This window comes from Chiloscyllium punctatum, chromosome 7 (genome assembly GCF_047496795.1).
Source record: "Chiloscyllium punctatum isolate Juve2018m chromosome 7, sChiPun1.3, whole genome shotgun sequence".
In the NCBI taxonomy this organism is placed as follows: domain Eukaryota; kingdom Metazoa; phylum Chordata; class Chondrichthyes; order Orectolobiformes; family Hemiscylliidae; genus Chiloscyllium; species Chiloscyllium punctatum.
In genome coordinates, this window is record NC_092745.1 from 81,031,180 (window position 1) to 81,141,753 (window position 110,574).

The following is a 110,574-nucleotide window of genomic DNA, read 5'->3' on the forward strand; positions in this document are numbered from 1 at the left end:
TACTTTGACTATAAAACCAGGAGTGCCTTCACTGAACTTAGGCTAACACCTATAACCTGCATTAGCAGTTATTAGATAGGGAAGTACAACTTACCAAACAATTCATTAACATGGATTCAACACAGAATTTGTCTTTAAAAAATCTACAATCATCAGCTGTCAGTACATCTTAAAAAAATTATGTTTTGTGCTGTATTTGATTGTGAAACCTCTTTAAATAAATAATCAACAGCTTCACATAGAGTCATAGAGCTATAGAAATGTATAGCACCAAAACAGACCCTTTGGTCTAACTTGTCCCTGCCTACCAGATATCCTAAATTAATCTAGTCCCATTTGCCAGCACTTGGCCCATATCCCTCTAAACCCTTCCTGTTCATGTATCCATTCAGATGTCTTTTAAATATTGTAATTGTACCAACCTCCACTAATTCTTCTGCCTGTTTATTTCATACACAAACCACCCTTTGAAAAGGTTGCCCCTTAGGTCCCTTTCAACTCTATTCCCTCTCTTCCCTAACCTATATCCTAAATCTAAGCTCCCGATATTTATAGCAGGAGCCGGAGATCGTAATAGGAAATACAGACATTTCATTTAGACTTAAGACTGGGTGTTTAATTTGGTTGTTATTTTCCTTTCATCCCATGAACGGTCTGACTAGGTTTCCTAATCAGTCCTGTTTTGTAAATGCACACTCTCCGACGCACCTAAGTTACACCACTTGTCCCCTGAACCCGTAAGAAGGGGCGGGGCTTTACACGATGATGACATTCGGACTGGAGGCGGATCACATGGGGCTGCCTGACGCTACTGGGGCGGGGCTTTGCGCGATGACGATAATAGGGGGGAAGGGGGAGAATCGTCGTTGGGAAAGGTCACGTGGGGCTGTCTGACGCTAAGGGCGGGGCTTTGCGCGATGACGATTTCTGGGTTGGAGGCGGGTCACGTGGGGCCGCCTGACGCAGGAGGGGTGGCGTGACCATGTCGAGCGATTTCTACCTCCGTTATTATGTGGGGCACAAGGGCAAGTTCGGGCATGAGTTCCTGGAGTTTGAGTTCAGGCCGGACGGTAAGAGTTGACCGGGGGGTGGTTGGCGGCATGAATATGAAGATGGAGCCTGGGGGAGGTTTGCTGTTGGCGGGAGAAAGGCCGGTTGGGCCTGGTTGGGACTGTGAGCCTCCCATTGCTGCATGGCTCTCAGTCAGTGTGCAGCAGCAGCAGCAGCAACAATACACCACTAAACGACTCCGTGCACCGAGCCTCCCCTTGACCTGGCATTTCCTCACTGTTGCTTTCAGGGCCTGTGAAAGCTTCAGCATCCCTGCAGGATCTAAATATCCCCCTGCGCTCTGAATACTGACCAGGGATTCACTTTCAATGATGCTTCCTCGTTCTTCTAATCAAAGTGTTGTTTTTATTTACCTGACGGGCATCTGTAAATTTGGGTGAATGGTGAGATGTGCTGGGCAAAAGTTATTTTCGGGATCTGACCCTAATAATCTGATTCAGTTGTAAATTAGCGCAGAAAGCTTGGGTTACTTGTGAACACAGCTTTGTTGCTGGGCCTTCTTTTCTCTGATTATATTACCAGAGCTAGAACTCAATCTTACTACCATCCAGTAATTTTAAGGTATTATCTGTTTCATAGTGACATTATTCTTCCATGACTTGGACTGTAATGAGCCCACCAGCATGGGGTCTAGTTATGTTTCTGGTTATGCATTGAAGGATCTTGGAAAATTTTGCTTAGAAATGGAACTTTTCCAGTATCCTATATCTGCTGAAGACACACTTATTTTGTATCAAATACATGTGAAATTTACTGTCCAAACATGAAGATACTAAATTAGCAGTGCAATGAAATTACATTAATTTGCTAGCACTGATTCAATGAATTGTCAAATGTTGAAAATCTGAGTTTGTTAGACTTGTTATATAGTTGTTTGTTATATATTTGATCAGATTAAAATTATCTTTGCTTTTGGGAGATTTGAGGGGTGTTAATTTCTTGCTCCCTTGCATTTATTTTGTATCTATTTTAGTAATGTATGTAAATGAGCTATAAGCCATAATTACAATTACCAACATTTGTGGTATAGCAGAACAAAATAAGGGATTTTCTTACATTATCTGGTAGTCTGTTAGATTGATAATTCAAATCATCAGGACAATTGACTTGGAATAAAATTGATCCAGTTTTTGAAGGCTTTTCAAGGCTTTTTTTAATGTGGAAATAAAGTAGGTAAGCACTAGATGTTAGAATTTGTTACAGTGGAAGGTTAGTGGCTTTTTCGCTTTATGTTGAGGTGTACCATGTTATTGCTACTCAAATTTATAAGGCAGTTCCGTCATGCTTTGCAGATGAGGAATTCCTAAACTCTAAATTTTCTGCCCAGAGCTTTTAAGCTAAAGCCATAACACCATCAACAAGGTCCACTCTTTCCCCATTATCTACTTTTTAAAAATTATGTTGATATCTGAAAGGATTTATGGCAAGATTGCACGACCATCTGATTTCTTGTTTTTGGGTGAGTTGCCAGCCAGATAGCAAATTATACATGTCTTCAATATCCTTGAGTTAGGGAGGATAAAGTCAATACATTCCTATTATATCACTGCACTTACTTAGCATTCCACTAACTCTGCAGATATGTACCTTTTTCTATACATGTTTGATACAGATAGAATTAGACTTTGCAATAATGACACCATGATAAAATAGTTTACCAACCGTTGTGCAGATTTGCTTGTGAAGGATGGATGAGTAGCAACAATGAACATTATACTAAGCAGGATTGTGTGTACGTGGAGCAAGGACAGAAGAAATATAGGAAGGAGGAGATGCGGAGAGGATGGATTGGAAACTTGCTGCTTTTCTAAAATTTACACTTTTTAAAAAAAAACTTGTTTATCACTTGTGATTTTATATATCTTGTGAATTGAAGTTGTCGATTGTATAAATATTTTGGATGTGACATGGAAGAACCAATGAAAATCATAGAAGATAGTGAAATCACCAAGAAAGATGTCTTGCGGTCCCACCTGAATGCATGGGATGTGTGGATCAGCATTTTACTGTTTGTTTTCATAAACTCAGAAGAAGCAATACATAGAATATAGTTACAAAAACAACAGTGCACCACCTTGCAACAGTTCTTCTGCTCATCAATAGATATGAAGTTAGAAGTACTCTTTCATTGTTTGAAGAGCACCATGGGATTTCTTACATGTTGATATATCCACATCAGGCAACTGTTTCACTTTTCTGCTGAAGAAACTATACTTAAATTTTTACTTTTCAAAGCTAACCCATTACCAGGGCAGCACTACCTAGCAGCAGAAACTGTTTTTATCATTAGCCTAGAGGTATGCTGCTGCATTAATTACAAGAGCTGAGGGTAATCAGAAGCAGAAAGAAATTGATGACATTAATGAATTAACTGGAATTTGATATATTTTAACACCTTTAGCCAATGAGATGAATCATACTTGTTTCTCATTTAATTGACAGGTAAACTAAGATATGCAAACAACAGCAATTACAAAAATGATGTAATGATTAGGAAGGAGGTAAGTATGTTTGAACTATTGTGAATTAGAGAATATAATTTTAAATGTTGAGTTCAAAATGGCTGTCACTTTTTATTAATAAAATGCCATCTGTTATGACATTAATTTAAACCATACAAATTTTTTTTGTTTTGTAATCTATGCAGTTTTATATTATCTTGTGAAATGCAGTTGGTGATTGCATAATTTGTTCCAGGCTTATGTACATAAAAGTGTCATGGAAGAACTGAAGCGAATCATCGAAGACAGTGAAATCACAAAGGAAGATGATGCTTTGTGGCCCCCACCTGACCGTGTAGGACGACAGGTCAGTTTTTTTAACCTTTTTTTTTATTTTTCATTAACTCAGAAGAAATAGAACATGGTTGACATAAGACATGCAGTGCTTGGCAACAGTTCTTGACCTCGTCGGTAGCTTCACTTCTATTTGAATAGAAAGTCTTGATGCAGATATAAAGGTCCTCAGTTTAATGTCTGCAATGTCAGTCTAAAGGTCTCTGGTGATCTTGTTTTTAAGATCTTTGACTCGAAACCAGGAGTGCCACCACTGAAATTTTTGATAATATCTATATCCTGCGTTAGCAGTCATCAAGTAGGGTAATATACATTATTGAATGATCAAATTGTGATGGATTCAACACATTTCCAAACAAAATCTGCAATTACTCATCCTGAGATGTCAGTACAGTGTTTTAAGACATGCATATTTTGTGCTGAGTATTTGATCGTGAAACCTCCTTATATGCAAATAACCACCTTCATATTATGTTTATAACAGGAGCTGGAAATTGTAATAGGAGATGAACACATTTCATTTACAACATCTAAGATTGGGTCTCTAATTGATGTAAATCAATCCAAGTAAGTATAACTTTGGTACGTGTGGAAAATCTACAATGAAAACTAAGCTGTGGAAGTGCAGAGATGTGTGTAATGAGCGGAAGTGGGTCAGTTCATCCCTCGGGCCCTCTCTGCCATTAAATAAGATCATGGCTAATCTCATGGTGGCCTGGTGGCTAAGTGATGGCACTGCTGTCTCACAGCATGAGGGAACTGGGTTTAGTTCCAGCCTTGGGTGACTGAGCAAACTCCACACAGATCTTCTCCCTGTGCCTGTAAGCATGACTACCAGGTGCGGTTGTTTCCTTCCACAGTCCAAAGATGTGCAGATTAGGTGGATTGATCATGTTGAATTACTGAGTTCCATGGATTTGTAGGCTAGGTAGATTAGCCATGGTAAATGCAAGGTTACAGGGATAAGATGGGGACTTGATTTGGATGCTCTTTGGCTTCATGCAGACCCTCTTTCCATATTATAGGGATTCTGTGATTCCTTGATTGGTTATCTCACATGAATGCCTGCACATGAAATCCTTTCAGCCCGTTGCTTATCAAGGATCTATCTGGCCTACCTCAATTTTCAAATTCTGTTTCCACTCCCTTTTTGAGGAAGTGTTCCAAGGACTTTGACCATCTCTAAGCAAAAAGATTCTCCTCATCTCTAAGATGGGCAATCCCTTATTTTAAAACAGTGACTCCTATCCCTAAACTCCAGTAAAAGGAATTGTTTTCTCTGTCTGTCCTGTCAAGACTCCTCGAGATCTTCTGTTTGTCAAGTCACTAGATAATTATTCTAAATTCCAATTAATATAAGCCTAGCCACTCCTGTGATCTGCCCATTCCAGGTACTTGTTATGTAAGCCTTCCTTGAATTGCTTCCAATGAATTTGTTTCCTTAAATACAGAGACTGGTACTATACTGAGTACTCCAGATGGTCTCACCAACATTCACTATAACTGAAGCATAACTGTTCTACTTTTGTACTCACTTTTCCTCACACCGCAAATGATCCCTTTTGTGTCACCTATTTCCTGTTTGCTATTCAATCTTTTGTCACCTTCTCCACCACAAGCTTTTATTTTCCACAGTAACCTCCAGCACACCTTATCAAAACCTTTCTGGAATCTCAGTGCAGTAAATGTTTTTTCCTCAAACGACAATACACTAGTTAAATGCATGAGTGATTTCCCCTTTTACAAAACAAAATGTCATCCAGAACTTCATGCAATATTCAGTTGAGGTTTATGATCCCAGCTAATGTTACTATTGCTCAAGTCAATCCCAGAATGAAATCAGGCTGTATAAAACATATTTTTTCTTTCTTTTAATGTAGCAGTTTTTCACTGAAACCTAAACATGAGGCTGTAGCTTTAGTTTTATATGTAAAACTCAAGCTTTTTTAAAAGCTGTCTTGCTATAACAGATCCTATATATAACTTGCAAAGTATGGGCCCATCTACTCAACACCATCACTTTACAGTTAGGCAGAAGAACAGTTTCCTTCCCAGCGCAAACTGCTTTTACTTAGTTCCTATCTGATGCACACCAAGAAAGACTTTCCAGTTCATGTCTAAGATCCCTAGGCTGAAGTAACTTGCTCTCTTAACTACTCTAAACAAACTCATTCTAGGAGGAACTATTTTTTTTTTTGCATCATAACTGTTAGATTAAGGATTGTGATGGACAAGGATGGACCCACAATCCAAGTTTTAAACTGAGGGAAGGCTAATTTAAATAAGATATGATCTGGCCAGAGTGACCTGGGAAGCCAATACTTTTAGATAAGTTTGTGTCAGAGCAGTGGGAAAAATTCAAGAAGAAAGGAAATGGGATTAGAATAGTTATGTGGTTATTTTTGACTTGTACATATTCAAAGGGCCTTTTTCTTTGCTGTAGATCTGACTTCAGTCAGGTCTCAAGTTGAATTCAGGAGTTTTTAAACTAATTATTTCAAATACTTGCTCATTCTAGTTTCTGTTATGCTGTTGGTTTAAAGAATTTTCTTCTGTCATTAAAGTCCTGCAATATAAATAAGCTTCCATTAGTTCTTCAAGAAGCCTTTCGATATCTGCTGTCTGACAGTGGTTTATAAATCATTGGTTCTAAAATAGTGGTCTATGTAATTATTAAACTCTTCATGAAAAAATCCTAAAAGTGGCTTGAATCTAAACTCTTAAAATAAAGTGAATACACATATATCACTCCTATAATCACTGGTCAAAGAAGTGCTTTATACAAGTTTTGTACTTTGTCGCTAATTAATAAAATCAAGGATATTGTCATCATTAAGAACACAATTGTCCTGCTATCTTTAGTTATATACATAGATACACAAATCCCTCAACTCCTGCACATACTTTAGAATTAATCTCTTATTCTGCTGTACCAAAATGAAACATTTTACAGTGTATTAAATTTCATCTACCATTTGTTCATCTATTCCTGTCTGTTCTTTAAGTTCTATACTCTTCCTCCACAGTTCATAGTACTTCCAAAGGAATATAGGTGTTGATTCCACTATCTCATGCAAAGCAAACATCCCTTCACTTTGAGCTTATTCCTCATTTAGCTAATGTTTTAAATTACAATAATTTGAATTGTGCTTCTCATAATGGTAAAATATTGTTTACACATAGGGATCCAGAGGGTCTGCGAGTTTTCTACTATCTTGTCCAGGATTTGAAATGTCTAGTTTTCAGTCTTATTGGGCTACACTTCAAGATCAAGCCTATCTAAAAGTTTGGTTTCTACACAAGGATGCTGATGGACTTTTGGATGGACTGGAGTAATAGACACCTAGTGGATTAACCATGTGCTACAGCAGCTAACTTTATCATACGTGGATTTGGTGATTTTTTTTTAATGTGAATATATTAACAACTTGTTTACAAAGTAGTTGACTTTTTATATTAAAATAAATGATGTTGGAAGGTGTGGTTTATTTCTATAAATATTTGACAAATATATGTGGGTGGTGTTACTATTTGATCTTTTTGAAATAGCTTCATTATCAATTAAATGAAAAATTATAGGTCTAAACTGAGACATGGAAGCAATTAACACATTTACTGTGATGAGCTACAAATATCTTGTTATAGCTAGAAAGCAAATTTTGAGGTTCATAAGAGTCTTAGTGTACAACACAAAGCCGATCCTTCAGTCCAACTCACCCAGGCTGACCAGATATCCTAACCTAATCTTATCCCATTTGCCAGTATTTAGCCCATATCCCTCTTAAACCGTTCCTATTCATATATCCATCCAGATGCCTTTTTAATGTTGTAGCTGTAACTGCCTCCATGACTTCCTCTGGCAACTTGTTTCATATGCACACCACCTGCTGCATGGAGAATGTTGCTCCTTTGATCCCTTTTAAATCTTACCCCTGTCACTTTAAACCTAGTTCTGCTCTAGTTTTGGACGCCCCCCCCACCCTGGGGAAAAGACCTTGTCTATTTACCCTCATGAGGTCACCCCTCCGCCCCCAGTGCTCGAGGGGAAAATAACCCGAGCCAATTCAGTGTCTCTCTATAAGCTCCGACCCTGGCACCATCCTTGTAATTTTCTGAACCCTTTCAAGTTTTCACATCATCCTTCCTATAGCAAGGAGATCAGAATTATACACAGTATTCCAATAGTGGCCTAACTAATGTCCTTTACAGCCATAACGTGACCTCCCAACTCCTGCACTCAATGCGCTGACCAATAAAGGCAAGTATGCCAAATGCCTTACTCATTATCCTATCTAACTGGGACTCCACTTTCAAGGAGCTATGAACCTGTACTCCATGGTCATTTTGTTTAGTAACATTCCTAGGACTTTGCCATTAAGTGTATAAGTCCAACCCTGATTTGACTTTCCAAAATGCTGCACCTAACATTTACCAAAATTAAACACACATCTGTTGCAGTTTTTGACCTTTTAAAGTTCCTAGATATGTATCTTTGGTTTTATAGTTAGAAGCCAGTAAGAAATTAAAACTTTGTTGCAATTTCAACATGAGACAAAAATTGGAAGGTTTATTACTTTATAAGAAGCTGGTTCCAAGTGTCAAAAATGAATAACATTCACCTTTGCAGCTGCAATACCGAAGCTGCTTTCCTGCAGTAACAAAGCAATGTCACTTCTAGTCGTAATGTGATGGCAGTGAACGCGTTCTTTGCCGCAGTAGTGACCAATGGGTTTTCTATCAATGTCTTGAATATGGTGAGAAGAATTAAAATTTATATTTTGTTCTGCACTGTTATAATATTTGGCATTCACTTTTTTTTTTCTGTCCTTTTTGACTGTAGAATGAGTGTCATGTAAGGTTGCTTTACGTAAATGAAGATAGATGAGGTGATTTTATTGGGTTCGTGGATTGGATACAATTCATGTTTTGCTACCATGGCCATAAAATGCACATCATTGGGTGAATGATAGTAGACAATGTTTAATGTAAGCAGTCATGAAGATTTCTTACATGATGATGAATTCTTAATCTGGGATACAGTTTACAGAGGTGGTGAATCACAGCCTGCTACTTCATATTATCAAATGGCTGAAAGTAATTCTTGCAGATGCTTGGATGTTGAATAGCTGTAGGAGGTCTAGGCCTGAGGAAATATGAAATTATTGATGTGCCCGTCATAAATGGAAAATATGCGCACAATGTTAAATCTGTGAAGACAAATACGACTCTTCAGGATTCAAGAAATTGTTGTTTTCTATTTAGTGAGGCAATGATTTTCACCAGCAATTTGTTTGGAACATGACAAATTTCACACAAGTTATTTTATGCCCACGTTTTACTAAACTTAGTAAAAATTATTGCTCAATTTATTTTCTGGAGATTTGATTTCATGGGAATAAAGGAAGTGCTGCAATTATGTTAAAGGATATGCAAAAAGCAGGGCTTTTAAAAACCACTCAAGGCTGGCAGCTTTCTGAATTCAGTAGTGCTAATTGAGAGAGAACAACTTGCTTCTGAACTCGTTGACATTGATTCTGTTAGCACTTAAGATGTGTTTAATTTGAAAAATTACAGTTGGATATGATGAGAGGCAGCAGTCTGAAAGTAACAAGCAACATGACCCCAAAAAATGAAACAAACTTTACTGGGAGAAATATTTAACTGGAACTTTTGAATATTCATAGTTTAAATTCAGGAAAGCTTCATTTGTGACTTTTTCCAAAATAAACCATCGTTGTCTTCCTGTACTCCTTTTAATGGGAATTTGAGTGGTTACTTACTAAAGGCATTGAAGTGTTGGTGGTACTAGAATGCCGGTAAATATGTTTTCAATACGATTATTAAATACAGTTCCTTGCAATAGCCATACTTTAAGCAGTTTGAAGGTGTGTGGCTGGCTGTAGTTAACTTTTTGTTGTCTCCTTTTAAGATCTGGCTCGTGTGTTTTGTACATTTCTCATCCTTTTCCAGTGCTTTCCCGTAGTTTCCTCCTGGAGAAAGTGAGGACTGCAGATGCTGGAGATCAGAGCTGAAAATGTGTTGCTGGAAAAGCGCAGCAGGTCAGGCAGTATCCAAGGAGCAGGAGAATCAACGTTTCGGGCATGAGCCCTTCTTCAGGAATGAGGAAAGTGTGCCAAGCAGGCTAAGATAAAAGGAAGGGAGGAGGGACTTGGGGGAGGGGCATTGGAAATGCGATAGGTGGAAGGAGGTCAAGGTGAGGGTGATAGGCTGGAGTGGGGGCGGAGAGGTCAGGAAGAAGATTGCAGGTTAGGAAGGCAGTGCTGAGTTCGAGGGATTTGACTGAGACAAGGTGGGGGGAGGGGAAATGAGGAAACTGGAGAAATCGGAGTTCACCCCTTGTGGTTGGAGGGTTCCTAGGCGGAAGATGAGGCGCTCTTCCTCCAGCCGTCGTGTTGCTATGGTCTGGCGATGGAGGAGTCCAAGGACCTGCATGTCCTTGGGGGAGTGGGAGGGGGAGTTGAAGTGTTGAGCCACGGGGTGGTTGGGTTGGTTGGTCCGGGTGTCCCAGAGGTGTTCTCTGAAACGTTCCGCAAGTAGGCGGCCTGTCTCCCCAATATAGAGGAGGCCACATCAGCTGCAGCGGATGCAGTAAATGATGTGTGTGGAGGTGCAGGTGAATTTGTGGCGGATATGGAAGGATCCCTTGGAGCCTTGGAGGGAAGTAAGGGGGGAGGTGTGGGCGCAAGTTTTGCATTTCTTGCGGTTGCAGGGGAAGGTGCCAGGAGTGGAGGTTCCTCATTCCTGAAGAAGGGCTCATGCCCGAAACGTCGATTCTCCTGCTCCTTGGATGCTGCCTGACCTGCTGTACTTTTAAAGCAACACATTTTCAGCGTAGATTCCTCCTCACTAGAATATTGCTCTGTCACTCTTGACCCAGAGCTTCAGCTGTATTAATAACGTCCACAGCATCCTTTCTCCTTTTCCTTACATTTTTTTTCAATGAGTGGTGTACACAAAGACTATATCACAACAAGGACAGGAGTAAATTGGGAGCATCAGAGGGAAATGTTGGACCAGAGGTAACTGTAGCAGAAGCAAAACTAAAATAAAAGCAAGAGTGTTTGGAATTTGAGATCCAACCATAATGCTTGAAGAAACTTGAATTATATTAACTTTGGTACCCTGTTTGAGAATGTTTTTTAAATTAATTTACGGGATGTGGGTGCCACCAGGTAGGCCAGCATTTATTGCCCATTACTGATTGTCCAGAGGGCAGTTAAGATTCAGCACATGGCTGTTGGGTCTCAAGTCACATGTAGACCAAACCAGGTAAGGATTAGATTACTTACAGTGTGGAAACAGGGCCTTCGGCCCAATAAGTCCACACCGACCCGCCGAAGCGCAACCCACCCATACCCTGACATTTACCCCTTACCTAACACTACGGGCAATTTAGCATAGCCAATTCACCTGACCAGCACATCTTTGGACTGTGGGAGGAAACCAGAGCATCCGAAGGAAACCCACGCACTGCGCTGTTTATGATACAGAAGAGGGGTTCCAAAAATGTTGTAAATAAAGTAAAAGCAAGGAACCAGAAGAATTGATTAAAAATTAATGTCAAGGCAACCAAGACATTGATGATAAGCAGAGAAATAACTCCAAAAGTAAACTTCTAAGTAAATGGATTGGTTCTAGAACAAATGAAAAGATTACATACCTTAGGCAGGTTTCTACAGCCAGGTAATATGAGATCTGAAGGAGAATTAAGATGGCCGAGACTAGCATTTTTAGAATGCTGGACATATTTACACCCAGAAACTGAAGATGAACTTTGGGAAAAGAAGTCTAGGTGTTACGCTTTGTTATCTACGTTATGTAGCTTAGAGACATGGATGACAAACAAACACTTTTGATAAGCTGAGCCCATTTGTGATCTAGACATTTTGTAAAATGTTGTTCATTTCCTATATAGAAAGATTAATGAAGTGCTGGAAATCCTGGAATGAAGAGGAAATTAGTGCTTAAAATCAAAGAGGTAAAATATACAATAGTTGCATCATTAGAACAAAGAGTAAACAGAAACAGTTATTGGAGGGAAGAATCTATAGCAAACATAGTAGAAGGAAACAAAGGAGAATACCGATGATAGACATAATGGTATAAAAAAAAATTTGAGGAAACTCAGCATCTGTGAAGAGAAATGTTAACTCTGTTTTAAGTCCTGTTGCCCTTCTTCAGAACTGCTAGTATCTAAGAAAATGTAGTATTTATGCTGATGATGGGATAGGGTGAGGAATGGGGCAGGGAATAGAGTGGAGTGAATAGGTGGAGACAGAGCTCAGAGATAGAGAAAGGAAAAAAGCTAGTCATAGAGCATAGAAACAGGCTCTTTGGCCCACTATGTCTGTGGTGACCAACAAACCGAAAGACACATCCCATTTTTTGGCACTTGATCCATAGCCTACTAGCTTACCATGCCCCAACATTTTAAATACTCATCCGAATGCTTCTTAAATGTTGTGAGAGTACCTGCTTCCATCTCCCCCCTGCCACCACACAGTCTCAGGCAGCATATTCCATATATCTACCACCCTCTTAGACACATCTGCCATGATCACATTTTGTACACCTCAAAAGATTGATACCTTAGGCAGTTTTCTACAGACGGGTAATATATGAGATCTACCCTCTCTCCGCTCCTCAGCTTTCTCTGCTCCAAGCAAACTAAATACAATCTATCCAGTCACTCCTCATAACTGAGACTTTTCATCTCAGGCAACATACCAATGAATCTCCTCTACAGTATAATTATGTCCTTTGATAGTGATCAGATGGGCCAATGGGCTGAGAGGTGGCAGATGGAGTTTAATTCAGATAAATGCGAGGGGCTGCATTTTGGGAAAGAAAATCCTTGAAAGTGGACTCGCAGGTAGACAGTATAGTAAAGAAGGCATTTGGTATCCTTTCCTTTATTGGTCAGAGTATTGAGTACAGGAGTTGGGAGGTCATGTTGCGGCTGTACAGGACATTGGTTAGGCCACTGTTGGAATATTGCGTGCAATTCTGGTCTTCCTATCGGAAAGAAGTTGTGAAACTTGAAAGGATTCAGAAAAAATTTATAAGGATGCTGCCAGGATTGGAGGATTTGAGCTATAAGGAGAAGCTGAATAGGCTGGGGCTGTTTTCCCTAGAACGTCGGAGGCTGAGGGATGACCTAAGAGGTTTACAAAATTATGAGGGGCATGGATAGGATAAAGTCTTTTACCTGGGGTGGGGGAGTACAGAACTAGAGGGCATAGATTTAGGGCGAGAGGGGAAAGTTATAAAAGAGACCTAAGGGGCGACTTTTTCAAACAGAGGGTGGTACGTGTGTGGAATGAGCTGCCAGAGGAAGTGGTGGAGGCTGGTACAGTTGCAACATTTAAAAGGCATTTGGATGGGTATATGAATAGGAAGGGTTTGGAGGGATATGGGCCAGATGCTGGAATTGGGTTGGGATATCTGGTCGGCATGGACAAGTTGAACCGAAGGGTCTGTTTCCATGCTGTACATCTCTATGATTCTATAACTAGAACTGCACACAATATTCTATCTGTGGCATTACTAATGTTTTATGAAGTTGTGACAATATTTCTTTGCTTTTATATTCAATGCCCTGCCTAATGAAGGCAAGCATCTTGTATGCCTTCTTCACCACCCTGCCTACTTGTGCTGACATCTTCAGGGATCTGAGGACTTGTACACCAAGGTCCCTGCTATTACTCAATACTTACTAGGGACTTACCATTCATTGTGTACATCCTTCCCTTTTTCGTCCTCCCAAAATGTATCGCCTTGCACTTATCTGGATTATACAGACAGAGGGATTGTCAATTGTAATCTGGGAAAGAAAAGCAAGATAAGCGATAATGAGGACCATGATTGATGAATATTGGTTAGAAACATATATAATAGTTTGGATGCAGTTGCACTATCTGGAATATGTACAGGAACGCATGGAGATGCATGGCTGCCAACCTTCTGGCAGGAGGCTAACAGCAAGATGAAAATTAATTTAAATTTTTCAGTGCGCCATTGAACTGGAATCGAATTTAGCTAACCTTGAGAATACACAGAAAGAGGCCATTTGGTCCTCTTTGTGCCATGGTCTACATTATCTTTTCTGGGAACAGTCCCAGTCCTCCATCCAAAGTAAATTGATTGATACTTTTGACATTATTTATGTTTTCCAGTGTCTATACTTTGAAATGCAGGTACAATTGGTACTTTATGTTAATTAGACAAAAAGTTGCTACTGCAACACTGCCAATACAAAGAAATATTTAAAAGCTAAGATTGTGCAATGTAATTTCATTTTTCCCACCAAATTGTTGATAATTCTTCTGTAATCCAAACGTGTTAAGTATATTGCAAACAGGAGTTAACCTGCAGGTATTGCTTTAATAAGCTTGGGCTCCTCGCCCTGTAATATTGCTGCCCGCTGCAGGGGGCGCTATGGCTGCAGAGGGGCGAAGGTCGTGATTACCTTCGTTACGACAAGCCGTAAATTGATTTGTGTGTCGAGGCCAAGATGGTGGTGAGTGACATGTCCGAGTTTTATTTTGAAAGTAGTTTTAGATCCATTGTCCGATGGGTTCCTGATCCTCATGTTTCACTCACCTGTTTACAGAAATTCGGGCTCCAGTTCAAAGCGACTTTGGAGAATATTAGCAACGTGCGGCCGGAGGGAGAGGATTTCCGCTGGTACCTGAAGGTGGAGTTCATCTTCATCAATGTGTCAGTGTGTCTGCAACAGGGAGGCTCAACACTGACTGACACAGCCCCTCACACTGCTGTACTCCCCCTCCCCCAGCCCCTCTCACTGCCGTACTCCCCCCTCCCCCAGCCCCTCTCACTGCTGTACTCCCCCTCCCCCAGCCCCTCTCACTGCTGTACTCCCCCTCCCCCAGCCCCTCACACTGCCGTACTCCCCCTCCCCCAGCCCCTCTCACTGCTGTACTCCCCCTCCCCCAGCCCCTCTCACTGCCGTACTCCCCCTCCCCCAGCCCCTCTCACTGCCGTACTCCCCCTCCCCCAGCCCCTCTCACTGCCGTACTCCCCCTCCCCCAGCCCCTCTCACTGCCGTACTCCCCCTCCCCCAGCCCCTCACACTGCCGTACTCCCCCTCCCCCAGCCCCTCTCACTGCCGTACTCCCCCTCCCCCAGCCCCTCTCACTGCTGTACGCACCCTCCCCAGCCCCTCTCACTGCTGTACGCACCCTCCCCCAGACCCTCACACTGCCGTACTCCCCCTCCCCCAGCCCCTCTCACTGCCGTACTCCCCCTCCCCCAGCCCCTCTCACTGCTGTACGCACCCTCCCCCAGCCCCTCTCACTGCTGTCCGCCCCCTCCCCCAGCCCCTCACACTGCTGTCCGCCCCCTCCCCCAGCCCCTCTCACTGCTGTCCGCACCCTCCCCCAGCCCCTCACACTGCTGTACACACCCTCCCCCAGCCCCTCACACTGCTGTACTCCCCTCCCCAGCCCCTCTCACTGCCGTACTCCCCCTCCCCCAGCCCCTCTCACTGCCGTACTCCCCCTCCCCCAGCCCTTCACACTGCCGTACTGCCCCTCACACTGCTGTACTCCCCCTCCCCCAGCCCCTCACACTGCCGTACTCCCCCTCCCCCAGCCCCTCACACTGCCGTACTCCCCCTCCCCCAGCCCCTCACACTGCTGTACTCCCCCTCCCCCAGCCCCTCACACTGCTGTCCGCACCCTCCCCCAGCCCCTCTCACTGCTGTACTCCCCCTCCCCCAGCCCCTCTCACTGCTGTACTCCCCCTCCCCCAGCCCCTCTCACTGCTGTACTCCCCCTCCCCCAGCCCCTCTCACTGCTGTACTCCCCCTCCCCCAGCCCCTCACACTGCTGTACTCCCCCTCCCCCAGCCCCTCACACTGCTGTACTCCCCCTCCCCCAGCCCCTCTCACTGCTGTCCGCACCCTCCCCCAGCCCCTCTCACTGCTGTACTCCCCCTCCCCCAGCCCCTCTCACTGCTGTACTCCCCCTCCCCAGCCCCTCTCACTGCTGTACTCCCCCTCCCCCAGCCCCTCTCACTGCTGTACACACCCTCCCCCAGCCCCCTCACTGCTGTACACACCCTCCCCCAGCCCCTCTCACTGCCGTACACACCCTCCCCCAGCCCCTCTCACTGCCGTACACACCCTCCCCCAGCCCCTCTCACTGCCGTACTCCCCCTCCCCCAGCCCCCCTCACTGCTGTCCGCACCCTCCCCCAGCCCCTCTCACTGCTGTACTCCCCCAGCCCCTCTCACTGCCGTACTCCCCCCTCCCCCAGCCCCTCACACTGCTGTACTCCCCCTCCCCCAGCCCCTCACACTGCTGTACTCCCACTCCCCCAGCCCCTTACTGCTGTCCGCACCCTCCCCCAGCCCCTCTCACTGCTGTACTCCCCCTCCCCAGCCCCTCTCACTGCTGTACTCCCCCTCCCCCAGCCCCTCTCACTGCTGTCCGCACCCTCCCCCAGCCCCTCACACTGCTGTCCGCACCCTCCCAGCCCCTCACTGCTGTACTCCTCCCAGCCCTCTCACTGCTGTACTCCCCCTCCCCAGCCCCTCTCACTGCTGTACTCCCCTCCCCAGCCCCTCTCACTGCTGTACTCCCCCTCCCCCAGCCCCTCTCACTGCTGTACTCCCCCTCCCCCAGCCCCTCTCACTGCTGTCCGCACCCTCCCCCAGCCCCTCACACTGCTGTCCGCACCCTCCCCCAGCCCCTCTCACTGCTGTACTCCCCTCCCCCAGCCCCTCTCACTGCTGTACTCCCCCTCCCCCAGCCCCTCTCACTGCTGTACTCCCCCTCCCCCAGCCCCTCTCACTGCTGTACTCCCCCTCCCCCAGCCCCTCTCACTGCTGTACTCCCCCTCCCCCAGCCCCTCTCACTGCTGTACTCCCCCTCCCCCAGCCCCTCTCACTGCTGTACTCCCCCTCCCCCAGCCCCTCTCACTGCTGTACTCCCCCTCCCCCAGCCCCTCTCACTGCTGTACTCCCCCTCCCCCAGCCCCTCACACTGCTGTACACCCCCTCCCCCAGCCCCTCACACTGCTGTACACACCCTCCCCAGCCCCCCTCACTGCTGTCCGCACCCTCCCCCAGCCCCTCTCACTGCCGTACACACCCTCCCCCAGCCCCTCTCACTGCCGTACACACCCTCCCCCAGCCCCTCTCACTGCTGTCCGCACCCTCCCCCAGCCCCTCTCACTGCTGTACACACCCTCCCCCAGCCCCTCTCACTGCTGTACTCCCCCTCCCCCAGCCCCTCACACTGCTGTACACACCCTCCCCCAGCCCCTCTCACTGCTGTACACACCCTCCCCAGCCCCTCTCACTGCTGTACACACCCTCCCCCAGCCCCTCACACTGCTGTACTCCCCCCTCCCCCAGCCCCTCACTGCTGTACACACCCTCCCCCAGCCCCTCTCACTGCTGTACACACCCTCCCCCAGCCCCTCTCACTGCTGTACTCCCCCTCCCCCAGCCCCTCACACTGCTGTACTCCCCCTCCCCCAGACCCTCTCACTGCCGTCCGCACCCTCCCCCAGCCCCTCTCACTGCCGTCCGCACCCTCCCCCAGCCCCTCTCACTGCCGTCCGCACCCTCCCCCAGCCCCTCTCACTGCCGTCCGCACCCTCCCCCAGCCCCTCTCACTGCTGTCCGCACCCTCCCCCAGCCCCTCTCACTGCTGTCCGCACCCTCCCCCAGCCCCTCTCACTGCTGTCCGCACCCTCCCCAGCCCCTCTCACTGCCGTCCGCACCCTCCCCCAGCCCCTCTCACTGCCGTCCGCACCCTCCCCCAGCCCTTCTCACTGCCGTACTCCCCCTCCCCCAGCCCCTCACACTGCCGTACTCCCCCTCCCCCAGCCCCTCACACTGCCGTACTCCCCCTCCCCCAGCCCCTCACACTGCCGTACTCCCCCTCCCCCAGCCCCTCTCACTGCCGTACTCCCCCTCCCCCAGCCCCTCACACTGCCGTACTCCCCCTCCCCCAGCCCCTCTCACTGCCGTCCGCACCCTCCCCCAGCCCCTCTCACTGCCGTACTCCCCCTCCCCCAGCCCCTCTCACTGCCGTACTCCCCCTCCCCCAGCCCCTCTCGCCGCCGTACTCCCCTCCCCCAGCCCCTCTCGCCGCCGTACGCCCCCTCCCCCAGCCCCTCTCGCCGCCGTACGCCCCCTCCCCCAGCCCCTCGCGCCGCCGTACGCCCCCTCCCCCAGCCCCTCGCGCCGCCGTACGCCCCCTCCCCCAGCCCCTCGCGCCGCCGTACGCCCCCTCCCCCAGCCCCTCGCGCCGCCGTACGCCCCCTCCCCCAGCCCCTCGCGCTTCCCTACGCCCCTCCCCAGCCCCTCGCGCTTCCCTACGCCCCCTCGCGCTGCCGTACGCGCACCCTCCCACACCTCATACTGCTCCATGCACCCCTCCACAGCCCCTCTCGCTGCTCCCCGCAGTCTCCCACAGCCCCTCTCATTGCCCATCGCACTGCTCTCAGCAACCTCCCACAGCCCTAAATAACCTCCCACTGTCCTATACAAACCCATACTGCTGTACTCTTGCTCCCACAGCTCATTACACTGCTATACACATCAGTCCATTCAACAGCTTAACATGCTGCTCTGCTGAAACGTTCACAATCCATCATATTGCTCTTCTCAATATCCCACAGCTCAAGCTGCTGTACTCATGTTCCACAGCCCATTATACTGCTCTGACAAAACCCGCACAGATTAGTTGCTCTACTCGAGCCTCACAACTCAACAAATCACTCTTCACAAACCCAATATTCTACAGACTAACTTGTCTACTCAAATCCTTGTAGATTATCACATATCTACTGAATCCCTCAGATACTGGATTAGTGGTGTTTGTTGGATGCTGCCTGAACTGCTGTGCTCTTCCAGCACCACTAATCCAGTATTTGGTTTTCAGCATCTACAGTCATTGTTTTTACCTTGAATCCCCCAGAGCCCACCGCACTGCTCAACTTAAAGCTCAGTTGTACATCGTACTGTTCTACTTGTAGTTTATCATACTCTACTGAATTCCTCTCATCTCATCATTGTGATTTAGTCTACCGCAAAGCATATCAAACTTGATGTATTAGATCTGAAATATTATAACTTTATTCTTTCAATATTTACCACCAGACCTACTGGGTATTTGCAATGTTTTCTGTTTATATTTTTGTGTTTTTTGAACCTGTTCAGTGTTGTATGAAATGTAAATCTGAACAATCACTTAAAATAATTTCTCAACACTGTTTGTCTCATTACCACTGCAATTCTTGTAGCAAAGTTGTTCCTACAATGGTTTTATTTAAGGGCACAAACTTTCTAAGCATGTCTTAATCCTAAACTACTGAGTGGTTCTAGTTGTGGCTATAGCATAAACAGTGTCTGACTCACAAACATTTAATTAATTTCTGTATGCTTTTATGTTAGTTGAAGTGTCAGAATTGTGGAGAGGTGTCTGATAAATGGCAGTATATCACATTAATGGTGAGTCCTATTTTGTTGTTTTTTCTTTTAACTCAATAAAACAATAAATCATGTAGCGCTCTATGTATTTGGTCATTGGACCATGTTTGGTCAGCATGCTGTTTGAAAAGTTAAATCCTGACATGAGTCCCCCAACCTGCTACATTTAATATTTTTAAAGGTGCCACATAAATGCAAGTTGTTGTTTTGTGCAGAACAGTGCCCCACTCAAAGGTGGGAGAGGAAGTGCCAGTATGATACAGAAGTGCAAGCTGTGTTCAAGAGAGAATTCCATTGGTAGGTGATTTACAGAGGAATCTTAATCTGTTTCAATGATTAATGTTTTATTACATTGCATTTTTGTAATTTCTTTTCACATTGTTTAAATCATCCTTTTTGGGAAGAGATTAATTTTAGCAATAGCAACAACTGTACAAGCAGTTAGAAAGTTATGAAGTCATAGAGATGTACAGCACGGAAATAGACCTTTCAGTCCAACTTGTCAATTCCGACCAGATTTCCCAACCCAATCTAGTCCCACCTGCCAACGCCTGGCCCATCCCTCCAAACCCTTCCTATTCATAAATCTGTCCAGATGCCTTTTAAGTATTGCAATTGTACCGCCGCAACGTGACCTCCCAACTCCTGTACTCAAAACTCTGCCCACTCAAGGAAAAGATACAAACGCCGCCTTCACTATACTGCCTACCTGCAACTCCACTTTCAAGGAGCTATGAACAAGGTCTCTTTGTTCAGCAACACTCTCTAGGACCTTACCATTAAGTGTATAAGCACTGCTGAAATTTGCTTTCCCAAAATGCAGCACGTCGCATTTATCTGGATTAGATTAGATTACTTAGTGTGGAAACAGGCCCTTCGGCCAAACAAGTCCACACTGACCCTCTGAAGAGCAACCCACCCAGATCCATTCCCCTACATTTACCCCTTCATCTAACACTACAGGCAATTTAGCATGGCCAATTCACCTAACCTGCACATCTTCTGCCACTTCTCAGCCCATTGGCCCATCTGATCAAGATCCCGTTGTAATCTGAGATAACCTTTGCTGTCCACTACACTTCCAATTTTGATGTCATCTGCAAACTTACTAAATCATTAGTAAGCCAGGTGGGTTTTTTCTAAACAATGGTTTCATGGTCATCAGTAGATTCTTACTTCCAGATTTTAGATTATTCAATTCAAATTCCACAATCTGCCCTAGTTGGATTTGAAACTGGGTTCCCAGATCTTTAGCTGAGTTTTTGGATTAATAGTCGAGCAGTAATACCACCAGACCATCAGCTCCCCGATCAGAAGCAGTTCTACATGTGATGACAGTAATAATGTTTTGAAATCATTTGTTTTGTAATGTGAAGTCAGAGTACATGGACAAGCACTGAAACAATTAGCAGCGTATAAGATTGTGAAGCTAGATTATTTAAAGTTGCAACCATAATATTTAAATATTTGGTAGCAGCTTGCAGCTAGGGCAGGATTTGATGCATTAAACCATTTGATGCATAACAGTGGGTTTAGCCTACCTGTGTTCTGAGTAGTGATCAATAATGTCCCATACTTAACCTCTGAGGGTGGTATGAAGTTCTATCTCTCAAAACCAATGAATTATTTGTATTGCTACAAGAAATGAAGTGTCTTATCAATGGTTTAAAAATGATTTGAGAACAAAATACTAATTTTGATATGATCTTCATAGAAATGTAATAACTATCAGTTACATATAATCTTTTGCAATGTCTGCTGCTAGGGAACAAATAACCAACTATTTTTAGAGTATACTCAGTGTTGCTCTACTTAGAGTCATAGAGCTGTGCAGCATGGAAACAGACCTTTCGGTCCAACTTGTCCATGCTGACAACATATCCTAAATTAATCGAGTCCCATTAGCCAGTATTTGGCCCATAACCTTCAAAACCCTTCCTACTTCTACACCTATCCAGATGCCTTTTAAATGTTGTTATTCTACCAGCCTCCACCACTTCTTCCGGCAGCTCATTCCATACATGCACCACCCTCTGCATGTAAACATTGCTCCTTAGGTTCCTTTTAAATCTTTCCCCTCTCACCTTAAACCTATGCCTCTAGTTTTGGACTCTACCACCCCAGGGAAAAGACCTTGTCTATTTACCATATCCATACCCCTCATTATTTTATAAACCTTTATAAAGTCACCCCTCAGCCTCTGATGCTCAAGGGAAAATAGCCCCAGCCAATTCAGCCTCCCTCTATAGCTGAAACCTTCCAACCCTGGCAGCATCCTTGTAAATCTTTATTGAACCCTTTCAAGTTTCACAACATCCTTCTTATAACAAGGAGACCAGAACTGCATGCAGTATTCCAAAAATGACCTAATCAACCACAACATGACTTCCTAACTCCTAAACTGAATGCACTGACCAATAAAGGCAAGCATATCAATGTCCACGTGGGACTCCACTTTCAGGGAATTATGAACCTGCACTCCAAGGTCTTTGTTCAGCAACACACCCCAGATCTTACCATTAAGTGTATAAGTTCTGCCCTGATTTGTCTTTCCAAACTGTAGCACCTCACATTTATCTAAACCTCTTGAGGAAACAGCAAATGTTGTATCAGGATGTCACTGACATCAGTTTTGGAAGCATGATGATCTGTCCTCAGCATCTATTTCAATCGTTGATACTACTTGCTGTTAAAAGAGATTTCCTTCATATACACAGTCAGTACTAGCTAAGTGTTTAACATAACTCTAGTCCTTTTCAATATGCTAAAATATCCTGAGACAGAATCAGATTGTTCATAACCACTGTACTATTTCACCCTGATCCAATATATCATGTCCATCATAAAGACTGTTATTTCTACCCTGCATTATCTTCTTTGTCTCAGTGCACTTTGTGTTCAACCTGTCATCTATGCTTTTCCACTGGCATTTCTCTGTGACATCTAAATTGTATTTATTTGCGAGTTCTCATGAGCGTCCTGGCAGTGATGAGCAATAGTGCAGAGCAGAATGATGTTGTGGCCTCACAACTACTATTACTCTGGCAGTCACAATAGCTGCAATCTGACCATCAAGTATGCAGTTTGGTAATTGTTTATTTAAAGTCTACTGCTGCAGACTCTAGTATTCATCCTTTAGTTGAAGTAAAATATTAATTATCCTGAACAAAAAGCAAAAGCTCCACTAATTATGGATATTGCCCATTATTTTGTTCAAATATTTGAAGCTACCGAATTATCTAGCAGTTCAGTGCAGACTGATATTTAAAACCAATGTTATAGCTGTTACGGCATGTAGTTGACTTTTTAGCAGTGGTTGATTTGACAGTTTCAATGGTAGTGATTAAAATATTAATTTTATTTGAATGTTAAATCCTTGATATGTGGTTCTGCATTTTTTTAGATATTCTGAAGGACACAATGAAGCCTTACAATGTAAGTTGCCTTATGAAGTGTTACCTCCTCTGTGCTGTTGTAAGCTTGTTTCATTCAGCAGGTACTTGGTCCATTCATTCATCTGCAGTGTTCCTGAAAAGAAATCTTATATACCAGTAGAAACAAGCAAATGTATTTATTTACAAAATGATGCTGCAAATGTTGTGTTAATCAGGCTCTATTTCTTTTGTACTAAGGCTGATGACAGTGAAAAGTTTAAAACTATAGTACACTTTGAGTGTCGAGGATTAGAACCAGTGGACTTTCAACCACAAGTAAGTAAGTTACTGACTTGCTAGTCTAGATTATGACATTGTCCTGACATATTCAATTGGGGACATTCCCATATTACAAATTAATTTAGCTTCTCTTCCCTGCAGTGATTCCACTGCTGCTGTGTTTGCACCAAACTTCTTATCTTGTATAAACCCTCCTTCCATATTCATGGACCCTCACCCACAATCCTTTCATTTCCCATAGCAGGCCCCACTTTCATGAGCTCAGTTACTAACAAGCTCATCTGTAATAACTTCCATGCTTTGCTTACCACCCACATTCTTCCATGACCTCATAATCTGCAGTTTTTAAATTCTAACTTTGCTGTCACATTTGCCACAATATTTCTGCAGCCATTGGGTTTTTTTTTTCATCCACTCCTCACTTCTATCTTTGATACATTTTCCCAGCAAAACTTTACCCTCACTTATTGTGGTCTTTCCCCCTGCAGTGACCCACTCCAAAATGTGAAGATATTTAAAGAGATGAGATTGTAAATTACAGAAGCACTGGTAATGATCTTTACATTTCCCCTGGACTCGGGGGGGTCTTGCTCGACTATAGGAGAATTGCAAATCTAATACAGATATTCAAAACGTGTTGTAAAGAAAAGGCCAGTAATTACAGACTAGTCAGTTTGACTTCAGTGGTGTGGACACTATTGAAACAAATTATTCAGAATAGTTTAATTAGACACATGGAAAATATGGGTAAGTTAGGAAGAATCAGGCAGATTTCTTCAGGGAAAATAATATTTAGCTAACTTGAGTATTTTTTAAAGAACTAGCAAAGACGGTTGAGGAGAGTAATGCCGTTGATTTGGTGTACAGGAACTTGGAAAAAGCATTGATACTGTGTTGTGTTAGGTAATCAACTTGTGAGAAATCGTATTACTTAGGAATAAATGCAACAATTGCAATATGGATGCAAATTAGCTGAGGAACAGGAAACAAAGAGCAATGGTTAAAGATGTTTCTCGGGCTGAAGTAATGCAGTTCCCCAGGGATCTAGTTTGAACCCCTGCTTTACGTGATTATATATACATGTATTAGATCTTTACATATAGGGGCAATTTCCACACTTCAATCATCCAAAACTTGGAAGCATGATAAATTGTGAAGAGAACAGTGTAGAACTATAAAAGGACATTGACAAATTGGTAGAGTGGGCAGGTCGATGGCAAATGATGTTCAGTACAGAGAAGTAGGAGGTAAGACATTCTGATAGAAGGAACGGGAGGTAAGATTAAAAGTAAAGGGCATTACCTTAGTGTGCAAGAGTAGACAAATCTGGTTATATACGTGCACAAAGCACTGAAGGTTGAAGAATAGATAGAGCAAGCAGTTAATAAATACACGCTAGCAAAGTCAGCAGGTCCAGCAGCATCTGGAGAAAGGGAAACAGAGTTAATGTTTCAGGTTCAGTATGACTCCTCTTTGAAACTAAGGAGTTAGACTGAACTCCTCCTCTCTCCACAGATTCTGCCAGACCTGCTGGGAGTATATTTGTATTTCAGATTTCCAACACCTGAAGTATTTTGAGTTCAGTACATGCAGTGTCCTAGGCTTTATTTACAGTGGTATAAAATGCAGGAGCAAGGAGACTGTGCTGAACTCAAATAACATTAGTACAGACCTCAGTTCAAGTATTGTGTACAGTTCTAAGTACTACACTTCAGGAAGTTGTGAATACAATTGGAAGTGTGCAGAATAGGTATACAAGAATGATCCAAGGGGTGAAGATAGATTGAAGTTCTGACTGTTCTCCTTAGAGATGAGAAGTTTGAGAAGATTTAGAGTCAAAGAGATGTACAGCACGGAAACAGACCTTTCAGTCCAACTCATCTATGCTGACAGATATCCTAACCTAATCTAGTCCCATTTGCCAGCGCTTGGCCCATATCCCTCTAAACCCTTCCTATTCACATACCCATGCAGATGCCTTTTAAGTGCTGTATTTGTACCAGCCTCCTCCACTTCCTCTGGCAACTCATTCCATATGCGCAACACCCTCTGTGTGAAAAAGTTAAGTCCCTTTTATATTTTCCCCCTCTCCCTAACCTATGCCCTCGAGTTCTGGACTCCCCCACCCCAGGGATAAGACCTTGTCTATTTATCCTATCCATGCCCTTCATGATCTTTTTCTATTGAAGTTTTGAAAGTCATGAAGGGGCTGCGCAGAGTATGTATGGAGAAACTTTTTTTTTAATGAGAGGATGCTGATTTGCAAAAGGTGCAAATGTGATGTGAGAAAAAGCTTTTTCACAGTGAGTATTTAGCATCTGGAACCCATTGCCAGGAAGTATGGTGAAAGCAGGTTCAATTGAGGCATTCAGGAGTATATTATATGATAATTTAACTAGAAACAATATTGAGGATTATGAAGGAATAAATCAGGAAAATAGCTCTAAGCCATAATGCTAATTCAGAGATCTGGTGCAGACACAGTGGGTCAGGCAGCCTCATTCTGCACCGTAATAATTCTGTGATCTTCACTTCTTTAAGTCTAAGGACCAAAGACTTTGAACACACCTGTCATGTTTAACCATCTGTTACTGGATCAATTTGGGCCTTTTTAATTTCAATGCTAAATCTGTATTGAACTTGATTAGATCACACTACATACGGATCTGGTTGCAATATTATGAAAAAGTTTGAGGCACTGGAGAGGATGCAGATTAGATTCACATTCCTGATAATAAAAATACCTGAGTAGACGTAAAAATTGAGAGACTGGGTCTCTCTTCTCTCAAAATACCTGAGGGGTGAACTTGAAAACTTTTTAAAATATGTAATATTTTGTTGCAAGGCATATTGAGAGAATATTTCCAATCAAGGAAGAACATAATCTAAGACAGTCAGGCTGAGAAAGTCATCAAGAAATCCAATAGACAATTCAAAAATAGCTCTGTATCCAGGGTGTTGTGAGAATGTGGAACTCTCCATCACAGGAATGGTATAAACAAGCAGAATAATTTAAGGGGAGTTAAATTAGCAAATTAGTGTGAAGAGAACAAAGGGTTACATTGATATTGGATGAGGAGGGAAGAGGCTTGAGTGGAGTGTAAATAGGTGAATGATCTGTTACATTATATCCTATGTAAGATTTTGATTAGAAATTTTAAAACAACACTTTTGTTTTAGTGACATGTTTTAAAAATCCAATCATTCTCATCCCTTTTCTTTTTGCCTTGTGTCCGATTTGCCATTATATTAATATTGTAACTTGCAATGCCTGGTTCAAATTCTATGCTCCTGATTCATGATTCTTTAAATCTGGTTGGTTAATTCTCTCTCTCTCTCTTGCCCTATTCTCTCTCACCCTGGATAGAATGCTGCACCAAAATATCTCTCTAGTCATGGAAATTTCCAATGCAAAATTTGTAAGAAAGTTCAGTCAAGTGCAAATGTAATAATTGGCTGGTGCAATGAAAATGAAAGCTGCATCATTGACATTGATCATTTGCCCCAGTAAAATAAAAGCTGAAAGTTCAGTTAGTGCAATGAAGTGTTGTTCAGCTGCTTACTAAGGTTCATCCTATGCTTTTAGGCTGGATTTGCTGCAGAAGGGGCAGAGTCTGGAACAAAATTTTGTGAGATTAATCTGCTGGAAAAGGTGAGCTAGCTACACACTCTTCTTTTGAAACTGGATCTGATAAAAAGTAGAAAAGGTATAAATTGGACTTGCTGAACAATTATCTGAAATAACTTGTTTTATCTTGGTTAGGATTGGAATGATTATGATGAGAAAATTCAGGAATCTGTGGGAATCTATGAAGTCACTCATCAGTTTGTTAAAATCTGAACTGGACTCTGACAGACATTTAACAGCTAAGGATTCTCTCACACTCAAATGAACTGAAGCAGAGAAGTAAAAACACCACAATTTCATCTGGCATATACTTACCAGTGAACCAGTTCATCCTCATCTATCAAGTCAAAGTTTAATTATGTTTAATAAAAATTAACACTGGCCAGCTGAATTAGCATTGATGTAGGTTTCATCAGTCCTGTTCATCTATGGAAGATAACTTTTGGTTCACATGTCTGAACATGCTTCTAGCTCCTTAGCAGTGAGCTTACCAGCAGCATGCCTGCATATCAAGTTACAAAGCATTTTTCAAGGACCTAACACTTGATGCTGAAAGATTTATTTGTTAAGATAAATTAGATAATGTACTTTATTTCTTTTTTTGTTCATCCATGAGCCAATCATGTAGACAGACAAGATCTGGCAAGTATCATTCATGCCACACAAATGCTGAACAATGACCATCTCCAATTAGAGCAATCTAACCACTGCTCCTTGACATTCACTGATGTTACCATCATTGAAACCTACACTGTCAACCTCCTTGGGGTGACCATTGACCATAATCTGCCACATAAACACAGCGGCTACAAGAGGCTGGGAATACTGTGAGAGTAGAATACTCCTGACTCCCCAAAGCCGGTCTACAAGAGACAAGTCAGAAGTGTGATGAAATACTTTCCACTTGCCTGAATGGGTACAGCTCCAACAATATTCAAGAAGCTTGACACCATTCAGGACAAAGCAACCTGTTTGACTGGCATCACATTCACTCCCTCCACCACTGACTCTCAGTAGTAGATGTAAATCTGCAAGATGCACTGCAGGGATTCACCGAAGATCCTTAAACAGCACCTTCCAAACTCACCACTTCCATTTAGAAGGACAAGGGTAGAGGATTGCTGGGAATATAGTCTGCAAGATCCCCTCAAAGCTACCCACCATCCTGAATTAGAAATATATCCATGTTCCTTCAGTGCTATTGTGTCAAAATTCTGCATTTTCCTCCCTAAAACCATTGTGGATCAACCTACAACACATGAATTACAGCAGTTTAAGAAAGCAGCTAGCCCCCTACCCTCTCAAAGGCAACAAATACTAGCCTCCCAGTGACACCTACATTCCAGAAATGTAGGAAAAGATGCACATTAGCCAATCAAGCTGAGGACAGTAAGGGAACAGTTGATGTCTCCCACTGGACCATAGACACGTTCTCAGAGATGACTGCTGATGATTTAACCCGAGGGTCACCAGGCCTCCAGTGAGGGAAGTGGTTAAGATGGAAAGTCCTTCTGGAAGCCTCAGTTGGTGCTGGAACTGAAAACCCACACTGTTGGCATTACTCTACATTGCAAACCAACTGTCCAGTCAACTGAGCTAACCCAAAATTATATGAAGTTAAGATAGGTTGGCCAATCACAGATGGCGTGGTCTGTTAATTTTTATCATTTCTTCACAGGATATGTACATCATTGTTCAGAGCTGGTTTAATGGCACCTGTGTTAGTGCTGTCGATTGTTGTAAAACCCCATCTGATTCACTAATGCCCTTTAAGAAAGGAAATCTGCCATCCTTACCTGTAGTCTCCATATGACTCCAGATGCAAAACATATGGTTGATTCTTAACTGCCCAGTGGGTAATAAACACTAGCAGAGCAAATGAATACATTACTATGAATGAATAAAGTATAGATGGTCACCTCCAAGAATTTCTTGAGACTGAGCTGTGCATTCTCATTAACATGGCTATTTCCCCCACATTCTACAGATGAGATTCTTGATCTTAATTTCACAAAGGTGGCACACTAACAAGTGCATTGCAGAGATCCCATTTTACAGGCAGATAGCCCTCAATGTTGAACTTTTTGTGGGAGATTGGGGTTCGGTGGGAGAAGGTGGTGGTAATGATCATGACAGAGTGGGCACTTTAAGGCCATTCAGCCACACAGTTGGTTACAATTCTGCTGCTACTGGTCCATTAACACAAAACTGCATGTCTGCAATGTTTCTATTTCCAAATCTATCCCAGTTGGCACAGTGGCAGTGTCACTTAATATGGAGGATATCCACAATACGATGGAACTTGTTCCCACAAGGTCTATGTGGTAGTCACTTCTACCAATACTATTATGGGGAGATGCACCTGCAACAGGTAGCTTGATGAGGATGAAGTCATCATGTAATTAACATAGATCAAGAAAGTGATTTTAACACCAATCCCTAGGGATTGCCCCAAGTGCTTTTCGTTCAGACCAAAAATAACAAGCATTCACCAATAAATACTACCTTCCTTTCACGAAGCCAACTTTGTATCCTCACTGCCAGTGTTCCTGCTTTTTTAATTTTGATTGGGGTTGACCAGTTTATGACATTTTATCAAATGTCTTTTGGAAGCCTACATCAGCTCCATTAACCTCATCAACCCAGTCTGTTATTTCTTTAAAAATTCAATTAAGTTACTTAAACATGCTAACTTGGATTTACTTGAATGAACAGGATTTCCAGTAAAACCTTATGTACCAAGTCTTGAATTAGCCCTGAAATTCCTGGTAAATATTTTTCCAATAGTTTATGACACGAGTCTTATCAAAACAAAATGCAGAAAATAACTTCAGATTGAGAGAGGCCAACAATTCCAATATAAATGTTAACCAACTAAAGTTTATTTTTGGTTTCATTTGAAAATGCATTATCCTTTTTAGGTCCATTACATTAATGCAATATAATTAGTCCAGATGGCCAAAGTTAGTCAAATGTTATTCAACATAACTTTGAAACATGGCAGTTATTTAGCACCGAGTATTACAAAGTTCAGTTATGTTACTACTGCTGATCCAAATATAAAATGAACACAGTGCAAAGTACTCAAATTGCATTGAGAGAGCATAATTAAACACATCACATCTGAATGATTGGTAACTGTTTGATTGTCCCCAAATTTAATGCATTGAAATATTAAAAACAAATGATGTTTCATGGGAAGTATTACATCCCAACATTAGAACCATAGAACGCTTAAAATGTAATTTAAGCTCCAAAAAGAAATGTTTAGAAAAGACTTGGCCAAAATTCCTGAACACATCTACTGTAAGATTTTGTTGACAAAAAAAAACAGGATATAGGGGTGGTGGTGGTGAAAAACTATTAAAGTTAAAATTTATATTTAATATGAACTAGCAATAACATACTTTGGTATTCTTTTAAGACTTGCGACCAAGATTTTAAAAATGCCCAACAATTTTCTTCTTCTCCAAGAAAGCATCACTATTGTATCACTAATGGAAGTATTTTTATTTTAAACCTCTGGAACAGGATGGTTTTGAACCAGGGCCTCCTGGCCCAGAGGTAGGGATATACCACTATATCAAATAGCCCATACATCAGTGTTACATTTCCAGTCATTATATGGTCTTTTGATAAACAACACCACATTATCATTAAGCACTTAAGTATTTTGGACCCACACTCATTTTGTAGGCAGCGATGTAAGGACACTTGCACTTAAGAGTCCTGTGTGACCCAGATTCATAGAATCCCGACAGCGTGAAAGCAGGCCATTCAGCCCATCGAGTCCACACCAAATCTCTAAATAGTATCCTAGATCCAACCCTATCCCTGTAACCCTGCACTTCTCATGGCTAGCCCACCTAGCCTGCACATTCCTGGACACTTTGGTCAATTTAACGTGGTCAATCTACTTAACCTGCAAACCATTGGACTATGGGAGAAAACCAGAGGAAACCCATGCAGGGACAGGGCAAATGTGCAAATTCTCCACAGCCAGTTTCCCAAGGGTGGAACTGAACCTGGGTCACTGGTGCTGTGAGCCAGCTAACCATGAGCCATCCTGAGTGGAATAGAGATTTGCAAATACACAACATTGTCTCACCCTCAATTACTGACTGTTGATTCAATTATCATTTTCTTCTCGAATATACTGATCAACAATATGCTTTATAAATGCACACATTCTACAATTGCAGAGTACAGTCATTATATTCGGATTCATTTCTAGCCACTTAGTTCATGTACCTCAGATGCTGACAGGTTGTCCTTCTAACACACCAAAAATGTCATTCAGGCTTTTGTTTAAACATTTTAAGAATTCTTTAGGATCTCGAGCCGGATAACTGGATAGGTTGCATCCTATCCAATGATCATGAACACCATAACCAACACCAAAACCATCAGGAACGACTGGTGCAAAACCCCCTAATTGGACTGCAGGACTGCTGAGTGTGCTAGTAGAAAGAATATTATGGTTGATTTGAATATATGATGGGTCTTGGAATAGTTCTGGTAAAGATATTCCTTTAGATTTTGCTAGGTATCGCAGAGCAAACAAATGCCGGTCAAATCCCTGACCTGAAGAAAGAAATAATAAATCGTTACTGATATCTGATAAATACATTTGAAAACTGAAATCCTTAGAATCTAGAGTACAAAATTAAACACTGCATTTTGTTCTTATGCAAGGCTTAGGAGCATGGTATCCAATTGATTCACAGAAAGCAGGTAATTGTTAAGCCTTTGAGATAATTAGGTGGTGATGTCCACAAGATAGATTCTCAGTTTAAAACACTAAATAGGGTTCACACATTATTGTTGATGCAGAGGATAGCATGGATGTTAACTTGTACACTGGATATGTTATATATCTCCACAAACTCTAAAAGAGACCTTTATGCAGGGATTACCTTCTACAGAATTAAATTCTGCAAAGAACAGAGCTCAGATTTCTAGGGCCTCTTGCATTAATACTGGTGAGGCCTGTCATAAGATTAGGGACATTTTGGAAAATAAAAGTGAACATGTTATTATATGCTAGTCAAAGAACATTATTTGTTCACAACAATCTGAGATTGCAGCTTTAACAGCACTGGACAAATAGGAAGTTAGCAGAAACAGCACCCAACTGTAAAACATTGCTAAAAATCCCAAAAAATGATGGTTAACACCAAGGTGGCAAAAGATATTGTGTGATGACTCCACATAACATGGGAAATGCTGAAAGAAGAATCTCAAGTTGCTATTTAAATTTTCTTTCCTGACAGTGACAAAAATTAATATACTATACTAGCATTTTTCCCTCTTAAATCCAAATTAGGAAAAGGTGAGAAATGTACCTCTTGATCAGAAAATTACTTCACTACTATAGTTATGAAAATTACACAAGTCCAAAAATAGAACTGAACTAACAAAATTAGATTTTTGCTGCTACAATCCTGTGAATCCTATTGTAAAAGAGAATCAATAATTAAAGAGGAAAGGAACTAATGGTTAGCTATTTCAAAGAACCAGAGCAGTAGCAACAGGCCAAAGGTCCTTCCACCCTTAACTGCAGGGAAATTCTAGGGAAGGTGCATGTCAGAAAATAATTGGAGAAAATTTGTCGAGTGTGATGCTAAACCATTATTGAATAGCCCAGACATTTGAATGCCGGCAGTGATCGAGGGAAACAGCAAAACCCTGCAAAGAGTTAACACCTTCAAAGTTGGGAAGAATACTAGGCAAAACTATTAACCAATCCAATTAAAGCAAGTGATAGGACCCATTGAATGCCTAGACTTACCCATGGCAGCCTCTTTAGTCAGCTGTCCATGATACTTGGAACACTCGTTGATCATCGCCCGCAAGTCTGAGATGCTGTGTTTTGATGGCTCCTTCACAAATGCTTCACTGCATTTCTTTGTATAAATGGTGGCAGGGCGAATTGTTTCTGTCCGGCCATGTTTAAACGCTGCGGTGCTACAAGACTCATAGGTGGCAACCGTTTTTCCATACTGTCTCAAAAAAGCCATCTGAAAAGAGAGTTGTGCAACTGCATCAGGGCTGACATTGTGTTTTTTCAGGAATACCTTCCCACCTTTTTTGAACTCCAGTGCATCAAAAGTTAAGGTGCTCACTGTGTTATCAAATTTTTCCTTGGCACTCGAAATACCTGATTTCAGAAAATCATCAAATTTAAACTCAAGCTTCTGCACAGACTGAGAGGAGTCAACTGTTGCAGGTAAGGTAGTGGCTGAAACTGCAGGTGTCTCAGTTGTGTCCTTGAAAATTTCATTCATTAAACGCAGTACGGCCACACCATCACCCCATGAATGTTCAAAATTCACAGCTGCATGACCATCTTTGGTTAATATAATGCTGAAGGATTTGTCATACCAGCGGTTGAGGCCATTTCCATAAAGCATGTTATGAGAGAGCTGCAGGTGGTCCTTCACAGTGATATCATCAAGGCAAATACAGAAGACGGCTGTATCTATTTTCTTCAGTGTCTCTGTATTCCCAGCCTCCAACAGCCTCACTCTCATTGAAGTCCAAGTATCTCTATTTTCACTTGTCAGATATCCAAGACAAAATTCAGGAGGGGGCCTCGGATCAGACAAAATATATTTGAAATGCGCTTGGATTTCAGAAGCTTTTGTGATTCTTCCATCTCGATCAATAACGTCAAATGTGTAGAAATGTCCATTTCTCATCACCAGCAAGTGCTTGGCACTCTCATCTGTAAACAGCTCATCTCTACCTGGTCTGGGAATACGAGTAGAATTGAACAGTCTGTAGTACTGAGACATATCAAGTGGGTAGGCATTAACCATGTAGGCTCCATACCATGAAAGGGAGGCAGGAACAAATCGAATGATGTTCTTAAAATAAGAGGTATCACTTTTAGCAGGATTAAGATGAAAGATTTCAGGTTCCAACAAGCCAGCTCGAAAAGTCTTCATGAAACGCAGTGCAGACACAGTCATGTTGGTCGCTCTAATAACCTGATCATTGTTTGCAGAATTTGGATCAGAATTGAAAGACATAAAGGGATTATGATTCAAGACAACTGGTTCACGTGCAGTGAGGTACATATCAAACCATGGTCCTAAAGAAACGGAAGGAGAGAAAAGATTCTCAAAACACTGACAATATCTTGCATTACAAATATATAGATTAACATATTCCATCATTAATTTATTATTGGTTATCCAGTTTTTATCATCCTTTTCCTGTAGATACTAACTATTATCACTATACTGTTCCACAAGCATTGCAGGTCCTTCAGTGACTCACCAAAACAGTTACTCTCATGCACAATCCTGGCACGAGACTAAATCAGCAGATATCATACTTGAATTTGATCTTGCCCTCATTCATTGCCCATATAAACTGTTTCCATTGAGAAATACTGAATGCTCAGATGTAATGAATCATGGCAAACCTCCCTCTATTCTATGCCAGGGATGCTGAAGCCAATTGTGGTGCCTCCATTCAGAAGGGCAACAGACCAAAGATCAAACTTAGATCTTTTATTAATATGACTCAGTGCCACAATTTTCTCATTGCTAAATTCCAAAATATTATTGGGTCATTTGTACAATAGCTGTAATGATTCGTGTAATTTAGCACAGAAATAAATGTAGTTATTAAAAGGATGATCTGCATTGCTTTACAAAACCAAATATTTACACATGGCAACTTCTCTCTGAACAAACAACTAGAACGCCTCTATGTGCAAATAGTGGAGCTGGGTGGACTTCAGGCTTTTTTTAAACCTCGGTCTTGCAGATCAAATCCGGAAGTTAATCTCACCTGAAATGAAGCTGGTGTGTTTATTTCTTTTGTCTTGGGCCACAAGTTCTTCATGCAACTGTTTACCAATTCCCTTTTCAAAATCCTCAGCCAACTGTTTAGTTCTCCTACATTATGTAAAAAAAAAAGACCACAGAATGTGAAGTTGTGACAAGCAGTAAATACAGTTTAAAGGGAGATTAAGTGTTTAATTTGTCCAGGCTAGTTAATTGCCATGTTTTGCAAGTCATAACATCAGACAGAAGTTTGGATTCAGAGGTTTATATGGCTAAAAAATAAACAGGTTTGAATCCTTTCGTGAACTTTCAAAAGTAAATTGCTGGTGTCTATTTACATCTACTAGAACACAAGACTGCACGATTCAAACAGAAAAGTTGGGAAAATTAGTTAATTAAAAAGTGAGAAATGACTGTGTTCCTTCACATTTACACCCTCATTTTTCTGTTTATGTCTAATTGCCATTTTGGGGCAACATGCTGACCTCAGTGCTGCTCTTTTTTTAAGAATTAGAATCCCTACAGTGTGGAAACAGGCCCTTCGGCGCAACAAATCCACACCGATCCTCTCAGCCAAAATTACCAAAAAGGGATTATTGACTGTTATCAAATTGCTCAGAAAGTGTCTGCTTAGCACATATTGGCTCCCTAATTTCCTACAATAGTGACCTAGTTTCACTGACTATAAAGTGTTTTGAGACAACTGGAAGTCATAAACAACTATATAAATCCAAGTTCTTTTTTCCCTTGTCATATTCTAAAGACACACTGCAGATGTGACAGTGAAGGTGCTGGGAATTTCAATGATCAGAGTTTCTCACCTCCTGCAGGAAGAAATCTCATTTCTGTTCAGCATGACCTGACTGTAACAGTTTGAGAAATGTAACCTCCATTTCACAACACAGTGTATTCCACAACACTGATTGAATTGACAATGCTGGAACACACACTTATAATTGCAAAGTACAATAGTGTCAAATTCAAAAGGTACTATGCACTTATATAGCTAATTACAGATGAACAATATTTGCTATTATATTTCAATTGTTAGATTTTAAATGATAAATAATCTCTGCTCCAAGTCAATCATCCTTCTGGGCTGGATAGGATACATTGAATTAAACACTAAGTCATAACAAAGACATAATGATTCAACTACATAGCTAAGTAACAGGGGAAGAAAAAACAAATATTGGCACAACACACCACACTAAGCTCTCCGTTTACTTACTTATACTGGTCATTATCTAAAAGTGGCTTCTGTGCAGTCAGGTAACGTTGCATTGTGTCCTGCAATTTTGGAATCGGCAATCTTAGGATTTCAAGAAAAAACAAAAAGTTAGAAGACAGACTAGCAGTAAGAGTCTAAATTCACAATGTGAAAAAAACTGACAAGTACAACAAATATTTCTAAGAATTTCATGTATATAGCTTTACATTTTAACAACACTGATCACAGTAGTGACAGACTGAAGTTATATCAGCAACTTCGCAAGAAAAGCACCAATAATTATCCCCACCCGTAAATACACTGTCGAACGCAACTCTTTACCGATGTTATAAACAAAGAGCTGCGGAACCAAAACCAGAAGTTGCTGGAAAAGTCCAGCAGGTCTGGCAGCATCTGTGAAAAGAAATCGGAGTTAACGTTTCGGGTCCAGTAACCCTTCCTGAGAAGTCGGATACCAGTGATCTGAAACAAACAAAACAAAAACAGCAAGTGCTGGAGGAACTCAGCAGGTCTGCGGGGAGAAAGACAGTGTTATCGTTTCGAGTCCAGTGACCCTTCCTCAGATAAACACCGGGAATGGTTCACGAGGCAAACAATCCGCCCAAACAAACAAAGACCCGGCGGCTGCTGGAAACCAGAAACAGACAAAAGCTGGATCATGGGACCCGAAACGTTAACTCTGCTTTCTCTCTGCCGCAGATGCTCAGACCTGCTGAGTTTCTCCCGATCCTTCTGTTGTTGCCCCATTCAAATGAGAGCCGCCTCGCTGCCAGAGTCGCTGGCTGCGGCTGCCCTCTCACCCAGTGAGCGGGGAGGCTCATTAACCAGCAGGAGGCTGCAGCCTCACACTCACCGCGGCAGGCTCCTCTGGAAGTGGTCGGTGGGCACGATGCTCTTGTGCAGATAGTCCATCTCGGAGCTGGAGGCGCTCCGGCTCCGGGTCAGGGGCACGGGCAGGGGCAGGGGCAGGGAGAGCCCCCCGGAGCGGACCTGCCTGCTGACTCTGGAAGGCAGCCTCAGTACAGCCATAGCGACCGGAGATCCACGAACACCCCTTCCCTTGCAACCCCCACCCTCACCGGAAACCGCTTCCACTTCCGCCCACTGCACATCCCATCATCCCCACCAAAGGAAGTGAGGACACAATGACTGAATTGGCGGCAAGGTTGAGAAGGAAGTTGCATATTGAATATGTTAAAATCTAGGAGTCATTGTGGCTGAATCCCCCTCCCTGTTCTCATTCATTCACCTTCCCTCTATTCACATTCATTCATTCCCTTTACCCATTCATGCTGCACTTTTATTCATTCACCCTCCCTTTTCTCATTTATTGACTCTGTTGCCATTCATTTGTCTTTCTTCTAAACTCACATTCATTCCTCTCTTCACTCTTAATTCATCACTATCCCCACTTTTAATCATTCACCGTCTCTCTATTCTCACTCATTTGCTCTCCTCCTGCTTATTCATTTTCTCTCCCACCTCATTCACTCACTGTCCTCACTTTCATTCATTCGGTCACTCTCATTCATTTAATCATCTTTATTCCATTATCATTCATTCTCTCTCCACTCATTCACATGCTCTCCACTCTCAATGTGAGAGATGTTCAATCTCTCCCCATTCTCATTCTAAGGATGGCAACAGCCTAGTGGTATTATTGCTAGATTCAAAAAGTGTGGTGCTGGAAAAGCACAGCAGGTCAGGCAGCATCCGAGGAGCAGGAGAATTAACGTTTCGGGTATAAGCGAGTCAGATTCTAGTCAGCATTGGGACTTTGGTCTGTGATATTTTCTGTTAATTCCGAGTTCTGATTGATGGTTATTTTTAATACATTAGCACACATAGGTTCCCCTCTAAACCATCAGGGGTGTAAAGAAGGTCATGGGAGAAATTCCAGGAGAGTGAGGAGGAGAAAAAGTAAATGAATGAGAGTAGAGAGAATGATTTTATTTATGGGGTGAAGACTTTGTGTCCTTCCAATTGCCCTGAGGGTAGTTAAGAGTCTACCACATTGCTATGGGTCTAGAGTCACATGTAATCCAGATCAGTCAAGGAAGACAGTTTCCCTACCTAAAGAACATTAGTGAACCAAATGGGTTTTTCTGACAATTGACAGGGTGTTCATGGTCATCATTAGACTCTTAAGTCCAGATTTTAAACATTGAATTCAAATTCGGCAGTGGCGGGAATCAAACTGGACTCATGAAACATTGACTAGGTCTCTGGATTAATCACCTAGCAACAAGGAGGACGTTTTTTGTTGGGAGGGTGAAGTTCAAAGTCGGAGGTGTGGAAAGTGGAGGAGATGCATTGGAGGGCATTGTTGACCATGTGGAAGGGGAAATTGTGGTCCTTGAAGTAGGAAGTAATCTGGGATGTTCTGGAGTGGAATTGCTCCTCCCAGAACCAGATGCAGTGGCGGCAGCTGATTTGGGAATAAGGGATAGGGTATTTACAGGAGGCAGCGTGGGAGAAAGTGTAGTCCAGGTAGCTGTGGGAGTCAGCGGTTTGAAGTAGATGTCCATGTTAAGTCGGTTGCTGGAAATGGAAACAGAGTCCTGGTTGTCCAGGACGACCACCTTCCACCATGTCCTCAAGTTCACCTGGACCATTTCGGATACCTCCCTCCCCTTCCTGGACCTCTCTGTCTCCATTTCCCACGACCAACTCAACACAGACACCTACTTCAAACCCACCGTCAATACAGTATACTTTTTAAATAACCTGTCTACCTTCAAGGATCTGTGGACATGTATATCATGGTCCCTCTGATCTTATGTATTTCCTAAGGACCTAGGATCCATTCAATGTGTACCCCCTTGCCTTGTTAGTCCTCCAAAAATGCATCACTTCACATTTTTCAGAATTAGGTTAATTTACCATTGTTTAGCCCATCTGACCAGCCCGTCTACATTATCTTGTCATCTTAAGCTTTCCTCCTTGCTATTTAGACCACCACCAATTTTCAGGAGACCCGCAAACTTACTGATCAAGCATCCTACATTCACATCTATATCATTAGTGTACACTACAAACAGCAAGGGTCCCAGTACCATACCTATAATATGCACCTAAACACAGGCTTCCAGTCACAAAAAAAATTCTTCGACCATCACCTTCTGCTTCCTGCCAGGAAGCCAATTATGGATCCAATTTGCCAAATTATTATGGATTCCATGGGCTCTTAGCTTCTTAACCAGCTAGCCATGTGAAACCTTGTCAAAAACTGTGCAAATGTCCATATAAACTACAGTAACTGCGCTACCTCCATTTACACACTTATTCACCTCCCTGAAAAATCAAATTTTTTTAGACATGATTTCCCCTTTACAAAGCCGTGTATCCTACTCTCGATTAATCCATGCCCCACCAAGTGGAGATGAACTCTTTCCAATAATTTCCCATCACTGATGTTGTCATTGGCCTGTAGTTTCCTGGTTTATTCCTACTACCCTTCTTGAATAATGATACATAATGTCCACCTGTAACCAGGGAAGATTTGAAAGTTAAAGTCAGAGCCCCTGCAATCCTCCCTTGCCTCCTCACAGCAGGCTGGGATGCATCTCATCTGGGCTTGGGAATTTATTCACTTCCAAGCCTGTTGAAATTTCAAGTACCTCTTCTCCCTCAGTGATAGTTTGTTCAAATGTATCATAATCTTCTTCCTGGTAATCAACCTATATCATCCTTCTCTCCAGTGAATAAAAATACAAATTACTAAATTAATATTTACTTAGGTCTTCCAGGTCCACATACAGAATTTGACTTTGGTTTTTCCTCAATGTTACCCATCAGTGTTTTCTCATGTCCCCTCCAATCTCTTTTTGAAATAGCTGCCTTTCTATATTTATAACGTTGATACATTTCTATCCATACTCTTCTAGGCATTTGTTATTTCTGAGATTGAGGTTCTTAGGAAGCCTTGGCATGGTTTCAGGACAATAAGGTTGTTCTCAGCAATCTGCTTGAATTTATTAAGGTGCTATCTAAGTCGGTGGATGTGGGTTGTCTAATCCTTGCTGTGTACTTTCCTGTTCAAAGGATGCTGTGAAACTTGAAATAGTTCAGAAAAGGCTTACAATAATGTTGTCAGGCTTGGAGGGTTTGAGCTACAGGGAGAGGCTGAATAGGCTGGGGCTGTTTTCCCTGGAGAGTCGGAGGCTGAGGAGTAACCTTATAGAGGTTTATAAAATCATGAGGGACATGGATAGAGTAAATAGACAAGATATTTTTCTTGGGGTGATGGAGTCCAGAACTAGAGGGCATAGGTTTAGGGGTGAGCAGCCAGAGGAAGTGGTGAAGGCTGATACAATTACATTTAAAAGGCATCTGGCTGCGTACGTGAATAGGAAGGGATTAGAAGGATATGGGCCAAGTGCTGGCAAATGGGACTAGACTGGTTTAGGATATCTGGTCAGCATGGACCAGATTGTTGGAATGTTGTGAGGGCCCAACCACAACATTGTTGGAATGTTGTGAGGGCCCAAAGCCTTTTTATATACAGCTGCTTCTTTATATCATGTGGGTTGAATCGATTTGGCTGAAGATTGGCATCTGTGATCTTGGGGATTACATTAGAAGACTCAGATGCTTCATCCAGACACCACCTCTGGATAAACATATATGTAAATACTCCAGCTTTGTCTTATGCATTGATGAGGTGGGGCTGGTCCATTTTTGGACCAAAGGGACTGTTCTTGTGCTGTATATCTCGATGACTCTAACGGCTAAAAACACGTTATTCAATGAGATTGATGTTTCTAGGGCCGTTGGGCAGAATTTGGACTAAATAAGGAATCAGTTGCAATGTGGACAGAGGTCAGTTTTGAAGAGTGCAATCTTTATGGGGGCAGGTGGGAGAGCGGGCAGTCATTCCACTCTAGAAGGAGTCTATTTATTACATCTTACCTGCACCAATCCCAGTTTTTCTTTAAAGCTATCTGCAATAATCCCCTTTCCTCAACTGTGTCCGGTATTCGCGAATGTTTTGGTTGTTGAAAACAGTTCTCGCTTAAATATAATAACAGAAACATAAGGCAATAGATTCCATGCTGCATGTACAACATTGATGTAAGCTCCCATGTAGGCTTTTAGAACTAATCCTGAATGCAATAAGTGCCTCACTGTTACTGATCCCTCCATTTGTAGAATCATTCATTTATAAATCCATTCAAAAATTTCCATTTGACAAGCTCTTGGATTTCGCTACCTAAAACTGCGTCTTTCACAAATTCGTCAGCACTATCATATATATATATATATATATATATTCAATCCTCTTTTACATAAGAACAGAATTCGTCGTGCCTTTTTCCACTATTCCTCATTTTGCCTCCCTGTCCCCAAGTTTCTACTACACTTGTTGGGTAAACCCCACCCCTCTTCCTTCTCATTTCACTATTTCAAAGTTAAAATGAACATTTTTGGTTTGCGATATCTTGCTGTGGACTGATCCGCAGGCAAAACTACCGCAGGAGACACTTATTAAAAATAAATAAATATTGTCGGGTGTTTTTAGTTTATATTTTTACATTTTCTCCGGAATCGTTTCCAATGCTTTACTCCGATATGCGGAGTGCTGGCAGAACCGAAGCCTTAGTATTCAGCAATCGTATTTGATACTTAATGAACTCTCTGATAATAGGATCAGAAACATCCGTGTGGGATAACACTGGCAGCTGGTTCATGCTTTCTATTTGACGAAGTTTAGCTTGGAGATCAGGGGTGCTGTGTTCTGTGTATGGTAAGATCAAGTGAGCTGAGCTCCTGTCAGCGAGCATTCACAGCTCCATCGCCATCCACATGGACTAGCGGTTTCCCTCTGAGCCAGCAAACCGGACACAATGGCCGGAGCGTTTGCAGCAGTCTCCATTCAGATCAAGGGCGTCTTTAAAAGGAATGGTCTGCTCATTCTTTCGGTGCTGTCGGTTATTATCGGGTGCTCCCTGGGATTTTTTCTTAGGACGAGGCACCTCTCCGAACAGGTGGGCAATTCTATCAGGATTTGACCAGAACTCGGTGGCAGGAATCTCAGTGATCACGTGTACTAGCGAGTTTTGAGAAGATTTGTGCGGCTGATAATTAGAAATGGAGCTGTTTTTGTTTTAACCAATAATTTACACTTCCATCATGATTTGCTTTGATTACTTAGTGGCTAAAGATGTCACATAGCATTAAGATGAAAAAAAAGCTAATTACTGTATTTGAAAACTTTTTAGCTACTTTTATCATTTTCCAAAAGGAATTGCAAAAGCTATTAAAAACGGTACTGAACATGTCATGACATTTCTATATGCTACCCAGATTTGCTGATATTTCATTTCAAAATGTATTTCTGTGATAAGATTGCTTTGTCTTCAGTCCATCTTGTAAATGTATTACCAGTTTTTAATGGATCCAGTTCCTCGTTATATATATTTGACATTTTAGGAAATCAAGTATTTCCAGTTCCCTGGTGAGCTGTTGATGAGGATGCTAAAAATGTTAATTCTTCCACTGGTAGTATCCAGGTGAGTGAAAACATGTCACATAATTCACTATTCAATCAAATGCATATTAGAAAAAATGTCTATTTCCGTTACTTTTTTTTCTAATCGTCTTTCATTGTCTGTGTCAATTTAACTGAGTGGATTAGTCCCAAGCTGCTGCTCTGCCTTTTGATAAAGTCATTTCAAACTGACTCTGTCCAGCTGATGGGAACGGCAAAGCGCCAGGACTGTCCCGTGTCAATTTTATCACAGTATTGTCCAAGCTAAAAGTGTTCTATTCTTTTCAATCTGAATAATGTCACAGCATTGGGCATTAGAGTTCATGTAAGTGAGAATGGTGATTTTGCACAGTGTTAATGGTTCAGGTCAGTCATCTTTGGTCAGAACCTGGAACCCGTGGATCTGGGTTCTGATGTAAGGTCACCAGCCTGAAGCCTTGGCACATTCTGTCTCCACAGGAGCCGCCAGATCGGAAGTGTTTCTAGCATTTTCTGTTATTATTTCAGATTCCCTAACACTGTAGCATTCTGCTGCATATTTGTTGTGAAGATAACTATATATATTGTGGGTGGTATTGGTGGGGACAAATGCATGTTTGGCACTGGGTAGCCACAATAAAAACTTGTTTCAACTGGGGTATTTATATTTATCCCAAAAAAGCAATTTCCATTCTTGTTCAAATCTCAGCTTTCTGTGGGGAAACAAAATGTTTGTTGTGCTCTCCTATAATCTTCTTAGAGTATGCAATTTATGCTATTATAACAGTCTGCCATGATTAGCAAGATATAATCCAATAAGTAATATTGTAGATAAAATTGCTTGATTTTTGTCATATCTCTTCACTTTATGTATCTAGGAGAAAGTGATGACTGTGGATGCTGGTGATAGAGTCGGAGAGTGTGGTGCTGGAAAAGCACAGCCAGTCAGGCAGCGTCCGAGGAGCAGGAGAATCAACATTTCAGGCATCAGAGTCAACAATTCCTGATGAAGAGTTTATGCTCGAAACATTGACTCTCCTGCTCCTTGGATGCTGCCTGACCGGCTGTGCTTTTCCAGCACCACACACTTCGACTTTATGTATCTATCTTATAAGAATGTTGCCTATTGCATTTGACAAATTATCATGGTCTGTTGAGCCCCCTGGGATGCTGAATCTTAGCTATATGGAAACTTGCCCAACAAATGTCCTACTTACACCTAGCCCTTCTGGAACCTGCTCTTGCTGTGATATTGTGTACTACATTGTAAAGCCTGCAGCAGGTGTAATCTATCTGGCATCAAACTACCTCACAATGATAGTTGTGCCACACTCTGAATGAACTTTGACTTCATTAGTTCATTCAGTGCTAAGCTGAAACAGTGCATTAAGCAAAACATATGCTACTTTAGCCATTGGCTTCTTCACCTTAACTTTTCACAAAGGGACCATATAGGGTTTACCTCCCTCCTGCATTCAATTGTGAACACTGCTTAAGCTTATTTTACTTACTACTATTTCAATGACTTACTACTTAACTATTTTACATCACCTAGTTCCAATTGAACTTAAGCTTACTGTACCAAATCTCCTACTGAGAATGAACCCTTTCTTTACAAAATAATCAAGAAAATGTAAAACAGCAAGTCATGTCATGTCTATTTAGTTATGGGTATCAAAATTTTAAAAATATACATAAATGTAAGAACATCAGCAATTTTAACAATTATTAGCAGAAGTAAATAGACAGGATCATGTAGCACAATGTTTCTCAAGCATTTTCATTTGAAGAACCCCATTTGAATTGGATTATTAATCATGAATTCCCATCTAAGTCATGCTATATAATCATAGTAAGGAAGTGGTACATATCAATAGTAGTATTTTAATAATCATTTTAAGAAGATGGATATTTCTTTGAGTTTAAGTAAATGATGCAATTTAAAAACAATCCTTCCCACTCCAACAAGTCTGAACTCAGTTGGAATCCACTACCAGCTTGGGTAACTGTAGATTTACCTGGTAATCTTACCGCCACTCCTTCAAGTGAGTTCCACTCCAAGTTGAGACCACTCTGTGCTGAATGTGTCTCTCAGCTGACTTCTAGCCAGCCAATATAAGCACTTTCAGATTATTCTGAAAGGAACCCAGTTTGAGAACAGCTCACCTAAAAGTGTGAGCAATAGATGGAGTAACTCAAGAAAATGGCTAATTTTGGTGGTAAATGTAACTCAATGTATCATATTTAATACAGCATTAAATGCATTTTAGTTATTTAATTACAATTGAGATAAATGTCTGTTTGTACTGTAAATTGGTGACAGTAGTTAGGACATTCCTTAGATAGCTGACAAGTTAATAACATTGAATAACCAGTCTTTTCTGTAGATTCAGGTCTATGTGATAGTGGCTAGCAATGGTTTCAAATATTGTATGACCTGTTCATATGAGTAACATGATTGAGGCGATTAAATCCTTCCTGGAATGATGACATCAGCTTCTGGAATTGAATTCCGAAGCCTGTCTTTGGTACTGGAGGTACCTATGCTCTAAGTTTCTAAAGGTCAAAGCCTTCACATTGTAGCTGTATTCTAGGTTGCCTAGCTTAATTCTTACCTTCCCTGATCCCTGACAGCTTGTACCACAAAGTAACACATTCACTTCTGTCTGTAACTGCCTGGTTTAATTACACAATTTGACACCCTGAATGTGGTTGCCTTTGACCAGGAAACAATACGGTCAGAAAAATACTAATTTCTTTAAACTGTCCATGGAACTTGTAACTGTTTTTGAGACTCCTTCCATCTTCCAGTGTCCTTTAAAACAAAGTGCTTTTCACTCAATCTTCCAAGCATACTTGAATATGCTTTACTCAACCAAAATGTCCTTTGATAATGCACTGGATTCTAACTCTCCACAATGCTTATTTTCTTGAACTGAGAATCCAACCTCAGCAACACTTCAATTGATGATTGACCCCAAAATAATCCTTTTCCTTTATCTGTAGCAGCACGTGTAATGTGTCTCCTTTCCCAAACTCTCATTTTGAATGCCCTTGAGAATCTGAATATTTGGACATGAAGAAGGCAACTGCCTCATCCTCTGTGTCCTGGTATTACACATGACTTTAAATAGGTTTCATTCTAGGCCCATACCCCTGTGGTAACTGGGTCACATGAATTTGACTCTGGATGCAATACACATATGAGATCCTGTTCCCCTTTCCACTGCTCCATTTAATTTTGAATTAATAGAGAAAGTTAAAAATCATAACCTCTTATAAGTTCCAGAGGTCATACAGGATTCAGAATTGACTAAATACCTGTGAACACGATTTTGCTGTTGTTAAATGATTGAGGTCTATTTGGAGGTTGGTTATGAGTAGTGACTGACAGGGGTGGATGCTAAGAACCTTTACTACTTACTATCTGTCATTAGTGACCTAGATAGAGGGATTGGGAGAATGTTCCCCAGATTTGAGAATGACACAAAGCCATGTGCAAGTGTTAGAGCTATAGAGCAAGGCAAACTCTGCAAGCAGATTTTGGTATGGATTTATGTTGGGAAAATTATGTTTGATCAAGGAAAGTGTGGAGGTAACCATATGGGCAATTGTAATGTTTGATATGCATGTACCCTACAGGGAACAGGTTTGAAGCCTGGAGTGAAAGAAAAGTCGAAGAGTGTGGTGCTGGAAAAGTACAGCTGGTCAGACAGCATCTGAGGAGCAGGAGAATCGACATTTCAGGCATAAGCCCTTCATCAGGAATGAGACTTGCGGGCCAAGGGGGCTGAGAGATAAATGGGAGGTGGGTGGGACTGGAGGGAAGGTAGCTGGGTGTGTGATAGGTAGATGAAGGTGAGTGTGAAAATGATAGGTCGGAGAGGAGCGTGGAGTAGATAGGTGGGAAGGAAGATGGACAGGTAGGACCATTCAAGAGGGCAGTGCCAAGTTGGAAGGTTGGGCCTGGGATAAGGTGGGGGGAGGGGAAATGGGGAAACTGGTCAAATCCAGTTTGATCCCATGTGGTTGGAGGGTCCCAAAGCAAAAGATGAGGTGTTCTTCCTCCAGGCATTGGTGTGGTTCAAGTTTGGTGATGGAGGAGGCCCAAAACCTGCATTTTTTTGGTGGAGTGGGAGGGGTAGTTAAAGTGTTCGGCCACAGGGCGTTGGGGTTGTTTAGTGTGGGTGTTCCAGATATTTACTCTGAAATGATCCACAAATTGGCATCCTGTCTCCACAATGTAGCGGAGACCACATCTGGTGCAATGGATACAATAGATGACATGTGTGGAAGTACAGGTAAATTTCCGTTGGATGTGGAAGGATCCTTTGAAGCCTTGGATGGAGGTGAGGAAGGAGATTTGAGCACAGGCTTTGCACTTCTTGCGGTGGGATTGAAAGGTGCCAGGAGGGGAGGGTTGGTTTGTGGGGGGGTAGTGGGTTGGACCTGATAAGGGAGTCGCAGAGGGAATGGTCTCTCTAGAATGCAGATGCAGTGGAGGGGAGGGGATTGTCAACCATGTGAGAGGGGAAATTGACGTCCTTGAAGAAGGAGGCCAAATGGGATGTTCTGTAGTGGAATTGGTCCTCCTGGGAGCAGAGGCAGAGGAATTGGGAATGAGGGATAGCGCTTTTAGAGGAAGCAGAGTGGGAGGAGGTGTAGTCCAGGTAGCTGTGGGAGTCAGTGGGTTTGTAGCAGATGTCCATGTTGAGTTGGTTGCAAGAAGTGGAGATGGAGAGGTCCAGGAAGGGAAAGGAGGCGGATGGGATGGTCCAGGTGAATTGAGGTTGGGGTGGAAGGTATTTGTGAAGTTGAAGACATCAAGAAATATGGGAATAAACAAAAAAATGGTTCTGAGGTGGTGGATCAGCCATGATCTAGTTAAATGGTAGTGCAAGCTTGCTTGGTCAATTGCTGTCTCCATTTCCAAGTTCTGATGTTCCTATATTACCCAGTCGGATTTGTTTCAGTATTTGATTCTTCAATATGATTCAGTCCTTTATAATCAGAACCATTCTTTTCCATCTATCCAGAATTTAAAGTATCACCAACTGTAGTATTATATCTAACTTTCCTTAATCCCATTTTAAGCTTATGGGGAAAAAGTTGTAATATCATGCTCTACCATTTCATAATCTTCACTGTCCATTGGATCCATCTGTGAAAATGCTGAGAGTATCATTTATCCACTTCTAGTGGACTGCTACAAACTTATTTTTCCGTTCTGTGAATTGTATATCTCACTAAAACCAAAATAGGAGTTGGAAACCAACATTTGATTATCCAACAATTACTTGTCAAGAAATCCGAGGTGAATTATTAAGAAAACAGTTACAGCAATGGTGTTCCCAGATGAAATGTTAGTCTCTAGAAGTAATTTTTGTGCATTCAGATGTTCTGAGTGTGATTGAATTTTGAACTTGTTTGAAAACCCCATGCTCATATTCTTCTGCATTCAAGGGTTACATATGGCCACCAGAGGGCAACCTGTACTCATGGATTCATAACCCCTCACACAATCTTCAAGAAAATAAGGGAAATGGGGAGTAATTGTGACTGCTTCTTGACATGCTAACAGCATGCTGTCCATTGGACTAATTTATACGTCTGCTATGACAGTGCTACTGCAATGGGAAGTCATAGGGGATATTGGATATGCCCTCAATTAACTGAGTACGAAAACAATCTAAGCAAGAGACATCTTGCCCATGACAGCCTTTCCTGATGAATTAAATACTCCCTTTCCCTTGAATAACTTATTTTGAGTTCTCTTTTGAATGTTACTATTGAATCTACTTCTATCACCAGCTCACTGCTCGTTATGAAAAAGCTAATGATAAAAACAGTAAAAATTGGAAATTATGGGATTGGTCCAAACTGAAGTTACAGTTTCAGAAATAAAAGACAAGTTTGAAACACAGAAACACAGAAGATAGGAGCAGGAGAAAGCCATTCGGCCCTTCAAGCTTGGTCTGCTATTCCAAACGATCATGATCATCCAACTCAATAGCCTATTCCTGCTCTCTCCCCATAGCCCCTTTGATCCCATTCACCCCAAGTGCTTTATCTAGCCACCTCTTGAATACAGTCAATGTTTCGGCATCAACTACTTCCTGTGGTAATGAATTCCACAGGCTCACAACTCTTTGGGTGAAGAAATGTCTCCTCATCTTCATTCTAAATGGTCTGCCCCAAATCCTCAGACTGTGACCTCTGGTTCTGGACACCCCCACAATTGGGAACACCTTCCCTGCAACTACCCTGTCTAGTCTTGTCAGACATTTATTAATCTCCATGAGATTCCAACCCCCCCCCCCACCCCCTCAATTCATCCGAATTCCAGTGAAAACAACCCTAACCTAGTCAATCTCTCCTTATATGTCAGTCCCGCCATCCCTGGAATCAGCCTGGTAAACCTTCCCTGGTCTCCCTCGACAGCAAGAGCATCATTACCCAGATAAGGAGACCAAAACTTTGCACAGTATTCTAGATGTGGCCTCACCAAGGTCCTGTATAACTGCAGCACATCCCTGCTCCTGTACTCAAAACCTCTCACAATGAAGGCCAACATACCATTTGCATTCTTTAGCAGTTTTGGACAAGTTCTATCATATCCAATAAAAGCAAACTACTGCAAAAGTTGGGCATCTGAAATAAAAAGAAAACAGCAAACACTGGAGAAACTGATCTGGTCTGGCAACATTTGTGGAGAGAGAGTAACGTAGTTAACATATTGAGACCTCAGGATAGGAGAGGTCACCCTGTTGGGAGTTTTCTCTTGGCCTCCAAATTATTCCAGGGATATAAAGGAAAAGTTAGCAAAGATGATTCTCGATAGGAGCAAGAGTAACAGGGTAGTTGTTGTGGGGGATTTTAACTTCCCCAACATTGACTGGGAATACTATAGTTCAAGAAGTTTAAATGGATCCGTTTTTGTTCAATATGTGCAGGAGGATTTTTTGACACACTATGTAGACAGGCCAACAAGAGAGCGAGGCCACATTAGATTTGGTACTGGGGAATGAACCCGGCCAGGTGTTGGATTTGGAGGTAGGTGAGCACTTTAGCAATAATGACCACAATTCGGTTAGGTTTACAATAGCATTGGGCAGCGATAGGTATATAACCACAGGGAAAGAGGTATAGCTGGGGGAAAGGCTATTATGATGTCATTAGGCAAGATTTAGGATGCATAAGATGGGGAAGGAAATTGTAGGGATGGACACACTTGAAATGTGGAGCTTATTCAAGGAACAGCTATTGTAGGTCCTTGATAAGTATATACCCATCAGGCAGGGAGGTAGTTGTCGAGAGAGGGAGCCATGGTTAACTAAAGAAGTTGAAGCTCTTGTCAAGAGGAAGAAGAAGACTTATGTGAGGATGAGGTGTGAAGGCTCAGTTAGGGGGCTTGAGGGTTATTAGTTCACCAGAAAAGATCTAAAGAGAGGGCTAAGAAGAACCAGGAGAGGACATGAGAAATTGTTGGTGGATAGGATCAACAAAAGCCTAAGGCCTTCTATAGGTATATCAGGAATAAAAGAATGACTGGAGTAAGATTAGTGCCAATCAAAGATAGTAGTGGAAAGTTTTGTGTGGAATTTGAGGACATAGGGGAAGCGCTTAATGAATACGTTTTGTCAGTATTTGCATTGGAAAAGGGCAATGATAGTGAGAATATGGTGATACAGACTACTAGATTAGATGTGATTGCGGTTGACAACGAGGAGGTTTTAGCAATTTTAGAAGATCTGAAAATAGATAAGACCACTGGGCCAGATGGGATTTATCCTTGGATTCTCTGGGAAGCCAGGGAGGAGATTGTAGAGCCTTTGGCTTTGATCTTTATGTCATCACTATCGACAGGAGTAGTGCCAGAAGACTGGAGGTTCGCAAATGTTGTTCCCTTGTTTTAGGATGGGAGTCAGGACAACTCTGTTAATTACAGGCCAGTGAGCCTTACTTTGGTTGTGGGTAAGATGTTGGAAAAGGTTACAAGAGATAGGATTTATAATCATCTGGAAAGAAGTAATTTGATTAGAGATAGTCAACACAGTTTTGTGAAGGGTAGATCATGCCTAACTAACCTTATTGAGTTCTTCAAGGAGGTGACAAAACAGGTGGGTGAAAGTAAGGCAGTTGATGTGGTGTATATGGACTTCAGTAAGATGTTTGATAAGATTCCATACAGTAAGTTATTGCACAAAATACGGAGTTTCAGGATTGAAAGTGATTTAATGAATTGGATCAGAAATTGGCCAGCTGAAAGAAGATAGAGGGTGGTGGTTGATGGGAAATGTTCATCCTGGAGCTCAGTTACCAGTGGTGTGCAGCAAGGATCTGTTTTGGGGCCACTGCTGTTTGTCATTTTTATAAATGATCTGGATGTGGGCGTAGAAGGATAGTTTAGTAAATTTGCTGATGACACTAAAGTAGGCAGAGTTGTGGATAGTACCGAAGGATGTTGTGGGATACAGAGGGACATAGATAAGATGCAGAGCTGGGTTGACAAGTGGCAAATGGAGTTTAATGCAGAAGAGTGTAAGGTTGTTCACTTCGGAAGAAATAACAGGAATGCGGAATACTGGGCTAATGTTAAAATTCTTGGCAGTGTCGATGAGCAGAGAGATTTCAGTGCATAAAACCTAGATTGATAGGATTGTTAAGAAGGCATATGGTGTGTTGGTGTTTATTTGTAGGGGGATTGAGTTTCTGAGCCACAAGGTCATGCTTCAACTGTACAAGATGCTGGTAAGGCTGCACCTGAAGTATTGCGTACAGTTCTGGTCACTGCTTTATACAAAGGATGTGAAAGCTTTGGAAAGGGTCCAGAGGAGATTTACTAGGATGTTGCCTGGTTTGGAAGGAGGAAAGGTTGAGGGAACTGAGGCTGTTTTCATTGGAGAGAGAAGGTCGAGAGGTGACCTAATCGAGACATATAAGATAATCAGAGGGTTAGATAGGGTGGACAGTGAGAGTCTTTTTCCTTGGATGCTGAAGGCTAACATGAGGGGACATAGCTTTAAATTGAGTGGTGATAGATTTGGGACAGATATGAGAGTCAATTTCTTTACTCAGAGAGTAGTAGGGTCGTGGAATGGCCTTCCCTCAACAGTAGTAGACTCGGTAATGTTAAGGGCATTTAAATGAGTATTGGACATACATGTGGATAATAATGGAATGGTGTAGGTTAGATGGGCATCAGATTACTTTCACAGGTCGGTGTAACGTCGAGGGCCAAAGGGCCTGTACTGCACTGCAACATTCTATGTTCTTTGTAAGACTCAGCATTGAAGAAAGTGATGCTGTTTGTGCTTTTGGCAAAGGGGGAGGAGGAGCAAGTGGAACAAGTGATGAGGGTGCCCAGAGCAAAAGACAAGGGGAATGCTGATGGTGATAAAGAAGAGATTAAGTTGTAAAATAGATATTAATGGTAAGTTTGAATTGGTGAAAATAGGTTGAGTCTGCTGACATCAAAGCCACCAAGAAACAGACAATGTTTGAGAGGTGGAATAATCAAGTGGAGGGCCATGCTCATGTGTTGAAGTTGTTGAACTCAATATGAACTTCTGAAGGCTATGAAGTGCCGAAGCAGAAGATGAATTTCTTTCAGTTTAGTTTGAGTTCCTCATTCCCACCTCGATCAGTAACCTTTCGCCCCCTTATTACCAATAAGCTATCTACTGCTGCTTTAAAAAATATTCTGATTTTGCCGTCTTTTGAGGAAATAGGTTCAAAGACACTGTGTGAGAAAAAAAGACTCCTTATTCCTAGGTGCTCTCTTATTTTTAAATGATAACCCTTAGTTCTAAGTACTTCCACAACAAGAAATATCCTCTCCACATCCACCCTGTCAAGACCCCTCAGGATGTTATGTGTTTCAAACAAGTCACTTCTTATCTTCTAAATGCTAATAAATAGAAACTTAGCCTGTACAATGCTTCCTCACAAGACAGCCAACCCATTCTAGGTAGTAGTCTAATAAATCTTCTGTGAATTACTTCCAATGCAATGACATCCTTTCTTAAATAAGGAGTCCAGTGCTGCACACAGTACTCCAGATGTGGTCCTACCAAAGCCCTGTGTAACTGAAGTACAAACCCCTTCTGTATTCAATACCCCTCATTCTATTCCCTTTCCTAATTACTTGATGTTGCTTCATACATCATCGCTCAGCACCACAGAACTCTGTTATCTCCCACCATGTGGACAATATGCTTCTTTTTCTATTCTTCCTACCAAAATGAACAATTTCACATTCCCACATTATTCTCCATTTGCCAGATCCTTTCCCACTCACTTAACCTTACCTTCTTGTGTCCTTTTCACAACTTCCTATTTATCTTTGTGTTGTCAGTGAATTTAGTGACAATATCTTCATACCCTTTACCCCAGTCATTTATATAAATTGTTAGTAAGTAAGGCCCCAGCACTTATTCCTGTGGTACACTGCCCATCACATTTTGCTGGTGCAAAACTGGCTCATATATTCATAATCTCTGTTTCCTACCAGCTAACCAATGTTCTTCTTCTGCCAATATAATGCTCCAATGCTAGGAGATTTCATTTTCTGCAATAACCTTTGATGTGACACCTTATCAATGCTTTCTAGAAATCTAAGTGTAATAGATCTTTTACCTGCAGCTCAAATAACTCCACTAAATTGATTAAATGTGATTTTCCTTTCATGAAGCAATGTCTGATTACCTAGGAATTTTCTATCTTCCTTTGTTTAACATCCTTAATAATAGTGATGAGGTGGAAGTGCCGGTGTTGGACAGCATGGACAAGTTAAAAATCACACAACACCAGGTTATAGCCCAACAGGTCAATTTGGAAGTACAAGATTTCGGAGAGCTGCTCCTTCATCAGGTAGCTAGTAGGGCAGGATCAGAGGACACAGAATTTATAGTATAAGATCAAAGTGCCACACAATTGATACAATGTATTGAACTAACTACCTGATGAAGGAGCAGTGCTCCGAAAGCTTGTACTTCCAAACAAACCTGTTGGACTCCAACCTGGTGTTATGTGATTTTTAACTTTAACTTTAATAATAGTGACTAACGTCTTTTCTGTGACAGTTATGAAACTAACTGGGCTTTATTTTACTGCTTTCTGCCAGCCATTTTGAATAAAAGAATTGCATTCCATATTTTCCAATCTAATGGAAACTTCTCTGAATCGAAGAAATTTTGGAAAGCTAAAACCAACCTTGTCTCACTAGCCACTTCTTTTATGACATAGGATGAAATCCATCAGGAATGAGGAATTGACTGTCCGCAGCTGGATAGTTTGGTTCATGGGAGTTAGTCACCTCAATAAAATGATTTGTATCTTTAAAGCAATGAGGATACTTCTATACTTTGAGGCTTCAATTTATGCCTCATTAAAGAACAAATGATCGTGCATATAGTTGTACTGGCTTGGAAATAAAATCATAGAAATGTATTTGTGTGTGTTCCTGTTATTACATTTAGTCTAAACTGATGATTTTGTCAGCACTCACTGTAAACAGCAGCATTAATAGGAATGAACCTTGCATTTGGCAGAACGAAAGCAGAGAAAAATGGAGAGTGCAAATTACTTGCAATTAATTTTCAAAAGTGGCAGACCTGAAACGCAATCTCAGCAAGTTACTTTATGCCAAGTAGTTAGAATTTTCATTTTGGAAAAGGAACATAGAGAACTTACTTTTAATAAATTAACAAAAACATCTTATTTATTGTTTCCAAATTAAATGATTTAATAATATGGATACAATTGGTATGTGTGTTATCTATTCAAAGAAACATACCTTACAAAAGAATTCAACACAAATTCAAAACGTGACTGCATTACTAAATAAAGAATGTAATGAAACTGAAAAATGAGCCCGTGAAAGCCAAAAAGTAGTCTTTGAGAAAGTCTCAGGAAAAGACCTTACAAATGAATAATATTTTGATCCCTGATATCAATATGGCACCACTTCACGGATGGTGATGATGACAGGATGTTGGATAAATGGTGTAATTCTGTAAGTATGAATGTCAGGTTTGAGTAGTGTGTGTCTTTTGGTAACTGAATAGAATTTCACTATTTTGGTAAGTCCAATGTCAATTTTTTTCTTGTAACTTGTGACATCACAGATGGAGAACTGGCTGATGATATTGCAAAACTGGAGCACCTTGATGTGTTAGCTGGTCACACAATATCTCTATCCTTTTGCTATAACCTGTTGTTGTGTGATTTTTAACTTTGTCCACCCCAGACCAACATCGGCACCTTCACATCTTTCTGTGTAGACATCAAAAGAAATCGGCAGGATGACCTCACTCACCTAAGTTCCACTGTTACCTCATTTCCTCACACCATGCAAGTCCATATGGCGAGGAAACATGTTTTATAATTCTAATGGAATTAGGATTTTGCTACAAAAGGTCAAACCCCGGTTCAGTTTAAATCTTGCAATAATCTTTGCCAACCTACATGTGTTGCAGCAAAGTACTCTTCTCAATAGATTAGGGTAATTGAATCAAAATAATGCTTATAAAATGGTGATGCTCCTGATCCAGTCATTTTGTGATGGGTTATAAAGGACTCTATTGGCTACTCCTGTTTAACTTGGATGGAATGACAGGATGAACATCTCATAATGCTTTTAGCTATTTGGCATTGATGTTCATGCATTATTTGTTGGACGTTACTGTTTGGTCTTTTAGTCTTGTGCTTGGCAGGAATTTCATCAACAGTATTCAGGAATGAGCAGGGAAAAGAACACAACCAACTTGACTGATCTCTGCTTCTACTTCACCACAAATGTTATTCTTTTTGGGAATGTGGGTTATTAATTCCATCATTCAAAATGTAATGGATTACCAATAAATGAAATCATTTCCTAAACAAGGAAATGCCATTTTCATAAATAAGCATTAGCATGATTCAACTGGTGGAACGCCTGCTTCCGAGATTGATAGTTCCCAGATGAAGTGTTGCATGAAGAGTCATGAGATGTTGGCCATGTTGTCAGCTGGAATGATCCTGAGGTGTAGAATTGGGATCTGGTGTGACCATACTGGCTACTGGTAAGACTGCCCCCCCCCCGTCCTGCACTGCAGTTGCAGCTTTGGGAATACAGCACAATCCTAGGTCCATCTCCTGGGTAAAACAAAGGTCATGCAGACACTGAACTGGTTGAAGTGGGGATGGGTGAATGGCTCCCTGAAGACCCTAACAGCATAAAATCTTCTCAGTGCCCTGTGAAAAACTCTCCGCTATCTCGGGCAACAGGCTGTGCAATGTTCCAAATGCTCATTCGTGTGTAACATCTATTTATGTGTACACCTTTTAATTTGGTATACTTTATTTCCTGTATTTAGGGAGACCGAATAGAAATTATGGGACCACTTTGCAGAATACCTACGTCGAGTCCACTGGGATGACCCTGAGTTTCCGGTGACCTGTCATTTTAATTTTCCATGTTGCTCTTACGCTAACTTCTCTGTCCTTGACCTACTGTACTGTTTTTAGATTAGATTAGATTAGATTAGATTACTTACAGTGTGGAAACAGGCCCTTCGGCCCAACAAGTCCACACCGCCCCGCCGAAGCGTAACCCACCCATACCCCTACATCTACATTTACCCCTTACCTAACACTATGGGCAATTTAGCATGGCCAATTCACCTGGCCTGCACATCTTTGGACTGTGGGAGGAAACCGGAGCACCCGGAGGAAACCCACGCAGACACGGGGAGAACGTGCAAACTCCACACAGTCAGTCGCCTGAGGCGGGAATTGAACCCAGGTCTCAGGCGCTGTGAGGCAGCAGTGCTAACCACTGTGCCACCGTGCCGCCCACAGATTATTTACAGTGTGGAAACAGGCCCTCCGGCCCAACAAGTCCACACCGCCCCGCCGAAGCGTAACCCACCCATACCCCTACATCTACATCTACCCCTTACCTAACACTACGGGCAATTTAGCCAGTGAAACTCAATATATGTTTTAGAAATAGCATCCCATCTTTCAATGAGGCATTTTACAGCTATCCAGACTCAGCACTGAATTCAACACTTTCAGACTGTAAGTTCTGATTTTCATTTTGTCTCTTTTCCACTGCAGTTTCAGTTTTTCTCTTATTTTTGCTTTCAGACAGCAGCACACTTGCTCTAGGAACATCCTATATTTCTTTGTTTCTTTTTGCCCCATCATCATTCCTTTTGGCCTCTTAAGACTGACTCTTCCAACATCCAATTGCTCCTTCTGCTTTTCACATTTGTCTTAAGGCCACCCGCAAACTGGAGGAAGAATACCTCATCTTCCATCTCAGGAACCTACAACCACACGGCCTCAACATTGAATTCATCAGTTTCCAAAGCTCCCCTCCCCCTACCCTAACCCAGATCCCAGCCCTCCAACTCAGCCCCACCCTCTTGACCTGACCTCCCTGTCCATCTTCCTTCCCACCTATCCGCTCCACCCTTCTCACCAACCTATCAAAATCACCTTCGCCCACCTATTGCCAAATCCCCTTCCCCCTGTTTATTTCTCAGGCCCCTTCCCCCTCCACAGTCCTGATGAAGGGTCAAGCCTGAAACATCGGCTCTCTTGCTCCTCAGATGCTGCCTGACCTGCTGTGTTTTTTCCAACACCACACTTTATTGACTCTGACTTCTCCAGCGTCTGCAGTCCTCACTATTTCCTATTTGCTCTACCCACTCCTTTGCTCAAAACTTATTACATCACTAGTTTTTTCCCAGTTTTGTTACAAAGTCATTGACCTGAAAGCTTAACTCTAATTCTATTCATTTAGATGTGCCTGACCTGCTGAGAATTTCCTACATTTTCTGTTAGCCTTTTGGCCTTCCAGCACTGTCTAGCTTCACCCATAATAAAATGACAACTTTGGATAAGTTGGTGAAAGGGAATGAACACTCATGGAAATGTATCATGTACATTTTGAAGAGGAGTGGAGAGCATTGAGAGGGAAAAGTAAATGACTCCCATGTGTTTTGAAACAGATGAATTATAGATGAGCACTTTGGCTTAAATCAGTCAACTCATGTATTGACATTTAATTTGCTTGAATCCAAATACTTGCTGATGGCAGAAGTTGGAGCAAACAATCAAACCAGGATTAAGTCTTTAGATGTAGCAAGAGGTTTGTCATATTTAATAAGCAGTTCATGGCCTTTTGAAGCTTTGGAGGGGAAAAAAGGCAGAGCTAAATTCCAACCAAAGCAGAAAGGTTTGGATTTGGCTTAGTTTGATCAACTCTTTTCCAGTTGGATGGATTTGAATTTTGAGTTTGGCTGGATTCATTCGTCATGCATTACACATATGCCTTGTTGTTACATGGAGCCACAATGGAAACAGAATAAATCTAAATAAAATGTATTTTTTCAGTGAAAGTGTGAACTGTTGGTTGGGGTTTCGTAGTCATTCTGTCAAATTCATTCATAATTATAGCATCATTCACTATTGTGGATTGGCTAATTGTACTACTATGTACCAGAGGCTAGAAATTACTGCTGGCATTAATAATGGATTAATGACTACTATGTTCATGTGGTATTCATTTGTCTGCATTATTAAGAGAAGCAGTAGCACATTTTTATTTTAATCAGCTTAAACATTATTAAAATAACACAAAGACCACAATCCAGCCTTCACTCTTTCTCCACATGTTTGCATTGGCAATCCGTTAACCTCACTACATATTCATGCCCACCCTGAGATCAACTCACACACCATTTCAACTATTCAATGCTTTATTTTGGAGTTCAGAGACACAGGTGACGTGCAGACTTCTGTCAGGTCACTTTGCACACAGGGACACAGATGCCCCTATGCAGGATGCTTTTTCTTGTCTCTTAGCCTACTTTCTTAGTACACACTGACTTAGTGCTTGTCTGAAGATTGCCAGTCTCTGTCAACTTCACATTGCTTTCTTGGTGCACTGGGTCTTTACATTTAGTTACAGGTTGCTCAGCATGAAGGCTCACATTGTTCCTTTTCAGTTTGGAGACAGAGAAAACCAACTTTTCCTGGTGGAGAGCACTGTACAGTCAAGGGGATAGACGTGGACTTGTACTAATAATATGTGCAGAAATTACCCGACATTGACTTTAAGCATGTGACCATATGCCATTGTGGAGCTGTCCTTGTTGGGATGAAGAAGGAGTGTGGTTAGTCAGAATGGGAAGCGCACAGTTAGTAAGTGGATCAGTCACATTCAGGGGCTCATCTGATTCTATTACCATGAACTGGGCCAATTTTCCTTCTTGCAATGAAACAGAAAATGGGATTGGGTACAATAGAAGTGGATGGAACAGCAGTTCATGGTGATGCATGAGCAGAAGAGGGTGAGGTGTCACCAGTGAGTGATTAGAAAGTGCAGAGGACAGGGAAGGTTAATAGTTTGTCAGGATGTGATGGGTGATGGTCATTGACATGGTGCATGCCATAGTGAGAGCTGTGGTCCAAAAGCCTTGGTGACATACGTGTGCAGTGGCAGAATTAGAGCTCATGGCAGCTCTGTGAATGTCAGAGAGCAGAGAGAAGTTGCAAGTGCAGAAGATCACTGTCCTTCTTCCTGAACTACTGGGCATCCCACTTTACCCAGGACGCTGCACCCAGGCTGCAATGTGTGCCCAGGCTCAACCTGTCTCACGATGTGGCAATCAGCTGGGAAAAGGATTGCCTCATCTCCACCAGCCCACTCAGGAAAATCTCCATGTTCCTGTCTATGAAGTAAGAAGCAAGCTTTCCTTTCCTGTTGGCCATGACCTGAGTATAGAGGCTCCAGCAGCACAGTTCCTGGCTCACACTGTCTGACATTGCAAGATGATGCAGGTGACCTGAATACTCTTCTGCTACACGATTCCCTGAGAAAGACACCCAAGAGTCTGGTTGCATAATTAATGAGGTGATGAGCAGAAGATTGTGTGTTGCCATGGCAGAGCAGGTGGCATGAATCTTACTTGTCAAAACACTTTAACTGCAAATAGAAAGGTTCCTCCCAATGTTCTTATATTTTCCCTACATCCTTTGTCATTTTACTGAAGCAACAAATGTAATATCAGTGATGCCCCCTGTCATTCTGGTCTTTCCAGTTCACTAATCAGAGAATGAGTTGTTTATGAAAATGCTCTCTCCTAAATGATCAGAGCAGTATTTTTGCCTGCTCATTCTCAAGCTCTTTATTCAGGAAGACACAATTTGTTTTATTTTTTTGAAACTGATTCCAGATCTCGTAAAGGAGTCAACTTCAAAGTGACTCAATACATACAGTTAAAATGATAAAATAAATTAATAAACTTCAGCTAAATGAATTGTTTAAACCATAAAATGTTCAAACATTAGGCAATATGAAATTAGCAGTAAATAACCAATTCCGGGGATAATAATGTAAACTGCCAGGTAAAAAAACATTTAATGCAAAACAAAGTTGCATTAGTTAGTTAAAAACCTAGTTAAAGAGCAGGAGAACACCATTCAGCCTCTTAAGCCATGTGATCTGATCACAGCCAACCTGACTCAGTATAAGCTCTACTTTCCTGCTTACCTTGATATCCTTTTACTTCCTTGTCAATCAATAATCTAAGTCATCATGTAAAAAATATTCAATGAACTTGACACTATCAGTCTCTTGGAGAGGCCGGTTCAAAGGCTAGCAACCATCTGAGAGAAAAACAAAACCTCTTATTTCCATCTTTAGTTGGAGACCACTTTTAAAATAATACTGGGCCCCTTGTCCTTCAATGATGGGGTGAATCATCTTTCTGTTTTTAACTGTTCCAAGCAGCTATTATCAGAATTTTCCTATCCATTTCTATGCATTCCGATTTGCAGTGGTTTTCCTGTATTTAGTCGCGTACTGGCAGCAAAGCACAAGAATGCCTATGTAGCCTGTGAAACTCTTTTCCAGATCCTGTAGTTGGCTTGGAACTATTTCCATTGCTGTGAGGTTTTGTAAACTGACCAACCTGGCTATAAAATCATCCAAAAGACACCATCAAATGTATAGAAAAGGGAAAAGTGGTTGAGGAATGGATATTATTATTATGTATGACTTCTGTCATTAATATAGGTGCAGTAGTGTGGCAACTTATAAAGCTTTTCACTATGTAAAAATATATGCGATAATAAATTTCTATTCTATCCTATTCTGTTGGAAATCTGATTAACTAAGCCTGACAATTGTAAGAATAATGGAATACTGAAGAAGATTAGGAATTACCTTGTTTAGAGATTCAGAGAAAGAATGAATTAGAGTAAGAGACAGTGTAATGCTCAACACTGAAGATATACCAAAGGGAACTGACATGATTAATCATCACTTGTGAATGAATAGCTTCAGAAGTCTCTAACTTGCTGATTGATGCATGGCCACAATTTTTCTTTGTTGCAAGGAACCAACAACATAAAGTTCATAAGATCTCTCTCCTTGTTATGGTTATTTATAGCTCAATCTTGTAATACAAAAGATGTACAAAAACAAAATTAACAGACACTAATTATGAAATAAAAAGCTGAAGTATTCTTGTTTAACCATCTCTGCATAGAGCATAATTTAATGGGAGTGGCTTTCAGGAATTTGGGTTTGTTCCTGGTGCAGGATTTTCTATTGATTTGAAACTAAGATTTAGCATGTGCTGCATTGTAATGTTCCACAAGGACCTTCGCTAGAAGCAGCAACCCACAACAATATTAAGTATGGAGATCAAAACCTTGTTCAGGGGGGAGTTTAAAGGAGGAAAGCTGTGGAAAAGGTAAATGTAAAAAGCAAAAAAGAAGTATTCAGACTAAGTGTTTGGGGATACAGCCACTAATGATAGGACAAAACAGTATTGGGTATGGGAATTGGGGGTCAGTAAAAAAATGGAAGCAAGCTAAGGCTCTCATATTGAGCTGGGAACATGGGAGAGATATTGAAAGAGTATGGTGCAGACAAATACCACAGGTCACAGCTGGACAGGAAGGAGAATTTATCATATTCAGATAGGGGATGTTAGCACTATTTTACTTCTGTGGCAGTCAATAGGTGGAGGATGGTAAGGGTGTGCATGTGGGCTGGGACCCAATTGAAGAGATTCAACGTGAAGTTGTTGAAAAGATTGAAATGAATTTTAGAAGGCAACAACATTACAAAGAAATTTGAAGTGGAGAAGACGGGGTTATATTTTGCTCAGACTGAAGGACCATGTATAGGCCATGTGTCAGATTTTGTTTAGGAGGGAGGATGACAGGGAGGTAGCAAATACCTGAGAAGAGAGAACCACTTGCAAAGTCACATGAACATTTAGTCTGAGTTAGTCAAAGACAGAAAGGGAGGAAAATATGAATTGGATTATTATCTTCAAATTCCCAAATCTGAGAGGTGGTGCAGTTACTGCATAACACAAAAGGACAACTAGTGAATGGTTGGGTAGCTTATGGTTAGGTAACTTATGAGGGATATTCTTGCAAAGAAACACATGGAATGAAAACCAAAACATGCAAAGGCCTTTGATTGCTCAGAGGATCTGTCTTCGGAGTGGATTGTAAACTGAAATATAGAAAGAATTACTGTACTAAGTGTTCTTAATAACATGGCTTTAGCAAAAACATTTTGCTGTAAGACTCCCATTTTGAGTCAATTTTTGGGGCAAATTACCACAGATAGTGAAGAGAACAATGAATTGAATTGAATTGAATTTATTGTCATGTGTACCCAGGCACAGTGAAAGCTTTGTCTTGCGAGCAACACAGGCAGAGCACAGAGTTAAGTAGCATAGATAAGTAAAAATAAATAAACAGCGGCAAAAATAAAAACACAGGTACAGACGAATGTTAAGAGTTAGTGAGTCCATTCAGTATTCTAACAACAGTAGCAAAGAAGCTGTTTCAAAACCAGCTGGTGCATGTGTTTTCTCCCCGATGGTAGAGGTTGGAGAAAAACATTGCCAGGGTAGGATGGATGTTTGAGAATGCTGGCGGCCTTTCCTTGACATTGAATCTGGTATATGGATTCTATAGATGGGAGGTTGGCCTTTGTGATTTCCTGAGCCAAGTTCATCACTCTGTGTAACCATCTCTGACTATGAATGGTACAGTTGCCATACCAGGTAATGATACATCCATATAAAATGCTCTTGATGGCGCACCTATAGAAGTTAACAAGGGTATTCGCCATCATGCCAAATTTTCTTAGCTGCCTGAGGAAGAAGAGACGTTGTTGGGCCTCATCCCTGTGCCTAAGAGGACTCATGCAGCATGTCTTAGTCACTACCACCTAGTAACATCCTGTTGGCGACGCAGTGATGGGTATGCATTGAGTACAGTAGGGGTCTGAGTACGCACCCTTGGGGGGCTCAAATGTTGAGTGTTAGTGAGGATGAAATATTGTCCCCATAATCTTCACTGATTGTGGCCTGTGGGTCAGGAAACTGAGGATCCAGTTACAGAGAGTGGGGCTTAGTCTGAGATCACTAAGTTTAGTAATCAGTCTCGAGGGGATAATAGTGCTGAAGGCTGAACTGTAGTCGATGAGTAGGATTCTGATGTAGATGTTCTTGGTGTTAAGATGTTCTCGGGAAGAGTGAAGGGCAAGTGATATGGCATTTGATGTGGATCTATTAGTCCAATAGGCAAATTGGAGAGGGTCAAGAGTAGTGGGGAGGCTGGAGTTGATTAATACTATGACCAGCCTTTCAAAGCACTTCATGACCACCGAAGTTGGGTCACTGAGTGGTATGTTCAGTCATGCTGCACGAGCCTTCTTAGGCACAGAGATGATGTTGGCTCTCTTGAAACAGCCAGGGACAGTGACCTGCTGAAGGGAGAGGTTGAAGATGTCCAAGAAGACATGTGCCAGTTGATCTGCGCGTGCTCTGAGTGCGTGGCCTGGTACTCCGTCTGGTCCCATCACTTTCCTTGGAGTCACATGAAGGAAAACTGATCTGATCTCTGATGCAGTGACTGTTGGGATAGGTTGTCAGGACTTGTCGGAATAGGTGTTACCTATCTACCGAAATTCTGCTCAAAGTGAGCATAGAAGGCGTTGAGATGATCTAGGAGGGATGTGTCATTGTCTGCTATCTTGCACTGTCTTTTTTTAGAACTGTGATGTCATTCAGTTCTTGCTATAGTCACCAGGTGTCTATCTGGGTCTCTAGTTTGGATCAGTATTGGTCCTTAGCTGTCTTAATGGCTCTGCGAAGGTCATACTTGGATTCCTTATATTTGAGTGGGTCTCCTGATCTGAAGGTCTCACACGTGGCTTTTAGCAGGTTCTGTATGTCCTGATTCATCCAGGATTTCCTATTGGGGAACACCCAGATTGACTACCTCGGTATGCAGTCCTCCACACATTTGCTGACAAAGTCTGTGACGGTGGTGGCGTACTCGTCCAAGGTACCTGCGGACTGTTTGAACATGGCCCAATCAGCCGATTCTAGACAGCACCAGAGTTGGTCATCTGCCTCCTCTGACCAGCACTGGACCTGTATCCGTGAGGGAATCTCATGTTTGAGCCTTTGCCTGTAAGCCAGGAGAAGAAACACGGCATTGTGGTCGGAGTTCCCGAAATGAGGGCTAGGGATGGAGCATCTTTCACAGTGGTGGAGCAGTGGTCTAAAATGTTCGGGCCCCTAGTGGGGCAGGTAATGTTCTGGTGCTACTTAGAGTCATAAAGTCATAGATTCATAGAGATGTACAGCATGGAAACAGACCCTTTGGACTAATGTGTCCATGCCGACCAGACATCCCAACCCAATCTAGTCCCACCTACCAGCACCCGACCCATATCCATCCAAACCCTTCCTATTCATATACCCATCCAAATGCCTTTTAAACGTTGCAATTGTACTAGTGTCTACCACTTCCTCTGGCAGCTCATTCCATACACATACCACCCTCTGCATGAAAAAGTTGCTCCTTTGCTCTCTTTTATATCTTTCCCCTCTCACCCTAAATCTATGCCCTCTAGTTTTGGATTCCCCTACCCCAGGGAAGAGACTTAATCTGTTTATCTTATCCACGCCCTTTATGATTTTATAGACCTCTATAAGGTCACCCCTCAGCCTCCGCTTCAGGGAAAACTGCCCCAGCCTATTCAATCTCTCCCTATAACTCAAATCCTCCAACCCTGGCAACATTCTTGTCAATCTTTTCTGAACCCTTTCAAGTTTCACAACATCTTCCCGATAGGAAGGGGATCAGAATTGCAAGCAATATTCCAAAAGTGGCCTAACCAATGTCCTGTACAGCCACAACATGACCTCCCAACTCCTGTACTCAATACTCTGACCAATAAAGGAAAGAATACCAAATTGGGCAACACCTTCCTTAGATTGGCTTGATTGAAATCGCCAGTCACAATAAGCAGGGCCTCGGGGTGCTCCGTCTCCAGGGTGTTAGTGGTGGAGTACAGCACATGCAGACCTTCCTCAACCTTTGCTTGTGGCGGTATGTACGAAGTGGTAAATTCCCATGGTAGATAGAAGGGGCAGCATTTGATGGTGAGGAGTTCAAGGTTTGGGGAGCAATGGCTGCCTAGGGCTGGAATGTCCGTGTACCACAAGTTGTTGATTAAAAAGCAAACCCCTCCACCCTTTGTCTTACTTGAGGACGTTGTACGGTCCATGTAATGGATAGAAAAACCATCAACCTGAAGTGCTCAGTTGGGAACAGATGTGTTGAGTCAGGTTTCTGTGAAGTAGAGTGCACAGCAGTCGCACAGAATTCACTAACTGCAGAGGGAATTACCCTTTCTTCCTCATCATAGAAATCATTGAACATATATTTATTTATTATTAACTGTGCCAAGATGAATTCCATATTGTTTCTAACAGTTAAGAGATGGATTCTAAATAGCTAGGCTGAATTTTCTTGGGATAGCAGTGGCCCCAGTGTTAGGATAGAAAACTGGACAAATCTGTCGCAGCCATTTCTGGAGTCTCAACAAGATTCTGTGACAAGACAAAAACATCTCAAGAGCAGCTCTTGAGAATTTCATCCCATTTCCAAGAGCTGCAGACCAATTGGAGTTTGGGCAGCCCTTCAGTCCCTGCTTTGCCACTGGTGGCCATTATCTAAGACAACACCTGGCCCAGAGATCTGACATCAATGGCACCATGGAAACAAATAGGATTGGAATCACTGGAGCCAGTCAGGCAAACCTGGGCAATGACTGGGGAGGACTGAGTGAGAACGTGGGAACTGATGAGTGTGATTGGCAGGCTGTGGGAAAGGTTGTTTTCAATGGGCAGCTCTTGTTGCCAGGTGACCAACCATGAAACTCAGAATGTCTGATTCTGTTGGATCCTCTCACAAAGAGGATTAATTGACCACTTAATCATCTGAGAGGTTGTCCTCCACCTTTCTCACCATTGATACAATTCCACAGCATCAAGAAGGCAAGGAGCACTTCATCCATACCTTCCTGCCAGATTCTCTGGTCATGCCTCCAACCTCCCATCCTGTTCTTGATGACCATGTTAATTTCCTTCAAAGGCATTATGATGATGAGGGTGAGCAGGTTGCACAGTGGGACAAAGGCAATGGTTGCTGGGTTAAAATCCTGGAACTTACCTCCTAACAGCATTGTGGATATACCAACAGCCCAAGTATTATAATAGTTCAATAAGGCAGCTTACCGCATTCTTCAAGGCAGTTAGAGTTGGGCGATAAATTCCAGATTTGCCTGTGACATGTACATCTTGTGAATAAAGAAACAAAATTGAATATTCCAATGCTACTAGCTGTTCTCAGCTCTCCTGCTGTCAGCTGTTCTCCTGCTTAGGGACAATCGTTACAATCTGTTATTGCCAGCACAGGGTCTGGCAGAAGGATTATGAGTGTATTTTAATAGTTTATTGGCACTTATATAGAAGAATGCAATTGTTTCAGATTTTATGATTTTGTGTATAGTTTAACACAAGCCCCCTATTTAGAACAAAACAACAAAATTGAAAACAAAGAACGTCAGTACTTTTGAAGCTATAAAACTGAAATCATTAGAAATAAAATGGGAAGCTTTGCTTTAAAGTTTTTTGCAATAGTTAATTTGAGGTATGTATCTGATCAACCAATTGATTTATTAGTGCAAAATCTACATTGATAAATGTGAATGTTAGAACATGTATAGATTTAGTTTTAATATGTGGCCATTAATATTTGACCATCAATATAGGAAGGAGGTACAAGTATGATCTTCTACTTGCCTGCTGTGGGTTAAGTTGCTTTCGGGGAATTGTTTTACCTGTTTTTTTTCAGGACTCCCTTTGCCCGGGAACAAGGACATATGAAGAAGATGAAGAACGTAATCTAGATATTCCTCTCCAAGGGTTAAGTGCTAAAATAGCATCAAAACCCAACCGCTACTTGCCCTGGTGACCCTGTTCTCTTGAGAAATAGCAGCCTAACAATGTATCTGGAATATGGATGCTTTTTGGTCTGATAACAAGTATGCTTGTAAGTCTGTGGGTACAGATGGATTAATGCCAGTCTGCAGTGTCTTAGCAATCTGAAATGCTTTCATTCTTCCTTCACGTTCTCAACCTCAGAAAGGAGCACTGCTTCAAGGGGTGCAATAGCTGCAGACTCCAAAGATTACAGAAGCAAAGATGGCATCCCTGACCAAAATCCTGTCATCAGCAAAGTTTAGCAATCCTTACAACAACCAAAAACTTCACGGTAATCCAAAATAGGTATCTAGCAACACTTCTGATCTATTAGTGTCTCTAGCAACATAGAATACAACAAGTGTACGCCATTAGCTTTTGGGAGCAACAATTCAGCAGTGAAGGACAGAATCTTAGTGTTACATATTGTATAATTATTGTACAAAGACTTTAATAGCAGAGGTAGAGTTTCATTGGGCATCATGACGAATTAATACGAAAATGCTCAAATGCCTTAGGGATCTGTGAACTTTCAGCACCAAGCTTCTCTGCAAATTTGCCAACTTTTACTTCTAACTTGCATTTTTGAATCATTCCAAAACTAAAGAAAGTCTAGCTTGTATGATTTTCATTCAATGACAAGAGTAGAATAATAGAATAACAGAAATTATCTCTTTGATTAAAGAATAAAATGTGGCAAACATTAAATTTGCCAGCGCTTTTGGCTCAGATATTGATACAACTTCTCAGTATCTGCAAACCCTCAATCCAAGCATTTATTTGCTAAAGTCATTTCCATTGAATTTCCAAGTTACCCTTATGCTGTGCTAAATGGAAGTTAAAGCAATATGAGAAGCCTTTTGATTTACTTGAAGTGAAATCATAACAGCCATTATTGAGACTATGTATACAATCACACTATAAATAACAGAGGCAATTGGTTCCTGAATTTGTGCAGTGAGTCAATGGTCTTACTAGGAATGGTTGAAGGGTTATAGAGAACAGGCAGGAAAGTGGAGGTGAGGCTAAGATGAGGTCTGTCATGATCATATCAAATGGCAGAGCAGGCTCGAGGAGATGAGTTGCCTAATCGTGCTCTTAGTTCTTATGTTCTAAAAGAAGGTTTGACATTTGTTATGATGGCTTATTTGCATCCTAATGTGTACCTTTTTGTTTGCCAGCCTGTGTGATGACTACCCAGGGACATAGCATAACACTGTCCCAAAAGCATGAAAGAACTTTTACTCCAGATTAGACACACTCCCCTTGAGATTAATATTTGTATGCCCACATTTGTTATCCTGTGACTTGTAGATTATTTTAAAACTCTAGATTAAAAACTAACCATATTATCATTAATTGGTCTTTGCCAGCCCAAGGAGGAATTTAAATCAATAAAAATATCGACAAGCAAATAAAATTAATCTGATGACAGTTTTAATCCATTAATGCTCTGCATGAGCTTTTTCCTACCTATACCTTTCTCTCTTGTGTGCTTATCTAACTGCCCTTGAATGCATCTATAGTATTCATATCCATGTTCTGATTAATTGCAGAATAAAAAGTCACTGTGTTTCTAATAAGACTGGCTGAGTTTTGTTGTAAAGAGCATCTCTAAGTCTTAAATGAATTTTAGTAATAGAAGTGACATGCCACATCTTTCTAAAGAATTTCTCCTTCCTTCCTATTGTTCTCCTTTCCTCTTGACATGTATGCTTGCTAAATCCTATATTTTCACAGGACAGGATGACTTCCAGCACTTAATCCAAATGGTGATTATCATCCCATGGTGACCATTGATGAACCATTCAAGTAGTTGAGTCTAGCTAGTCGACCTCCTCACCTCACCTCTTTAGATGAGAACTTCAAACAAGGGTAGTGCAACTGAGAGCTGTAATTTTAGCTAACATACTTGCCTAACTCCAGAAAAGCATCTATGTCCAACTATAGCTCCCTAAGCAGTACCTTTACATGGTCAACCTATTTAGATGTATCAGAAGTCTGAATATTGTATCATTTTACCTTTTTAGCTCCGTCCTGAGTTATGTTACTCCATTATCCCTGATGAAAATCAAATAATGAACTATTCTGTATATGAATACAAAAGTTAGTTTCTTAGTTCAGCTCCTTTATAGTGCTACATTCAGTATTGGCAGGTAGGTAATTGTGAATTTCTCAATCCCTGATGCTAATGTATATGGATCAGAGCGCAGTAAATTCTATAAAATGCCACTTTAGTTTAGAACTGGCCCTATTCCATGAATGGTCTCATGGTTGGTGTTCAATGTTGGAAGCATTTCAAAGTGGTCAGAGTGGAGCAGAATGCTGCATACAAATAACACTTACAGAGCTAACAATGAAAGGGATTCTGACCACTCAAAAGTAATCCAGAATCCAGAAACTCAAAAGTAAGTGACTACTTAGACTGGAGCAACTGTGGTGCAGCTATTTCAGGAACAAAACATGTCAAGATTTTTTTCTCCAGTCTATGTTGGGGCATGAAACTAGAAGAGTAATAGACTAAATTGATAGACTTAAACGCGTAGTGATAGGGAGGCAAAAGCAAAGTGAAAGCAAAATACTGCAGATGCTGGAAATCAGAAACAAACACAGAGAATAGTGGAGAAACTCAGGAGGGCGGCAGCATCTGTGGAGAGGTAATATTTCAAGTCCAGAATGACTATTCTTCATAACTTCAGAGCTGCTTAATTTTTCCAGTATTCTCTGTGTTTGTTTCTTGATACTCGATGCAAAGGACAAGCCACCATGCAATCAAGCAGTTGGAGGAGTACATTGGAGCCATTCCCTTTGTGACCCACTTCAGAACAGGAGGAGAAAAGCAATGCAGTGAGTAATGTACAGACAGACATGTTCAGGACACCCTTGCACTATTTAAGTTTGTTTTACAGCTTGATGTCTGGACTGGCGGCCTTGGATGCAAAAGCTTCAAGTCGATTGGGTCTCATCACAATTGCTTACTACCTCTGGACAACCTTTGTGGCTGTTGTTATAGGAATAATTATGGTCTCCATTATACATCCTGGTGGTGCAGCCCAGAAGGAGAGTATCGATGACAGTGGAAAGCCAATCATGAGCTCTGCTGATGCATTGTTAGATCTGATACGGTATGTGTGAGTATGGTCCTTTATTCAATGCTAAAATTATAGTAACTCCAGGGAAATCAGGCTCTCTGACAAGGCTATTTTAAATGCATTTTACATCACACATTGCAATGTTCAACAATATGGGTAAACTCCAATATCAACATCTCCCTGTATGTGTTCTCCATTTCAGTCTAAGCAGCACGCTGACTATCGCTGCTTCTTCAGCTCTGCAAGTTTCTGCAGCTGATGACACTCCATAGATTTAGAGATTTACATACAGAAAGAGGCTATATAAGCCATTGTGTCTGCACCAGTCAAAAAGGCCTGACTGCATTAATCCCGTTTTTCAGCTCTTAAACCATAGCCCCTGAGGCTATGACAATGTAAATGACAACTCAAACACTGCTTTAATGTTATGAGTTTCTGACACCCACATTAAAATGCGAGGGCCCCATTTTTGTTTGAGGCCCATCCACGTTCCACAGACCAGATTCAGGAAGCATTGTCCCAGGAGGTTGTATTTTTATCCTAGACTTGCCAAATTCCTTCTAAGAATGCAGGACAACCCAGAACAAGCAAATGCCTGTTGCCATGTACACATAAAATAACATTATGGGCTGAATCTTACAGTTTTATGACTAATCAAAGTTGCACTCAAGACCTGGCAAGTATTCTTACTATATCTTACTAAACTTGTCTCATTAACTACCTATCCGATCCCCATGGTGTTTGTTGCATCCAATTCTCTCCCCACCTTGTCATGCATCATTCCCAGAACAGCATGCCACTCAATGGCTATCCCAGAACCTCTTGGGTCTGCACGATCTTAAAAGCTGTTGTGCACCCAGACTGTAAGTCTGGACCTGCTCTGTACAGTTCCTGACATTTACCCGAAACATGGCAGACGGCAGGGTATGGTTGCCCTGCTTTACAGACAAGGTCCTGGAGGCACTGGTGGATAGGGTGGTGCACAAATGGGACATTCTGTTTCCCCAAGACTGGCAGTGGAGGTCACACCAACAGCTGGTTCCAAACTTACCATTAGAGTTGGTGCATTCTCAGCCCTTAGCAGTGATGTGGGAAGAAGGTCAATAACCTTTACCACTTCACTCGTATATGTTCAATTATATTCTCTTCAATACCTCACACTCAATCTCTCTGCTGCTGAACACGCCACCCACCAAGTCTCATGCTCTACCATTCTCACTAATATGTGCAACATCTTCATTCAGTGGCTTTCACTCACATTAATTGCTCAGTAGGCCCTCTGCGTTTCTGACTCACTTGCTTGGGACACCTCCACACCCTCATCAAAAGTAACAACTGAGCCTTAATGCCTACTTCTTATTCCAACAGAAAAACATAATAAGGCAGAAAGAGTCAAAACAGGACGTGGGCTGCCTGACATTTAACTCTTCATGCTCTAGGTGGTACGGATCATGACTCTGAGTGGCCCAAGCAGGCTCAGCCCTGATAGTGGATGCTGTCCTTAATTTGTTGTGCTGGAACTACCTGACTGAAGGTTATCTCTCTTGAATTTACTGAGACATGTTGACAAATATGACAAGCTTTCTTCCTTCCAAAGACAAGGCAAGGCAATGCCAGTCCAGATTGGTTCAGAGTGAGTGAGTGCTGTGTTAGCAAGTAACAAGCCCAGGCATGCAGCCTGGCCCAATCCATGAAGTAGGTGGATATCCCTGAGCACACAGTGCCCTTGCGACTGCATTATAAAGATAATTGCCAGTGCAGCCCAAGGCCCAATGTTGAAGTATAGAAGTGACTTGTAGATGGATTGGAGATGTGCCATGAGGGTTTTTAGAGCCTGGCACATATTAAATGTCAATGTCTGTGGACATAGAGTATGTATGGCCAGTGCCATGAAATGTGTCCAACATGGAGGTTGTTCAAGGCAAATGGTAAGCTGAATCCACCAGATGCCTGTTCTGATTTCCTGTTGAGTCTCTTGACATCTAGCTGAATATCAATGAGGCATGTTGGGCCATGCAAAGGCATTTAACAAGGGATCCACTTTAACTAGCAACTCACTGCTGCCTAGAAAGAACTTGCCACGTACTTTTCAAAAACATAAAAGATGGAACAAGGCATTCCCAATATCGAGATGGGCCTCACTGGAATTTACGCCCAACTCTACCACAAATCTCACCTATTGTGCACATTGCTCAGAACCCTATATAGTTTAACCCTGTAAGTCTACTGATTAAATGTGATTATTTTAAAAGAAACTTCTAACTGATTTAAAGAAATCAACATTCACCACATTCAAATACCTTCAACTAATCTCGTATGAAAGCCAATATTCTAAATTCTTTAGCAGTTTTGACAGTTCTTTGACATCTCTAATGGTTATATGCACCTTTTAGGGAAATGCATGTGTGCTTTTAACAATCTTATAGCATACAATCCCCTATAAGGGTACCTGACCACCATCTGCAAGGGTACCTAAGATTACCTGACCTGCCCCAAAATGTCCCAGTTCAATATCTAAAAGGCTCTTTTATTTTACCAAAGGGCTACTCTGGCTATCCAAACTAACTTACAAGGTCAGAAGTGCTTTAAAAACAAAGAACAAAGAAAATTTACAGCCCAGGAACAAGACCTTCAGCCCTCTAAGCCTGAGCCGATCCAAATCCACTGTCTAAACCTCTCGCCCAATTCCTAAGCATCTGTATCCCTCTGCTCCCCACCTACTCATGTATCTGTCCAGACATATATTAAATGAATCTACCGTGCCTGCCTCTACTACCTCTGCTGGCAACGCGTTCCAGGCACCTACCACCCTCTTTGTAAAGTACTTGCTGCATGTATCCCCCTTAAACTTTCCACCTCTCACCTTGAAAGTGTGACCTCTTGTTATTGAATCCTTCACCCTGGGAAAAAGCTTGTCTCTATCCACCTTGTCTATATTCTTCATGATTTTGTAAACCTCAATCAAGTCCCCCCTCAATCTCCTTTTTTCTAATGAAAACAAACCGAACCTACTCAACCTGTCTTCATAGCTAGCACCTTCCATACCAGGCAACATCCTTGTAAACCTTCTCTGTATTCTCTCCAAAGCATCCACATCCTTTTGGTAATGTGGTGACCAGAACTGTACACAGTATTCTAAATGCAGTCAAACCAATGTCGTGTACAATTTTAACATGACCTGCCAGATCTTCTACTAAATATCCCGTCTGATGAAGGCAAGCATACCATATGCCTTCTTGACTACTCTATCCACTGTGCAGCAACCTTCAGGATACAATGGATCTGAACTCCCAGATCTCTCTGCTCATCAACTTTTCACACGGCTCTTCCATTTACTGTATAATTCACTCTCGAATTATATTTCTCAAAATGCACCATTTCACATTTGCCTGGATTGAACGCCATCTGCCACTTTTCCACCTAACTCTCCAGTCTATCTATATTCTCCTGTATTCTTTGACAGTCCTCAATGCTTTCTGCTAATCCACCAATCTTCATGTCATCTGCAAACTTGCTGATCACACCAACAATGCCCTCTTTCAGATCATTTATGTATATCACAAACAACAGTGACACCAGCATTGATCCCTGTGGAACACCACTGGTCACCTTTCTCCATTTCGAGAAACTCCCTTCAACTACTACTCTCTGTCTCTTGTCACTCAACCAGTTCTTTATCCACCTAGCTAGAACACCCTGCACATCATGTGACTTCATTTTCTCTATTGGTTTACCATGGAGAACCTTATTAAACGCCCTACTAAAGTCCATGTATATGACATCCACAGCCCTTCCTTCATCTATCAACTTGGTCACTTAGTCAAAGAACTCTATTAAGTTGGTAAGGCATGCTCTTCCCAGCACAAAACTATGTTGCTGATCACTGATAAGCCCATTCTTTTCTAAATATAAATAGATTTTATCCCTCAGTACCTTCACCAGCAACTTTCCCACCATTAATGTCAACTTTAAGATGATCTAATGTACATGATCCAGGTTTGATGCTACAGGGGTGCTAACGTCCTGCTACAGTGAAGGCAGCTATGATCTAAATAGTCAAGTGCATTCATACAATATGTATATGCAAAACCTGGCTTGCTCCATTCTGGCCACCACAAAATGTGAATAACCAAGTTCAGAGCCAATATGTCTGAATTGCAGACACTTGCTCTATTTTTGCCATGATAAAGAAGTTCCCTATCATGGCAAAGTACATGACCTCAGGCCTATGTGTTGTTTCCATTACATATCTAAATTAATCTTTAATATTTTTTGCAAATAGATAACAGAAATGGGAACATGGTGGTCATGTTAATTGATTAGCAATCATGGAGCTAGTTTAAAAAAAAACAGAGATAGGAGTTTAAGTCAATATCTGTTAGTGAATTGAATTCAGTTAATTAAATAAATCTTGAATGAAAAGAAAATCTCAGTGTTGGTGAGCATGCAACTACTGTTTTGTCAGAAAAACTTAAACTTTAAGGAAAGAAATCTGCTGATCTGAAAAAGTATATGACAGTCTTCTGAAATACCCTCACAAACCCATTAATTGTTGTAAAGGTGATTCGTCACCACGTTCTCAAGGGCAATTAGGGATGAGCAATAAATTTTGGTATTGCCGCAATGTTTCTGTCCCCTGCATTGATAATAAAAAATACTGGTTGTTGCAATCAGCTCACATTTACTCTTTTACCTCTGTGTTCAAGGTTCAAATCTGATCTGACTTGAGGGAATGGATGTTTGCTGAAATGGCTATAACAGTTCTTTGCAAAATCAGTGTGGTAGTCTTAGTTGGCTGTTATGGCCATCAGTCCAACACAAATCAAGATGCGGTCAAAAATGAAAGTCTCATTCAGAAGAGGCTATGCAATATCTTGTTTGTTTGCAATTTTTGTGCACTATTTCCCGCCTCAGGCGACTGACTGTGTGGAGTTTGCACGTTCTCCCTGTGTCTGCGTGGGTTTCCTCCGGGTGCTCCGGTTTCCTCCCACAGTCCAAAGATGTGCAGATCAGGTGAATTGGCCATGCTAAATTGACCATAGTGTTAGGTAAGGGGTAAATGTAGGGGTATGGGTGGGTTGTGCTTCAGCGGGTCGGTATGGACTTGTTGGGCCTAAGGGCCTGTTTCCACACTGTAAGTAATCTAAAAAAAATCTAAGTAATCTAAAAAAATCTATATCTAATCTACTTTAAGGTCAGGTCATGAGACACTTTATTCTATCTCTGATCCTGGTCAATCTGTCTTTTTTGATGTCCTTACCAAAATTATATAGTATTCCTTTCCTACCATCATTTGAATCGGTAAAAGAAATCTAGCAACTGGTTCATAGAACAAACATGAACTTACTTGTAATGACTCAGTAACAATTAACATACAAAACTAGTATTTGAATAAATAAATATCTCTGAACAGAGGCATCATAACCATTCTGAGCTGAAGGAAGGTAATATAAGATGATCAGTTAATCAAACAGATAGGTATATTTTAATAACTGTTCCCCTTTGGTTTTCTGACATTTCTTTCTGCCACGCAGTTCTTTAAAATGTATTTAATGGCCCAATTATACTCATAAATTCACATCTGTTGCTCATTCATAGTAAATTTGTTTGTGCAGACTATACAGATGAATTTATTTAAACTTTTGTTTGGACTATGAGCTCATGCTGTTAAATAACTGTCCCAGTTACAAAACAAAAAAAGGATTTAAATGCCATTTCAGGTCAAATTGAGAGATGTAACATTATTTAATGGATAGCTGACCAGAACCTTGCAAAATATTTGTCCACTCTCTGTTGTGACTTTTATATGTTTTGTTTTCCTGGTTTGTCTATGCATTCAGTCCTGGTATAAAGGTGAGAAGGAACCAAAACATAACAAAATGGATAGTGATCCACCTCTATGACCTCAATATCAAGATTTTCCTTAATTGGTGTAATATATTTGGTATTTACTATTCAGTGTGTATTCAGAATGAATTGCCCTTGCAAATACACAATAACAGGAAAAACAATGGGGAATCATAAAGTAGATTCTCACATCTGGAAAAATGGAAGTTTCCTTTTCATGCATGTTTTAAAGAAACATATATGCATGATCTGTTTCTTAACCAATCCCTCTCTGAATTCCAAAAATTAATGTTATGAAAAAGTTGTACCTCTAATAAACATTAATGTTTTTTTCTTAGCTTTTAGCTGAAGTATCTTTTTGTAACATTAGCAATCTCATAAAATCCCTCTACCGTGGCATCTTCTATCATAGAATCCCTACAGTGTGGAAACAGGCCCTTAGGCCCAATAAGTCCACATTGACCCTCCCAAGAGTAACCCACCCAGACCCACTCCCCTACCCTATATTTACACCTGACTAATGCACCTAGCTAACACATACCTGAACACTATGGGCAATTTAGCATGGCCAATTCACCTAACCTGGACTGCTTTGGATTACGAGAGGAAACCCACGCAGACACAGGGAGTATGTGCAAACTCCACACAGACAGTCATCCAAGATTGGAATCGAACCCAGGTCCCTGGCAATGTGAGGCAGCAGTGCTAATCACTGAGCCATTGTGCTGTCTATTTCTTGGTTTTCCATACCAAAAAGTGTTTCTGAAGAAGTTAAATATTGGTCACTTGTTAATAGGTCAATAATCTAAGAGTGTCTAAGTTTAGAGAACTAAATTAATTCATTGAATCTTTTATTTCATTATTATGATTCATATTTGTCCTTGGTTTTTTGTTTAAATTTCAATCAAATGCATTTTGCTATTGATTACTATAATAATGCTGAGAAACATATTTCTGTTTTCTTTCTTGTCTCTTAAAGGAATATGTTCCCATCTAATCTAGTTCAAGCTACCTTTCAGCAGGTGAGTTGATATTTTATTTTTATACCTGTTCATACCTGTTTATACAACTCTGTCAAGGTCAGCATGTATTGAGCATTCATAGTTGCCCTTGTGAAACCTCTGTAATTCAATGTGCTTTTTAACATTTTCCTTCTTTTATAAAATCCAGGTGAACCACTCAGGTTCATAATGCAGAAAACGACTAAAAATGAAAAAAAATAGGAATGAAGACAAGATAAATTCTAGTAAATTGGGTGATAACAATCCTGTAAATTGTGGAAGGAGAGGAAGATTGGGATATTGGCAAAGAATACGTTAGATGAGAAATAATGGGAAATGGCTGTAAAGATAGAAAAGTAGTGTGGAGAAAATGTAGGTTGGTAAAATGGAAAGACATGTACCAAATATAATTTAATGCAGTCAAATGTGGAGTGATGTACTTTGGGAAAAGCATGATGAAGAAGCAATGTAAGCTAAAGATTAATTTTTTATGGGAATTCAAGAATCCCGCCAGGTGTATATAAAGGCTTCAAATTTGAAAACAAAGCAGTCCCACTATACTATTTGAAAATATCTGATTGGACCTCCACTGGAGCATTGCAAACAGTCCAGGTCAACACATGTTAGGAAGAATGTCGAAGTCCGAGAAACAGTGCAGAGTAAGTTTACTATTATGACCCCTGAGCTGAGGACCTTCAGTTGGGAGATTGGAGAACCTAGAAAAGCAGAGATGTTGACAGAAAACCTCAATAAAACATCCAAAATGCCAAGGGATTTTGATAATGAATCAAGAAAGATATTGGGTAGAATCTTTCCATTTTCAGGTAGAGTTTTGTTCTGTGAAATTCATGGCATCTGGTCTGCCAGGGCTCATACTGAGTTTTGTCACACAATCTTACACTCTTTCACCTTATTTATTTGAGCATTTGGGCTGTTAGGTGCCTTCCTAGGGAAATTACGGGGCCAACGAGATGGAAGTGCTTTCCATAAGACCAAGAGACATAGGAGTGGAAGCAAGGCCGTTCGGCCCATCGAGTCTACTCCACCATTTAATCACAGCTGATGGGCGTTTCAATTCTACTTACCTGCATTCTCTCTATAGCCCTTCATTTCTTGCAGGATCAAGAATTTATCAATCTCTGCCTTGAAGACACCCAATGCTCCCGCCTCAACTGCGCTCCATGGCAATGAATTCCACAGGCCCACCCCACACTCTGGCAGAAGGAACGTCTCCTTATTTCCGTTCTAAATTGAACCCCTCTAATTCTAAGGCTGTGCCCACAGGTCCTAGTCTCCCCGCCTAATGGAAACAACTTCCCAGTGTCCACCTTTTCTAAACTATGCATCATCTTGTAAGTTTCTATTAGATCTTCCCTCAACCTGCTAAACTTTAATGAATACAATCCCAGGATCTTCAGCCGATCATCATATTTAGGCTGACCATTCCAGAGATCATCCATGTGAATCTCTGCTGGATACGCTCCAGTGCTAATATGTCCTTCCTGAAATGTGGGGCCCAAAATTTGACACTGTATTTTAAATGGGGCCTAACTAGAGCTTTATAAAGTCTCAGAAGCACGTTGCTGCTTTTATATTCCAACCCTCTTAAGAAAAATGACAACATTACACTTGTTTTCTTAATCACGGACTCAACCTACAAATCAATCTTTAGAGAATCCTGGACTAGCACTCCCAGATCCCTTTGTAGTTTGGCTTTATGAATTTCTCACCATTTAAAAAATAATCCAAAGTTCAAGATTTTGCACTTGCTCATGCTGAATTGCATCAGCCATATCCTGGACCACTCTCCTAAACTGTCTAAATCTTTCTGCAGCCTCCCTACCTCCTCAGTGCTGCCTGCCTGTCCACCTAACTTCGTATCATCGGTGAACTTTGCCAGAATGCCCCTAGTCCGTTCATCCAGATCATTAATATATAAAGTGAACAGCTGCGGCCCCACCACTGAATCCAGCAGGATCCCACTTGTCACCAGCTACCATTCCGAGAAAGAACCTTTTATCCCAACTCTCTGCCTTCTGTCAGACAGTCAATTCCCAATCCATGCCAGTATCTCACCTCGGACACCTCGGGCCCTCAACTTACTCAGCATCCTCCCATGGGGCACCTTATCAAAGGCCTTTTGAAAGTTTTCAACTGCTGGGAACCTCTTGCTTGCTTGCCTCTGGCCCAATGGTTAAAGCCTAAAGCCCAGCTGCAAACCTCTTCAGCAGCTGTAAGCCAGAAACTGACCCTCATAATGCGGTGCTCATCCTCTACATTCAGGACATGGCCCAGAGGAAAGGAAAGCTTTCCTCGCCCCAGATAGGGACCAGGAGATTGGTTGTTGGATAGGTGGAAATGAGGGCAATCCTTTTACTAGCTGACCATCAAAGACATCCACATCACCATCCCATTTAGGGAAGGATGCCCAGCAGAGCAGGATGAAGGTCTATGGTCGTCTTTGCTCTGTAAGGCTAAGGATCACCAACTTCTATCTGCTCCCTCACATTCACAGGGTCATCACTCACTCTGAATCTGTCACATTGTACATACATCACACCAAGGCTCATGCGCTACAACTTTCACCATTGCATTCATCATGTCCATTCAAAGGCTATCATCCACTTTAACCTCCAAAATGATTTCTGTCCTCTGTGCTTCCTTCTCAACCACTGGAGGTACCCCACCATCTTGCCTGTTCATGCATGATCGCTAACTGCTCTTACATCTACTTAATGATACACAATCCTTCTCTTTGTCTTATGCAGGAAAAACAGATCCACTACCTGTCTGGAATGAAATTGCCACTGTAATCTGACTGACCTACTTATAATCTCTGGACTAATGGCACTTAATCTCTGGGTGTGACCATGGCCAAACTCCTGGACTAAAACTGGATGAGCCCCTTGACTGATTGCAGATTACCCTTGCCCCACTGAGGACCATTCCCATTTAACTTCCTCACATGGCCATTTGCTTGAAGCACATGCAGTATATTTTTCACATAAAGTGCTGGCACATGCTGCAGATGTAATATTAACATTGCAAGCTGCCAGACAGTGATATGTCCACCCTTTTGACTGTCCAGTGTTTCCCAACATTTCAAGCTGCCTGCATCTCCCTTTGCAATAAAAAAAACAATGCAAGACACAGAGGCTAGCAACCTGAAATGAAGCATTAAAGATCCATGGGCTAATAAACCACTGCAAGTCACACAAATGTGGTTGTCCACACATCAGTGCTGAAGTCAATGCAAGTGCACTAAGAAAACTATGTGACTGTATAGAGACTGGGGGGGCGCCAAGTAAATGCAAAGTGAGAAAGCATTAAAAAAGCAAACTAAGAGCATAAGGTACAACTTGTGAACATGCATGAGATGTGTGCCATCCTGGCACAAACATGCAAATGTGAGATGTGTCTGAGCTGCAGTTAAAATGTTGAAGGGCTAAAATGGTGCATGCAGTGGTCTGAGAGCAGCCATGATAATGTGGTGAAGCTGGTGGTTTGCTGATACTAACTTGTGTGGATTTAAGGTCAAGAAGGATGGTGACCATGGATAATGCAGAGGGGTTCTCATATCGCAGCAATTGGATGATGGCCAGTACAAACAGTCAGTGAGCTGCAGCTGGGAGGTACCCGCTTTGATGCACATGTTGGGAATTTTTGTGCTGTCTAGTTTTTCAGGGAAGGATAGGAGAGTTAACAATGTGTATAAATAATGGGGCTTTAATGAGGTGTAAGTGCATGTAAATGCATGGTGGTTACTGCTCAATGGTGAGGATCTGAAGTCATTATTTGTGGGTTTGAGGAGAACATCAGAAAACATGTTCTCAACAAAAGGAAGTTGAGTTTCACTTTCTCACAGTAATTTCCCATTTCTCTTGCTCATTGCTTACGCCACACAAGGGAGGAGAAATTCCACCATTTCCTCTGCCAAGTGGGAAGAAACCTGAATTGATTATTCATTATTTTGAACCAGAGGAACTGGAGGAAATATGGATGTCTTTTCATGCAGAGGACTGTGGTAATCCATGATAGAATCAGATCTCATCAGAATTTTAGAAAGGCAATTGAACTTGTATTTGCAGAAAATTAATTTTCAAACCTTACATGGTATCTCCTTAATCTTCAAATATTCTCCTTTGTTCTGTCTGCTTTCTTTCCAACAGAAAATCAACTAGCTGAAAGCCAGGAGAAAATATGGGGCAGGCTATTTAAGGAATTTCTTCTTAGAGGGAGAGGTGAAACCTAGGAATTCTCTACACCAGAGAGCTGTGGAAGCTCCATCATTGAGGATGTTTGAGATAGAAATCCATCGATTTCTAGTTGCCAATGACAATAAGGGAAATGGGGGTAGTGCAGCAAAGGCATAGAGAAAAATGATCAACTTGGATCTGTTGAATGGTGGAACTGGCTCAATGGGCCAAGTGACTCGCTCTGGTCCTGTGTTCTCACTTTCACAAGTATCCTATTATTTGTTGCAATCATTTTCTGTTTTTTGCAGCAATTGTTTTTTAACCCCTTCTCTCAACACTTTTTTCCCCACTCAGTGTCTCCAAAAGAAGTTGGTATCTGTGTAATGAGTTAGACATGTGAAAACTATTATTTGATTTTGATAGACTTCTGTTTGAGCTCCTCCACCCATAACCCATCATGGTAACCAAGACCACATAGGCATTTCTCTCAGCTCTGGTACTTCCAGAATTCTTCTTTTTAGGAGAAGTTTTCAGAAATTACCATCTTATGAAGTTCAGCTTCATAAGGAACATAACAAACATTGCTAATGTGGCAGGAGGTTAAGGAGTTGATGTTTTCTTGTGTAGAAATATCTTAGGTGCATGTATGGAGGATTCTCACTTACATGAAATCCCAGACTTCCTTCGTGCTGTTGATTTTAAAGCCAATACAAATTAACACTTTTCGAATGAAAGCGCGTCACAAATTCAGCTCATAGCAATAGAGTTTCATTTTCAACTTTTGTTTTGACTCGGCTAATGTGGCTATGAAGATAGAAGTCATTTAGCTATACTTTATATTTAAAATTGCTATTTGTTCTCTTTGCGAATACTAAAATACATCATTGCTTGGTTTCACAGTATCGAACCAAGATTGTTCCAATTGTTGTTTCTGTCAAAGTAGCGGGATCTGAAGCTGCCACACGAATGCCTTTAATTTATGGAATTCAAGGTGACAATGACTCTGAAGTAGTTCAGAACATTTCTTTGGATATCACCCCACCTCCAGAAATTATCTACAAATCAGGGCCAGGATCAAGTGAAGGGATGAATGTTCTTGGCATCGTTATATTTTCTGCAACAATGGGTGAGCTTTTTTTAACAGAATATCTGTCAAACTATGCAACAAGCATCAGTATGTAGATTATTTAATGAATTTTTTTTTCATTTGTGATTTCCTATGTCTATTTATTATTTCTTTAGCAAATTATAACACTTTATTTAGAATGTCTATTTATCCATATCAATCTTCTTACAGAGTCATAGAATCATATAGCATGGAAACAGACCCTTCGGTCCAACTCATCCACACTGAACAAGTTTCCCAAACTAAACTAGTTTCCACTTGCCTGCATTTGGCCCATATCCCTCTGAACCTTTCCTATTCATGTATCTGTCCAAATGAATTTTAAATGTTGTAACTGCACCTGCATCTATCACTTCCTCTAGCTGTTCATCCCACATACGAGCCACCATTTGTGTGAAAAGTTGTCCCTTAGGTCCCTTTTAAATCTTTTTCTTCTCACCTTAAAATTATATGCCTTAGTTTTGAACTCTCCAACACAATGGAAAAAAAACCCTTGCTCTTCACCTTATCTATGCCCTTCATCATTTTATAAACCTCCATAAGGTCATCTCTAAACCTTTTCTGCTCCAGTGAAAGAAGTCCAAGATTATCCAGCTTCTCCTTATAAATCAAACATTCCAGTCCCAGTAACATCCTCATAAACCCTTTTTGTACTCTTTCCAATTTAATAGTATCTTTCCTATGGGAAGGTGACCAGAACTGTACGCAGTACAGGTCGTTCTGCTATAATGAGCATTTCGTTAACACAAATTCGCTATAACACGATTGACTAATTAGGGACGATATTTCTAAAATGTGAAGTTTTAAAGCACGTATTCGTTATAACTTGATTCCAGCCACATTCGTTTAAATGATGCTGTTATAACACAGGATTGGACGAGAACGTAGCTACCATGTTATAGCAGAACAGACTGTACTCTAAAAGTGGCCTCACCAACCTCCTGTACAACCACAAAATGGTGTCGGAACTCCTTATTCAATGGTCTGAGCAATGAGGGCAACCGTGCTATACATCCTCTTTACCACTCTACCTGTGACACAACTTTCAATGAATTATGTACCCAAACCTCTAGATCTCTCTGTTTTTCCCTGGGCCTTACCATTAGCTATGAAAGCCCTACCCTTGTTCATTTTACCAAAAAGCAATGCTTCGCATTAAATTAAATTAAACTCCATCTGCCACTCCTTGGTCCATTAGCCCAATTGATCAAAATCCCTTTGTAATCTTAGATAATCTTCCTCACTGTCCATATTACCACAAATTTTCATCTGCCAACTTACAAACCATACATCCTACATTCTCATCCAAATCATTTATATAAGTGACAAATAAGAGTGGACTCAACACCACTGGTCACAAGCTCCTGTCTGAAAAATAACTCTCCACAACAATTCTCAGTTTTCTGCCGTCAAGTCAATTATTTTTCTTAAGTTGAAATATGGTGTAAGTAACAGTACTTTGTAGTGTTGACACTGGGCTTATTTAGCAAAAAGATCCTATGACAAAAGCATTTTACAAATTAATGTGAATATTTGTGTGATAGTTTGTTACCTACCACTACATTTATATCACTAGTGGGCTTTTGATCATTGATAGTTCATATAAGGTAAGAGTGAGTATAGGTAAATGTTCTACCAAGCTTCCAAGCAGTTGACTTGCTCGAGGGCCAGTATTGCACATCACCATAATGTAATTTATTTTACAAAAGAAGGGTGCTCTGATTTTCTGAGAGGAGATTCTGACCAGGGCTCCTTCAAAAAAGTGAAAGACATGCTTCTATTCTGGCAGTTAGTGCTGAAATGCCAAGGAAGGCAAACCACATTCCCTTCTCACAGCAACAGGCTGCTGTTTTCTGAACATTTAAAGGGCCTGAAAGCCTCTTTTACAGTAGCAGTCAAATGGAAAGTATATAAAGTAATTGTGATATTCGGGTGCTTGGAGGTGAGGATGCAGATGGGTAGGGTGCCAAGTGGATTGAGGGTAGGATACCAGTGGCCAGGTGCCAAGTCAAAAGTGAGTAGCATGCTCTAGGGATAGGGTGCAAGATGGTGAAGGTATGTGATGCAGTTTTTCTTTGGAGATCAGGGTGAGTGGGACAAATCTGGTTCAGTGGTGACCATTATTTCAGGGGAGTCTTGATCTGACGGTGGGTGGTTGTGTCATATCCGGTGGTGGGTTCAGTTCAGACCTGAGGTGTGGATTGAATCAGGTTCAGTGGCAGGGTGTTGGTGTAGGTTTCTGTTAGGTCATGCTTGGCAGGGAGAGGGATACTCAGTTTGTGTATGGGAGCAGTGGGGTGGAGTTTGGTGACAGGGTTGCCAGGGTGGGCATACAAAGTGTGGAAGGGTTATCAGGCCAGGTCTGGTGGTGAGGGAGAGGAGGAGGGGTAGGTTTGAGTCCCAATGAGAGGGGAGGGGATGGGGTGGGGTTCTGCCAGGCCAGGGTTGAGGAGTGCAAGAGTGTCAATTGAGACCATGTGGGGTAAGAATGGGGTCCATTCCATTGTTTCTTTGGGTTAGACTATGTGTTTCATAGTCTACCTTTTCTTGAATCGCATAAACCAATTGCCATGTTTCAGAGCTGGATAGGAATGCAACTCTGCGACATCCAGATAAAGTTAATGACTTGAGCTGTGACAAGTTATATTCTCTGTGTCAAGGTATAATGCTGGGGAGAATGGGAAAGAATGGACTGCCACTGGTCAGCTTCTGTCAATGTTTAAATGAATCTGTGATGAAGATTGTTGCTGTTGCCACATGGTGAGTCTGGGTCTGGTGCTCTTCATGCAGAACTGAATTTGAATGAATAGTTACTGTTTCACTATCTGTTGAATTATAGTGTTATGTGGGAATGTTGTGACCAGTAAATGATGAAAGTTGTTTATTTTGTTTGCAAATGCTAAATATTTATAAATCTTATATTGGTTAATCTCCCAGAGAATAACAATAAACATTGCTGTTTCTGTCAGATTACAAAGGGTCTATCACACTCCACTAGGCCGCAAGGAAATTTGAGAAAATATTCATCAATTTTGTTAAAACATTAGTCTGCAAAAATTTTCTATTAATTATCTTGCTTCAATCCATCTGTTGTTTTTGTTAACTCTAGACTGCACTACTCTATTGGTTGCCTGCCCCAGCATAAATGCCAAATCATCCAAATAACTATGCTTTGAACCTTCCTTCTTTGACTGAGTCTTTGCTCATATATTGCTCTTAATCTGGCTTGGTGTCAAATTTGTTTGATAGCACTCCTATGAAGTCTCTCAAGATGTTTAGTATATAAAAGGCGTGACGTATGTGAGAGTTATTGCAGCACTTTCAGTATTCACTGACATTAGGGCTCCTGAGGTGTCATTTGATGGTTTGAGATAATACCTGCAATTGGGGTATTATTTTCAGTGACATTTCAGTAAGGACTACAGCTTACTTGCTATCTAGGTTCATGTTTTGCTTAATATGATTATATTTTACCTACCTATAATCTATTGCAAAATCTGATCACGTTTATGATGAATATATTTTGTGAATTATAACATTTGAATAAATACTTTAGATAGTCCTCTGTATCTTTGTTAGCTGTAGATTGGTGAACTGTTATATTTTAATGTGCTGGAGCACTACAACTAAAGTCCTGAAAATACTTTTAACTTCTCCATAATTTAATTATATTTTTCAATGAAGAGATCAATTGAAATCCACAAACATGAAAAAGTGTTTAGTGATTGTAATGAGGGCAGCCAAGTGGACCTCAAAGAAGGGGCTATTAATCTGTTCCAATCAGGGAGCACTACCTGACAGATAAGAACAGGAGTGTCAGACATCCTGGTCACTGTGTGAGCAGGCTCTGAGGGAGCTGGATCAGTGTCAAGGACTCTTCATGTGTGAATAAAGGGTGACTTGGTGATGGGATAATGACCTCTGTAGAGTTATTTCAAAGTGATGACCATTTTGAGTCATTGTCTCCTCTAGCTTTCTTAGACACGCATGAAAAACACCAGGAGGATAAAATAATGTTTAGAATCATAAAATGCTTACAGCAGAGAAGGAGGCCATTTAGACAATCAGGTCTGTGCTGATCTTTTTGCAAAGCAATTTAACCAATTCACTTTCCACTATTTCTTGGAAATCTTTTCACTTCAGGTGTTTATTCAATTCCCTTTCTCTCCACTAGAATTCTTTGTAATTCTGTAAGACAGTTCTTGAAATCTAAATAACTGTGGTCCTGTGGGGTTTCTCGCATCAGAAGGGTATGGGGGCTTTGGACTTTTAAATTTTGCTATTGTTTCTTCTTCTTTTCTGTTCTGATTTAATTGGTTATGTTTAACATAATATGTTCTTTATATTAGTTATTTCCCTCTAGGCATAGTGTTTCTCATTGCTGGCAAAATCCTGGAGATGGATGACCCTACAGCAATCGGGAAAAAACTGGGCTTCTATGCTATCACAGTGGTTTGTGGTCTCGTGGTCCATGGGTTATTTGTTCTACCCATGGTTTACCTCTTTATCACCAAGAAAAATCCAATTGTTTATATAAGAGGAATCCTTCAAGCCTTACTCATAGCTTTGGCTACTTCATCAAGGTATGTCCCATGATTTGCAAGGTTTAAGTATTATCATCTAATGAAGAATTAAATTGGCTTTTTAAATTATTTGACACGTCATTTCAATGATATGTTCAGTAATACATCAACATTCATCTTCAGCAGCCAATCAGCATTCTGCTTTTACTTTGCTTCTGACATGCCTGATGATCAATTCATCATTGGTAGATTCTGTCACATGAGGGGAAGCTGGTGCTTGGATAATCTTGTATATGAGTTCTGTGGAAGCTTTTACACACTCACTGATGTTTGAATTTTGCCTTTGTACATTCCTGACTGATGTCTTCTGTGCCTTCCGAAACAAGTCTTTTCCATTTTGGTTGGTCACAACCCATTGACTCATGAGAGGTGGCAGCGATGATTAACCTCTGCAGTGATATTTTGAGGACATCCTTGAAGCACTTCTGTTGTCCTCCTGGCAATCCCCTGTTGCAACAGTTACACTGGGGCAAAAAACAAAATTGCTGGAGAAGCTCAACAGGTCTGGCGAGAAAGCAGAATTAATGTTTAGAGTCCAGTGACCCTTCTTCAGTTACTTTGCTGGTAGGCTTACTAACACCACATTTTACCCACCAGGAAAGCTTTTGAGTAATTTTTGTTTTGATTCGGGGCCTGTGACTTGGGAGAAAATGGTGTTATTAAATTGCCATTCTTGTCTCTTAATTTAGAGGACTTTGCAAAGATATTGCTGGTAGGTCTTCTCCAGTGCTTTGAGATGGTGGCGGTAGATTGCTGAAGTCTCCAAGTCACACAGGAACATGGATAATACTACTGCCAAGTAAACCATGAACTTAGCCCTTGGATTTGAGAGCTTGGTCCTCAAATCATCTTGCCTTTTGTCAACTATAAGCTGAGTTATCACATTGAACATAATGACGAATTTCATTGTCCATGTTTGTCTTTGTTGAGAAGGTTAAGATGGGGAAAATGATTAAGGCTTTCCAGTGCCTTGCTGGTCTTAATCATTGGGGGTAGGTGGTGTAATGTGGAATCTGTGTGGAAGAGGACTTCAGTTTTGCAGGGGTTGGTCTGTCATTTTCTCATATGCATCAGAGAAAGAGTCAACAATTTCTTGGAGCTCAGTGAGAACACACATACAAATGTCATAGAACATAGAAAAGTACAGCACAGAGCAGGCCTTTTGGCTCACAATGTTATGCCGAGGATTAATCCTAATGTAAAATAAAATAACCTATCCTACGCACCCCTCAATTCACTGCTGTCCAAGTGCATGTCCAGCAGTCGCTTAAATGTCCCTAATGTCTCTGCTTCCACCACCACCGCTGACAACGCATTTCATGCATTCACAACTCTTTGTGTAAAGAACCTATCTCTGAGGTCTCCTCTGTACCTTTCTCCTAATATCTTAAAACTATGACCCCTCGTGTCAGTCAATCCTGCCCTGGGGCAAAGACTCTGGCTATTGACTCTATCCATGCCTCTCATTACCTTGTATACCTCGATCAGGTCACCTCTCTTCCTCCTTCTCTCCAAAGAGAAAAGTCCGAGCTTAGTCAACCTCTCTTCATAAGACAAGCCCTCCAGTCCAGGCAGTATCCTGGTAAACCTTCTTTGCACCCTCTCCAAAGCCTCCGTATCTTTCCTATAGTAAGGCGACCAGAACTGGACACAATATTCCAAGTGTAGTTTCACCAGGGACTTGTAGAGCTGTAGCAAAACCTCGCAGCTCTTAAACTCAATCCCCCTGTTAATGCAAGATAAAATACCATATGCTTTCTTAACAACCCTATCCACTTGGATGGTAACTTTGAGGGATCTATGTACTTGAACACCAAGATCCTTCTGTTCCTCCACACTGCCAAGAATCCTGTGTTTAATCCTAAAGTCAGCATTCAAGTTCGACCTTCCAAAGTGCATCACTTCACATTTATCCAGGTTGAATTCCATCTGCTATTTCTCAGCCCAGCTCTGCATCCTGTCTATATCACACTGCAGCCTGCAATAGCCCTCGATACTATCAACAACACCTCCAACCTTTGTGTCATCTACAAATTTACTAACCCATCCCTTAACCTCCTCATCCAAGTCATTTATAAAAACTACAAAGAGCAGAGGCCCAAGAACAGAGTGCAGCGAGACACCATTCAACACTGATCTCCAGGAAAAATACTTTCCATCTATAACCACTATCTGCCTTCTGTCAGCCAACTAATTCTGAATCCAGATCGCCAAATCTCCCTGTATCTCATACCACCTGTATCTCATACAGGTTGATGAATGAGCCTACCATGGGGAAACTTATCAAATGCCTTGCTGAAGTTCATATACATCGTATCCACTGCTCAACCCTCATCAACCTGTCTTGTCCTCTCCTCAAAGGACTCAATAAGATTTGTGAGGCATGACCTGCCCCTCACAATGCCATGCTGACTGCCTTTAATCACGCTATGCTTTTCCAAATAGTCATAAATCCTAACTCTCAGAATTCTTTCCTAAACCTTGCTAACCACAGACGTAAGACTGACTGGTCTGTAATTGCCAGGGATTTACCTATTACCGTTCTTGAAAAGTGGAACAACATTGGCCTCCCTCTAATCCTCCAGTACGACTCTGTTGGAAAGTGAGGAAGCAAAGATCTTCATCAGCGGCTTAGCAACCTCCTTTCTTGCTTCCCAGAGCAGCCGAGTATAAATATAATCTGGCCCTGGGGATGTATTGATCTTAATGTTTGCCAAAATTTCCAGTACATCAATTTCAGCAATTTTGATCTGTTCAAGCCTGTATCCCATCTCCTCAAAGTTCTCATTCCCAACAAGGTCCCTTTCATTAGTGAAAACTGAAGCAAAAAACTCATTTAGGGCTTCCTCTATCTGCTCAGACTCCATGCACAAGTTCCATATGCTATCCCTGATTGGTCCTACCTTCTCCCTGATCATTCTCTTATTCTCCACCTATGAGTAAAATGCTTTTGGGTACTCCCTAATCCTTCTTGCCAAGCCTTTTTCATGTCCCCTCCTGGCTCTCCTCTGTCCATTTCTGACCTCCTTTCTAGTAAGCCTGTAATCCTCTAAAGCTGTGCTAGATCCTTGTCTCCTCCACCTTACGTAAGCTGCCTTCTTCCTTTTGACAAGAAGCTCTTCTGTTCACATCATCCAAGGCTTCTTAATCTTACCCCTTCTAACCTGTCTCAGAGGAACAAATACGTGCATCACTTGGAACAACTGCTCCTTAAACAGTCTCCACATGTCTGCTGTGCCCTTTCTGCAATTGCTCCCAGTCTGTACTTTCCAACTCCTGTCTGATAGCGTCATAATTTCCTTTTCCCCAATTAAATATCTTCCCTTGGTAACTGCTGGTTTCCCTCTCCAAAGCTATGGTAAATGTGAGGCAGTTGTGGTCACTGTCACCAAAGTGCGAGACCTGACACCTGTCCTGGCACATTGCCAAGCACCAAATCCAAAATGGCCTCTTCCCTCATCAGCCTATCTACATACTAAGTAAGGAAACCTCCTGAACACTCCTGACAAAAATGGCTCCATCCGAACCATCTGCACTAAAGAGGTTTCAGTCAATATTGGGAAAGTTGAAATCACCCATAACAATAACCCTGCTACATCTGCATTTTCCCAAAATCTGCCAGCGTATGAGTTCTGCAATCTCTCTACTGTTATTAGGGGGTCTGTAGAAAACACCCAATGAGGTGGCTTCTCCCTTGCTGTTCCTAACCTCCACCCATACTGACTCAGTAGACAAACCTTCCTCAACAACACTTGTTTCTGTAGCTATGATGCACTCTCTGATTAGCAAAGCTACACGCCCTCCTCTTTTTCCACCCTCGGTGTTCTTTTTAAATGTTCTAAACCCTGGAACATCTAGCAACCAATCCTTCCCCTGTGAAACCCATATCTTTATTATGGCCACAACATCATAGCCCCAAGTACTGATCCATGCTCTAGTTCATTCAACTCCAGCTCCAGTTCCTGAACTCGGTTTTCGAGGAGCTGGAGTTGGGTGCACTTCCTGCAGATGTGATCAGCAGACACATATATAGTGTCTCTCACCCACCAGATTCTGCAGGAGGAACATGCAACTGCCCTATCAGCCATATCCTGCTACTCTGAAAGCCCACACGGGACTAAACAAAGGAAGAGAAGAAAAGAAAAAAATGAGTAAACCTGAAAACCTACCGAGTTTACCGACACTCCTTGCGTTAAAGCAGAAACACTTTAACCAATCCCTTTGTTTCATCACGTGAGAAACCTTCCCGATAGATTCACTACATCCTGTCACTGCCCAATCTACAACTGCCCCCCTCTCAGATATGTAGATCTGATTCCCAACCCCTTGCCAAACTAGTTTAAACCCTCCCAAACCCCACGAACAAATCTCCCACCTATGACATTTGTGCCCCTCCAGCTCAGGTGCAACCCATCCTTCATGTACAGGTTCCACCTTCCCTAGAAGGTATCCCAATGGTCTAGGTATCTGAAGCCGTCCCTCCTGCACCAGCCTCACAGCCACATGTTGAGTTACACTTGCTGCCTGTTCCTCACCTCACTATTCCCATGGCACCGGTAGCAAACCCGAGATCACTACTCTACTCATCCTGCTCTTCAGCTTCCAACCTAGCTCTCTGTAGTCACTTTTCAGATCATCCATTCTTTTCCTCGCCATATCATTGATGCCAATATGTACCACGATTTCTGGCTGCTTACCCTCCCCCTTCAGAATCCTGTAAACCCAATCAGCGACATCCCGGATCCAGGCACCGGGGAGGCAACAGCCTTCTAGGAGACCTGTTCCTAACCACAAAATCTCCTGAGATTCTGTCTAACTACTAAGTCCCCTACGACTAGCGCTTTTCTATTTTCCCCCCTTCCCTTCTGAACCACCGTGCCAGGCTCAGTGCCAGAGACCTGACAACTATGGCTTCCCCCGGTAGGCCGTCCCCACCAGCAGTATCCAAAATGGTATACTTATTTGCTGAGGGGAACAGCCACAGGGGATCCCTGCCCTATCTGTTGGTTCCCTTTCCTCCCCGACTGTAACCCAGCTGTCTTTATCCTGTGTCTGAGGAGTGACCACCTTCCTGTCCATCCTCTCAATTTCTCCTTCAGCCTCCCGATGATCCGTAGTTCATCCAGCTCCAGCTCCAGTTCCTGAACTCGGTTTTCGAGGAGCTGGAGTTGGGTGCACTTCCTGCAGATGTGATCAGCAGAGACATATATAGTGTCTCTCACCTACCAGATTCTGCAGGAGGAACATGCAACTGCCCTATCAGCCATACCCCGCTACTCTGAAAGCCCACACAGGACTACACAAAGGAAGAGAAGAAAAGAAAAAATGAGTAAACCTGAAAACCTATCAAGTTTACAGACTCTTAGTAAGGTTAAAGGAGGTGGGTGGAAGGGATGCCCTACGGTATAGGGTCTCGAGTTTAGATCTCACCCACTTAAAAACTTGCCGGTAGCGCCCGTTTCTCTCTGCCCTCTTTCCTCACCGCTCTGTTCAAAATATTTTGTTTTTTACTCACCTTCCCATCAGTCCTTTACTCCTCCCTCACACCTCTTGACAAATGGAGGCCCCAACACCTGAGGTAAGTCTTTTAAACGGTCTTACTCACCTTCCCAGAAGTGCTCCTCCCTCACACCTCTTGACAAAAAAACTTGCAAATTCATCTGTAAATTCAGCTCACTGGCTGCAGTTAGAGAGTTTGGATTCAAGACAGTGTGGATTGAACAACCTTCTGTCTGTTCTGTTTCTCCATGCCAATGGGTAATTTGCTGAAGTTGAGGTACAGTTTTGCAGTGAAGAAGGTTGGAGACAAGAACTAGTATAATGACACGGCCTTGTTTGACTGCAATCATCATTGAGGTAGGGATCTGATGTTCCCTTGATAGTGAATATGAGTTGCTTATCATCATAGGTTAGGCTGAAAAATGTGTTGCTGGAAAAGTGCAACAGGTCAGGCAGCATCCAAGGAGCAGGAGAATCGACGTTTTGGGCATAAGCCCTTATTCAAGAATGAGGAGGATGTGCCAAGCAGGCTAAAATAAAAGGAAGGGAGGAGGGACTTGGGGGAGGGGCGCTGGGAATGCGATAGGTGGAAGGAGGTTAAGGTGAGGGTGATAGGCCGGAGAGGGGGTGGGGGCGGAGAGGTCAGGAAGAAGATTGCAGGTCAGGAAGGCGGTGCTGAGTCTGAGGACTGGGACTGAGATAAGGTGAGGGGAGGGGAAATGAGGAAGCTGGAGAAATCTGCATTCATCCCTTGTGGTTGGAGGGTTCCTAGGCGGAAGATGAGGCGCTCTTCCTCCAGCCGTCGTGTTGCCATGGTCTGGTGATGGAGAAGGCCAAGGACCTGCATGTCCTTGGTGGAGTGGGAGGGGGAGTTAAAGTGTTCAGCCACAGGGCGGTTGGGTTGGTTGGTCTGGGTGTCCCAGAGGTGTTCTCTGAAACATTCCGCAAGTAGGCGGCCTGTCTCTCCAATATAGAGGAGGCCACATCGGGTGCAGCGGATGCAGCAAATGATTTGTGTGGAGGTGCAGGTGAATTTGTGACGGATATGGAAGGATCCCTTGAGGCCTTGGAGGGAAGTAAAAGGGGAGGTGTGGGCGCAAGTTTTGCATTTCTTGAGGTTGCAGGGCAAGGTGCCGGAAGTGGAGGTTGGGTTGGGGGAGGTGTGGACCTGATGAGAGAGTCACGGAGGGAGTGATGTTTCCGGAATGCTGATAGGGGAGGGGAGGAAAATATATCCTTGGTGGTGGCGTCTGTTTGGAGGTGGCGGAAATGACGAAGGATGATACGATGTATCTGGAGGTTGGTGGGGTGGTAGGTGAGGACCAGTGGGGTTCTGTCCTGGTGGCTATTGGAGGGGTGGGGTTCAAGGGCGGAGGAGCGGAAAGTGAAGGAGATGTGGTGGAGAGCATCGTCAACCATGTCTGGGGGTAATTGCGGTCTTTGAAGAAGGAGGCCATCTGGGTTGTTCGGTAGTGGAATTGCTCCTCCTGGGAGCAGATGTGGCGGAGGCGAAGGAATTGGAAATATGGGATGGCATTTTTACAGGGGGCAGGGTGGGAGGAAGTGTAATCTAGGTAGCTGTGGAAATCGGTCGGTTTATAGTGAATGTCCATGTTGAGTCGGTCGCCCGAGATAGAAATGGAAGGGTCTGGGAAGGGGAGGGAGGAGTCTGAGATGGTCCAGCTAAATTTGAGGTTGGGGTGGAAGGTGTTTGTAAAGTGGATGAACTGTTCAACCTCCTCATGGGAGCACGATGTAGCGCCGATGTAGCGGAGGAAAAGGTGGGGGGTGGTACCAGTGTAACTGCAGAAGGTGGACTGTTCCACATATCTGACGAAGAGGCAGGCATAGCTGGGGCCCATGCGGGTGCCCATGGCTACTCCTTTGGTTTGGAGGAAGTGGGAGGATTGGAAAGAGATGTTGTTCAGAGTGAGGACCAGTTCAGTCAGTCGAAGGAGGGTGTCAGTGGAAGGGTACTGGTTGGGTCGGTGGGAAAGGAAGAAGTGGAGGGCTTTGAGGCCTTTGTGATGGGGATTGAAGTGTATAGGGACTGGATGTCCATGGTGAAGATAAGGCGTTGGGGGCCAGGGAAGTGAACATCATGGAGGTGGTGGAGGGTGTGGGTGGTGTCCCGAACGTAGGTGGGGAGTTCTTGGACTAAGGGGAACAGGACCGTGTTGAGGTATGCAGAGATGAGTTCGGTGGGGCAGGAGCAGGCTGAGACAATGGGTAGGCCGGGGCAGTCAGGTTTGTGGATTTTGGGCAGGAGGTAGAAACGGGCGGTGCGGGGTTGTGGGACTATGAGGTTGGAGATGGTGGATGGGAGATCCCCTGAGGTGATGAGGTTATGGATGGTCTGGAAGATGATAGTTTGGTGGTGGGAGGTGGGGTCATGGTCAAGGGGGCAGTAGGAGGAGGTGTAAGGAGAAATACAACTGATGGCATGGCTAAGATTCCTGTAAAGAGGGTACACATTATTGAGTTTCCTTGGCATACAAGTCACATGGATATTGGGCAGAAAGGGTAAATTCTTGATTATGGAAATGAATGAGTAAGTTTTTTTTGAGCACCATTGAGGGTAGGGAAAGAGGAAGAGAGGGTCTGAAAATACCACAGTTGGTCTCATTTTGTTGCAAGGAAATGGCAGCCTGGATCATTCCCCCCCACCCCCACCGCTCTGCCCTATTAACCCCACACAAAACAAGCTGGTCATGCAAGAGCACTATTTGTGCAGTGTCAGAATAGCTCCCAGTTCTCTGGCTCTCTATTGGATAGCTGTCTCCTTTCATTAGGCACACTGATGGCCCAGCCCAGTTCCTGTGCATTGTGTCAAAAACAGCCCTGGAACAAGTTATCATTTGACTTTTTTAAAAAAGCATTTTCTACTTGACTTGTTCAGAGATGTTGTGACACATCTTTGGAGCACGTGGGACCTGAAAACAGATTTCTTGGCTCAGAGCTAGGATCTTTACCACAGTTCCACATGAACCCTTATCCAGTGGCTTGTTAACTGCCTCAGTTGATTGGCTACAGCTTTTTAGTGAGTTGATGCAACTTCCAAGAAGGCATTTCCACTAAATTCATGGGAAAGCAGGAGACTTGTCAGGAAGTTGACCTCATACATTTCCAGTAGAGCCACCTCAAAATCCTACCTCTGCCTCAGGATGAAAATGCACTTCATTGGATCTGCATGGGTGGGTTCACTATTTGAAGTTTGCACTATGGTCTAACTATGGCTGCCATTGATTATTTGCAGTTCTGCCACTTTGCCAATCACCTTCAAGTGCCTGTTGGAAAATAATCATATCGACAGAAGAATTGCGAGATTTGTATTGCCTGTGGGAGCTACAATCAACATGGATGGCACTGCCTTGTATGAAGCTGTAGCAGCAATATTCATAGCACAGGTTAACAACTATGAACTGGACTTTGGACAAATTATTACTGTAAGGTAAATGGAGTTTTCATTTATTTGAGCTCATTGAAATTTTGTAGCTTCTAGTTGTAAAAGATAGTTTGTACCAGCAAGGGTTAACTCATATATTGTGGTGCAGTGGTAGTGTCCCTACCTCCAAGCCAGGAGGCATTGGTTCAAGTCCCACCTGCTCCAGAGGTATACCATAATATTCCTGAACAGATTGATGAGAAAATATCTGTAACAGACTCTTCCTAAGAGGAGCTAACCAGTTTTACTTTCTGGTTATGTGCTGTATCAGTTCTATGTTTGCTCTATGAGAATGTTTCAGTAGCAGTGATGTAAAAACTTACTTTGAATTTGAGCTTGATATCTCTCAAGAGACTGTTATTTATTACAGATGGAATGTAACAAGCTGTTTACTGACATACTATAAACATATGTTATGAAGATGCAACCATCTTCTGCCTTAGATGTCACGTAGGCATCTTTCCTTCTGGTATCAGTAACTTTGTTTCATAACTTTGTGGGCGGCACGGTGGCACAGTGGTTAGCACTGCTGCCTTGCAGCGCCGGAGACCCGGGTTCAATTCCCGCCTCAGGCGACTGACTGTGTGGAGTTTGCACGTTCTCCCCGTGTCTGCGTGGGTTTCCTCCGGGTGCTCCGGTTTCCTCCCACAGTCCAAAGATGTGCAGGTCAGGTGAATTGGCCATGCTAAATTGCCCGTAGTGTTAGGTAAGGGGTAGATGTAGATGTAGATGTAGATGTAGATGTAGATGTAGATGTAGATGTAGGGGTATGGGTGGGTTACGCTTTGGCGGGGCGGTGTGGACTTGTTGGCCCGGAGGGCCTGTTTCCACACTGTAAGTAATCTAATCTTAAAAAAAAATGAACAGGATTGGTCACAGCAAATCTACCCAACTCATCCCAGGTGGTTCTGACAGAAGCCAACATGCACAAGAATTCTCATCAACTGCTCTTTGGGGTTTGTATCAATGGGAGCCACTTGCCTTTCAATACATTATCCAGTTTGCCATTAATTTTGCATTCTGCCTGCTGTTATTAGGCCACAGGGAGCCTTAAACTTGTCTTCATCTAACACAGAAATATACACTTTCTCTTTTTATTTGCAGTATGTTTCACCTGAGGCCAGACAATTCTTTAGGTTCAGAGTCAATATTGAGCGTCATAGGACCAAATACTTTTATTATTGCTGCTCTTTATGAGGTGGAATTTTCCAGGGCTAAATAGAATACGATTGTTTGAGTCTTTTCCCGATGCGGATCATTGCCAATGGATGTATCCACTATTTCTGTTCAGTGTCTGATGTCTTATAACTGAATGGATTGCAAGGCCACTACAGAAAACATTGCAATGTTTTTTGGGAATGCAGTCAGAGATAGGCCACACCAGCTAGGTTATACCAGTAAGGGATGGCAGATTCCATTTTTAATATTAGTTACTCATTGGATTTATAAAGAATCCAATGATTTATATTTTGATTTTGAGTCCATGAATTACTATATATATTGGATCAGTTTCATCATTTCCATAGTAAAATGAAAATCTCCATGGAATTTGAGCCTTCCATCTGTCAGTTAATAGACGTAGATACAGTTAAAATGACATTGGATTCACCTCCTGATTTAGTGAGTTTCAGTTTTAATTTTCAGATGCTCAGGAGGCTGATAAAATCCTTGAATGATAATGCAGATAGTGTCATGCTGCAATCTTACCCACAGGCCTGTATAGGGAAACCACACCTCTTGTGATATCTTTGCCAAGACAAACCTTTCAGGGAAAGGATACAAGAAATCCAGAAAGTTAAGCAGTTTGAAAAGTTAACGGTGGTGATGTGGTTAATTGTAGGCCAATGGGAATTGATGTTTCCCTTGGACCCTTCAGGCATTGCTCCTCCTTACTTCCCCCTTATTATCCCATTCAGACCACAGGTTTTCTCTTCATTCCTTTCAGCCATTTACTGCAGCACCATAGACCATTCTCTTAGATCGTCAACAGTAGTCTCCTGCTGTCCAAATTCCCACATTCTCCCACCAGCTGGGAGTAATACCTACTGGCTTCAGATGGGAGTTAGATCTCTAATGTAAAATGAGGCCTGGGAGCTATGGTGTCTACATGAACTCTTAGCACCAACATAACAGCTTGCTGCCCTTTTCCCCCCCCCCCCCCACCCTGTCCACTTTACCAATCCTAATCACTCATACAACAGCTAGCACACTCTAGATTCCAAAACCAGTACTAAAATACACAACTTGTTACATTCCTTCGGAAAGGGTGACACTGCCAGAGCACAGCAGGTCAGGCAGCTTCCGAGAAGCAGGGGAGTCAACGTTTCAGGTATAAGCCCTTCATCAGGAATTCCTGAATGCTTCAATATGGATGTTTTCCTGAAATCAAAACAATAAACATATTTTGGATAGGTAACACAATGATGTAAATAGTGAGCTGTAAAGATTGTATTCGGAGATGCGTTTCCTGATTGGGGCTGTTAATCTGGTCCAATCAGGGAGCCCTGGCTGACAAATAAGGACAGGAGTATCAGAGGTTCTCTTCTCTTAGAGTTGGCTCTGAGGGAGCTGGATCAGTGCCAAGGACTCTCCACATATAAATAAAGAGTGACTTGGTGATGGGATACTGGCCTCTGTGGAGATACTTCACAAACTTGACAGTGGTGCCTTTGTGGTCAACTAACCTGTTAATAAACAAGGTTTTGGAAAGTAGGCAAAAGTGAGGACTGCAGATGCTGGAAACCAGAGTTTAGATTAGAGTGGTGCTGGAAAAGCACAGCAGGCCAGGCAGCATCCGAGGAGCAGGAAAATCAACGTTTCAGGCAAAAGCCCTTCATCAGGAATGCTTTGGAAAGGTTTTGGAAAGTGTCTATCTTCAACTGGAATTATATAGCAGCAACAATTTGATGCCTTCAACTTATTATAATCTTGGTTTTGTTGTGCTGCTAAAGAATATTTAGAGTCTGCTGATCTGAAGAGAACTTATTTAAGAATAATCTTACTGTGACTTCAGCTTGCCGCAAAGCTATGAGAGAGCAAGTTCATGTAGCATTGTATCACTTCCTGTAATAATGTAGGCCATGCCTCAATAGCGTATCACACTGACTGACGTAGCATTTGGACAACACAACTCTGCAGAAGTATTTATGCCAACTGTGCAGAATTGAGTAATCAAGTGTACAAAAAGGAAGTCAAAGTTGAAGATGGCATCATTCTTTATATCACAGGATTGCAGGAGATGTGGATAAAGTGCCCACTCTCAATCACAAGAGGAGAGTTAGATGCCAAAGCAGCAAAACATTCATTAAAAGTTGGATTTCCACTTTACAGTAATATCTTGTTATTGTATATTTTTGCAGCATAACAGCCACAGCAGCCAGCATAGGTGCAGCAGGGATTCCACAAGCTGGACTGGTCACCATGGTTATTGTCTTGACATCTGTTGGTCTTCCTACAGATGACATCACTCTAATAATTGCAGTAGACTGGGCACTGTAAGTTGTAAAGCAAAGATTTTTTCCTATTTTTGCTATTTATAAACCTTACAAGAAGTTGTTTCTACCTCGCTGGCTGGTATTTTAACAGAGAGCTAACATTTAGTGGCTTCTTTTTTGAAAGGGATAGATTTCGGACCATGATTAATGTCCTGGGAGATGCTTTGGCAGCTGGAATCATGGCTCATATCTGCCGAAAGAATTTCACTCAGGAAAATGATGAAGTAGGAAAATTATTTTGTTCTCTTTTCAAACTTGATTTTACTCAACAGATGTGCTTTGTGGCTTATTAACTCTTTTAAAGACTGGACATCTGATGATTGGACATGGAAAATAACTTGTTATGTTCAACCAATAGCACAGTGGCTGTACCTGTTGATTATCTGCTATGACAATAAGTCTTTCAGCAAAAAAAAGATGCCAGGTTTGACCTTTGATCTAAATTAATTTATCCCAGGCAAAGCAACCAGGACATCTCTTGAAAAGAGTGTGAATGTGAGGTGAAGACAGAATCAGTTTCAATTAAGACATCCATGTGGCCTCATTCTACATTCTCTAAGATTTGCCTTCAAGATTTAACATCTTTTGGCAAGATGCCAGAAGCTAACACCCACAGACCTGCACTTCATTTAGGGCAGGAAGCAAAACGTCTAAACAGTGATTACAATAATTAAACTATCTTCTCAATGCCCAGAAAATATTAGAACTTTTTAAATACAGTCTCTGACAGTGTTAGTTTATTCTTGCAGAAGTGACTGTTTCTTGCTGTACTTGAATCTTTCCATGCTGAAATTGCAATGTATTTGCTTGAGACTAACATGACCATGCTTTTTTTTTTGATGTGTACGATATTGCTTTGGTAACTTCTTCAGAAGAAAATATTTCCTCCAAATAGATTTAAGGTGAGGAAAGAAAAACAGCCTGTCATTATTTTGTCGATGTTACCTGGTACACACCTAACCTGATTTTTATAGAATTGCATTACTAAAGGAAAATCTGGTGGAATGCGGAATATGTGACCAGTTGACTACCACTAGGTTCCAGCTACTGCTGAGAGTTGTTTCAAATCTTTTCCATGTGATAGGATGTGACAGCGCCAACCTTATCAGAGAATTAGGCTCTGTGATTCTATTATGTAGCTTTTAATAAAAGATTTTTCATACACTCCCACAGTTTTCAGCTTCCTTGTGACAGTGACACAAAACCTTGTGCCAAAGAAAATCAACAGAAACAATTTAAGTCAATTCCCCTTGGCCTTACAAAACATTTTAATATTAAAAAAAACATAATTGATCCAACATACTCCCTACAACATCAAGTTTTGAATTGATCCTTTCTGATCGCTGCATGTCACTAAGTAATTTAATATAGATAACTACAATAATCTGAAAGCATTTAAGAGCCATGGATTATAATTATCTTCATTATTTTCCTGCTATTTGGATTTTCTTTATTGTGGCCAGAAATCACAACACGACTCTGTGTGACTCAAACACTATCGCATCATCACTCAGAGGGCAGCTCCAAAAACAAATCTGAAGTCTCCTTGCACTCTTCACCAAATCCAGAAGCTATTTTTCAATCCCCACTTTATTTGAGGAAGCAGCTTTTGGTGATCAGCTTGAATATTAAATGTACCTGTAGTAGCAGTATCAGCCCAATGATGTTTTGCTGAAACTGCTTCCTTATAGTGAACAGATTCAATGAGCCTTCTGTTTATACAGTGCACTCCATGCAGACATATCCTGTTCCGTGATCTGCCTGGGCAAACTTCAACTCAGTGTAGAGCTCACTCTAAATCTTACCAGTACCCTTTCTGGTTTGTTGTTGGACTTGTCAGTTATTAGTACTGGCTGGAGAAAAAATTCTGATCACTATTGATAGTGGCCTTTGGAAAATGGAGAAATGATTTACATCATATTTTGTAATTTCCTATCCACAAAATGTATTGATTATGTCCCAAAAGGGATTGCTTGAGATCATGCCATGCTCAATCATTACCTACCTACACAGCAGCTCCTCATATCACTGAAGAGAACACAACATTTCGTCTTATGGCTTTCTGTCTCTGCAGTTATATTGAAGTCACTTCACTTTGATTACCAGTATCAACCTTTTAAATACAGTGAGAAGGGGCGCTGAAACTAATCCTAAATTTTGGTGACCAAAATTAAGGGACAGTCGTCTTTTAAGATATGTTGCCCTGCCAGATTGTAGCTGGATTTAGAATTTCCTTAGGTTTCTTCTAATCAGACACTATATCTTAATTGGCATATAAGTGCAGTTTCTGGTGATCTTTTGCCATCATTATGGTGGCCCATTAGTAATAATTGTATGTGTGTTATGTCTGAACTTCAATCATTCTAACACTCCATGATGTACCATTTTGCTGAAGTTTATGATGTGAAGGCTATGTTATACTTCCTAACTAATAGAGAATGATGCAAAGGGCCATCCAGTGATTTCACTAGATGGAAATTAAACCTTCTAACTTTGTATTTATGTCTGAGTGTTCAGGGGTTTGGTCAGGGGAATGGCAAGGCGATGTGAAGGGGGCAGTGAGTGGGTTGCCAGGGGAATGCAGAGTGCATTTCTAAAGATAACTGGTTGTGGAAGGAGAGGCAATATTGGTGGTTGCAACACAATGATGTCTGTGGAGTCTTCTGGTTCCAGCGTGTTGGCAACAGGTGTGCATTTCAAACATAAGAAACAATTCCAAGTTTCCAAGTGGGGAGCAGCCCTCACAGAAATAATATTGTGAGAAATAAGACGAGATTTTTGATCCATTGATTCTAATAGATGCAAAATCACTGCTACATGCATGTGATTTCTCACAATGCATCATCTGCAGCCACTACCATGAAATGCTAGAAGCATTGTGGAATTGACTCCACAAATTAGAAGCCTTCATAAAGCATTGTATGGAGATATTGATGAATTCTAATTCTACTTTTCAGTCCAAATCTGTCACCAAAAAATACAGAAGGTATTGCTACTGCATGACTGCATCATCTAATAAATGAATTAGTGAGAATGAAAAATGTGCCCCGAAAATTAAAAAGTAATCTCGATAGAACTGTTAAGGAGAGCCCTGGTGTGTAGGCTATGTAGAACTGAGATACTTATTACAGTGAATCATTCTATTGCCCTCAACTGGGAATGGGTGTGCTCCTAGCACAGAACATTCACATACTTGTGGCTGGATCAGAGTCTATTAGGGCATTTTGCATATTGACAATTTTGAAAAGTATGTGTTCTAGTGAGAGGAATCACCGTAGTCTAAACGTTTTGGTGGGGGAGATAAAGACATGAACAGTCAAGGCTGTCAACCATGGCTGCTATGGGGAGTTTGATGTGTATCCCTTGCCACTTTCTCTGTTTTATCTGTAAGGAGATGATAGTCAGTGAACCAGATGCCATGCCTTTTTGCTGAAATAAAACTAGCTGAGTTTCCCAGGTCAATTTCACCTTTGCACCGGGAGCAGGAGACTGAAAGAGAAAAGTACAATCAATATCACAAGTTCATTCTATATAATATATCCCTCAGATATAGTAACTGACTGAATTCACACTGTTTTGGATTTCTTAAATATGATGTCCTGGCATCTTGAAATGCTATCCATTATCCTTACCTTCCATAGAACCTGTTTGATTCAATACTTGGGACACAGGAGTAAATTTACATCGTCACTGGGTGATCATGCAGGAGACTGGGTCAGTTGTCTTGCTTTTCTGCCTAATTATATCAATGGAATTTAAACCATATGGTTCAGTAATAGATGAGTAATCCACTGCATTGGGCAACTCCCCATGAAACGAAAATTAGAACTTACACTGATAATTTTGAAACTTATCATCTTAACTGTATTGCCAATACCGATTAATCATTGCGTGAGTAATTGCCAATTTATCAAATTGTTCAGCAACAGTGAGTGATCTATCTAATCATCTCATTATTTTATCTTATTTAGGTTCCACTGATTGGTGAAACAAAGCCTATAAGCATTAATCCAATCATGGCCTATCAGAGAAATGGATGCACGAATGATGCTAACAAGTCAAACAAACAAATCTATGCTATTACCCCAGATGGATCCCATAATGTACAAATAGAGTTGGGTCTCGGCACCAAAAAGGATCACTGTACCATTGAAATAGATGAGTTAGAGACCAAAGTATAGTGACGCAAATGTATATTCAACAAGAGTATTTCATGCCATATTGGTAAAATGTATGACTACCTCAGAGCTGGAAATGTTATATATTCAAGAGAAGTTAAAAAGTAGAACTGATGGATGGTAGTGCTGGAGATGCGCAGTTAATGTGTATCAATGTGACCTATTCATGCTTTGTCTCTTTTCATGAATATCACATGATTTTTGTCTATTTGGTTATTTCTTGAATTTACAATGGAATAATTTAGAGGGTACATTCTTATATTTATTTCACCTGCTAAAATAAGAGGTAGCAAATTAAACATATCTGATTTTAGCATTTTCTATCTTTCCTGATTCCTTTCTCCCATTCCCTAATGGGTTGTCTCCATTCTAGGGAGTTCAGGAAGCAGGTACATGTTGTTCTAATTCTATGAAGAGGCAAAAAAGAAGAAATTTCAATAATTATCTAGGAACTTCCCTGGGGCTCTTGTAGTGCAGTGGTAAGTAAAGTCCCTACCTCTGAACTAGAAAGTCTGCATTCAAGTCCTACCTACTCCAAGGCTATATCAGAAATCTTCTGAACCGATTAATTTAAAAATGTCTTTCCTTCCATAAAGTAGAATCTCCAATGTTAGAATCTGGATGCATTACTGAATGAAATGATGATTGTCAAGTGAGATAAAGCCCTGAAAAAATTCACCCTCTAAATCTCTAAGTCATGGCTGGTTAGAAGGCCAAAGACTTGACTTCTCTCACACGCACACACACATTCTCCAAGAATGGTTAACTGAAGAATCTTGGCAGCTAACACTTTATGTAAATTGTCGAAGCTCCATAGCTCCATTCTGGGTAGACATGTTTTACAAATACTAATCTTCATTCCTGGAAGCTGCACATTTAAGCTCTTGAGAGCCAAAGATAACTTAATAGCATCATGCTAGTATGTATTTATTCAAAATCTCTTCTAAGCACTTACAGCCCCAAATCCTGATGCATGACAACTTCTCTTCCAAGGACTTCAGCTGTTAGTTTTAAAGGAGAGAGCTAAAAGGGGAGTAGGAAAGAAGGCTAATCACATTTCAAAAGCCTGCTTATTGTAGAGGAAAAGTAAAATCAAGCTAACTAAACAGTTACCTAGTTTTACATCCTTAGAAGGAATGAGGAAGAGAAGCTCGAAGGAAGTTTTAAAGATAAATGTTAGAAAACTAGATAAACTTAATCTTACACTAAACACACTGGATCAGTTGTTTTCTCAGCATTAAGTTTTGCAGGTCCTAGCAATTAGTTTTGTGCTGTATTAAATTGTCTAGAATGATTTAATATCCTGCCTAAGTTCATTTTAAATAAGTTTCTCTAATCATTTTTTCTGCCAAGTGACAGTTCTGCTTCACTGGAACAGACTTTCTATTGCAGAATTATGCTGACCTACAACAATAAAGGATTGAAATAATGACGTAGAAATGTCAGAATTGGAGGGCATCAACAATGTATTTTTTTCAATGATTCAGGGCATAATACTTTGAATGGGCTGGCAGGTTTAAATCAGCTAATGGTCCAGTAATCACCTAATGGATGCTCTTTCATTGTTTTATGAATTTTAATTTCATATTTCTTGTACTGTTTTTATGAAATAGTTTCACTGTACATAGCTTAAATGCATTGCCATTTAATATTATCTGAATCTGAAGCAGATTATATGCTGTTTATTGTTAGAGAGATTTAGATTTTATTACCACTTAGACGTGGAATATTTTATGTCAGCTAAAACACAACAAATGTCATGTATAAAATTACTTAGTGCATCAAATGGAGATAGTATTTTCATGAAAGAATATCTGACGATGTCTCTTTCAGCATTTTTTCCAATGTCAGTCCATTGAAAGCAATTAATTCTCAAATGCTATATGACTCATTGTTTTAAGCTTATTTACCAGAAGGACAAAACTACAAGTAATCTGCCATTATTGTTGCCATTATATTTTTCCTGATTTTATTTTTTGAGTGACAATAAATTATGCTGTTTTTAAAGTTGTGTACTTTGTATGATCAGTCCTGTTGCCTATGAGATGTGGCAGATGGAGTTTAATTTAGATAAATACGAGATGTTGCATTTTGATAAAACAAATAAGGGCAGGACTTATACAGTTTCTTATAGGGCCCTGGGGAGTACTGTCAAACAGAGAGACGTAGGGGTTCACGTACGCAGTTTATTGAAAGTTGCATAGCAGATAGACAGGTTGGTTAAGATGGCATTTAGCACAATTGCCTTCATTGCTCAGACCATTGAGTAAAGGAGTTGGGACTCATATTGAGGTTGAACAGGATGTTGCTGAGGCCACTTTTGGAGTACTGTGTACAGTTCTGGTAGCTGTGCTATAGGAAGAATATTATTAAATTGGAGAGAGTTCAGAAAAGATTTACCAGGATGTTACTGGGATTGGAACATTTGAGTTACAAGGAGAGGCTGGATGGGCTAGGCCATCTTTCTCTGCAGCATAGGAAATTGAGGGGTGACACTATAGAGACTTTTAAAATCACGAGGGGCATAGATAAGGTGAATAGCAAAGGTCTTTTCCTCAGAGTGGGGAGTTCAAAACTAGAGAGCATATTTTTAAAGCAAGTGGAGAAAGACTTTAAAAGGGACTGAGGCAACTTTTTCACACAGCGTGTGGAATGAATTGCCTGAGAAAGTAGTCAATATAGGTACAGTTACACCATTTAAAAGACATTTGGACAGGTTTATAGGGATAGAAAAGGTTTATAGGGATATGGGTCAAACACAGGCAAATGGGGCTAGTTTAGTCTGGGAAACTTGTTTTGTATGGACTGAAGGGTCTGATTGCGTGCTGTATGACTCCATGACTCTACGTCAGGCTATCAATGATTGATAAACATGAAAATGAGACTTTATAGACCTGCTACTGTTGTCATATTTTCTGATGATCTCTACTGGCAAATCTATTTTGCACTTAAATAGTCAGTACATTAATTCCTTCCATTCTCCCGAATAATGACCATTGGTACCTATTTTTAAAATGTGAAATAAGAAAGAAACACTTAGCTGAATTTTGTGCCAGCATTGTGTTCTTTATCCACATCCAAAGCAGAGGCATCTCAATACCATGGGGAGAAAGTGAAGATTGCAGATACTGGAGATCAGAGCCAAGAGTGTGGTGCTGGAAAAGCACAGAAAGTCAGGCAGCATCCGGATAGCTGGAGAAATGATTTTTCGGACATAAGGCCTTCATCAGCATCTCAATACCATGGATTTATTAAAAGATGTTAACTTCAAAATTCACCCCTGTAGTTTCAAAGTTAGTGGTTTCACTTTTGTGCCAAAATAACATTACTGTCAAGTGAACACATTGTACAGAATTTGTAATGAGATTCAAGCATATAGACAAGACTAAAGATTATGAAGCAGATATTATTTATTTAATTGGCATCATTATAAACAGCTAAGGAAATTAATGATAAACAAGGAATTATTTACATAATCTACTTGGAATGACCATGTGGGTTATATTGGACTGAAAATGAGGCATCCATGTACCTCTGTGGGCCATGAGGATCAGATTTGGACCCAGGCACAATTTATAACCTCATGGTCTGTCATAACTCCCAACTCTACCATTACCATCAATTAAGGATATCAACATTGGTTCAAGCAACAGTACAGGAGAGCAAGCTGTGAACAGCACCAGGCATACCTAAAAATGAGGTGCCAACCTGGTGAAGCTATAAAGCAGGACTACTTGTATACTAAATAGCGTAAGCAACAAGTGATAGACAGAGTGAGTGATTCCATAAGTAATGGATCAAATCTAAGCTCTGAAATCATGTCACATCCAATTGTGAATTGTGGCGGGCATACAAAAGGAAAAGGCTTCACCAATATCCCCATCCTCAGAGGTGAGGGAGCCCAGTACATCCGTGCAAAAGATAAGGTTGAAGGATTTACAACAATGTACATGAGCTGACCCTTGTCATCTTGACGCCACTTCTCTGCAATGGCCATCAAATTATATTTACTTATAGCAATTTACTTATAACGTTTTTGCTTTGTTATGAAAGCTATGCATATTCAGATGAAGAGCCTTTAGTTTTTATCTTTATGTTATATTTGTAACATCTAGTCTTGAGATTTGGTGTATTCTAGTCGTGTTTTTTCTCTTTGCTGCTTTCTGCTATACTCTGACCGACATTCCCCATTTTACCACTATACTCTCTTACCTTGTCTCCACTCTCTCATGGAGCATGTCTTTCCACAAGTGATACAGTGCCCCCACTATTAATTTAAAACGGTCTCTCATTCCCTAGTTATGAGGTTTGCAAGTGCAGTTATGCAGGCTTTAGAAAAAATCCCATAAGCCTGTAGAGTTGACAGGACATGATATTAGTAAGCATGTAATGCTGGTTTGAAGAAAACATTGCAATTTCAGGCATCAGTGCTCCGTTTAATGTCCCTTTTGCACAGCTGAATTTGTATTCAGCAGCAAGAAGGATGTGCAGCTTGTAATTAAAGGGATCATCAACAAGCATACGTTTAGTTGCTGACTAATTTTTCCTGGCTCTAAACAGTTTGTAGAAATACTTTGAGATTTGCAACCTTCTGGTGATGTTGACAGGAGTGGTGTTGCAGGTGAAAAAGGATTCATGTTGGACTTAGTTTCAGAAATGGGAACTGTAGTAACAATGCTCCTTGGCCTATGACATGTCAGGATAAGCAGCAGGGCAGCAGAGAAGATGATAGGGCGCCCACATGGAGAGGAGGTAAAGGAGGAAGTCTCTCAGTCAGAGACCCAGTCACCCAGCGTTTTCTGGAGATATGCATCCTACCTCAAATTAAACCAGAACTATTGTGCGCAGACTCCTTTTTCTGAAAGAGCTGCTCACTGAAATCTGCCACCTTTTGCATGCCAACTTTTACAGGATGGCAAGGACAGTGCTGCCAATGTCTGAAGGCTACTGTGATCCCCAATTCTTTTCTCTTATCTCAGGATCCTTCCAAGCTAGAGAGAGCTATAGATCTGTAACTCGAGATCTGCATCATCTTCCTATTGGCAGTGCACTGCTAAATAAGGGAAGTGACTGATGCTCAGTACAGTAGGAGAGACAAGTTCAATGTCCTTTTTTCTGACTGGAGAGAAGAATGGAGGAGGTCCATGACTTTGCCAGGTTAGTGGATGATACCATGGTGTCAGAAATTGGGGTGCTGCATGTCAATGCTGACATGTACTGTAAATATCAAATGTTCCACTCGCTGAATGTACAGTATTGTGTGATCAGCATATCATGTAGTGAATGCCTATTATAATAGCCATAGACATAATGCATTTATTTTGTACTATTCTGCAGATTCCTCAGTACTTGAGTGATTGATTCAAACCAGCACTGGACATCAATGATTATTCATTGATTAGTTGGCTCGTGATTCTGGTGTACAATCCAAACACTATGATGCTGCTACCTGACATATTCACAGGACAGGGCATTACCTTGCTCAAGCAACAGTTCCTCTGCTTGGACTGCTCCAAGAAATCAGTATACTATTTGCCATTATGTAGCCCTGCTTTATTATGATTTGTCACAATAGTGTAGCCCTTGGTATCAGAGATGAAATGAATTGCTGAGGAGCAAGGACAGGAGGGATGGAGGAGCTAAGCAAAAAGTCAATTTTCCATCTTCACTGTCTGCCATTGCTTCATATGGTTCCACTGAAAACAAACCAAAATCTACACAGTCATAAACCTTCCCTTCCCTCTGCCACTGGCCATCTTAACCTTTTGCTACAATGCTAAAGTTAAAAAACTCCACAGAACAATCATTCTAATCTAATAAACCAACAAATATTCCATTCAAAGCTCAATTAATCGCATACATTTATTTATGTTTGTCCTTTGAGCTTTCCTTGCAATTGCCTTTGTCATGCTTAGTGCTACCTTAGATTCCAAAGCGAGTTTGGTGTCACTTCAACACACCATCCTGTACCCTGGCCAACATCTCTGTCTCCAGCTTGCCGCAGTGCTCCAGCGAAGCTCAGTGCAAGCTAGAAGAACAGCACCTCATTTTCCACTTGGGAACTCGACAGCCTTCTGGACTCAATATCAAGCTCAATGATTTTAAGGTCTGAGTTCTCCCATGTCCTTACCCCAACCCCACACGCCAAGCCTTGTCATTGCATAGTTTGCTGTTACACACACCTGTTGTTAGCCACTAACAGTTTCCATTAACAGCTATTCATCCTCCCAGCCAGATTGTTTTCCACTGTTTTGTCTGCCCAATCGTTCATCTCTCTCTTTGGGCTTTATCTCACTTATCAGTTACACATTACCTTCTGCATATAAACCAACATTTTCCTCGCAACCATCTCTTCTGAGGAAGGAACAAAAATGGAAGTTGCTTGAAAAGCTCAGCAGGTCTGTAGCATTTGTGAAGAAAAATCAGAGTTAACATATTGGGTCCAGTGGCCCTTCCTCAATTTTTCCAACAACTTCTGGTTTCATTCCTGATTTACAACATCTGCAGATGTTTCAGTTTTCATGCTGCAAATGTGCTGCTTTTCCCTGGGGATGATTGCAGATGGACTTTGCAGGAGGCATTAAAATGGTCTTAATGGAGCAGAGTTAGATGACATCGCAGAGTCACAGAGATATACAGGGTGTACAACACGGAAACAGACCATTTGGTCCAACTCATCCATGCCGACCAGATGTCCTAAATTAATCTAGCCCCATTTGCCAGCATTTGGCCATATCCTCAATAATGGAAACTGACGTCTGGGCTGGTGGGAGGCAGTGGTGGGAGAATGAATACTACCATCATGAGAGAGTACAATAGGTTCAAGATGCATGCAATCACTGCAATTCTGTCAGGCCACTGCTCAGTAATTCTAATAATCTGTTGGAATGTAAACTGATTAATCGTTGGATTGCAGAGAGATTCTGCAAAACTCTGAGCACAGGTATCCCTGCAGGAATGGTAGGTGAAGTCTATGCTCCAATGGCAATTAATGGAGATCTCATGATCTTAGTCTGAGTTTCTATTGCAGCACTCAGACTCAAATGGTTTCTGCTTGTGTGAAAGTGGAAGCTGACAACTGGGCAGTGTCTTAGTTAGATCTGTAAGTCTTCCTATGGATTGGCCACCACTTCCAGGCAGAAAAAGATGGACTCAGAGCTCTGCAGAAAACCTGTTGGGAGACTCCTCTGTGCACCTTGACATTCCTGGCAGGCTTGTCATTACGTCAGGCATTTTATTGGGATGCCCATCGGACCATACCTGTATGCCATCTGATTCATGTCCTCATCTGAGGCCCCTACAACTGAATCTTTATGCAATTTCACCCTCTGGTCAGCTGGCACCTCTACCAGCATTTTCCACATTCCCTGGTTGCATATAACATCCCAAAAGAACATGTGACTGCAAGTGTAAGATCAAGTGATGGTGTTACACAACTGCCAGTGTCAGTTCATACTCTGAAACAGTCATTGACCAGATCAATCTTGGGGTAACTTAAGGAAGAAATTTATAAGGGTACGGTTAGGTTGTGGTGAGAGAAGGGGAGTGGGGAGAGTAAGCAATTGGTACATGCTGACACTATCAGTATTAAT

At 41.6% G+C, this 110,574-nt stretch overlaps 4 protein-coding genes and 1 long non-coding RNA gene across 8 annotated transcripts; 3 read left to right on the forward strand and 2 right to left on the reverse strand.

Moving 5' to 3' along the window:
• The first annotated feature begins 920 nt into the window (after positions 1-920).
• On the forward strand, positions 921-7,343 carry magoh (mago homolog, exon junction complex subunit). The gene is made up of 5 exons (XM_072574184.1): positions 921-1,070; positions 3,514-3,572; positions 3,769-3,879; positions 4,351-4,433; positions 7,050-7,343. The coding sequence occupies exons 1-5, from the start codon at positions 983-985 to the stop codon at positions 7,147-7,149; spliced, it is 441 nt and encodes a 146-aa protein (XP_072430285.1). The 5' UTR covers positions 921-982; the 3' UTR covers positions 7,150-7,343.
• Positions 7,344-8,826: 1,483 nt separating this feature from the next.
• Positions 8,827-14,642, reverse strand: LOC140479864 (uncharacterized). The gene is made up of 3 exons (XR_011961145.1): positions 14,490-14,642; positions 13,615-13,710; positions 8,827-9,009 (listed from the first exon to the last, which is right to left on the reverse strand). It is a non-coding gene; the product is annotated as an uncharacterized lncRNA (long non-coding RNA).
• Positions 14,333-27,045, forward strand: czib (CXXC motif containing zinc binding protein). 3 transcript variants are annotated; one of them, XM_072574183.1, is made up of 8 exons: positions 14,333-14,406; positions 14,500-14,583; positions 19,317-19,373; positions 19,568-19,649; positions 22,756-22,787; positions 22,985-23,066; positions 26,613-26,678; positions 26,790-27,045. In XM_072574183.1, exons 1-7 carry the CDS (start codon positions 14,401-14,403, stop codon positions 26,657-26,659), a joined length of 390 nt encoding a protein of 129 aa, XP_072430284.1. In that variant the 5' UTR covers positions 14,333-14,400; the 3' UTR covers positions 26,660-26,678; positions 26,790-27,045. The 3 variants fall into 3 exon arrangements, with proteins under 3 accessions (XP_072430284.1, XP_072430282.1, XP_072430283.1); XM_072574181.1 differs by having other exon boundaries at positions 22,985-23,062; XM_072574182.1 differs by lacking the exon at positions 22,985-23,066.
• Positions 27,046-29,514: 2,469 nt separating this feature from the next.
• cpt2 (carnitine palmitoyltransferase 2) lies at positions 29,515-36,767 on the reverse strand. Of its 2 annotated transcripts, none has more exons than XM_072574177.1 (5): positions 36,538-36,767; positions 35,685-35,765; positions 34,458-34,564; positions 32,446-33,750; positions 29,515-31,238 (listed from the first exon to the last, which is right to left on the reverse strand). In XM_072574177.1, exons 1-5 carry the CDS (start codon positions 36,711-36,713, stop codon positions 30,907-30,909), a joined length of 2,001 nt encoding a protein of 666 aa, XP_072430278.1. In that variant the 5' UTR covers positions 36,714-36,767; the 3' UTR covers positions 29,515-30,906. The 2 variants fall into 2 exon arrangements, with proteins under 2 accessions (XP_072430278.1, XP_072430279.1); XM_072574178.1 differs by lacking the exon at positions 36,538-36,767 and adding an exon at positions 36,006-36,237.
• Positions 36,768-41,451: 4,684 nt separating this feature from the next.
• On the forward strand, positions 41,452-104,954 carry slc1a7a (solute carrier family 1 member 7a). The gene is made up of 11 exons (XM_072574179.1): positions 41,452-41,671; positions 42,117-42,196; positions 69,431-69,646; positions 76,440-76,482; positions 81,558-81,783; positions 84,444-84,543; positions 86,133-86,366; positions 95,122-95,316; positions 98,670-98,804; positions 98,929-99,028; positions 102,776-104,954. Exons 1-11 carry the CDS (start codon positions 41,531-41,533, stop codon positions 102,983-102,985), a joined length of 1,680 nt encoding a protein of 559 aa, XP_072430280.1. The 5' UTR covers positions 41,452-41,530; the 3' UTR covers positions 102,986-104,954.
• Positions 104,955-110,574: the final 5,620 nt, after the last annotated feature.

Excerpts from the sequence above, each read along its gene's own strand:
- slc1a7a (XM_072574179.1), top strand. The coding sequence starts at position 41,531 with ATGGCCGGAGCGTTTGCAGCAGTCTCCATTCAGATCAAGGGCGTCTTT. Across the intron at positions 81,784-84,443 it reads TATATTTTCTGCAACAATGG|GTATAATGCTGGGGAGAATG; the intron begins GTGAGCTTTTTT and ends CTCTGTGTCAAG. Across the intron at positions 99,029-102,775 it reads TCACTCAGGAAAATGATGAA|GTTCCACTGATTGGTGAAAC; the intron begins GTAGGAAAATTA and ends TATCTTATTTAG.
- czib (XM_072574181.1), top strand. Across the intron at positions 14,584-19,316 it reads ATTTCCGCTGGTACCTGAAG|TTGAAGTGTCAGAATTGTGG; the intron begins GTGGAGTTCATC and ends CTTTTATGTTAG. Across the intron at positions 22,788-22,984 it reads ACACAATGAAGCCTTACAAT|GCTGATGACAGTGAAAAGTT; the intron begins GTAAGTTGCCTT and ends TTTTGTACTAAG.
- cpt2 (XM_072574177.1), bottom strand. The coding sequence starts at position 36,713 with ATGGCTGTACTGAGGCTGCCTTCCAGAGTCAGCAGGCAGGTCCGCTCC. Across the intron at positions 33,751-34,457 it reads ACACACCAGCTTCATTTCAG|GACCATGGTTTGATATGTAC; the intron begins GTGAGATTAACT and ends CCGTTTCTTTAG. Across the intron at positions 31,239-32,445 it reads GACTAAAGAGGCTGCCATGG|GTCAGGGATTTGACCGGCAT; the intron begins GTAAGTCTAGGC and ends TTCTTTCTTCAG.
- magoh (XM_072574184.1), top strand. The coding sequence starts at position 983 with ATGTCGAGCGATTTCTACCTCCGTTATTATGTGGGGCACAAGGGCAAG. Across the intron at positions 3,880-4,350 it reads CTGACCGTGTAGGACGACAG|GAGCTGGAAATTGTAATAGG; the intron begins GTCAGTTTTTTT and ends TGTTTATAACAG. Across the intron at positions 4,434-7,049 it reads ATTGATGTAAATCAATCCAA|GGATCCAGAGGGTCTGCGAG; the intron begins GTAAGTATAACT and ends GTTTACACATAG.